The 128,238-nt window shown below is 39.4% G+C and overlaps 7 protein-coding genes across 10 annotated transcripts; all 7 read right to left on the bottom strand.

The window, feature by feature from the left end:
* Positions 1 to 10,928: 10,928 nt before the first annotated feature.
* On the bottom strand, positions 10,929 to 20,870 carry LOC112561627 (contactin-5-like). Its single transcript, XM_025234208.1, has 7 exons — positions 20,631 to 20,870; positions 18,836 to 19,011; positions 18,176 to 18,284; positions 17,016 to 17,206; positions 15,258 to 15,443; positions 14,927 to 15,067; positions 10,929 to 11,029 (listed from the first exon to the last, which is right to left on the bottom strand). Exons 2-7 carry the CDS (start codon positions 18,912 to 18,914, stop codon positions 10,929 to 10,931), a joined length of 807 nt encoding a protein of 268 aa, XP_025089993.1. The 5' UTR covers positions 18,915 to 19,011; positions 20,631 to 20,870.
* A 4,028-nt stretch (positions 20,871 to 24,898) lies between these two features.
* On the bottom strand, positions 24,899 to 35,810 carry LOC112561967. Its single transcript, XM_025234852.1, has 11 exons — positions 35,597 to 35,810; positions 34,170 to 34,269; positions 33,526 to 33,740; positions 33,055 to 33,207; positions 32,575 to 32,718; positions 31,635 to 31,961; positions 27,120 to 27,164; positions 26,726 to 26,922; positions 25,925 to 26,084; positions 25,617 to 25,745; positions 24,899 to 25,274 (listed from the first exon to the last, which is right to left on the bottom strand). Exons 1-10 carry the CDS (start codon positions 35,793 to 35,795, stop codon positions 25,648 to 25,650), a joined length of 1,638 nt encoding a protein of 545 aa, XP_025090637.1. The 5' UTR covers positions 35,796 to 35,810; the 3' UTR covers positions 24,899 to 25,274; positions 25,617 to 25,647.
* A 54-nt stretch (positions 35,811 to 35,864) lies between these two features.
* On the bottom strand, positions 35,865 to 39,725 carry LOC112561626 (contactin-6-like). Its single transcript, XM_025234207.1, has 4 exons — positions 39,549 to 39,725; positions 38,405 to 38,513; positions 37,256 to 37,446; positions 35,865 to 36,115 (listed from the first exon to the last, which is right to left on the bottom strand). The coding sequence occupies exons 1-4, from the start codon at positions 39,625 to 39,627 to the stop codon at positions 35,865 to 35,867; spliced, it is 630 nt and encodes a 209-aa protein (XP_025089992.1). The 5' UTR covers positions 39,628 to 39,725.
* A 4,744-nt stretch (positions 39,726 to 44,469) lies between these two features.
* Positions 44,470 to 57,589, bottom strand: LOC112561965 (neurofascin-like). The gene is made up of 12 exons (XM_025234848.1): positions 57,240 to 57,589; positions 56,242 to 56,390; positions 55,285 to 55,393; positions 53,651 to 53,841; positions 51,895 to 52,080; positions 51,570 to 51,710; positions 50,507 to 50,606; positions 50,001 to 50,215; positions 49,377 to 49,529; positions 48,930 to 49,073; positions 47,871 to 48,197; positions 44,470 to 45,976 (listed from the first exon to the last, which is right to left on the bottom strand). The coding sequence occupies exons 2-12, from the start codon at positions 56,318 to 56,320 to the stop codon at positions 45,669 to 45,671; spliced, it is 1,953 nt and encodes a 650-aa protein (XP_025090633.1). The 5' UTR covers positions 56,321 to 56,390; positions 57,240 to 57,589; the 3' UTR covers positions 44,470 to 45,668.
* Positions 57,590 to 59,654: 2,065 nt separating this feature from the next.
* LOC112561966 (hemicentin-1-like) lies at positions 59,655 to 72,708 on the bottom strand. 3 transcript variants are annotated; one of them, XM_025234850.1, is made up of 12 exons: positions 72,515 to 72,708; positions 70,992 to 71,146; positions 70,084 to 70,192; positions 69,245 to 69,435; positions 68,575 to 68,760; positions 68,137 to 68,277; positions 67,628 to 67,727; positions 67,119 to 67,333; positions 66,491 to 66,643; positions 66,039 to 66,182; positions 65,323 to 65,649; positions 59,655 to 60,554 (listed from the first exon to the last, which is right to left on the bottom strand). In XM_025234850.1, exons 2-12 carry the CDS (start codon positions 71,053 to 71,055, stop codon positions 60,424 to 60,426), a joined length of 1,761 nt encoding a protein of 586 aa, XP_025090635.1. In that variant the 5' UTR covers positions 71,056 to 71,146; positions 72,515 to 72,708; the 3' UTR covers positions 59,655 to 60,423. The 3 variants fall into 3 exon arrangements, with proteins under 3 accessions (XP_025090635.1, XP_025090634.1, XP_025090636.1); XM_025234849.1 differs by having other exon boundaries at positions 70,992 to 71,139; XM_025234851.1 differs by lacking the exon at positions 59,655 to 60,554 and adding an exon at positions 61,017 to 61,034 and having other exon boundaries at positions 65,283 to 65,649; positions 70,992 to 71,139.
* A 637-nt stretch (positions 72,709 to 73,345) lies between these two features.
* Positions 73,346 to 89,389, bottom strand: LOC112561960 (neurofascin-like). Of its 2 annotated transcripts, none has more exons than XM_025234835.1 (14): positions 89,137 to 89,389; positions 86,411 to 86,586; positions 85,996 to 86,104; positions 83,446 to 83,648; positions 82,732 to 82,911; positions 80,955 to 81,095; positions 80,509 to 80,608; positions 80,009 to 80,223; positions 79,365 to 79,517; positions 78,808 to 78,951; positions 77,099 to 77,419; positions 76,642 to 76,776; positions 76,038 to 76,116; positions 73,346 to 75,746 (listed from the first exon to the last, which is right to left on the bottom strand). In XM_025234835.1, the coding sequence occupies exons 2-14, from the start codon at positions 86,478 to 86,480 to the stop codon at positions 75,524 to 75,526; spliced, it is 2,073 nt and encodes a 690-aa protein (XP_025090620.1). In that variant the 5' UTR covers positions 86,481 to 86,586; positions 89,137 to 89,389; the 3' UTR covers positions 73,346 to 75,523. The 2 variants fall into 2 exon arrangements, with proteins under 2 accessions (XP_025090620.1, XP_025090619.1); XM_025234834.1 differs by having other exon boundaries at positions 86,411 to 86,581; positions 89,137 to 89,388.
* Positions 89,390 to 94,406: 5,017 nt separating this feature from the next.
* Positions 94,407 to 101,043, bottom strand: LOC112562646. Its single transcript, XM_025236024.1, has 5 exons — positions 100,859 to 101,043; positions 100,145 to 100,262; positions 99,723 to 99,853; positions 99,267 to 99,425; positions 94,407 to 97,815 (listed from the first exon to the last, which is right to left on the bottom strand). Exons 1-5 carry the CDS (start codon positions 100,932 to 100,934, stop codon positions 97,802 to 97,804), a joined length of 498 nt encoding a protein of 165 aa, XP_025091809.1. The 5' UTR covers positions 100,935 to 101,043; the 3' UTR covers positions 94,407 to 97,801.
* Between the last annotated feature and the right edge of the window lie 27,195 nt (positions 101,044 to 128,238).

The following is a 128,238-nucleotide window of genomic DNA, read 5'->3' as shown; positions in this document are numbered from 1 at the left end:
TGGTGACATATCTGTGGCACATCCTGAAACTATAAATGACTCTCTGTACGATGTGTTCGAAACATTTATTTTACATATATGTTCCAGACACATCTGTCGCGCATCTGTACAAGGCACATCCAGTTTCTAGAGAGGCTTATTCGGGTTGAAGCGATTAAGAAGATTAAATTGGTGCTAGCTGGTTTGTACTGTACAGAGTAAAAAGAAGGCTTATTGTTGTCTCTATCACAGCAGTGGGGACCGGTTTCCTAAAAGGCTGAAAAGAGATGGGCACCGTTCTGAAAAGTTGCCGAGATTTAAGTAAGGCTTCAATCCCTTATTCCCTATAGCCGTAAGGTCTTAAGGCTACCTTGAACTTTGTTCTTTTCTGCTCAGCCAGTTTCACTTATAATCGGTGCGAAGCAAGAGCTATTCATGAACATGACCTTCTGTTTCGAGTACTCTAAGCTTTGGGTTGCGCCTCCTCTCTCAAGATTTTGCTGCGTATTCGTGAGTAAGCTGAATTGAATATAGTTCGCTTCTTTGTTCATTTATTAACAAATATTTCCTTCTCTGTACCATCTTTCTCCATCACTGCTACCTATTTTTTGGCATACCCTTTAACCCTTTCATCTCTGGCTTCCTTCTCACCCTGATTCGTTCCATTCTTTCAACTCTTGTGTAGCAAAGGGGTTAACACCGCGGTTCTCAAACGGTGGGGCGCGCCCAACTGAGGGGGGAGGGGCGACGTGCTTACAAGGGGGGCGCGAAGGTGGTCATTTTTTAAGTTTCGTATACCGGTATTAGTGAAATTAGCTTACATTGCTGGCTAAGGAGGGGTTGAGGGGGAGGGGGGACGCGGACGTACCTTTGTTCGTCAGGGAGGCGTCACAAGTAAAAGGTTGAGAACCGCTGGGTTAACATTTCGGGAAAAATACTGTCACCGGCTGGTGCGCGTCTAGGCCAGAACAAAGTGCTTGTCCCTGGAACAATTATGAGAACGGTTGTAATACTTTGACTATCCCTGACTACGGAAAGACATGCAATGTGAAGTAGAAAATACTTTCTACACTTTTCAATCCAATTATCTACATAGATTCTTGCCTTCAAAGCAAAGTGCAACACGTCCCACGATCTGTCAAAACCAGAGCTGCAGTCTGCCGCTAAGGAAAGTTAGATTGTTTATTAGTTACTGAAGTCTTCAAACAGATGATCACGTTATTCCTGCCTGTGCTGACTGAATCATGCAGCTCTCAATTTTTTCAGTTGTAGTTTTTATTTCGATCATGAGCATCCAACCTTCTTTTCGTTTTGTTGTCATTTGCAAATGACTGAAAAACAGGACAGCGCCCCGTGTTGCCTTAAATGTGTGCTTTCAAATTAACTGAGCGTAAAAATTAGTTTCTCAAATAAACCTTGGGAGGAACTTTTAAGTGCAGCAGCTTGTGTTTTGACTTAAATACAAAAATCAATCTCCCCCACTAAGATTGAAGAAGATCCGTGCATCATTTTGGTAGCAAAGGTTTTGATGATTTCAGCACCAATGTCCTGCCTGAATAGACTGAACTAGTTCCTCGTAGTCCCTATCCTGCAGTATGGATATGAGACGTGAACTTTTGTTGCTCATGCAAATTTTTTTTTAAATTAGCCATTCTTTACCACGTTTTTAGCAAAACTAATCTGTATCTCCTACATGGAACGCAGGACTCGCAACCGAGAACGGTTACTCACTTTGTGGGCCACCAAAACCTTTTTCAGGTGACCTGGGTCGGCCATGTGACCTGGCATGACACTGTATAGGACCGTCCTTAGTGTTCCGTCAAGGCGGAGAGAGCAAGAATCAGGTGACCAACATAAAAGAGTGGACTGGTCGTGCCATGCAGCTGCTGCTCACCACGGTGGCGAACTTTGTCACCCGCTGCGTCTCTCCAGGTCCTCAGAACGACTGGTATCGGCTCCTGGCAGCAAACACAAGGTGTGGTCTTCGGCCCTCTCCCTACGCCCACATGCTCGTTCTGGATCTGCAAACATACTTCACTCGACCCGCGGCGATGACATACATGTAGATGGCACTATTCTTTATTAATGAATGCTTATAGGCGTGTCTGTGTGTGCACGCTCGAGGGCATAAGCGCACCTGAGAGAAGGTTGTGTGTGTATTTGTAGAATTACCAGCATTACCTAGCTCTTAGAATGGTGAAAGGAGTCAGCTACATGTAAGTGAATTAATCTTATTGTAATAACAGAAAGAAATTAAAGTGATGTTGGTAATTTTGTAAAAGGTGCTTTACTGCTGCTTTCTCAATACCGGCATTAGAGGAGAATACGTTCAGTCTGCAGACTTTCTCAGAAGATTCCCTCGACTAGTTGACAAAGATAGGGGTTGAAGGCTGGTTAGGTTTGGATTCATTAAAGACAGCAAAGTGATTCAGCTGAAATATAGAATCTAGAGAAAGAGGCTGACTTTGGCCGACGGCTTGTAATCTCGGTCTGGTTTTCAAATAAACATTCTGCAGGAAATGACATAAGAAATAAAAAAAAAAAAAAAAAAAAAAAAAAAAAGGCCTCTACCTATTAGATCCGTTTTATGTTGTATGAAAAGGAGCACTTACCGCTTGGATTCGTTTTTCTAATGAATTGTGCACGCTGAGAACAGTTTCTGGCTACTTTCATCTCATATGAAATTCTGATTTATGATACGTGCGTCCGTGTGTGTGTGTCTTTTTCTGCAAAGAGCCATGAGCCTGCTCATAGGACCGCGATATGTCTCTATGTAAGTTCACTTTATTGCTGTTAATATTATTATGAATTATGTGCTGACTGATGAAACGTAGAGTCATTAAAGGTGTAGATTCATGGGTTAGTATGGAAATAGTAATTATTAAAAATAGTAAGAAACAGCTGAAGACCTTGCGCATAGTGTGTCGCATGTAATCCTAATATTAATTGAAATCGTATACTTTGTGAGCTAACCTTTTCCAAACTATATTCTACCACGGTGTGCTGATGACATTGATGTCATTACGAAACTGCGGAAACCGCCACTAAGATTTCACTCTTTTCCATCTAAAACAATGATGAATACATTGTTTTGATGACATAAGCTTATTGCAACGTTTTTAGTGCTCGGGGCACATTAAATTGTTTTTTGACCAACAGAAATGTGAACTGATATAGAGGGAAATGTTTCTGCCAATCATTTAACCTTATATTACTGTATGGACCTTTGCAGTTAATTTATTCTTAGCAGCAATATTGAGTTATTTATTATGTTTAATGAAATAACAAACCCAAGATGCTATATTTTATATGCATGACACCCCATAAAATTTTTCTACCTATCTATAGATTAAACTTATGTCTCGAAAGCTACGTAACTAGATTCATGTAGGCTTGCTTCTGGTGTTGATTATTGTTTGTGGATTAGAAAGGACACTTAATAAGAGGTAGAAATACTAGAACCATATCTCATCAAAGTAGTTGTACTTGTGAACAGGTGTACAACATGCAGAGATTACCCAGAACAGGGTAATAGGCAAGGTTAAGTTTCTTCATAAACACATCATGAATGATAAAGCCATGCTTACATTGATAAATTAAACACATGCAGGGTTATTTTCTTTGATTTCTAATTTCACTGACCATCAGATGGCTTTGTCCTTCGACTTGTTCCTCCATTCTTGCCTGTTACTTCCAAACTATTTGTAATCAGTGGCGTTAATCTCCCCTTCAGATATAATATCCCCAGGCTTCTGCTGTGCACAAAGGGAAATTGTCAAATACAAATGTTTCATTGTGATACATTTGTACATGAAACCGCAGTCTACTTCAGGGTCATATGCAAACCAAACAGGAAAGCATATTGACTTGCAAAAATAAAACAAAAAAACCTTGTCAATCAAGTATGCTCTCAGTATCCCACCCTTTGCCCTGAACATAACTAGCACCACAAAATCTACCTGCCTGGCCACACTATTCCTTCAAAGAAGCATTTTGACTAAAAGTACCTGCTCTGTAGTAACAATTATCTCGTTATGAGTACCAACATCTTTCATGCATTGATAAAATGTCAGTAGTTTTCAGTGTATGGTTAGATATGCTATCTCTCTCTCTCTTACACATCTATATGTAAAGTTTTAAATTTACTTGAACATGGACATTAAAAATGGAAAAGTTAAAATTTTGACAGGCTTTCAAGTGACAGGACACTTAAATGAAAGTGGAGCATTTATCTTGTGAGACTGACTTATAGCTAAACCCAGTCAGACTCACTGTGAGAATCTCTTTCCTTGCAAAATAAAGTACTTAAGCTCACAAAATAAAAAAGTAGCAATTTAAGAAGCCACTTCAAAACACTTACTTGTACAGCAATAATCCTGTTTGATATGAAGTGATGAAATATTTTAGTTCTTCTTTCACTCGCGGGCAATTTATAATTCCACTCATTCCAGATTGGGAATAACCAGTCTCATCATATACCAAGTCAGCTGATTTTCTTACAGCCCTTCCAGGATCTTGACTATCCTTCACAAATAAAGTAAAGCATTCTACACATCCTATTGAACATGCTTATTTATGGCATTGTCACAACTCTTCATGAAAAACCTCTAATTGTTATTATCTTATCATGTGTGTGCACACATACAGAAACAATCTGCAGCCTGTGTTTTCTCTTTTTTATATATCCTACATTGCCCAAAGATTACTTGAAGTTATCACTAAAGTTTGAAATAGATGAAATTTTAAGCTAATGAGCTTGGTTTGGTTGTGTTTACATTGTGTTTAACTAAACTGTAACTGTGGTCAGTATTCATGTTTGCAAAAATGTACAACAGCTTTACAACAATGTTATTTTATATATTATAAATGCAGAATGCAAACACAATAGAACACACTTTAAACATTTATTGTAAACGTATGCAAATATTATAAGACTGGACTACTTTATATGAAAGAAATAAATATATATATATATAAAACACATTTTACCAAACACTAATGTATTTCACTCTGTCAGGAATACTGTTTTCTGTTCTTAATGATTAAGAAATGTGTAACCTTATTTTACAACATGGAACAGTTTATACGCACACTACATTCAGTTTGGCTCATCTTCAGCCAAGTTGTGGAGTTATATGTAGATTGTTTTGTAGTCGGCATTATTACAATGCATAGACTAAGCACGATCCTCGATCTTGAGCATTTCCTAAAAAGTGAAATAATCAGTCTGCATTTAAAACAAACTGATTACAATAATCTATCTTACAATATCGAGTGTTCAAATTTCAATAGAACGTAAATTGCTAAGAACTTTTATAGGGTAAATTAATTATAAGGATTATTTGAAACACTAATATTTTGCGTCGAGAATTTATACATAAAATACTTTATGTTACCCATGCGGCATCTTCCTAAAGCAAGCACATGGCACAAAGCGGAAGTAGCACGCGACAAATCAACAAATCGTGCTGAACTATACAAATTGAATTAAACTAATACAAGAAATCACGATATTGTACAGACAGTTTCAACTGGTATGAATAATTCATGTTATAATATTTTACAGAATTTAAGGGCCCACTTCTCACCTAATTCACAAACTCACTGAGAGTGTGATGACCAAAGCGGTTGATGCAGGTAGAAACCCATCGGGCGGCGAGTGCGGAATCCGACAGCAGGTCAGCAAATGCGGGCGTGAGGTCAGAGGGCGGAGCGAAATGTCCGACATACGGGTCACTGTAAGCTCGTAACGGCTACGCCCTACGGGCGTTCGGTCATTTAGGAGCGGTATAGCCCGTAACCCTTACTTTCACTCGTCCCCCCATTAGGGGCCCTTCAAAATCCCAAAGCTCATGCAGGCTGGGACGTTTTGCGCTGGATGCGATATAACACTTCGGTAAAGACTAGCGATTTCCTTGAACTCATCAGTCCAGAGATGTTGATGTAAGCTGGGTTATTGACCTTATTAGTTACTTTGTTATGACCAGCACTTTTAAAATAGTCATTAAGCATAACTTAAGACATTATCTGTAAAAGCATGAGACCCATTTAAAATGTTTCCACCTACTTGCAGATTCAGCTTCTGTCGTCACGGTAACGTCGACATACACCGTTTGAACTGGATGGGCGACAACCCTGCGGTAAAGACCAGCAATATACTTAAACTTCTTATCAGTTAGTCGTGAGGTGTTGATGTAAGCCCGGTTGTTGACAAGGTCATAGGTTACACGTGGTGGAGCTTTGTTACCAGAGTAAGTCACATTTTTGAAGATCCAGGAGTAAGTCATATTAGGTTCATAGAGCGGGTCTGTGGTGGCCACTACAGTCAGGTCCACCACATCTCCTTTCTTTACTGACTGTTCAGCTGCTGGTCTCACTCTGATCTCAATTGGCTCTGGAAAAGGCAAACACAACTAGAGTTGCAACAAGCAGCAGAAACTATCACAGAAAAGGGAGAAAAGGCATGACACAAGGCCATGTGTCAGTATTGTGTATTACAAGGTAAAGAAACAAAACGCAGAGTGAAATACCGTGAATCTTCTTTTTTCTTTTTATTATCTTTTATATATTGCGTAAACATCCTTATAGTCTTAACGGAAAGGGCTCTAGCATTTAAAAGTGTGTGGCGCATGGAAGACCAAGACTTTATGCAAGTGTCTTCTCTACAGTCCTCTCCAGTCACTAGTCACGACCTGACTGATTTTCTGATGTCTTGCTCTATGTATGGTCAAGCCATGCAGCAAAAGATTCAGGTTTTGATAAATCTGAACTGAGATTGATGCTGTTTTCACTCCGGTCTGCTAGATGTCATCTTCCTGTAATACAGCACAAGGAACCCCTTAGTTTCCACTCTCGATAATGTGAGAAATTAGAACTTGTAGCGGACAAGTGTGTAGAGTGGTGGGGGGGGGGGATGGGGGAAAGTTGGCAGCTGTTGTTGATCTGTACCTGTATTTCGTGGAAAGCGTGGGCCACGAGTTTTGTGAACTCCACGTACAGGTCAGGCAGTGCTCACACCTGGTTTAGTGTGACTGGGGTGGGTATTTAAGCCCGACCGTAAGCGGCCAGTGGGCTGCTGCTGTTATTGTTGTGGATTTTTACCAAAGCCGAGCTGCTGCTAGGTGCCAGGCCTCTGCTGCTTCCGCCGAGCAGTTATACGTAAGTTTGTTGAATGTTCTACGTCAGGGGTGTCAAACTCAATTACCCAGGGGGCCAAATGTCACATCGTACACAAGGTGGCGGGCCGAAGGTTATTATTTAAGTCCGATAAATTTTTATTCAACAGTAGAAAACTAAACTTTATGTTATTAAATTTGTGTAAACAAAATCATACATTAAAACAAAATTAAAGTAATAACAAACCAAGGCATAGCAGTTTTTCTTCTTAATTTACTTTGTCAGAAGTGGACGTTTGACATCTTTTCTTGGCAACAAGTTCGTTTATGTTTGGAGTAAGTTTCTGTGTGTGGAGATTCTCAGGATGGACTGCAAGTGTATATCAGTAAGACGACTCCTGTGTGATGTTTGTTGATCTTCATCACAGAGAAAAGTTGCTCACACAAATATGTACTGCCAAACATGCTCGAGATTCGAGCCTAGTCACCCTTTGATCTCGGACCGATTCAGGGAAGTTAACAGGTACTAAAAATCTTCGACCCGCGGCCCGTGTTCAGGACAGGGTGTCGCATGTCAAAGGTCAGATTTATGGGCCCCGCCTTCACCCTCCCGTCTGGTCATCAACAGGAGCGGTGGTAACTTGACCAGTGCACTGTTGGTGGTCTGTACAAACTTCACTAAACTCATCCCATCTCTTGCTGTCCTCGACGGGAACTTTTCTGTTGTTTGCCTTTTACTTGTCGCCGGGCCATTAACAATGATTAACTAAACTTCTTTCGCGGGCCAGGTAAAATTTCATGGCGGGCCGGATGTGGCCCGCGGGCCGGGTGTTTGACACCCCTGTTCTACGTCGTTCTGATGCTGTGTGCGGAGAACAAGCGCCAAGCTGAGGGAAGGTTGCCGGAGAAAGTCAGGACAACCGGAGCTGGCGAGAAGGCGGTAGGAATCCAATCAGAGCTACAGAGAGTGTCGAGCGATTGCGCTCCACCATCACCAGTGTTTCAGCTACGACAACCCACCGACAGAAGGGAGGGCCGTCGCGGTATTCGTTAACCCGAGCAGCAAGCTGAAGATTGTCACGTCCTTGTGCACCGCACCTTTACCTCCGGGGGACCTCTGACGCAGGGCAAACACGTGAGCTATCGGGACGCCGACGAATTTCAACGAGAAACGGCGTACAGAAAGCAATACTTTCTTTTAAATTTCACAAGAAGGGGGGGGGGGTTCAAGCACTCGTTGTTATTCTCCACCATCGTCTACGTGGTGTGATGTAAAACTTTTGATTATGTGGTGTTGTCCGGCACCAACGAGCACATGTGGTCGATTTATTTTGTACTCGAAAGTGCTTAAACTGGTTGTAGTAACCACTGTGTTCTGTGGGACTCATTTACTATTATGTTTATTAATTGAGGTACTTTACTCGTGCGGCTTTGGTAGCCACTGTAGATTTGATTGTGCAGTGTTAGTAACTGCTGAAGACTTGCCTGTGAGCGGTCTTAGTATTTGCTTTAATTTTGGTGTGTGCGGCTGTGATACTGTCATTTTCCTGCTTGTGTATTATTCAGGGCTTCTGCTAAGGCTAAATTCTTTGGGGTCCCAGGGACCCCTTCTTCATATTTTTAAGGGGTCCCTGTTCTTCGCCCAAATTTGAAGGGGACCCCATTGACGAAAATTGAAGGGGTCCTCCGAACTTTTAATGCGAACTGTGCGCAATTTTTTGCGTAAGCAGAAGCCCTGGTTATTGATTATTGCCTGGACTGTCTTGTTGCAGAATATATTGTACATGTAATTGCAAATTTCACTTTGACGTTTTCTTGTTTCATATTAAGTATTTTCCGGGAAGGGACGTCCTAATTGAAACTAAAGTGATCTCGTGTTGTTGATTTGTACGAGTGCGCGCATGTCCCCGGGAAGTTCGTGACAGAACCATTACCTCGTGTTTAAATGTTTATTTAAAATACTGAGGTAATAAGCTTAACATAGTTAAATTTGAATTGCACTGCAAGAAAAAAAAAGAGAAAACAGTTGTTTTTTTTCAACAACATCTAGGTTTCCACCTAAAGTTTCCGATGTCCAGATATTTTTATTTTGAGTTTGCCTTTTTCTCCTAAATACCTGTCAGAGGTACTTTTCATATCTATATGATCTGTAATACACGGAAGCCTAAAGTTTTCTAATGTTTTATGATCAGGCATTAAAACCCCAAAGAAAGTAAATCTTACTAATAACAATGACACAGCCATTATCCTGAACCATGCCAACACTGTTAGCCACTTTGCACTGGAAACAGGCGATGTCTTTATCCTTGTTAACAAACTTGACTGTCAGTGTGGTCTTGTCAGCATTGAACTGGTACTTGTAGGGATCTGAAACAAGTAATGGATAAAGACATAATATAGACCCCTAGAGGGTTCAGAAATGCAGGGAGACTAAACAAGAAAAATCATTTTGATATTCAGAACCTTTTGATGAATAAAAAAAAAAGGTACTGATGAAATAAACTACCCACAGAAAGAGTTATCTTTCTTTCTCTGCTTCTTATCATCATCGTTATTATCTAACAGCAACAGAATGTACTTGAGTTCATACTACATCCACCCACTCGTAAGCAGTATCTGGATCACTCATACTATTTTTTTCATATCATTTCAATGTCAAACTTGCCACACCAGACAATGAAGCCTCCCTCACCATATGTAGAGTCCATCTGATTTGTATTCAGGGACCACTTTGGCTGACTGGGACTCTGTTCACCTTTTGCAGACCGGGTGACACAGGAAAACACTGCATCTTTACCTTCTACAACTGTCGTTGACTCCAGACGATGTACCCAGATGGGACGCGCTGAAGATGATTGAAGTGACAGTAAATGAAATCAGATGATGATCTGATGAGCTGGTTGTAGAGGCATCTGTTCGGTATTTTAAACGGCCATTATCTATCTACATCATTTTTGTCCTGGACACCGCATTGTAAAGAGATGCTGGGATGTTTATTTTGCAATATTTGTCATGAACGATTTCCGTCTTTTTTTATTTCTAGCTATTTAATGTAACTTTATATATATATAAAGCTTTAGTGTAAATCACAGCACACAAAAACATAGACTTAAAAAAATCTTATACCCATGCTAACATCTTGATAAAAAAAAACTTGTAAAAAATAAAAACACTATTGTAGAAGGATTAGTGACCGAAAGTATTGCCAAGAAATTTTAACGGGGATTGTATTTGATAGATTTCAAAATAATTCAGAAAAATTTTAATTCAACTTACATGTGACATTGAGAGCCAGGCTCCCTTCATCACTACCCATTGAATTGGTTCCTCTGCAGCGGTAGTTTTTCTCGTCATCTTCTGTCACATTCATGATAGTAAGAGTTCGGCCATTTGAGGTAATATCATAGCGACTTCCTTGTGTGATGGCTCGTCCATCCTGCTCAAACCACGTGACTCTGGGTACTGTCTCTGATGGGATGTTGGATGACACGCTGAGGGCAAAACAACAACAAAAAACACAACAACAAACAACAAAACAAACAATAAAACAAACAACAATAAACAAAAATATTAACATTATAAATATTTCGTGTATGTCTTAGTCATCTCTGAATTCTTTATATCTGAATAAATTATTGATTTTTTAATTAATACATGCTGGTAAAAGATGCTACATAAAAGTATGATATCAGTCTAAAACCATATCTATACTTAATTTTTTTCTACTAGTCATTTTTTATCTGAATTAAAATAATGTAATCTCCATCAATATTTTTTCTAAAATTATTATTCTGATGTTATAGTAAAGAAAAGTATAGTCTGCAAAAGTACTTACTATCCACTGAAGACACACTCTAGTGTGGCGTTCTTCCCTATTTCCACAATGAGGAATGAGCCAGAGGTGCTGTACTCCAGTCTTGGTGCCGAGTTTCGAACTGAAAAAAGACGTTTTTCTGTTTTTAGATACTTGTAATCAATGTTAACAAAACTTTTCATTCTGTTTAACATGGACTGATCAGGGTTCAGTCTTGGAAATGCATAAGGCCTTTATCTAATTTAAAAGACAATATTTACTTTATTGTGCTCCACCAAATACAAATGATAAAAAGACATTTATGCAGCAATCTATCAATACAGGAACAATTTAACGTAAGGAACAACTAACTTAGTCTTTGATTAAGCGCTGAAAGAGAAAAACGTGTTTTCCATGAGAGTGAAAATGGAACAAGAAATTAGTCGGAGAAAGAAAAGATCTTGCACAACATTACCTATAAGACGTTCGTTGGGTATGGTACACAATAATTTACAAGAACTATACATAAGATATTGAAAAACTTTATTCCTCACAATAAAAACAGAATGTGCACACTAATGGAAATTACGATCTTGAAGATGATCTCTACCAAAGGACAAAAATGAACGATAGACACAGAAGAAAAAAAAAGACGAAAAAAAGCCTTTATTTAAATTCGCTGTGCAAAGGATTGGACTTCTCAGTCCCGTCTTCTGCTCAAACTAAAACGAGAAACAGAAGAAAACTACAAAAACATTTTGTCCTCGCTCTTTCGCTCACTACCCAAGAGCAATTAAATAGTCCAGCTACTTTGTGCGCAATCTTGATAAAGGAGTTAACATCTACAGCAAATCCTAATGCTAACACTGGGCAAAGGGTAATGGCTGTGATCTCTCTTAGAGGGGAGATGGATGCCACCAAGTGTATAAATCCAGAGAAAGGACGCAGACTAAGCAGTATGCCGGACACGTGCTCTACCAAAAATCCTCAAGGTGGTGACATCAAAAGTGCGGAACTGGAGCCAAACTATCGAATAAATCTGAGAAAGGGAACTTCTGTTGGTAAGTGGAAAGTCTAGACCAGGGATGCACAACCTACGGCCCGCGGGCCATATCCGGCCCGCGACGCCCACAGTGCAGGAAATCGGCATGTTAGTAATAAAAGAAGACCTTAAAAAACGAAAAAAAAAAATGAAGAAGAAGTATGTATCCCCACGTAGGGGCGTCTCTCAATCTTTTTTGCGATGGACGAACATTTCGATTCAGTGCTCTGACTTGGTGTCTCTAAGATGAGGCCGGAGATTCAGAAGTTGGTTTCGGGAAAACAACTTCAAATATCCCACTAATTAGTACATAATTAATGGTAAGTACAACTTGTTTCTAATAAAAAATGGTATCTGCTCTATTTTTTTTTTCCTTTTTGTATTTTTGCGGCGAAGTGGCCCGCGACACGGCTGTCCGAAATGGATATGGCCCGCAGGCCGAAAAAGGTTGGGCATCACTGGTCTAGACAATACACTAGTGTGATAAGGTGATGACCAAAAGCTAGAACAGTACTGGTGGGACATTGTGGGGGATGACCTCGGTCAGATGTCCAGGGAAGACAGCAAGTGACGAAGTCCACAGGCGCTGTAGTATAGTGGGAAGCAAACCAGACACGACCAGCATGACGTGGACTTCCTCTCAAGTAGACAAGTGTTCGGAGTAGCAGTTCTCTCATTTCTGATTCCCATACCAATAGTTGCCAAGCCTCACAAATAATGTCACCATTGTCCATGTTTACATGTTTACTATCAGACGACAGAGTGGAAGAGTTCTAAGAATAGCTGGAAAGAGTTTTAAGACGTACTCGGTGACTAAAACTTTCTTGTAGGCTGTAGCCAATCGCAATGCTTGAACAAAGTAGATTCCCTTTCCCTCCAATAGTTTGCAACGTTGTTGACTACCCAATGCGCTGCGCGAATGACGTCACCTCGCAACTCTCAAGACACTTGCCAGGGGCCTTGCTATCCGACAATAGAATGGTGCTGCAAAGCTGCTTGTATGCAAAAACTTGTACATGCAAACCTTGCAAACATTGCAGCGTGAGAATAGGACTTTGTACTAACGACAGGGACATAAGTTTATTAGAGTCTGCTCAGAGCAGCTGGCTCACTTTCTTCAACACTCTCCATCCCAGAAAGAATAGAGAACGGCAACTTGACATTTTCTTGATGGTATAATTCACAACCAAAATTAATCGACTTTATCCTACTACCAATGCATTTCACATTCTGCATTACAAGACTGAAAGAGGTAATATTCAAGCGCCGACATAGGCAGTTAGCTATATAATCTTTGGAAACATCTAGCAAGTAAAACAACACAGCAAACTGCGAATTCAAAGAGACAAGAGCAGCTAAGTAGAAATGGATCGAAAACTATTGCCAGACCATAAGAGAAAATGGCACAAGGGGACAGCAAAAAAGGTCTACTAGTTACTGAAGACCATCACCATGTCAGTTCAACATAAACCAGTCGTCGAAGAGTCCTGTTCTCACGGAAAGCATTGCTAGGCCGGTGGCTGAATGTTCCAACGACCTACACAATTTCTATTTCTTCTGAGAACAGACGCTAATGTCTACTAAAGCAGCTTGACTAGAACCAGCGAGACCACAGACATTTCAGTCCAACTAAAGATGTCAACAGAGTCTAAAGGGAGGTAAATCACTTAACGTTGACGTCCCAGTGGAGCTGATAAATAAAACTTCATATATATATAGAGAGAGAGAAAGTGTGTGTGAGAGAGATTATATGAACGAGTTATTTCTAGTTCTCAGCTGAGACTGAAACACTCCGGTCGACTACAGTTTGATGACTGAATAGATAAATTTGAAGAAGACATTAGTAATTACTAACATTAAGAATCAAAGGCAAAGTGGAAAGTGGCAATTTTTTTCAATGCGAAATACAGTGGAACCTCGGTTAACGAACTTAATCCGTTCTGGAAAGCTGTTCGTTATCCGAAATGTTCGTTATCCGAAACAATTTTTTCCATAAGAAATAAAGGAAATAGATTTAATTGGTTCCCAGCTTCTGTTGACTCGCTAATATTTGAAAGTTACAGGCTATACATATATAGGTATTTGTTTTAATGAGAACAGTTATAATGCAATATAAATGGAGTTAAATAAACATAAAAAAACATTAACGAAAGCATTTAAACATCAGAAAACTTGCCGTTTTGACGGCGTGGGTGGAAGCAGGTGTGGGGAGGAAGGGGTGGAATTACTGCTTGGATTCCCCCTCCATGAGCATACGTGACATTATGAAATCGGGGGTGACTTCCCCTTTCTTTAGCTTCGAGGTTAAAAGAAAACACTTGTCCAATATGTCTAGCTGTTCCCTCTGCCTTTTTTGTAAAACTCTTCGGTAATACGACATCACATATCCGACAGACGCATGCCACCTTCATACTTTGAAATCATTTCCTTTTTCAATTCATTTGTTGGCCGCTTCCTTGTCATTACCTCACTACTATTAATTGCTCTTAATCTTCTTTGATTGAGGATTGTCTTATTAAAATAAAGCACAACAATCACTAAATAAGAAGGATGCGCATAGATAAGGAACGACCGATCGTAACTGTGTCTCGAGAGCGAATGATGACGTGCTGGTCGGTCACGTGTGGTTCACGTGGCTGTTCGTTATCCGAAATTTTGTTCGCTATCCGAGACAAACTTTTAACGAAATTTTTGTTCGTTAACCGAAATATTCGCTATCCGAGGCGTTCGCTAACCGAGGTTCCACTGTATTGTGTGCTTTGATCTGCAGTTAAGATATATGTGAACATTCTTCTTATTGTCAGTGCAATTATTATTTTGTATTGTCTATAATTTCTAATTATAAATCATTGTTTATTGTAATAAGTGAAGACTGTAAGTGAGAGTTGACTGGCCTCTTCATTGTGAAAATATATCATTGACATAATTGAGTTAATATTCTTTGCTCTACTCGCAGTAAAGTTCTTACATTATATCATCATGACTACAGTATCTTACTAGGTCCAGTGCTTGTGACAGTCAGGCTGTTCTCGTTGCCAATTCTGATGACATTAGCCTTAATACTGGAGATTGCACACTTGTATGTAGTACTTCCAGCCCTCTCATCTGACTCGAGTACGTATGAGAAGTGCAGATTGCCTGGAAAATGTGTTAACATACAAATATATATAGTATCAGAATGATATCTCAACATCTTTCTGACACAGTACTTCGCATGGCTGTTACATGACTGTAGTACATGCACCAATGGCAAAATCCAGGACTATCCACGGCAATAGCCAATATCATTTTTTGTAAATGGCAATAGCAATGGGAAAAACATATTTACCTCCTTGATCAATGAGCTTGCGTTCATCTGGAAAAACCTCGTCATTTCTTGAACCTAGAACTGTGTACCACTTGAAAGTGATGGCTCCATAGTACTTACGAAGAATTTTGTCACAAGGAATGGTTACATAGTTTCCTTCAGTACCAGAGTATGACTCAATTGATCTTTTTACAAAGTCTCCTACACCTGGATAAATTATTGGTAAAAAAACAAACAAACATTGAATCATAAGCATGCGTTTAAATAAATTTTAATGGAATGATTTCTTTAAGTTGACACTCTGATTGAAAAGGTAAAGGAAAAATAAAATGCTCATGACAATTTGTCAGATTCAAGTGACCGAAATTCTAACAAATAACATTGTGTGTTTTGCGTCTCAGCTAGTTCAATATTTGCTTGTTTCCCCTCAATTGGTCCGAAACAAAGCTTATGTGGTTTGTGACTTTATTATGACTACGAAACGAGTTTGCCCATAATGAGCAATGAGTCAATGAACCTTTAGTCGTGTGTCTCACCCCTGATGGTTACAGGCTTGCGTCCTTCCCTCGTCCCACTTTAGGGAAGGAATAGTCATTATATATAGACATTGTTTATAATGGCTATCTGTATATAATGTGGGACGAGGGAAGGAGGCAAGCCTGTAACCATCAGGGGTGAGACACACGACTAAAGGTTCATTGCCCCATTGCTTATTATGGGCAACCTCTTTTCGTAATCATTATATACAGACAGCCATTATATACAATCATTATATACAGACAGCCTTTATATACAACTATTATATACAAACATGATACGCAAACGGTCTCTTCACAGTCTGTCACTTTCTCTAGGTCTCTAACTTTATCTCTTCAGTCTTCTGAGTTTGAAGAAACTATTGTGAGCATAATTTCTAGTCAGTCTGACGCTTTCATATCTCTACCGACCTCCTCCCAAGCAAGTAAATAAGCTTCTGTCAGGGAACAAAGTCATCTCCCCTGATGGTTACGATTGTGTAGTGAGTTGTTTTGAGTGCGAGACTAGTGTTCAGTAGGAAGACCAGTGTTCACTGTAAATTAAGCCGGGCCATTCCCATATAGGCCTGTGTGGCAGAAAGACGTGTGTGAGCACCGGCACTGACAAGCGTTCTTTCATGCAACAGAAAACAAACATGTAACTTAAAACAAAATGAGTGGAAGGAAATTTTACGTTCTGAGATTTCATTTCAACACTGTTCATTTCAACAAACAAGCAATCGTAGTAAGAACAGAGATATTTTTTAATCAGAAAGCAATAAAAAGGAACTGAAGAAAGGATTCCCAGCCACTTAATCCCCAGACACTTAATCCCCGACACTTAATCTCCTAGACTTTTAATCCATAAGCACTTAGTCCCCAGACACTTAATCCCTAAACTAAACCCTTAACTATAAAAATTATGAAGTCAGCGAAAAAATTAATTGAAATTCAAATTATTATTTTCATATAAACATTAATAAGTTTTACAATTAAAATAAATATTGAAATACATTAATAATATTTAAATCATGCTATTAACTTCAACGTCAATGTTCACATTGTTGGGTGATGACAGGAGAAGAGAGACTGAAAGGCGTGATTCCAACCCTCCACAGTCTAGGTAGGGGATTAAGCGTCTGGGGATTAAGTGCTTAGGGATTAAAAGTATAGGGGATTAAGTGACTGGACACTGAAGAGAGGTAGATGAGATAAACTATGTAAACTTGGTATGACACTGTTACAAACTATCAACTGTACTTACGGGCTACTCGGATTTCTACTGTTGCAGAAACAGCAGTGGCTGTCATCCCATTAGAAAAAGTATTTCTGGCATAACATACGAATGAACCTTCTTCTCTTGTAGTGAGACTGGGAATTGTCAGGATTCCTGTTGTTGCACTGAATGTGATATAATCACTGTTTATGTCATTTCCATCCCACAGCCACTTGTATCTGAAAGGACAAACGTTTCCTACAAAGGAACTATACTGTCACACTCAATATGCAAATATCTTCACCGTGGCAGTTAAAAACTGATATAAAAAGAATAAATGTAATAAAGTGAAGATTGTCAAAACAAAACGTTTGTTAGCAACAAAAATAAAATCAAAAGTTGATAAAACTACCAAAATCCTACAACCGTATCAGTCAAGTCAGACATACAGAGGAATATTTTAAAAATGTATAAACAATTCGAAAATACAGATGATGGTAAAATGTTTAGTAGTAAAGATTATTGAAAGAGATTCATTTTAAACCCATGATTACGTCTTTAAAAAACTGTTTGTGGTTGATATGAAAGGTTGGATCCACAGTGAGCAGAAATTTATCAGTCACTATGCATGAGCGAGGAGCGAAGGAGTGTAAGGAGTGAAGAGGTCAGAGAAACAGGATCTGTTACCATCAAAGCTTTGTATCCACTATACTGGAAATGTACTTTAAGTTCAACCAAATTCCACAATTTGCAAGTGAGGACAGATTGCAGTTTCTTTTCTTTCAGTACAAGATTCGTAAGTTTTATTCCAAAAGTTCCTAAAACGATTTCTCTGGATATTTTTACTTCTTTCTCACTCTTACTTACATAATATGCACATGATGGCGCTACATTCAAGGGAGGCAACAGGTTAGGTTACGTACCCTTGTCTAGTATCTTTTACTAGGAAAAGAGGAAACTACAGCTAACAAATATAAATGATCGTACAACTCTATGGTCGTGTCCCATGATTATTTTCTATGAAAGATAGTTTCCAGGAATAAATATTTTAAAGTAAAAGAAACAATCCAACCAGCTATAAAAAGCTGAGTGAGATTAAATCTTATGTCTTATATACAGATGTCAACACCAAAAGATATTTGTTTTCTGGCTTTTGAAAAAATTACAATTTTAAGTCATATTGTCAAATATTGTTAACGAATACTCACGAAGGAGGTGGTTGTCCAGTGGCACTACATTTCACTTCCACCCTATCATGTTCTGTGTAACTTAGCTGCAGTCCCTCTACTGGTGACACAATAGATGGGGGAACTCGTACTGGTGACAGACAGATACGTCTCTGACTTTTAAAGTGTAAATAAGTCTATAGCATTACTGAATCTTTTATAGTGATATTACGCTTTGTGCAAACCATAAAAGCCATATTTTTTGGAACTGTTTTCAGTAACAATATTGAAGGCAACATGAATATTTGCTGATCAAATTAAAAATTTCTTGCCTAAACTACTGCTTACACTTTTTATACATTGAAATTTATTTTCTCGGTAAATCGTTGAGATGTACAGTGGATGAATACATCTGCATAAATAAATCACCGACTCTTGATCAATCAAATGCAACAAGAAATTAAAAAAAACTGGTGTAGACTTAGATACTTCTATTTCACACCTACCCCCAAGAAAACAATAACCAGATATCAAAAGAAGACACTAGACTCTTTTTTTCTCCTTTAACAGGTACTGACACCTAGAGTAAAGATCTTGTAAGATAAGGCTTCAGACTTTCAGGTATGGACACATTATCTTTGTCTGCTTATTCACCTATGCAAGCTAAGTAAATTTCTCAAACATTAATTACACTCAACTTACTTTCCTCACCACCTGTCATTACTAATGTGCCCAGCACAGTAAGCAAGAGCTGAAGTACGGGTGAAGCTACCCGGGCCATTCTTCCCTTTCCCCGAACTCAAATATTCGGGGTATCCCTCTCTTCTTCCCTTTAGTACTCAACAGTTGCTGTGCCACAGATTGATCAGCTTGTCGCCCTGTACACAGACACAGGATGAACACTTATTAAGAATGACAAGCAGCAGAAAAGAAATAATATTAGCTACTGGCATGAAGGAAATCCCACTAAAGAATACACAACAAACTACTACCTATCTGCTTATATGTATAAATAATAAAAGCAAAATTTGTATAGTGCATACTCACACTCCTAAGGAGCATGCCCTAGCGCTTAAGAACAAGAACGAGACATGCACATGTACATATGATGGACAGAAGAACAAGCAAACAACATAGGAATGACCGAAGGATAGACAACAGTACCGATAACAAATAAAAGACTGAATCTGCGACTTTGTAAGGAAAGGAGACCAGTCCTGACAAAAGTACAGTCATGGTTAACACCAACTAAGCCGAGATTTACATGAATTGAGCACAGCTCGTGGAAGTTTTGTGTGTGTGTGTGTGTGTGTTTGGCGGGGGGGGGGGGAGGATGTTTCATGCCGAGCCAGCAAACTAAGGCAAAGAAGCAAGTCCTGTATTGTGTGTCCGAGGAAGTCCAAGACATGTTTCTTTTGCTCACAAACCCAGCCACATATACAAACATAATAGGAGTATATATATACACACATACCTACCCATACAAGACATTCAACACACACGCACACCTACACCTTCTCACATATACATGTGAACCTCCTAAGAAGGATGCCAGGTAATATCGTAGACCTATGAGTCCTTGTGCCTTTTATTCAGGATGGTGATGGCTGCTCGCACGAAGGACCTCTGCTAGGTAGTTTTTCGCGCACGTTGCACTTTGTAGCGCCTGCCCGAGGGTAACAGCTAAATGTTGGGGTGGAGAGGGTGGAGGTCTGGTCTGAAATGTATGTTGTGTGCCATCTTTCTAACTGCATGAAGAGTTTATCTACCCTCAGATCAGCAGTGGGTAGGGCCTGTTCTAGCACTAGGCAAACTAGGCAGTCCCCTAGGGCGCAATCACTGAGGGGGGCGCAAGGATGTCCTGCTGCTTTTGTTGCTGTTTTTATCTGTTTTTGCTGTTTTTTTGAAGCGATGAATGGTGTTAAATATAATTTTCATAGAATCAAATGTGCAGGAAGCTGTTCTCTGCTTGTAGGTTGACTTCAACATTTGAGTTACTCAGTACATGTGTTACAGAGTGTCATCATCTGAGGGTATCGAGGGTCAAGGCATGTTAAGGTGCCGCACAAGAAGCGAAAAACCAGATGGGAAGTGGGTGATGGAGAAAACGGATGAGGGGCGGCGTTGGGGTTGGGGGTAGTCGGACCTTACCTAGAGAGGAGCAGGAACACCCGCCAGCTTCCCTTTTTGATCCTCTTTGTTGAAGTTGGAAAACGTTCCGTACATATGCATAGTGAAAACTACAGCAGACCTCAGGCACAACAATACTAACCTAAAATTGTGTTACCCATGTTTCTGTTTGGTTATATCAACTCATTTCTCATTTTTTTGCATTGACAAACTTCAAGCGAGAGAACACTTATCTAATTCAATTATCTATTCAATTTCAATTATGGTAGTAAAGAGTTTTAAGAAACAAAAATCAAGGTACAGAAATTAAACTAAAATAATATATCTATTTTTTTCTGAAAAAATTCAGATTAATTTACTTACGAACCTGTTCTCTCGTCTGTGTACGGCGGTGACTCGACTGGGAATGGAGATTCCATGTCCTGTAGTTTTATACTCATATTGGTGACTCACGATCATGAGGATTTCACTTTCTTATTGTTAACGTTCTTGGTTATACTGGGGGTTGTCGGGGTGGACTCCCTCGCATCCGGGTGACTGTGTACCAGAGCCGAATAGGAGCGCGATCAAGGTTATCGCATGTCATTAGGCCGGACGGAGCGCTGTGTGTTGGAATAGTGTAACCTAACCAAGACCTAAACACCAGTGATTTAGAACATTACCACATTTTACTTTGTTAGCTTGTTGAAAACTGAAGAGACCTGAAGAGATAAATTTATTCCGCATAAAAGATAGTGAGATAAGCTTTGCAGGACTAGGCAAGGAAGAGTAGTAAGCAGTTGTTATAACTTTTAACTTAAAACCCACTGGACGGTGTAAATCTCAATTATCTGAGCGGTTGCACACATCTCTTGAGTTTGTTTGGTTAACTGCATATTTGTCTGCTTGGACGCTGCAAAGTTACATCGTCACAGGTCTTTCAGAAGATTTGTGTACTGAACTGTAATATAAGAATATATCTGTAAACTGTACTTTGTCTTAAAGAATATCTTTTTTTTTTTTTTTTGTCGTTCGCCTCTTTTAAAGAATATCTGTTAGCTGTTGTTTTGTGCTTGTCGACTGAAAAGTAAACTGTGTGCAAGTGGATTTCTGTTCCTCATAGTATTCAGTAGATGAATCAACTCTCCTGGCAGACCAGAAAACCCGAGCGCCTTCACAGTCTGTAGAAAGACACGGAGATTTTTCTTTTTGCACCGCGGATTGTCCTTCTCAGGATCGTCACCTTAAGCATTAGTTTACTATATTTGGTAAAGTCGTAGTTCAGCTACAGTAGGTTAACTCTTTTGCAACGTGTACACTTCCTGCTGCCTGCTAAACTGATGAGTCACCGCAATAGTCAGACGGACCGAAGGATGGAATGAAAGTCTCGGCATGGTTTGCGCATGCGCGTAAAGACAAACTTCGCTACCGCTCTGTATATCATCTGCACAATAAAACAATCTAGGGACGACAATAGGCATGCGTGTTGCGGTCAGGTTTTGCTGGTTTCATACTTATAGATTTGAGACTAAACTTTCCTTTCCCATACATCAAGGAGAATCAAGAAATTCAAGAATATGGCTGCTCCAAATATGCAACATGGAACACACAGAGCTACCAACTTTCATTCCCGAGCCCCTCTCTCATCCCATCACTCACCCCGCCACACACACACACAAACACACACACACATAAGATAAATACAACTTCCTTCTTTTAAACTCACACATAAAATCTCCGATTTGCTATTTCCAGTTCTTATGTACTTATCATCAACTTTGATTTGCTGCTGTCATTGTCTCCTGTACCCTACCCGTTTAAACAAGATATATTGACCTCGGAAAGGAAATAAGACAGGGAAATTCGAGTACAATGTATAATAATGCCCTTAACCTGCAGCTTACCTTAACCTGAATACCGGGTTATAAATTATTGAAAGGTGCAAAAAATACTGTGGTTAAGTCTGCTTATATTTATTTTTAGCGGAACACGGGATCATAAAGCTGACTCTTTCCTATCAAGAGCAGTCTACATAGAGATTTACACAACCCCGCGTTGTGTGTTTGTATTTACCCGTTGTCTCTGTGTTAGCTACAAAGCGGTTTACAAGAACTGTACGAATATACAGAAACAGCTGCCTCTGAAAGCAAGGACGTGTATAGGTGGACTGGGTTTCAAATCGAAAAATATAATGGAGATGAAAAAGTAATAATATTTATTATCCAACATATCAGCCAATGGGATCGAGGTGACGATTCCCTACCCATCCCACCCCACCGTGCTCAGCTTCTGACCTAGTCTCGTGATTTCTGTCGTCTCCGTGTTGTTGAGTTCACCTTCTGGTAGTTTTAATATGGCCATGACTGACTGTCCCTCATTGTCTACCAATGGTGGGTTACTAGGTTTCGGAAGTCGTGCTTCCGTATAATTTTATGGACGAGGACAAATTACTCATCCCTACACTAGCAGGACATGTCCACCATCTTCCTTACCAAGCGAGGTTTATTCATCGACTGTCAGCGGTTTAGCTTTTGACTTTCGCCCATCCAATTAATAATAATAATAATAATAATAATAATAATAATAATAATAATAATAATAATAATAATAATAATAATAATAATAATAATAATAATACAAAATTTCTAAAGCGCATACTCACACTTTTAAGGAGCATGCTCTTAGCAGTTAAGAACAAGAACGAAACATGGACAGTATACGAGGTACAGGAAAACAAACAAATAACTTATGAAAAATGAAAAAAATAAACAACCGTACCAAACGAAGAATAAAGTCAAATACAGAAAACACAAAGAGGAACCAAATAACAAGAACAAGAGTTGAGAGTAACATGATATTGCAAAAGGAAGGCTGTGAAACAGGGCTAGTATTATGGGAAAGGTTTTTAGGAGTAATGGAAGAGGTCCGTTTTCAGTGTGCCTCAGGGGGTGAATGTATGCTTTTATATGAAGGGGATTCTGCGTGATAGTAGTAGTAGTATAGTCTTGAAACATTTGTCTTCTTCCACTAACCAATAAACGACGGCAAAGAACCGTTCATTCAGAGACTGTGGTGATTCAATTCTGCTAGATGATGAAAAGCACCAGCGATGACATATGTCGTTACTTTATTTCTATAGTTATTCTCTTCGTCCAGTGGTGATTGTCACTGTACTTTATTGTAATAAGACCAACGTACACTTACCTTGCATACGCACGACGTATCACACACACACAACAGAACTTTCGAAGAGCCCCCGCAGATGACGATGTGGATGAAGAGATTTGCAGGTGAATCGAATGGAAGAGGCACAAGTTCAGAGGAATGTGACAGAGAGTCTTAAAGACGGCCATTTTGAGAAGAATTTCTTTTATATATGACGTCTTTTTCTGCTTCAAGTGACGTAGAACAAATGACGCACACAAGACGTCAGACACAAGACGCCATTCGTACACTAAACAATACGAGAGCTACCACAACTCATTACACTTCTGTTGTCTGCAGACCTGGCTGAGATATTTTCAAACATCTGTTTCTTTACAACATAATGTTCCAGAATGTTCCAAACTTGTTATTTTGATGAGGAATCCAAATGCTTTTTCTTTGTTCATGTTTTCATTGTTTTTGATGACTATCTGAAGGCAAAAACTGTCTCATCCAGCCGCCGCCTTTCCTGGACAGGATTTCATATTGTGTCTCTACCCCACTTACCGATCTCACTTTCCAGCGGTTAAAGACAAACATGAATAGTATGCCGTTTTTTTTAGATATTAATAGATATAGGCGATATAAACCTAACATCTAAATTTCAGCCTCCAAACCCATCCGTTAATTAATTAATTATCCTCTACGATTGGCACCTGTGATCAACGAGCTCCGTAACAGTGTATTACGTCACGTTGGTGCACCATTCACAACATTGACAGTAGTCAACACAAATCTTAGAGAGAGAGAGAGAGAGAGAGAATGAGCGACAGATCGGATTATTCTGATGCTGACAGTCTGCATTTCTCGTGGTTCTGAAAAACTGCTACTTTAGCACGAGAAAGGAAGACTTTTAACGTCTGAATAGTCCAAACTAAATCTCTCTCTCTCTCTCTGATTGGTGTTGATTCCAGGCAATGTTGTGAATGGTACACTGTTAACCCTTCAAACCCATCCTTCACCCAATCTCACACTTCTTTACCACCACCAGTACACAGGCTTGCATATCATGAAAAAAAAAATTCAACAGTTTTTCAAAATCTCATCGTTTCCTCCCCTTCAAGTGCATGCATGCTCTTACACTCGATCATGGTACAACTACTACAACTAGTAGGCAAGAGATACCATTCAACAATTTTATTATTTACAGCAATAAGTACAAGGTTAAACAGTTTAAATTATTTACAGGATATAAGTTGCTTTTGAAGAAACGACGTGCAACAAAAACTAATTTTAGCTGGAATTTCCATGTATCTTCTTGACAGACATCTAAGGATGTAGAATAACGCTGCTCGCCTCATCTGTAGACCATCTAGATACAAACGTATATCACCTATAATTGGATGTCTTCACTGGCTGCCAGTAGTGGACCGTATAGCCTACAAACTTTTTACTTTTACTTACTCTACTGCTTGTGGCACTGGTTCTCGGTACCTCTCCGAAATACACCATTATGACCTCATCGCTCATCTTCTGACACTAATCTTTTGCAAATTCCACTAAGACAAAGACTTATGGACAGAATTCTTTCTCCTAAAAATTCTCATCAACATCGAACGGTTTACCTGTCAGCCTTCGTCACTCTGATTCTCTTACCACCTTTAAGTCTAAACTGAAGACACATCTTTTCATAACGACTTCACTGTGACCCCTACATAAATCCTCATTTTTATTATAGCAGAAAAATTACAGACTATATTTATTTACAGCATAAAAGTTATTTTTGAAATAATTATTTACATAATGAAAATTAAACAATTTATTTACAGAGAAGATAAAAGATTTGAAAAATGAGGCATAACAAATCAGCCCATGAATAGTGGGATTCCTGTGGAAGAAAAAAAATCAGTTACAATATATTTACATAACTTGATTTTCACCCATGTAGAACAAACCTCCCACACTTAGATGTAATCGTCTAGATCCATAAATCTACTAATACTAATCACAAAAAGTTGAACAAAAGTCGAATAAAAAGACGTTAAATTATAATGCCTTGATGGCTATTTGAGTATATACTGGTTTTAGATGCTATCTGAAAGTAGTCAATTTATCCTTAGTGAAAAAGGTAAGGTAATAATTTAATTAATAATTTAAACTTAAACATTAATAATTTAATAATTAATATTTAATAATCGAAACTTAAACTCATTTGTATAATTCCACTTACCATTAGAGAGCATCGCCCTTTGAATCCTCCCTCAATCCATATTTCTCGCATTCCCAAACCATTTTCGGGCAATGCCATTCACTTCTGCTTCCGATATACATGTACCGGCAAAAGTTTTGCGGACTGCGTCTGTGCACAAAAAGAAATTGTAATGGTAGACTTAAATACTATCATACACAATAATAAACTTGTAAATGTATGGAAAAAAATACTTTACTATTTTAAAAAAGTGGTTGGAAACTGTCCTTTTCAAGTACAGATTGACGTACACCTCAAAGAAGTCAAACACAAACGAAAACTATACACACCAAATAATACACTTCTCAGCTGCAGTGACTGGAAACTATTTTTTCCATCGCATCCACTAAAATTGTATCTTTGAGCCAGCTCCGGAGAAAACAGACGTCTTAAAATTCTTCGTGTAAGAGAAGTGACGGAGTCTCCTCCAATACGCGAGAGGTGCTGAACCTGTTTTTAAAAAATATTTTGTTATTTCCAACATGTAGAAACCTACAATACAAATGATGAATAAATAAATTTACTGGATATGGTCTGTATAATACATAATGCTGAATCCTACTCCACTGATGTGTGACCTATGGTTTCATGATGAATATAACTACTATTCAGATCCAGTCTCTTAAATAAACCCTTTGGGACTTCGGGGAAATTAGTGGTATTAAATGACTCAAATCAACAATTTAATTAAGAATCTAATCAAAGTTCTTCTTTATGAAAGTAGAAAAATCGCAGTAGTTATAATTAATATACACAGACTGCTCATTTTGACACTATGTAATGTAAGTGACAAAATTGTTTTATAAATTAAACGAATTCTATGTATCTCCCCAATAAAATACTGCATTATTTTGTACTTTATACTTATATTTTGTACTAACCCTAACCCTTTGTATTTGTAAATACAAAACTACACTGACCACTGATCATTGTCAAGAGAGTCAACCTGAGAGCCGATGCTACATCCTGTCTGTTAAATGGTTTATCAAGACTGTATAGCATAACATAATTTATATATATATATCAGTTAATGCTTAAGGTAAAATTTTGAAAGGGTTTCTATTACTTACACATTATATTTAATGACATACCATTTTTGTTCTAAATCTCTCATCCATCAGCTCCTCCTCCATCCTTTCTATTTCCTGTTCATTAGTTAGGGGCAGGGATAAGCCATCTTCCTTCACATTTTGAAGAAGTAGAGTGATCTGATTCAGTTTACGAACCACATCCTGTAGTACTTCACTCTGCTCTTCAATTTTGCTGAGAACTCTGTTCAATAATGTATCTGAAAACAAATTATTATTTTTATTCCTTAAAGCAAATATAATATAAACTAGGCATCTGACTCTTTACAATATATATATATATAAATTAACAGAATGTTTAGATGGATATAAGGATTCACATGTAAACCATTAAAACACAAACGTGTGCTTGTATAGTGTTCTTCATGAAAACATATGGTGAGACAATAAAACTTACTGGTAAAAGAAGGTGAGCCAGACTCAGAGCCACACTCAGTGTGATCTGCAATTAAAGATTGTTATAATTAGTTCTTCCAGTAAATCAAGTAAAATAATTATGATCGTGAATTGATGTCAGGCTTCGACTAAGTTCTTCACCTGGGCTCCGGTGCATAGGCGGTCTTAACTCGAGTTAAGACCGCAGTTAAGCCAAGCACGCTGTCTTAACCTAAGACGCCTGCTAAGCGCGGTGCATGGGCGGTCTCAACTCGCTAAGCAAGCGGTCTTTGTCTTAAAATTTGAGACTGGTCCCCCCCAGGCTTAACTCCTTGCTTAACCGCGACACGCTGCTTACGCATGACCGTACGGCGGCTGTCGTAGTAACAGTGGCGCTTGATCGTGTTGTTTACTGAGTTGCCCTGCGTATACCATTGATAAATACAGATTTTTCACTACTTCAGCGATCCATCAAATCAATTTGAAATGTATGACGTCGATTTGTTTCATCGTTTTCGATTTCGTCGAGCGAACATAACAGTGGAAAATGATTTCGACCATCATTTTCAACGAAAAGGCTCTACTCCGCCTTTGTTGCAGGTAAGACTATAGTCACCACCACTATATAAATATATAATTAATAAGTGTAATTGACAGCATTACGTTAAAAATATTTAATAATGTTAGCATGACTTCAAAATATAATCACATAACAAAACAATGGCGTATAACTTAAGACGGTGTTGACGACAGTGGGTGATGTTTGTTGTTATTATTGCTGCTCTCAGGTAAACACGAGACCACAAAACTTATATATATTTGGAAAGGAAAAAACTTGAATTTTGCAATAAAAGTAATGAAAATCTTCTACTTTCACTCTGGTGACAGCAATAATCCAAAAAAATTCAGTTTGCTATACTTGGGTCATATGAGCAGACGCACAATTCTGGCCCATCCACTGTGCTCCAAGTGTTGTTTTAGAGTATGTAAACATTATTAAAAAATTGATGGCATCGTATTTAAGTAAAACAACACAGAATAAAGTAGCAGAGCACCCAGAATATCTTATATAGTTTGATTTAATACATGTTTATCAATTTGACAGGCAGTTCATTGCAGTATGTCTCAAGTTGTAAACATGTGGCTCAAGAGATAGATAATCATAATAGGTTAATGTTCACATCGTCCTTTTTAACTAAAAATGGACAGTTTTGTTTAGATGTGAATACTAAAATATATAAATCATTGAGGTCAATAATATTTCCTATGTCTTTTGCAGGTGATGGTGGCATTACAATTTTACGCTACAAGCACAATGCAAGTTGTAGTGGCTGACGGCATTGACATGGGATGAATATGGGAGACAGTGGCTACCCGCTGAGGGACTGGCTTAGTTTCCCTTTTTTTTAAATGCAGACAAGGAAAAGAACTCCTCCCCTTTAATATCATATGCTTCAGAATATATTGTGTGACTTCAGATACATCCCTGCCAAAGCAGCAAAAATCATCATGTGTTCCATTGTGCTGTCATAATTTCTAACTGAATGGTCACATTATTATTCAATTTGACTTTGGCTGAATAGCAACATCCACCACAATCAGTTGGTGAACACTTTCAGCAGCTGGCATTACCAATTCATTTTCCATCTGTTTTTTTGTCTAGTATTTGTTACCTCAGCCTGTGCCAGATTTATTTTGATTTCCATGAATTGCAATTCTTTTTTAACAAGATTCAAGTTCACTGTCCAGGAGCTACAAAGTTTTTTGTTCTCTTATCTTTGTTGTGCATTCTTTTGTATCATCAGGTATTTTGCTTTCTTCGGGTGACCCAGTTGACGGATGGAATTCTGACTGCTTGGTACATCACCTGGTGTGTTTTATCTGACAGTCAAAAAGATTTTTTTCAGAAATGTGCAGCTGTCTAGGTCTAAGCCGCTTTGATGGCTTTGAATATTGCTGTGTGGAACTCTGTGTGGTCTTGATGCTGCACGAAAGAAATGTTTCTTAGAACAATTGATTCATGACACTTCTACTTGGGAGCACTGAGTACTTACCATTGCATTAGAATATGTAAAGGTATTGCTTGAATTACTCTTCTGTGTAAGGTTTCTATATAAATATATTATTGTGTTGCTTGTTATTCTTTGTGATGCCAAGTAACTAGTAAAAAGCAGTTATGTTGATATTTACTACATGCTGCTAGTAGGATTGTGAAGGACATGTTTCTCTTTAGAGTTAATATTTAGCACTTTTCACTGGACTCAGGTGTAGCCATTTCAGAACTTCATAACATCTTATTTGCAACTGTTTAAGAATGTAGACACTGCAAATCTGTGTCATTCAGAAGCTGAGTGTCTACTGGAATCTAAACTGTAGAACACTGGTACTGTAACATGTATTAGACTTGTAGTTAAAACTTGTTAAATGTCCAAACTGACTGTGGATGTAAAGACAAACCTGCTGTGTACATCTCCCAAATTATGTCATAGTCTGTGTTTGGCACTTGAATTAAACAATTTATAATTTTAAGCCAGCTGTGGAAAATTATATGTAGCTGCCCTCTCTAAAAGACAAAAACCTTGGTGGCTTTTCCTCAATATTTCATGTTTTGTTCAAAAATACCATCAGGAATATCTGTGCTATAAAGTACATTTTTAAAATTTCCCATTTGAAAACATCATCATCTGAAATGTTCAATTCATTGTTGTTTGTTATGCATGAAAATAATAAATCTGCATATACTTCTAACAAAAGCATTTCCATTGTTGAATTAGAAGATTGAACTGGAGTGTTCTATATTGCACCTCCTATATATGTCAATAATATTATTTTATTACTCTCCCCTATCATGAAAGACTTCTGGAGGAACCAGCGTAAATGATTCACCACCTGTAACAAAAACTAAATCAGAAATGTATCTAGTTATTTTAAATAAATGTATTTCGGATGGAAATATTTATTTTCAAACTGGCTGTTGTGTGCTGACTATAGGCTTTGCATTTGCATTCTCTCGGTATCTAGAGCTTTTTCTGCGGATGACACAGACGTAAAAAAAAAATCTACACAGGTAAACAAAATGACTAACCTTCGATGTTTGTGCCTTCCATCAGTTCTCTGAAATCATCTACCAAAATATTTATCACTTTCTCCATTCATCACGGGTGTTTCTGGTGGCCCCCCTGTCCGTGGGTGGATGTTTTTGACGACTGAGAAATGAAATTATGGAAGATCTTAAATCCGCTCATTTCTTTCTTATTTCATCTTTTTCTTTTTTCTGGTAAAGCCTCTTCTTCTCCCTGGTAACCTCCTCGATTAAGACTAATTTTTCGCTGTCGCACATCTCTCCTTCGTTTCAGCCATGGTGCGCAGACGAATTTCGCGGCTCAGCACCATCGCTGTAGCGCAGTTTTCATTGGTGGAATATACGGTTGGCAAGGCCGCTCCCGGACAAATTTATTTATATCACTGACCTCGACCGCCGCGCTGACCTGACCCGTTTCTCAGCTAAGCAAGGGGCTGAGATCGCTCATGCAACAGGCTTGAGACCGCGAACTTAGCCAAGACGAAAAGCGAGTTAAGCAAGGCATCTTAAGACGAAAAGTTAAGACCGCCTATGCACCGGAGCCCAGGAATTTTATTTTATAGATTTTGTTTTTGTTTTCTCAAGATTCGATTTCATCAAATAAATAGGACAAGAGAATAGTTTTCTAAAAACCTTCCGTTTGTTGTTATATATCTTAAAATCTATTCCATACATTTATTGAATGTTCGAGGTTTATAATTTTTAATATATAAAAAGGAGATTTCTTTAGGCTCTTAATTTATCAAATGTTTTAATACCACGAACAGCCGCGTGGTTGTCATGTTGGATGCTTCCGCTTCCGCTATTATGACGTACACCGACTCTTTTTATATTACTGGACTGCTGGCAGACTATTTTTTCCAGTTAACTACTAAAATGAGGCATGCTACTGCAAAGCTTCCGGTTTATTCACATTTCAGATTAACTACTAAAACGAGGCTGGTGTAAACAAAGCTTCCGGTTTAGTCACACTCTTTGTTTAGGCTCGCCGAGACTAACAGCGGAGAACTTCATAAGACGCTAAGTGTTGGTCTTGGCAGACAGACAGCAATCCACCTATACACGTACATGCTAAGACTGGCCCATTACAACAAGTTAAATATTACAATAAAGCAGAAAATGATTTATAAACGATCAGAAATTATTTATTGTTGATTATTCACTATTATAACAGTTGTGTTATGGAATATTTCACTCAACTTTTAGACTCACAGAGATTGCTGGTTTTCCGATTCGAGGCAAATCACACTATCTTTACTTTCCGACAGAAATTTTAAAATAATGGTTAATAGTTCTGTTGATAATTAAATCTGATAGTACTGTTTGGACTTTTCCAATTATTGCGTTCTGAGCGGAACAAAAATTATGTAGAATGGCATAAAATTACTTTTAAATCAACAAAATTGTAAAATTATTTTTATAAAGCACAAGACCCATTAAAATGTTTGTACCTACCTACAGGTACATGTTCTGCCTCAACACTGACATCAACATGAACCGTCTCCACTGGATGGGAGATAACCCTGCGGTAAATGCCACCAATGCTTCTGAACTCCTCATCAGTGAGCCCCGAGGTGCTGATGTAAGCCCTCTTGCTGACAGAGTCAAAGGTCACGTAAGGTGGAACTCTGTCATCAGTGTAAGACACATTTTTGAAGATCCAGGAGTAAGTCATGTTAGGTGCATAGAGTGGGTCTGTGGTGGCCACTACAGTCAGGTCCACTTCATCTCCCTTCATGACCGACTGTTCAGTTGCTGGTCTCACTTTGATCTCAATTGGTTCTGGAAAAGGCAAACACAACTAGAGTTGATACAAGCAGCTGAAACTTTGATAGAAAAGAGGGGAAGATTTGATACAAGGCCATGTGTTGTGTACGACAAGGCGAAGAAACAAAACACTAAGACTAAAAACAGAAACGTCTCTGGGATATATAAGAAGAGAGTGGCGCATGGAAGACAAAGATTCAGGGTTTAATAATTTTGAACCGAGACTGATGTTTTCTCTCCGGTGTGCTGGATGTCGGTTACTGTAATACAGTACACAGCTCATGTTTCGCTCTCAATAATCTAAGAAATTATACTCATGATCCTGGTGTGTGTTTAAATGTTTATTTATAATACTCATCTGGTATATTATGCTTAGTAAACAAACGTGCATGTTTAAATTTGAATTGAAGTGCAAGAAGAAAGAAGCGAGAAAACAAACAGCTTTGATTTTCCAACATCTCTTAGGATTTTACCGATATACCGACATTTATGTTTAAGTTTGCATTTTTCCCCGAAATATCTCTGTCAGAAGTACTTTAATACCGATATGCTCTTGACTCTACCAAAGCCTAAAGTGTTCTATTTCTTACTGTATTTATGATCAGGCTTTAAAGAAAGTAAATCTTACTAATAACATTGACACAGCCATCATCATGAACCATGCCAACACTGTTAGCCACAGTGCACTGGTAACAAGAGATGTCTCTATTCTTGTTAACAAACTTGACTGTCAGTGTGGTCCTGTCAGCATTGAACTGGTGCTTGTTGGGATCTGAAACAAGTAATGGATAAAGACAATATACACCGCTAGAAGATTCAGAAATGAGTAAGACCAAACAAGGAAAGTCATCTTGATATTCAGTACCTTCTGATGAATAGAAAGATCACTGATGAAAGCAACAACTGTTTAAAAGAGTTTTCTTTCTTTCTCCCCTTCTTCTCATGATCATGCAAAAACGTGAGGTTTATTATCTAACAGTAACAGAATGTGCTTAAGTTCAAAGTGCACACCAACCGCCTCGTAAGAAGAATCTGCTTCACTCATACTATTTTGCTCAAATCATTTGAATGTCAAGCTTACCACACCAGACAATCAAAGCTCCCTTACCATAGGTGGAGCCCATCTGATTTGTATTCAGGGCCCACTTTGGCTGACTAGGACTCTGTTCACCTTTCGCAGACCGGGTGACACAGTGAAACACTGCATCTTTCCCTTCTACAACTGTCGTTGACTCCAGACGATGTACCCAGATAGGACGCGCTGAAGATGATTGAAGTGACAATAAATGAAACATCATCTGATGAGCTGGTTGTAGAGATATCTGTTAAATTAATGGGCTTGCAGACGGCCATTATCTTATCTACCTCTTTATTTTCGTTCCTGGACTTTGTACATTGTAAAGCAAAATTTTTCATAGAGATGATATCGTATAATTGAAAGAAAAACTTTATATATATATAAAGCGGTTGTAGAAGACTGAATGACAAAAAATATTGCTCAGAATGGTTTAAGACGATTGATCGAACAGAAAGGAAAAGTCTGTTCAAATTAATTCAGAAGAATTAATAGACAGCGTACATGTGACATTGAGAGCCAGGTTTCCTTCATCAGCACCCAGTGAATTGGTTCCTCTACAGCGGTAGGTTTTCTCATCATCTTCTGTCACATTCATGATTGTAAGAATTCGGCCATTTGAGGTAATATCATAGTGACCTCCTTGTGTGATGGCTCGTCCATCCTGGTCATACCACGTGACTCTGGGTACTGTCTCTGATGGGATGCTGGATGACACGCTTAGTGCGAAAAGTAAAAAGAAATGTCAGATCCTTGACTTAAAGCAGATCATCAATTTTTTAATTAATACATGCTGAGTAAAGATGCTTCATATAAAAAAGAGTAAGACATCAGTCTAACACCATATTTAAACACATTTTCTTTTACTATTCTTATTATTATCTATGTAACTCTGAGTACTGTTTCAGATGAGATGTTGCTTGCTATGCCTTGTGCAAAAACAAAAAACAAAAACAACAACAACACCAAAAACACAGCAAAACAAAACAAAACAAAACGAAAATCATTAGGAATTAGGTGTTTGACTTTATATTTAAGTAAAACATTATTTTTTATTAACATATTATGGCAAAAAGATGCATTCCGTTTTCTAAAAGTATTATTCTGATGGTATAGTGAAGAAAAATTGTGTATGCAAAAACACTCACTATCCACTGAAGACACACTCCAGTGTGGCGTTCTTCCCAACTTCCACAGTTAGGAATGAGACAGAGGTGCTGTACTGAAGCTTTGGTGCAGAGTTTGGAACTGGAATAAAATGTTCTGTCTTCACATAATTTTGATCAATGTTAAGAAAATATTTGATTCTGTTTAACATGTAATGATGCGGGTTCAGTCTCAGAAATGCACAAGGCCCTTATCTAACTTAAAAGACAATATTCTCGCCTATTCGTGCTCCACCAAATACTAATGATAAAAATATATTTTTGCTATATTAATACACGTTCACACAGAAACAATTGAACTAACACAGGCTTTGATTAAGTACTAAAAGAGAGAAAGGTATTTTTCATTAAATAAAAAATTAAATAACAAAAGCAACTATGAAGAAATGGATCGAGGGCCTTTGTCAGACCACGCGAGAAAATGGCACAAGATGACAGAAAAAATGCCGATCGTTACCAAGTAAATTAAAATTGGGTTATGTGTGAATCTGTGGAATAATGTTTTTGTATTGGCTATAATTTGTATTTATAAATCATGGTTTTATAGTAACAAGTAAGCCTTGCGGACAAAAAACTACTTTCAAATGCTCTAATGTTTCATGGTAAGTCTTTTTAAGTACTATTACAGTTATTTTTATTTTTTTTTATTTGTGTTTTAGTACACTATATTACTTGGGGAAAAAAAATTATGAAAAACATTGGACCCTATCGAATAACTTCATTTTTGTCTATCTGTTATCTACCACCGACTGTCAATCCATATTATCAGTAAGGAGATATGAGAGAAAATTACACATTAGCACTGACGTATATCGTGCGAATTATTTCGCTTACGTCTAGAACGAGTTCGAATCTTTTCGTGATTGCGAATATTCAACGGTTACGAGGTTCGCCGAGAGCTGAGAGCAAACAACTTCACGAGACCTGATACTTGATTGCTTATGAGAGTATGGTAACTGCAGTATATCGATTAACTGTCCATTGTATGTTAACATGTGTGTGTGTTAACTGTACATGTGAGTATATGTATGTTCTGCACGGGTGTATGTCTTTGTCATCCCTTTTATTCTCCTTTTGCCCTTTGTCAAGAGCATCGATCGTGTCTCCATATGGGGAAAGGAATAATAATAATAATAATAATAATAATAATAATAATAATAATAATAATAATAATAATAATAATAATAATAGACTTCGTGAATACAGGGAACACTACAGAAGATCAAAGAGGATGTAAACCAAAAAACAAAACAAAACAAAACAAAAAATCCGTGAGCAGACGTTATGAGAATTAACTTGCCTCTTCATTTGGAAAACAGATTGCTAAGTATGACAAAACTGAGTTAATATTCTTTGCTTTACTCGCAGTAAAGTTCTTTCATTATATCATAATGACTACAGTATCTTACTAGGTCCAGTGCTTGTGACAGTCAGGCTGTTCTCGTTGCCAAGTCTGATGACATTAGACTTAATATTGCTGATTGCACACTTGTATGCAGTACTTCCATCCCTCTCATCTGACTTGAGTACGTATGAGAAGTGCAGATTGCCTGGGAAATGTGTATAATATACAAATATATAAACAGTATCAGAAATATATCGCCACATCTTTCTGACATAGTACTTCACATGGCTGTTACATGACTGTAGTACATACATCAATAGCAAAATCCAGGACTATCCACGGCAATAGCCAATATCCTTTTTGTAAATGGCAATAGCAATGGGAAAAACATATTTACCTCCTTGATCAATGAACTTGTGTTCATCTGGAAAAACCTCATCATTTCTTGAACCTAGAACTGTGTACCACTTGAAAGTGATTGGTCCATAGTACACTGGAAGATTTTTGTCACAAGGAATCCTTACATAGTTTCCTTCAGTACCAGAGTATGGCTCAATTGGTCTTTTTAGAAAGTCTTCTACACCTGGATATGACAAAACAAACATTGAGTCATAAGCATGGACTTAAATCAATTTTCATTTGATGATTATTTTTCAATTGAGACTCTGGTGGAAAAGATAAAGAAAAAATAAAATGCTCATGACAATTTTTCAGATTCAAGTGACCGAAATTCTAACAAATAACATTGTGTGTTTTGAGTCCCACCTAGTTCAATATTTGTTTGTTTAACCCTCAATCGGTACGAAACAAAGCCTATGGGGTTTGTGACTTTATGTAGAATCATGATTTGGACATAATTTTTATCACTAAACGTGGTTAGCCAAATGTTGTGATGAACCTTTAGTCGTGAGTCTTGCCTTTTCAGGTAAATCTGCACCCCTTTAAATTATTTAGGTGAAGTCTGCTTATTCCCCTTGGTTGATATTTCTGCTGTTTTTAACACTATTGACCATTCCATCATTTTCAACAGACTCCATGATTCGATTAACAGTGGCTTTACCTCTCCAATTAGCTTCATTTCAACCTCTTTTCTTTGCTCCTCTCAGGCTTTGCATTCTTCGGACCACATTCCTAACATTTGGTCCACATTACTTTTTTGAGTTTGGTTCTCTTACCTTGAATTGAAGCTCCATATTCTCCGGAAACCTAGTCTCTCTCTTTAACTTAAAACTAACTCTTCCCCTCCTTTCATCGACTCTCTGTGGCTGTTATGTTATAATTTGTGTTCTAATTTTTCGTGGGGTTTATTTTGTTCTACTTTTTTGTCCTCGCTCTCTAGTGGCTCCATTTGGCCGTTGCTGCCTCCTTACTACCTACCACATGTTTAATTCTGTTCCAAACAATCATCACATAGTTTCCATAGTTATTTTTGAAAAGGCTAATGATAAAATCTATATGCATTACTCAAAAGTGACACTTGATGATAAAATAACAGGGAAGTGCATACAAAATTTTCAAACCAAGTTCTGATTGCGCATCAGTAATTCTAATCTCATTCAGGACACGATAATGATAGAAAAGTGTAAAATAAACCTGTCACATTGTATATTTGTAAAAATCTGACAGCAGTAAAAAGGAACTGACCAAAAAAAGATGATGGGAAAAATATACAAAGACCGTAAGACGTGCCATTACACTGTTACAAACTGTCAACTGTACTCACGGCCTACTCGGATTTCTACTGTTGCAGAAACAGCAGTGGCTGTCATCCCATTAGAAAAGGTACTTTTGGCATAACACACAAACAAGCCTTCTTCTCTTGTAGTGAGACTAGGAATTGTCAGGATTCCTGTTGTTGTACTGAATGTGATATAATCACTGTTTATGTCATTCCCGTTCCACGTCCACTTGTATCTGTAATGAAACACATTGTCACAAGTATAACCTACTGACAACGCCAAACTAAAATATCTGCTTTACAAGTGTTTACTACAAAGGAACTACAGTAAATTTCTGTCTATTAAGCGCATCTGTATGTAAGACACACCCACTTAATGTTTTGAAATTTTTTTTTAACAAATAAGCCACACTGGTTTATCAGCCGCAAGTATAATTATTACAACTTAAACTCGTAGGCATTTTGTCTCGTTTTCGGCATGATGAGAGAGTGGTGTGTGTCTCGGCAACTTTTACACGATTTGCAGATGTTCTAAGTCATTGGATTTTAACAGACAAACTTGTATTTTGTATATTTTGAATTTAAGAGGAATATTAATATTGCATTAGCACTCTGTAACAAGTGTAACGAAGAGTCGATTTAACCGACTGAGGTGCAAAGCCATTTTGTAGAGATTTAATAGAAAACAATGAGTTTTTCAGGAATCACTTGTAGAGTAAGGAGAATCTTTTCTGCCAAGTCGAGGAGCATGTCCAACGTCAGTCTGTGAGCAAAAGTTGTGTGCGCCCGAGCAAAACGAGAAAAGGTAGGTTCATCATGTCAATCCCGCATCGACAGACGACGGGAGGCACAAAGATCATCTTGATAATCGCTTGGAAGATTGACCTCCCCACTCCACCATCCCAGTTTGTAGCAGCTGCTGAGTGGACAGGGGTAACCACTCACAGGCAAGAGGAGGCCTCAAGCCGCCAAACTTCTGCTCCATAGTCTACAGCCCTAACCACCAGACTAAGAAGTCTCCATGAATAAATATTTAATGTAAAACAAACAATCCAACCAGCTATAAAAAGCTGAGTGAGATTTAATCTTATCTCTGAAATAAAGATGTCAACACCAAAAGGTATTTGTTTTATGACTTTTAAAAAATATACAATTTTAGGGTCACATTGTCAAATATTATCAACGAATACTCACGTAGGAGCTGGTTGTCCAGTGGCACTACACTTCACCTCCACCCTATTATTTTCTGAGTAAACTAGCTGCTGTGGCTCTACTGGTGACACAATAGATGGGGGAACTCGTACTGGTGACAGACAGATAAGTCTCTGGCTTTCAAAATGTAGATAAATAAATAGCATTACTGAATCTTTTATAGTGACATTATGGCATTGTGCAAACCATAAAAGCCATATTGCTTGGAACGGTTTTCAGTAACAATATTGAAGGCAACATGAATATTTGCTGATCAAATATTAAAATTTATTTCTTAAAACTAATGCTTACACTTTTTTGTACAGCGGATGAATACACTTGCACAAATAAATCATTGACTCTTGATCAATCAAATGCAACAAGAAACACGAAAAACTGGTCGAGCTTTGGGTCCTGCAGGGCTTCTGCTTACGCAAAAAATTGCGTACAGTACGCATTAAAAGTTCGGAGGACCCCTCCAAATTTCGTCAATGGGGTCCCAGGGGACCCCTTTAAATTTGGGTGAAGAACATAAAAAATTGGGTAAGTATAGTGTCTGACATCGTAGCACAATCTATTGTCGTCTGCTACAAGGTGAGAGTTACTTCCCTTGCACTGAGATTTTTCCCTTACCAGGAAGAGTTCCACCATGGACAGCATAATTAAAATCATCGTCTCAGAAACGGAAAGAAAGTGAGCACCCCAAGTACAGTGAGCATAAGCTGATCACAGATGCTTGCACAGACATCATGGCACAGAAATCTCGCCGTTTCTGACTAGACATTACAGTGCTTTGTGTGCCTGAAAGGCAGTTGAGCAAAGTATGTTGATTTGTTATTTTTTTCACATTGTAAAGGGACCCCATAGAGTTAGCCTGGGACCTCTTAGAAATCTGAAGAAAGAATTTAGCCTTAGCAGAAGCCCTGCGGTACTCATATTTGATACTTACGCCCAAGAGAACAATAACCAGATATCAAAAGAAGACACTAGACTCTTTTTCTTTCTCCGTTAACAGGTACTGACACCCGCAGTAAAGATCTTGTAATATAAGGCTTCAGACTTTCAGTTATGAACACATTGTCTTTGTCTTCTTATTCACCTATGCAAGCTAAGTAAATTTCTCAAACATTAATTACACTCAACTTACTTTCCTCACCACCTGTCAGCGCTAATGTGCCCAGCACAGTAAGCAAGAGCTGAAATACGGGTGAAGCTACCCGGGCCATCCTTCCCTGTCCCTGAACTCCAATATTCGGGGTATCCCTCTCTTCTTCCCTTTAGCACTTAACAGTTGTTGTGCCACAGATTGATCAGCTTTGTCGCCCTGGTCACAGACACAGGATAAACACTTATTAAGAAAGGACTAACAGCAGAAAAGAAATGATATAAGCTACTGTTGTATTCATTGCCTTGCCATAGTGATGCCAGACCCATCTTGATATAATTGTAAATGTTCTCAGCATATTCTCGATTTTAACCAACATTTTAAGAAGGTGAGGGTCAAATTGCCGTTATTGTAACGGACATTTTTCTATCTTCCCACGTGCTCGGTACTGAACAACTAGATTTACATGAATTATGTGCGGGAGATGTTTTCTCTACAGGATACCCTCAGAGCAGCAGTGGGTAGGGCCGGTTCTACCACTAGGCTACACTGGGGAGCAAAAACTGAGTGGGACACTTTGTTGTTGTTGATTTTAGCTGTTTTTGCTTTTTTTCTTTTCTTTTTTTTTTTTTTTTTGAAGCGATGAATGGTGTTAGATATCATTTTCTTAGCACTGACAAACTTCAAGCGAGAGAACACTTATCGAATTCACGTCCGCATTATCAGTTATGGTAGTTAAGCGTTTTAAGAAACAAATATCTAAGTAGAGACAATTAAACTAAAATAATATATCTATTTTTTTCTGAAAAAAATTCAGATTAATTTATTTACGAACCTGTTCTCTCGTCTGTGTACGGTGGTGACTCGACTGGATATGGAGATTCCACGTTCTGTAGTTTTGTAGTTTTGTACTTATAGAGGTGACTCACGATCATAAAAATTTCACTTTTTATTGTTAACATTCTTGTTTATACTGGGGTTGTCAGGGTGGACTCCCTCACATCCGGGTGACTGAGTACCAGAGCCGACTAGGGGCACGACCAAGGTTATCTCATGTCATTAGGTCGGACGGAGAGTTTGTTGGAATACTGTAATCTAAGCAGGACCTAAACATCAGTGATTTAGAAATTTACAACATTTTATTTTGTTAGCTTGTTGAAAACTGTCCGTAGGACATGGCTTAAAATATATAAGCTTTGCAGGACTAGACAAGAAAGGGTAAGGGGGTAAAAAGCTGTAATAACTTTTAACTTAAAACCCACTGGATGGTGTAAATCTCACTTATCTGAGCGGTTGTAAACATCTCATGAGCTTAATTTTACTGTTTGTTTGCCTGCTTGGACGCCGTGCTCTACTGTCGCTGCAAAGTTACTTCGTCACAGGTCTTTCATAAGATTTGTGTATTGAACTGTAATATAAGAATATATATATCTGTAAGCTGTACTTTGTTATTTTTTAGTTATTTAGTAATCTTTTATCTGCAGAAACATATATTTGTCGTTTAGACTGTGGCCCCCATCTGAAAAGTAAACTGAATACGGAAAACCCGAGCGCATTGTGGAAAGACAGTGAGAGATTTTCTTTTCACACAGTGGATTATACTTCTCAGGATTGTCACCATAAACATTAGTTTACTATACTGTATTTTGTAAAGCCGTAGTTTAGCCACATTGTCAACACTCTGGCAACGTGTACACTCCCTGCCTGTCACTGTCTGATGAGTCACAGCAATGGTCAGACGGACTGTCACGGACCAGTCTGTGAGGGGCGGGAGGTTGTTGCCCCTGTCTTTTCTTTTCTTAGAGATTGTTGCCCTTGCCTTGCATTTATGAGTGTGTTGGTTGCGTCGCGGTTTCGCGTCAGAACCCGACGTCATTTTATGACGCAAAAAAATGACGTAATTTGATGGAGACGCAAGTGAAAAAATATTTGGAAGAAAGCAGACGGCTGTGAGCAGGGAAGAGAGGCGGATAGAAAGTGTGTGTGGTGTTCGTTTTGGATATTGTGTGGGTCGATCCCTGCGGATGTATGTGTGGTACCAGCTTTAGGTCATGTGTTGACCCCCCAAGAGTTTATTTGTGGTACCAGCTTTGGATCATGTGTTGATCCCCAAGCGTATATTTGTGGTGCCAGCCCTGGATCATGTGTTGATCCCCTGGAATATATTTGTGGTGCCAGCTTTGGGTCATGTGTTGACTCCAGCAACTATATTCTGAGTCGTCTGTTAGGTGTCTGCTGAGTCAGCACCTATTATTAGTAAGCTGCGGAACGTATATGTGATTTCCGCTGAACGTTCGTGAGTGAGGATTTTACGAAGACGTGGCAATTGTGGATGTGAGTAAGTAAGACTATAATGAAATATTCAGAAACATATGACAGTTCGTAGAATATTGAAAGGAACATGTGTATGTCGTCTTGGGACATGAAGAGAACGATTGGAGCAGCCTGTGCGCTGTAGTATTTCGGGAATTGAAAGATATTTGACGTATATCTTATAATTTAGAAGCGAACTGAAAGACTCAGACATTTCTATATCTTTAGTTAATGTTGACTGTTATAAAGTTTTTAATGCCTTTGACAAATCTAAGTGTTTTTGTGAGTGAAGGAAAGAACACGAAAGGGGACGCGTGCGCGAAGTGAAAGTGTGAGATTCAAAAAAAACAAAAACTGCGTTCCTGACACGGACCTAAAGATGTCTAGGACCAAATGATATATGCATGCGCATAAAGATATGGTCTGTATATCATCTGCACAATAAAACAAGGTGTCGAGGACAATAGACATGTGCATTGCGATCAGGTTTTGCAGGTTTCTTTGCATGAATTTGAGACTAAAATCTCATTTCTCATACAACAAGGAGAATCAAGGAATCCGAGAACATGGCTGTTCCAAATATGCTACGTGGAACACAGACCTACCAACTTTATTCCCGAGCCTCTCTCCCATCCCAACACTCCTCCACACACACACATATGATAAATACAACATCCTTCTTTTAAGATTATATAAAATCTCCGATTTGCTGCTACCAGTTCTTATGTACTTATCATCATTTGATTTGCTGCTGTCACTGTCTCCAGTACCCTACACGTTGAAATAAGATATATCAACCTCGGAAAGGAGATAAGAAAACAATACTTGAGTATAATAAAACGGGTTTTAAATTATTGAAAGCTGCGAAGAATATTATATTTGTTTTTAGCAGAACACGTGATCATAATGCTGACTCTTTCCTATCAAGAGCAGTCTACACAGAGTTTTATACATCCCCGCGCTGTGTGTTTGTATTTACCCGTTGTCTCTGTGTTAGCTACAAAGCGGTTTACAAGAATTGTACGAATATACAGACACAGCTGCCTCTGAAAGCAAGGACGTGTATAGGTGGATTGATGTCTGTCTGCCGAGACCAACGTTTAGCCTCTTGCGAAGTTCTCCCCTGCTAGTCTCGGCGAGCCTATACAAAGAATCTGACTAAACCGGAAAATTGTACACATCTGCCTCGTAGTTAACTGTAAAAAAAAATCGTCTGTAAGCAGTCCAGTAATACAAGTTCGTACTGAAGGACACTGCATTTCAAGTGTACAAATACAAAGGAGATTAAAAAAAAAGTAATAATATTTATTGTTTAACATATCAGCCTTTGTGAGCGAGCTGACGATTCCCTGCCACCCCACCCCACTGTGCTCAGCTTCTAATCTAGTTGCGCGATGTCTGTCATCTCCGGGTTGTTGAGTTCCCCCTTCTGCTGGTTTTAATATGGCCATGATTGATAGTCCTCACTGTCAACCAATTCATTTCAAGGTGGGTTACTAGCTTTCGGAAACCGTGCTTAGGTGTAATTTTACCGACAAGTGGCCCATCCCTACACTAGCAGGACATGTCCGCCATTTTTCCCTCCCAATCGAGGTTTATTCATCGACTGTCAGTGGATTAGTTTTTCACATTCGCATGTCCAGTTCACTGAGCGACTACAAGTTTTCTCTGCCACCCGAGGTCAGACTTAGATGTGAGAGAAGAATGATTAGAGTGGTCGGTGGTAGAGATTTATACACATTTCTTATTGACTCCCACGACACATTTATTGATTGCTCAGTGCTCACAGTATCGACTGTTCAATTATTTATTCTAGCAATCACTTTTCTGTCTTCTTAGTTTAATTTTCATGAAGATGAATTTTTGTCGTGTATTTTCAAAAGATGTACACATGATGTATACATGGGAAATATTTTTCTTCTTAATTCTGATTGTGTGTTACGAATGCTGGTATTAATTGTATATAAAATACTGAAAATGTGTTTACTGTATATGGATTTCTTTAGAAATAGGTATGCAACTCAATAAAGAACATTTCATTCTTCAAAACAGACATTAGGCAACGGCCTGGTTAATCATAGTTCCCGTAAGACTGTTAAGAAAAGTAGATGAGAGGAAAATACAGTTAAAATATCAAGCAAAAATTTCAAAGACTGCTTAGTTAGTTTATTCCCTGTTGCTCCTCTGAGGAGCAAAGGGCCGCAGCAACACCTCGCCAGCAGACCCGGTTTTGGCCAGCTCCCCCTTCAGCTGGGCCCATGTGGTTCTGATGTCCTTTGCCTCCCTCTCTACAGATCTTTTCCAAGTCTGCTTTGGTCTCCAAACTCTCCTCTTCCCCTGAGGGTTCCAGTCAAGTGCCTGCTTGGCAAGGGTGTCAGCTGGTTTGCGCAAAGACTGCTCAATGTGATTATATTTAAACAGGTTGAAAGACAGGAAAACCATGGAGTCAATCATTTGGAGAGAAAGAGTGGAGCTCAGAAAACGATGAAAGAGTAGGAAAGTCTGCAGCTGAGTGAAAGACAATGAAGAATGAAAACAGAAAACAGATGTAAGAGGATTAAAGCATAAAAGAGTAAAACACAGTATCCTCTCCAATTGATTTATAACAGCCAACTCCATGTGCAGACCACTTTTCAACAAAATATCATGGTTTTAATATGCATTTAATATAAATAAGAGACATGATTCTGCTTTTCTTGGTAATGTAGTGAAGTTTGATGAACAGTTCATAATAAGCTGAATAAGGGCAAAGACTGAGTCATCATCACAGTTTTACTTTTCTGCAGCATCTGTTCATTCTTTAGCATTTATGAATACACTTATGTTAATAAAACTGTCATAGAACTGTAAGTTCTACTCGGATTTTCTAAGAAAGGACCAGCTCCCACGTCTACCGGGAAACAATAATATGAAAAAACTTCCAAATCAAACTCATAGAAGTTTGATAACTTTGAACTGATCACTAAAGACCTTTCTAATGATTCACAAGGACTGAATCTTACAAAAACTGGTTGTATATGTATTTAGTGTTAAGTACAGTGCTAACATTTATAAAATGTAGTATTGCTGATGCAAAATCTATAAACATGATGAAATTGTGTAGTAAAATAGTGTGAATGATTCTTGATATGTTTGGAATAATGCACATATTATACAGCAAAATGAAACATTTGAAAGAAAAAAATTCTAGAAAAGTACAGAATATTAATTTCTTCCCATGTAGTGGGCAGATTATTTCAGATTAGACTGGTTATTGTTTCACATCTTCTAGAGAAGAATAGATAATCACCAAGTCTTTATATGTGTGTGTATATATAATATATATACATCTTTGTTTTAAGACAGGGTGAAGAGAAAGTTTTAATACTTATTGGTTATTTACAATAATAACAAATAAAGTAATATAGTGTGATTGTTACAAGTACTGACAGCTTACTTTCTACACTGTTACTTCCAACAGAGGTCTGGTCGGATGTAAAGGCTATTTTAATATCCTCTGTATGTGGAGACACTGAAATGCCCCCCCCCCTCTTACTCTTTATATGCATCTCAGGCTAAAGTTTTGCAACCAAAAAAGTCCTTTTAATTTATCATGGCAAGAACATTGATTATCATTACATAGTAAAAGGAGCCAGCTTCTCTCAGGCCATGGTGTGTGCGGGCCATCACCATTTTGACTCAAGACAGTCAATTAAAAAGCAGGATTGCATACTCAGTATACACACAAGAGTGTGTATTTGCATGTGATGACTAAAATAATTTATTTAATTTTCATATTGCAACTCTGTTACTTTTCCCATTGTGACATATTTAACATGTTGAAATTAACCTGTTCTTAACACTTGGATATCAATCAACATTAACATCAACACTAACAGACTCCAAAGGATGGGAGATAACCCTGCGGTAGATGCCAGCCATTTCTTTGAACTCATTACTGAGTGCAGATGTGTAGATGTAAGCCCGTTTGGTGACAAGGTCATAGGTCACATATGGTGGAGCCTTGTCATCAGTGTTGTTCACATTTTTGAAGATCCAGGAGTCAGTCATATTAGGAGCATAGAGTGGGTCTGTGGAGGCCACTACAGTCAGGTCCACCACATCTCCCTTCTTCACCGTCTGTTGAGCTGCTGGTCTCACTCTGATCTCAATCGGCGCTGGAAAATACAACCACAACAAAAGTTAGTACAAACTACAGAAAATTCAAAGCAAGAGAGAAAAAATCGATATCTGATATTCGACATTAGAGAAAAATACACTCAGTCTGCAGTGGTTCTCGGCAAGAAGATTCAATCTGGATTGTTAACAAAGATTGCTTTCAAGGCTGGTTGGGCTTGGCTTCATCAAAGACATTCGGTCGAAGTGATTCGTCTGAAATGTAGAATGTTAAGATCATTATTTGCTACCGACTCTAATTAACAAACAGAAGTGTGACTGTGGTTTTCCTTTGGATGCATGCGTGTGCTTGGTATCATTGTGTGTGTATATGTGTAAGTGTGCGTTCGTGCGTGCACAGTTACCTGTGTCTCTGTGTTTATGTCTTTGTATGTGTGCACGTGCTTGGGGTAAATGTTAGGTAATGCGTAAAATGAACAATAGTTTTTTTTTACTATGATGATAAAAAGCAAATAACATGCAAATAAGTTAATTAATATAATGAATTATAAAATGTATCTTAATTTTTTTATCTTACTGATTCTTGCTTAGTATATCAGTATTAGCCTCTAGGGGGAAGATTATGGCTTTGGTGTTGGGGGGAAAAGGTTACGTTCATGCGCGTGATAACTCTTAAAACGGCGTGGGGTGAAGATCAAGAAGTGCTGTCGAGGCATTGTCTCTCATGCACATATTTTTTTGACGAAAATTGACTCATAGATTTTGTGAGCAAAATCTGGGCGATAGTTTTGCTCTGGATGAAGAGAGTGTGACAATTTCCGCAAAATTTCCGTAGCCTCTACCAACAGAAGGTTCGATTGAGCGTCTGAAGTCAAAGCCATCTACTCGCGCGATTAAAAGAATACACAAAAATAAAATATTATGTATTCACATTGAAAATGAATATACAGGAGATGTAACCTCACGTGTTGGCTTCCCCCTCCCCCCCCCCCCCCGTACGTAAGAAGTTAAAGCGATAAGATTGGTCGTCGCTGATGTCGTCGATCATGCCACGCACGACGAATCGTCCGGCATGACAGACAGACAGACGCGAAAGGCTCGGAAGAGGCTGAATCGATGGCTGCAGCCGTCAGATCCCTCATTAATCGATGTTCAAGTTTAAGACGACGAGTCATCGCCAACAAACCTCGTCGTCTCTGCGCCCCAAACAACCGCGAACGGGGTTGATGCCAAGAGCTGACCAGCAGAGTACCAGTCAAGGGATGAATGAAACCGCGCTTGTGTGTGTATAAAAGGTACATTGGATACCTACCTTGAAAAGATGTTCTTATACGCACTACGAGCTTTGTTTTTCCAACATTTCTTAGATTGCCCCGATATCTAGGAATTTTGTTTTATGTTTACATTTTTTTCCTCGAAATATATGTCAGAAGTACCTTGATAATGATGTGCTGTGAAATACATAAAAACTTAACATTTTCTACGTCTTACTGTCTTTATGATAAAATTCCAATAAAGGAAATCTCACTAATGACACAGCCATCATCCTGAACCATGCCAACACTGTTAGCCACAGTGCACTGGAAACAGGCGATGGTTGGACACGGTTCAACTGGCCGGCGAAGCAAATAGTTCAATCTTTTGCATTTATGGCCATAATGAATAAAAATGTTTCAGTGACGCATCTAAAGCCTAGACCAACATTCTTGGTGCTAGAGACACATCACACTATCTTTACTTTCCGACATAAATTTGAAAATAATGGTGAATAGTTCTGTTGATAATCAAATCTGATAGTGCTGCGTAGACTTTTCCAATTATTGCGTTCTGAGCGGGAAAAAGAACATGTATAATGGCATAAAATTACTTTTGAATCAACAAAATTGTAAAATTATTTTTATAAATCACAAGACCCGTTAAAATGTTTCTACCTACCTACAGGTACATGTTCTGCCTCAACACTGACATCAACATAAACCGTCTCCACTGGATGGGAGATAACCCTGCGGTAAAGACCACCAATGCTTTTGAACTCCTCATCGGTGAGCCCCGAGGTGTTGATGTAAGCCCGGTTGTTGACAGAGTCATAGGACACGTGAGGTGGAACTCTGTCATCAGTGTAAGTCACATTTTTGAAGATCCAGGAGTAAGTCATCTCAGGTGCGAAGAGTGGGTCTGTGGAGGCCACTACAGTCAGGTCCACTTCATCTCCCTTATTGACTGACTGTTGAGCTAGTGGTCTCACTTTGATCTCAATTGGTTCTGGAAAAGGCAAACACAACTAGAGTTGCTACAAGCAGCAGAAACATTGAGAGAAAAGATGGGAAGATTTGATACAAGGCCATGTGCTAGTGTTGTGTATGACAAGGCAAAGAAACAAAACACTAAGAATGAAAACAGAGAGGGCTCTGGGATATAAAAGTAGTGAGTGGCGCATGAAAGACCAAGACTTTATGCAAGTGTCTTCTCTACAGTCAATTCCAGCCACCAGTCAGGACCTGACTAATTTGCTGGTATCTTGCTCTTTGTTTGGTCTAGCCATGCAGCCAAAGATTCAGGGTTTAACAATTTTGAACCGAGGTTGATGCTGTTCTCTCTCCGGTCTGCAGGATGTCGGTTACTGTAATACAGTACACAGCTCATGTTTCGCTCTCAATAATCTGAGAAATTAGAATCATTATCCTAGTATGTGTTTAAATGTTTATTTATAATACTGATCTGGTACATTATGCTTAGTAAACAAACGTGCATGTTTAAATTTGAATTGCAATGCAATAAAAAAGAAGGGAGAAAACAAACAGCTTTGATTTTCCATCATCTCTTAGGTTTTTACCGATATACCGACATTTATGTTTAAGTTTGCATTTTTCCTGAAATATCTCTGTCAGAAGTACTTTAACATCGATATGCTCTGGACTTTACCAAAGCCTAAAGTTTTCTATTTCTTACTGTATTTATGATCAGGCATTAAAACCCCAAGAAAGTAAATCTTACTAATAACATTGACACAGCCATCATCATGAACCACGCCAACACTGTTAGCCACAGTGCACTGGTAACAAGAGATGTCTGTATCCTTGTTAACAGACTTGACTGTCAGTGTGGTCTTGTCAGCATTGAACTGGAACTTGTTGGGATCTGAAACAAGTAATGGATAAAGACCTAGTATAGACAGCTAGAGGGTTCAGAAATGAAGTAAGACCAAAATCATCTTGTACCTTCTTGTGACTGAAAAAAACCCCAACTACTAATCAAAACAACTGCTCACAGAAGTTTCTTTCTCAGCTTCTCCTCATGATCATTATTATCAGAGTTAACAGAATGTACTTGAGTTCATACTGCATCCACCCACTTGTAAGTAGTATATGGATCACTCATACTATTTTTGTCAAATCATTTGAATGTCAGACTTGCCACACCAGACAATCAAACCTCCCTTACCATAGGTGGAGCCCATCTGATCTGTATTCCGGGACCACTTTGGCTGACTAGGACTCTGTTCACCTTTCGCAGACCGGGTGACACAGGAAAGCACTGCATCTGTCCACTCTACAACTGTCGTTGACTCCAGACGATGTACCCAGATAGGAAGAGCTGAAGATGAGTGAAGTGACAATGAAGACATATCTGATGAGTTGGTTGTAGAGGCATCAGTTAAATGAACTGGCTTGCAACTGACCATTATCTTATCTACCTACTTTTGTTTCTTTCCTGGACATTGTAACTCGACAAATTAGAGATGCTAGCATATTTATCTGGCAACATTTATGGTTGACGATTTCTCTCTTTTCTTCTTCAAGTTGTTTAACATAACTTTATAAAAAAATAGCTTCACTGTTCCTCATAACACACAAAGAAATCACATAGCTTTTTTTAAAAATAGAAATCTCATTCTCATGCTAACAGAAGGAAACTTTTGTAAAAGCGAAAAATAAACACGGCTGTAGAAGACTGAATAACAAAAAGTATTGCCAAGAAAGTTTTAACAAAAATTGCATTTGATCCAACGGAAATATTTACAAACGTCTGTTGAAAATAATTTAGAAGAATTAATACACAGCGTACATGTGACATTGAGAGCCAGGCTTCCTTCATCAGAACCCAGTGAATTGGTTCCTCTGCAGAGGTAGGTTTTCTCATCATCTTCTGTCACATTCATGATTGTAAGAGTTCGGCCATTTGAGGTAATATCATAGCGACCTCCTTGTGTGATGACTCGTCCATCCTGATCATACCACGTGACTCTGGGTACTGTCTCTGATGGGATGTTGCTTGTGATGCTGTGTGCATAAAAGAGTAAAATATTAATAATGCTACGCGCTTGATTTAAACATCTCTTTATTTTTATATTTATATAAAATAATAATTCATCGCTAATATATACTGGCAAGAGATGCTACACAAAAATGAGATTAAGACTTCAGTCTAAAACCATATTTCAAACCGTTTCAATCATTTTTCTCTTTTAATATCTGACTATAATAAATGGTGTGATTTGCATCCATTCAGTTTTCTAAAATTATTATTTTTATTGTATAGTGAAGAAAAATACTGTCTGCAAAAACACTCACTATCCACTGAAGACACACTCTAGTGTGGCGTTCTTCCCAACTTCCACAGTTAGGAATGAGCCAGAGGTGTTGTACTGAAGCCTTGGAGCAGAGTTTGGAACTGAAAAAAAGTTTTGATTCTGTGTAAGTGTACTGATCTGGGTTCAGTCATAAGGTGACAATCCGGAGCTAGTACAGTAACTGTGGAACATTAAGACTGACTACGGTCAGACGGCCAGGGAAGACAGGAACCGATGAAGTCCACAGGAACTGTAGTATATCGGAAAGAAAGCCAAACACGACCATGCATGACGTGAGCTTGCTCTTAGAGAACAATCCATATTTGGAATTGGAACTATTGTATCTTTTGTAAATTGATGTGTAAAATCTCGATTATTAATAATCTTCTTTATACACTTGACTTGAGTTTATTATTGGGGACGTACGCTGGGAGCTCGAAGTCGATTAAATCTTTAAGAGCAATTTAGTGTAAGTGTTTGCATTCACGTAAATGTCGGATTGTGATGGCATAGGTATCGAGAGTGTGATTAGCCCAAGGTAACCCTCTGGCCATCTTCACGTATCCATTCCCCGAGGCTCATGATACATATGTAATTGTACATTAACTGCATATACATATATGTTAACTGTACATGTAAGTGTATTCATGCTAGTTGTACATATGATTGTATAACTGGACACAAGTATATGCTAACTGTACGTGTGAGTGTATGGATATTAACTGTACATGTGACTGTATGTTCTGCCTGAGTGTCATGTCCATCTTACTCATCCCTTCTCTTCTCCTATTTCCCTGTCTAAAGTGCATCAATCGTGCATCAACGTGAGAAAATGCGCTATATAAATCCTATTACTATTATTATACATAATTGGCTTGGTAAAGAAAGGAAACATCACAGGGATGTAGAAGAGAAGGTAACCCTCCAACCAAAAATATCCTCGAGCAGATGATCTAAGATTGAACTTGACTCTTCATTTTCAATACAATACAACTGAGTTACTGGTAATTTCTCTACTTGCATTAAAGTTCTTACATTATATCATCATGACTACAGTATCTTACTAGGTCCAGTGCTTGTGACAGTCAGGCTGTTCTCGTTGCCAAGTCTGATGTTATTAGCCTTTTTATTGGCGATTGCACACTTGTATGGGGTACTTGCAGCCATCTCATCTGACTTGAGTACGTATGAGAAGTGCAGATTTCCTGAAAAATATGTTTAATAAAATATGTGAATCAGAATTATCTCTCCACGTCTTTCTGGTATAATACTTCACATAAGTATCACATTGCTGTGGTACATACAACAATAGCAAAATCCAGGACTATTCACGGCAATAGCCAATATCATTTTTGTAAATGGCAATAGCAATGGGAAAAACATATTTACCTCCTTGATCAATGAACTTGCGTTCATCTGGAAAAATCTCGTCATTTCTTGAACCTAGAACTGTGTACCACTTGAAAGTGATGGCTCCATAATACTTAGGAAGATTTTTGTCACAAGGAATGGTTACATAGTTTCCTTCAGTACCAGAGTATGACTCAACTGGTCTTTTTACAAAGTCTTCTACACCTGGAGAAATGAATGGGGACAAAACAAACATTGAGTCATAAACATGATTTTGAATCGACTTTTATGTGATAAATTTTACACTTTTAAATTTTGACACTTTTTGTTGAAAAGATAAAAAAAAATGCACATGACAATTAGTCAGATATAAGTGACCGAGATTATAATAAACAACACGTTTTGTGTCCCAGCTTGCTTTACCCTTAATCGATAATCAACAAAGCCTGTGTGGTTTAAGACTTTATTTAGAATGATGATTTGGATATTGTTTTTATCACTAAACGTGGTTGTCCACAATAAGCAATGCGCCAATGAGTCGTGTGTCTCACCTGTCATGGCTACAGGCTCTCGTCCTTCCCTTGTCCCACTTTAGGGGAGGTATAGTCATTATATATAAATGGACATTATATAGAGACATTATATAAAGAAAGACAGCCTTGTGCTTGCCACTGACGACTCTTCTTCTCTTCATTCTGATCATTCTGCAGTCATCTGCACACTTGGTCCCTCCATTGCTCCTGCCTATCGCAAGTCGTCACGCGTATCATCAGAATTATCAGTTCTAGAGGTTTTTCTTTGAGGCATCGTGGCTCCTCTCTGCATCCTCTCTGATTCTCGCTATACAATTCCATTTCACCATCCGTCAACTGCTTAACATTCACGATCCTGCTGTTCATCCCCCTGCACCTTGGCTCACACATGAAATTATTCAGATGAAATCTGAAATTTTTTTTATTTAATTCTGGACACAACAGTGATAGAAAACTGAAAAATAAACTTTTGATATTGTCTGTACATAATTGAAGATGAGAGTGTGGCACATTTTAAGAGGATAGCTTTAGCTGATACCAGCATTCGAGAGCAATGTCTGTATAAAAATCTTAGATGTCCGAAGCCTACGTTGTCGAGAGCTGAGAGGCGTTGAGCTGACGTCCTTCATTTGAAGGCAGTAACAACGAGACAATGCTTCAACTTTACTAGGATGATTCCAGAAGAATGAAAGAAGATAAAAAGTTTTGTTGTGTAAGGTCTGTACGGATAACAAAGGGCGATCCTTTAAATTTGCGCCTATTATCGAGCACATTTTCCACTGACAAGAAGAGCGGACAGTGACAGGTAAGGATCTCATCACTTCCCAACAGACCTGACTTCATCCTCGATCGCCCTTACGACCCTGAAATCCAACCCTAATGCCACCCCACCACAACACAACACCTCATCCAAAGTGTCACTTCATCTTAAACCCTATTTTAAGCTGACCATCTTCAATTCCCATTAACACTTAAGTGTATCCATAAACAAAGAAATAAACTTACAGTTAGTGACTTATCAAAAATTGTTAAATAGTTGAATTAAACAAAATGAGTAGGAAGACAATTTCAGGTTCCGACATGTAATTTGAGAATTCTTCTCTTCAGCGAACGAGAAATCGTCACTAGAACACATTTTTTTTAAAAGTCTGAAAGCAGTAAAAAGAAACTGACAAAAATAAATAAATAAAAAAGATAGATGAGAAAAAATACATAGACCGTAAGAGTCCATTACACTGTTACAAACTGTCAGCTGTACTTACGGGCTACTCGGATTTCTACTGTTGCAGAAACAGCAGTGGCTGTCATCCCATTAGAAAAGGTTGTCTTGGCATAACACACAAACAAGCCTTCTTCTCTAGTAGTGAGACTGTCAATTGTCAGGATTCCTGTTGTTGCACTGAATGTGATATAGTAATTGAGTATGTCATTCCCGTTCCACGTCCACTTGTATCTGCAAAGACAAATGTTTCCTACAAAGGAACTATTCTGTCACTCGTAATAAGCAAGATATTTTCACCATGGCGTTAGCAATAACTGATATACAAAGAAAAAAAAAGGAAATAAATAAAAAAAAACCCAGATATTAGCAATAAAAATGAAATAAAAAAAATGATAAACTAACAAAATCACACAACTAAATCAGCTAAAATGAAGTATGACACCAACTGAGAGTGGAAGAGGAATGTTTCAAAGAAAGTGACAATTAATAATACATATTTACAGGTGGAGGGGCGTGGAGTCGGGAAATATTTCAAATGACTTAAGGTTTTGAATCTGCAAGCACTTTGCGGTAACTTGTAAAGGGGAGAGCTAGCTAGAAAAGGACGGTTTCTTATTCTACCAACCATGTAAATGCAAGAATTGAGATTGTCATAAGTCCATCTTTAAGCGTCTTACCTCGCCACCCCATCACCCCGGTGACAACTGCCGACTTTTAATCACCGTTTACCCTCATCTCCCCAACTTCAAGGCCCCCAGTTCCGACACTTGGTACTCCCCTACAACACTTCTCGTTCTACAACTACTTCCTTTAATGTCGGGTTGGTCGCTTGAAAGAGGCAAAAGTAATCTGACATAAGGAGCATGATCTCTCTATATATATATCTTCAGAAATGCTCACCCTTCAGCCACTTCTCCAAGGATACTAAAAAAATAATAAATGATAAACATAATGGTCACGCGCGTTTCGTTCAAGGGAGGCAACTGGCTAGGTTACGTACCCTTTCCTACCATCTATTAGTATGAAAAGAGGAAACTACAGCTGAAAATACAAATGATACCATAACTCTATGCTTGTGTCCTTAGATTATTTTCTATGAAAGATAGTTTACTTTAAATTTTCCTTTATTTTACCAGTTTTTTTTATATATTTCAGATCATTTTTTTTTAAATGCAGTAATATTTTTGTCACAAGAGACAGAGTTACTGAAGAGGGAAATGAATATCAGGAAAATTTAAGGTCAAGAGGTGAAGACATTACAGTATAGTGGTCATAGAGACAGGGAATGTAGTGGTTCACAGTGTCTAAAGCACGACTTGTAAAAGGAAGAGCCCAATCAATTCTCCCTCCACTGCCTGAACCTTCCCTACAGAATCCGGTGTCTTAGTCCTTAGCATCTGCTGAATGGACAGTGGGGACCACACAGACCAGAGCAGACCTCAAGCCGTCAACCTTCTACACCACAGTCTGGAGCTCTAGTCACTAGGCTAAGACGTCTCCAGGAATAAATATTTTAAAGTAAAACAAACAATCCAACCAGCTATAAAAAGCTGAGTGAGAATAAATCTTAAATCTTCTATAAAGATGTCAACGCCAAAAGTTATTTGTTTTGTGGCTAAAAAAAATTATAAAATTCTAAGGTCACATTGTCAAATATTGTTAACGAATACTCACGTAGGAGCTGGTTGTCCAGTGGCACTACACTTCACTTCCACCCAATCATTTTCTGAGTAAAGTAGCTGCTGTCGCTCTACTGGTGACACAATAGATGGGGGAACTCGCACTGGTGACAGACAGGTAAGTCTCTGGCTTTTAAAATGTTAATAAATCTATAGTATTGCTTTATCATGTATATACTGCGTGTCATTATTCTATTATTTTGTGGAGGAAAAAAAACATGCAAAGCACTACCACCTCCTATGATATTTAAAAACAATTGTCTAATTGGATCCAATGACACTGACATCATTGATCGGTGTATATAATGACACTGACATCCTATATCTTTGTAAACAACGACACTGACAGCATTCATCCTTGTGGAAATTATACGTCCCCAGAATTCCCCATTACACTAAAGTATCGTTACAATATATATGTAGTGTCATTACATTACAATGTCACATCTCTACTCCACACCGTACACACTCACATGCATCTGCACGCACACTTACAAATTCTATTCAGCAGAAATATATATGTTAACCTCTCACATTCAGAAGTCTGCTGCTTGAGTAAAGGAGCAATTAAAGTGCTCAAGTCTGCTCTTTGGGGAGATAAATCTGCAGCATAATGTACTCCTAAAATGTATTAGGGTAGCGTGCAGATGGTGTTTGGGATTGACTATAATGCACGGTTCATTGGAGCCTGGTAATACCTACTCCATTGTACTAGCGGATCTGTTTCCGTTCGTCCAGTAGCACCAGTGGTTGCACATCAAGCATACAAGGTGTAAGTAAGGGAATAAGACCTTCACAAGACACTTCTGTTTGGCATGACGGTCAACGATCGACTTCAGCTTTCTTCAACACCAGAGTCAGGGTACAGACAGAGAATTTCAGTTGCAGACTTTCAGTTCAGAACATAAACAAGATGAATAAATTGATCAAACATTAATTACATTCAACCTACTTTCTTCAGCACTTGACAGTGTTAGTGTGACCAGCACAGTAAACAAGAGCTGAAGTCCGGGTGAAACTGTCCAGGCCATTCCTCACTTTCTTTGACCGTCGGTCTTCAGTTATCACCTCACCTCTCTTGTTCTTGTCAGCCTTGTCAGTCTGTGTGAAACAAAATGTGCACACACACACCACACAAAATAGTACAAACAGTACAACAGAGATAATGTAAGCCACCAGTGGATGCTAGTTACATGATATGAATCATATGAAAACTCAATGATCGACTGCTTACATTTGTCAAATCACATCAGGTTTCTTAAAATGACTACGGTATTAAAATGAGTTACAACAATCTGAGCTAATAAGCTCCCCAGCATGAATACATATTCAATATTCAATATTCAATATTCAATATTCAATATTCATATTATGCTAGGTTTCCCCCACACCCTGTACATCTAGGCTAGTACAAGATGGGTTGCCAACACGTTTCGCAGACTAGTTCAGCTAAAGGCCCTATAATACGACCACTGACGGTACATGCTGTAATCACAATGACAGAGTTTGGTCCATTTGTAAAAGCTTACCTTGGTACATTATTGCTTAATTGAACACGAAGAAATGAAGGCGATGTCTGTAGTGCAGCTAACTGCACAAATGCCCTCTTCACTACAAAGGAGTATCATTTTTCCATTTTCCACAGAATGCCACTAGCCAAGACATCAAAAAAACGCAAATGAGACTGGATAGGAGACACCCTGTACAAACCAGCTGACACCATTGCCAGACACACTTGACTGGAACCCTCAGGGGAAGAGGAGAGTTGGGAGACCAAAGCAGACTTGGAAAAGAACAGTGGAAAGCGAGGCAAAGGACATCGGAACCACCTGGACCCAACTGAAGGAAGACAAAACAATTGAGTACAGTCCTGATCCAATTTTTCTTCAAGTCAAGAACAGTGTGTGTGAGTGCGTGCGTTCGTGTGTGGGTGTGCGCGCGCGCGCTTACCTGCTGCCTCTGTATTAATTCTTAGGTAGTTAACAAGAACTGCGTGCAAAGCTGATAACAACAGCGCTGTCTCTGAAAGACACTACGTGCCGAGTCTTCAAATATAATGGAGTTGATAGCAACAAAAATAACTTATTAAAATTAATTGTTCTCAAAGAGCCAATCAGACAGACGCTTAGTTTCCGATTCTACTTCGTTTCGCGGGTCTGCCAGCGCCGTGCCAAGCTCATCCATCATCAGCTCGTTTCTCGCAGCAAGACCTTTGATCCTGCACTGTCCACCAGTGCATTTCCAAATTGGTCACACTCCTCTTCATGTTCTGGTGTAATTCTTCAAACGATGGCAAAGACCTGCATCCCTGCACGTATCAGCGTATTTAAATAAATAAAATCGAATCAACATAAATTCGTCGTTTGTGATACATCAGCACTGGGCTGTGTACGCTATCTTGCTTCTTTATCAGTCTTTAATCATCAACTAAGACCATCCGTAACAAGATGGATTTCATCGTATCACGAACTAGTATTACTGGACTGCTGGCAGACGATTTTTTCCAGTTAATTACTAAACGACGTATGGACAGAGGTCTTTTCCCTACCAAACCCCATCAATTTGAAACGGATTACCCATCAGGCTTCGTCACTCTGATTCTCTTACCACCTTTAAGTCCAAGCTTGACACATCTTTTCAGAAAGACGACTTCACTCTGGCCCTGTCCTGATCATGAGTGTGCATAGCTTGTGTCTGTAATTTACTTTGTATGAGTGAGTGTATGTTGTACAAGTGAGCGTGTCTGTTATATAAGAATATTGGTGCATGGCTGTTGATGATTTAGTCTATGTATGATTTATATAAAGCGCTACGAGCATGGAGAGAATGATCCAGGTACTCTAGTGCCTACGGAGACTGCTCTATATCTTATCTCTTGCAAGGAACAAAAGTCAAACGAATTCGTTAGCAGTCTGGTCATCATCCTCATCGATCTCCAGGTGTCTATGCTTGCCACCATGATGATGGTTTAAGTCGGGTATGTCTCTCGACACGACATGTTGATGAAAACGGTCCTCAAGGGATGAGTTGAAGGAGGACGTTAACACGGCAAACAGAGGAAGTGGTGGTTGACTAACTTCAAAGAGTGGACAGGCTGCCAGTAAGGGGACCTACGGTAAGGGACACAGAATAGGCCCGACTGGAGCGCCTACACCAATGTGTGTGTGATCGACTGTGAATAGTTTAGATTGTGGGTTTCGTCATGTTCAATTCACTATCTGATTACAAGTTTTCACTGCCACCCGACACTAACAAGAATTGTAAATATTTACAGAGCCCCTTATTCCACCAACAAAGGCGGACTCGATCGAGGTGCTTAGGCACATGAAGCCGCACGAGTCACTTATCAGTCGGCATCGAATTTTATTTATTTTTTTTTTAATGAACTGCTGTTTGTTCACCAAACGATCTAGCATTCAGAGACTATAAAATGTAACTATCATGCATCAATAGGTATTTTTCATCCCAGTATTCAAAATATTAGCAATACATCTTGATACGATATAATGAATTACACGTCAATACAAACAGTTCTAAATCCAAGAAGACCCCGTGCCAACCTTTGTGTGAAAGGAACAGAGAGACAATGAGAATAAGACAATAAGATACAGGAAACATGTACATTATATATGGTAGCCATTGATACGGCAGCCCGCTGGACCCTTTCAAATGTTTATCTTTGTGTCTGAGTTACCGTCTGACTTTAATTTAATGTTTGAATCAGGCTAGCCTTTAGGAATTTATGTTGTTGATTTTTCACATCAGCTGTCTCACTATTGTTACACATGATATGAGTGGACTCGGTGACCTAAGTAAATATGTGTCCATTCTGAAGCTATAAATAACTCTGTACGATGTATTCGGAATATTGCAAAACTGTTTACATATGTTACAGACATACCATTCGAGCATCTGTACAAGGCACATCCAGTTTCTAGAGAGGCTTATTCGGGTTTAAGCGATTAAGAAGATTAAATTGGTGCGAGCTGGTCTGTATTCTGCAGAGTAAGAAGATGGCTTACTGTTATCTCTATATTCGAGTAATAAGACTGCAGTTAATATTTCCTTCGTGACTTTCGCCGTTATTTCAAGAACACATGCACGTAGAATGGCTGGATGATGTGGCCTATCACAAAGTGTACCAGAGATTTAATCGTGGGTAGTTTTGAAAAACAGCCATCACTGTGTCATCATTAGACTTCTACTTTTCTGCAACATCTATACATTCTTTGGCAGAGATGGGGACATTTATGTTAATAAAATCCTCAAGCAGTTTGGCATAGAACTGCAAGTCCTGCAGAGACTTTGCAAGAAAGGGTCATCTCTTACAAGACTTTCAGAAAACAATATGAACAAAATCACAAATAAAACTAATAAACGTTTAATAACTTTTAATTCATCACCAAATTTTTCTGATTTATGAACTGTGAATCTTACAAAATCTGATTGTACATGCATTCAGTATTGAAGTACTGCGCTGAAATTAATAAGATGTAACAGTGCAGATGTAAAAATTATTAACATGAAATTGTGTAATAAAATAGTGTGAACATTTTATTTTTATTACATTATATTGATACAATTCAATTCTTCTTTACACCAGGGAAAATAATGTACAGAAAATGCAGCTATCAAGAAATCTACGAAACAAAAAGGAATTCTGGAGAAAATGAACAGACAGTACAGAGTATTCATATCTTTCGTGGTACCAATAGCACCACATGAACAACTTCTTGGAGTTATACTTGTGTACACTTAGTACATACACAGTAATGCATTAATAAAATTAATACTCAAAATATGAATAGCTAACACATAGACTGCTGTGAAATGAAAATCAATGGATTTTTCAAAAGATTGAAATTTCTAAAGGCTAAAATATGTCTTTGGCAGTTATAGAGTTATAGGCATATCTGTTAAGATGAATTTATTTACTTAATAAAGTTCAATTCTTCTTGTCCCTTGTAGGCAAAAACTAGAAAAATCTAGAAACCTTGGGTAACAAATGCCAAGTTAAAGTTTATGGTCACCGAATAGATCAGCACTTGATGGCTATGCTGACACATCTTCTAGAGTAGGATGTATAATCATCAAGCCTCTTTATGTATGTGAAGAGAGAGCAAAGAAAAATGTCTTAATATTTACAATAACAAATAAAGTAATATAGCATGGTTGTGAGAAGTATTGACAGCAAATTTTCTATGCTGTTACTTGCAACCTGGGCATGGCTGGTTGTACAGGGTGTGTCCTTTGTACATGGGATCACTGGAAATTTCACAGAAACAAATAATTAATATTGTTATATGTACGTCAGGCAAAAGGTTTTCAAGAATTAGGCCTTTTATTTGCTATCATGTTGGGAGAATTGTTAGTCATCATTTAGTAAAAGTAGCCAGTTTCTTTAGGAACTTGGTCTCAGTGTAATCACTTTGACTCAAGCCCAGTCAATTAAAAAGCAAATAAAAATCGACAAACTAAGGTTACCTACTCTGTGTGTGAGGGAGGGGATGTGTGTGCACATGCCTTTTTACATGCATACATGTGCAAATTATAATAATTTATTTGATTATTACCTTTTACATTTCACAGTAAGTAAGGAGCTGGGGACACATTGATCTGAAAGTGATGGCAAATAGCTATGCTGATATAGAGGAGATGGACTTTTCTAGTTACTGTATTCTGAGCAGCACAATAATGGTATGCAATGACACAAAAATTACTTTTTTAAGTAAAATAAACAGTTACTTTGTAACGGACAACTGCGTAGTAGAGGGGGCAAGAGGGGATGGGGGAAGGTTGACATCCGGTGTTGACAGTTTGTTTTTAGAAAATGCTTGCGACGCAATTCAGGGAAGACCACGTGCGGGACAGGCAGTGCTGACACCTGGTCTAGAGGGACTGGGGTGGTTATATTTAAGCCCGACCATGAGTGGCCAGGGGGCGGCTGATGATAGTTTGGTGGATTTGTGGTTTTAATTCACCGACTGGACGATCTCTGTGGACGTGATACTGTGTATGTATTACGGGGGATCTACTTTGTGGTAGTACCATCTCTGGGGATGTGATACAGTGGCTGTATTACGGGAGATGTACTAGTGCAGATGTACTACTGTGGATGTACATCGTGTTTCTGTAGTCCGCGTCATCGCCGTGGGAGCTCTTTGGTGAGAGTATCCGGCCGTGCAAAGTCTTGGGGGCCAAGAAACTGCACACCGACGGAGTAAGGAGAGGGCTACCCTGCCCTTCCTTACGCGGACGTACCGACCACCACCAGGGAGGGTGCCTGGTCATCTGAAACTAAATCATCGCCGTGGGAGCTCTGTGGTGAGAGCAACCGGCCGTGCACATTCTTGGGGGCCAAGAAACTGCACACTGACGTGGGCGAGCTGGAGCAGTGGACTCGGAGTAGGAGGGGGCTTCCTTACGCGGACGTACCGACCACCACCAGGGAGGGTCCCTGGTCAGCTGAAACTAACCGCCGGAGGAGGGATGGTTTCCCTCTTAGTTTTATCCCAGCTGCATATTGTTTTACCCCGCCTGACAGTAACTTATCGGTATGGTAAAAACACTCTTTTATCATTTATTGAACTGTAGAAGAAAGGATTTAAGTGGACTAAAAGAGACTGGACTGGAGAGCTGCAGGGACTAAACGGTTATTAACATGTTGAACTTTGTTGGTGTGTTATTATGGTAATTCTTCATTTGATGCCGTGTGGATTCCGGCTGAGTGACATGTTAAACTTTGATGGTGTGTTATTATTGTTACTTTAAATTGGTGCCGTGTGGATTCCGGCAGTGACTTGGTAAACTTTGATGGTGTGAACGTGATGGAGTGTATTATTATTGACTGTGGATTACTGTGCTATTTTGTCTTCTTGTAAACTTGTTTGGTTCTAATAATTATTGGTGCCTTAAGGAGGGACGCCACCCTTAAGCGATCTTATATTGGTTTTTGGAAAGAATGCGCATGTCTGCGGATGGTCCGTGACATATTGGTGACCCCGACGTGATCGCTTTAGGGTGAGGCTGTACGAGGCGAGGGCGAGTTTACACTCAGTTGTTGAAAGAGTTTTTACCAGCATCTCGTGCTTTGTTTTGTTCCCGTCTCCGATTACACGGGTCTGCCGGCGTGTATAGTTCTGCCGACAGAGAGGGCAATTAGGACTGGTCTTGCTGTTAAATGTGTCTATTTTTCCCAGCTCTAATAATTGTAACCTAGAATCTTTAATTGTGTGTGTTATTTGTTGTGTGGGCGTTCCTTTTTGAATTAGACACGTTTAAGTTGTAAATTGATCTGAATGCTACTGTTCATGTTTGGACTTAGCATTATGTTCTTTTAGTTGTTATTTTAAGACATTAACGTTTACTGCGAATTAATTTTGTGATACCATTGTAATAAGTTTTATTTTTGGGAAAACTGCAAAGATATTATTTTTGTTATTCTTATTATTGGTGATTATTTTTTGACCATTTTTGTATTGTTTTTGTAGTGTACATTTTTGTAAATTTTTCTTGAGAAAACATGGAGATACCGGACGTAGACAGTTTTATAGCCCAGGGACAGAAATTTGGCTATACTGATAGCGACCTGGAAAAGTACGTCCAACAGTGTATAGAACGTTTTGATAGATAAAAAGAAAGAGAAAGGGAACAAAAGGAAAGAGAGGAAAGGGACAAAGAGAGAGAAAGAGAAGATAGGGAAAGAGAGAGAGAAAGAGAAGAAAGGGAAAAAGAGAGAGAAAGGGAGTTTGAGTTAGAAAGACTTAGGCTACAAGCAGAAAGCAGGACAGAAGGGGAAGTAGCTCAATCCACGGGGGGTCCGCGTGGTAACCTACCCAAACTTCCAATCTTTCGTGAGGATAAGATGATATAGACTCTTTCATCTTTAGTTTGAAGCGCATGCAACTGCTCTTAGGTGGGAGGAGCCGCGATGGCCTTTGCTTATGTCAGCTCTTTTACAGGGTGAGGCTTTAACCCTGTATCATGCACTTTGTGCAAGTGGGGTAGTTGATTATGAAACACTCAAGCGGGAATTACTTCAAAAGTACCAGTGTACCGCGGAGGGATTTCGGGAACGATTTAGATCCATCCGACCCGAACCGCAGGAATCAATGGCGGCATTTTTCTCTAGGTTGTCCGGTTTAGCAAACCGTTGGATAACTTTAGCCGAGGCAGACAAAACATATGAGGGTCTTTTGGACCTCATGTTACGAGAACAGATTCTCCAGAGCGTAGCGAAGGAATTAGCTGTCTTCCTGCAAGAACGTGAATTTAAGTCCGCAGCCGAGATGATAGCAAGTGCAGAGAAGTACAGGCAGGCGCATGCCAACAAAAGTATGGCGAGGAGAGCCGAGACGTATCGGGTTGTTAACACCGGGGTGAATTGGCGTCCTCAGTCACCCAAATCTAGGCTTCCTAATAGGCCGACTAGTTCTCGTAATTCTAGTCCTAACAGAGCCTATCCCAATGGAAGTAGTGGACCGAGAAAGCAAGGAGATGAGGTATGGCAAAGATTTAAGAGAGACCTCACTTGCTTTGCTTGTAATGAAGTTGGACATTTTGCCCGTGAATGCCCTCAGGTTAGATGGAAAGGTAAAGCGGAAATATCTACTCCTGTAGTAGACGATACTGGCGATATCTAAATTTGTCCCGGGTGGAGTGGGACCAATTTATTCCGTAGACGTAAAAGAAAGAAAAACTGTTAAATTGAGTTTTCCGTTCTTTTTTTCAGGAGGGGAGGAAATGTAACGGACAACTGCGTAGTAGAGGGGGCAAGAGGGGATGGGGGAAGGTTGACATCCGGTGTTGACAGTTTGTTTTTAGAAAATGCTTGCGACGCAATTCAGGGAAGACCACGTGCGGGACAGGCAGTGCTGACACCTGGTCTAGAGGGACTGGGGTGGTTATATTTAAGCCCGACCATGAGTGGCCAGGGGGCGGCTGATGATAGTTTGGTGGATTTGTGGTTTTAATTCACCGACTGGACGATCTCTGTGGACGTGATACTGTGTATGTATTACGGGGGATCTACTTTGTGGTAGTACCATCTCTGGGGATGTGATACAGTGGCTGTATTACGGGAGATGTACTAGTGCAGATGTACTACTGTGGATGTACATCGTGTTTCTGTAGTCCGCGTCATCGCCGTGGAGCTCTTTGGTGAGAGTATCCGGCCGTGCAAAAGTCTTGGGGGCCAAGAAACTGCACACCGACGGAGTAAGGAGAGGGCTACCCTGCCCTTCCTTACGCGGACGTACCGACCACCACCAGGGAGGGTGCCTGGTCATCTGAAACTAAATCATCGCCGTGGGAGCTCTGTGGTGAGAGCAACCGGCCGTGCACATTCTTGGGGGCCAAGAAACTGCACACTGACGTGGGCGAGCTGGAGCAGTGGACTCGGAGTAAGGAGGGGGCTTCCTTACGCGGACGTACCGACCACCACCAGGGAGGGTCCCTGGTCAGCTGAAACTAACCGCCGGAGGAGGGATGGTTTCCCTCTTAGTTTTATCCCAGCTGCATATTGTTTTACCCCGCCTGACAGTAACTTATCGGTATGGTAAAAACACTCTTTTATCATTTATTGAACTGTAGAAGAAAGGATTTAAGTGGACTAAAAGAGACTGGACTGGAGAGCTGCAGGGACTAAACGGTTATTAACATGTTGAACTTTGTTGGTGTGTTATTATGGTAATTCTTCATTTGATGCCGTGTGGATTCCGGCTGAGTGACATGTTAAACTTTGATGGTGTGTTATTATTGTTACTTTAAATTGGTGCCGTGTGGATTCCGGCAGTGACTTGGTAAACTTTGATGGTGTGAACGTGATGGAGTGTATTATTATTGACTGTGGATTACTGTGCATATTTTGTCTTCTTGTAAACTTGTTTGGTTCTAATAATTATTGGTGCCTCTAAGGAGGGACGCCCACCCTTAAGCGATCTTATATTGGTTTTTGGAAAGAATGCGCATGTCTGCGGATGGTCCGTGACATACTTTTATCAGGCAAAATACCATTGAACATGTTTCTCCCTACCTACAGGTACATGTTCTGTCTCAACACTGACATCAACATAAACCGTCTCCACTGGATGGGAGATAACCCTGCGGTAAATGCCACCAATGCTCTTGAACTCCTCATCAGTGAGCCCCGAGGTGTTGATGTAAGCCCTCTTGTTGACAAGGTCATAGGTCACGTAAGGTGGAGCCTTGTCACCAGTGTAAGTCACATTTTTGAAGATCCAGGAGTAAGTCATGTTAGGTGCATAGAGTGGGTCTGTGGAGGCCTCTACAGTCAGGTCCACCACATCTCCCTTATTGACTGACTGTTCAGCTGATGGTTTTACTTTGAGCTCAATCGGCGCTGGCAAAGACAACCGCAACAAAAGTTACTACAAACTACCAAAAAAAATATATATATAAATAAATTAAAGCAAAAAGGAAAAAGACAGCCCAGTATGAACCTTGTGCAGATGATGCATGGTTTCAGAGGGTGAGGAAATTCGACCTTAATGACAGGCTTCAATCTCCACCACTACCATCTATTTTGGTTTATAATGTTCACTCTATCGGGGACGAAGTAGATGAGGCACATGTCAGATGCCTGTATGTAATGTAAAATTGTGAAGAGAGTTACAAGCCAAAGTACAGGAATATTAATAATCTGTGGAATACATGGATGTCTAAAGCCTTGCACTTGAGATCTTACTGTCTTCATTAAAATGTAAAACTCCAAGAAACGAAACCACTCACTTATAACATTGACACAACCATCACCATGAACCACGCCAACACTGTTAGCCACAGTGCACTGGAAACAGGCGATGTCTGTATCCTTGTTAACAGACTTGACTGTCAGTGTGGTCTTGTCAGCACTGAACTGGTACTTGTTGTAATCTGAAACAAGTAGTGGATAAAGACATAATATACCCCTCTAGAGGGTTCAGAAATGAAGTAAGACCAAAATCATCTTGTACCTTCTTATGATTGGAAAAAAAACCCAACTACTAGTCAAAACAACTGCTCACAGAAGTTGTCTTTCTTTCTCAGCTTCTCCTCATGATCATTATTATAGAGTTAACAGAATGTACTTGAGTTCATACTACATCCACCCACTTGTAAGTAGTATATGGATCACTCATACTATTTTTGTCAAATCATTTGAATGTCAGACTTGCCACACCAGACAATCAAACCTCCCTTACCATAGAAGGAGCCAAACTGATCTGTATTCAGGGCCCACTTTGGCTGACTGGGACTCAGTTCACCTTTTGCAGACCGGGTGACACAGGAAAGCACTGCATCTTTTCCTTGTACAACGGTCGTTGACTTCAAAGGTTTTACCCAAATGGGACGTGCTGTAGGCATGTGAAATGACAATAATAAAGACCCATCTGATAGGTTTAATTTAAAAGCCCGAGCTACTGATCGAGTCAGCCTCCAAGCACATTACTTTATCATCCTTTTTTCTTTCCTGAACTTCACACATTGTAAAACTACAAATCTCATAGATAGGCTAAAATGTTCATCTGAAAACCTTTATCATTATTTAACAATTTACATCTTTACTATTTTTAGGTATTTAGGAAAGTAGCTTCACACAAATGCAACACATCTTATTCACATACTTTTAGACTTTTGGAAAGAAACCTTTTCAAACAATAACAGGCAATGCCTTTGAAAGAACGAATGGTAAAACATCATTGGCAAGAAAGTTTTCTCGGGAATTAGATGCAATTGAACTGAAATCTTATCAAAAGTTTGTTCAAAATCACTCAGAACAATTTATATTTAACTTAATGTCATCCTGACATTAACTTACAATTAACTTACATGTGACATTGAGAGTCAGGTTTCCTTCAGCAGTACCCATTGAATTCGTTCCTCTGCAGTGGTAGATCTTCTCATCATCTTCTGTCACATTCATGATCGTAAGAGTTTTGCCATTTGAGGTAATATTATAGCGACCTCCTTGTGTGATGGCTCGTCCATCCTGATCATACCACGTGACTCTGGGTACTGTCTCTGATGGGATGCTGCTTGCGATGCTTAAGTGCAGAAAGAAAAAAAAATTAGGCATTTGACTTAAGCGTTCTGTCATTCTTCCAATCTCTGTAAATCATTAATGTTTTCATCAGTGCGTACTGAAAAAAAGATGCTACATAAAAATGTAAGATTTAGACATCAGTCTAAAACAATTTCTATCACCGGTGTCTTTTAATATCTGGATGAATTCTAAGGATGTGAATATCATCATGCAATTCTGTTTTCTACAATTATTATTCTGATGTTACAGTGAAGAAAAATACTGTTTGCTTTTTTTCTTTTTTTTTTAAACTCACTATCCGCTGAAGACACACTGTAGTGTGGCATTTATTCCAATTTCCACAGTGAGGAATGAGCCAGAGGTCTTATACTGAAGCTTCGGTGCTGAATTTGCAACTGAAAAAAATGATTTTTTGTCTTTAAATAATTTTGATCATTATTAACAAAATTGTGTATTCTGTTGTATGATTTTATGCACTGATTTAGGTTTGGTCTCAGAAAGGCATAAAGCCTTTAACTAACTTAATCGGGTAATATTATGAAGATCATATCCTTGCTTATTTGTCCTCCACCAAATACTAATAATAAAAAGATATTTGTGCTACAGTCTAGCAATGCACCTCCACGCAGCAATAATGTTAAGTGGTGGAAGGCAGCACAGATATAGACCTTCCCCTGCATGTCTTCACTCTAACCAAGAACAACTGGTCTGACTGCTTTGTGAAAGAACTCGCCAGTGAGCTAGAAAGATACCGGTGGGATATTAGGTCATAAGGACAACAGTCAACAAAAGACATTATCTTACTATGTCCAGTGCTTCTGACAGTCAGGGTGTTCTCGTTGCCAAGTCTGATGACATTAGTCGGAGTACTGCTGATTGCGCATTTGTATGTAGTGTTTCCAACCCTCTCATCTGACTTGAGTACATATGAAAAGTGCAAATTGCCTGAAAAATATAGGCCATGTGTAGAGGGCCGGTAGTCCGGCGCTTGTTAGGTTTTTGCAGGAAGTGCTGATGCATACGAAAAAACCTAACAAGCGCCGGACTACCGGCCCTCTACACATCTATCAAAATATATAAACAGCGAACCAGAATATATACGTTGACATTTTTCTGGCATAGTATTTCACATGACGATTGCATGGCTACACATACACCAATGGCAAAGCCCAGAGCTATTCACGGCAATAGCCAATACCTTTTTTTTGTAAGTGACAATAGCAATGGGAAAAGCATATTTACCTCTTTGATCAATGAACTTGCGTTCATCTGTTAAAACCTCCTCATTTCTTGTACTGCGAGCTGTGTACAACTTGAAAGTGATGGCTCCATAATACTTAGGAAGATCTTTGTCACAAGGAATGGTTACATAGTTTCCTTCAGTACCAGTGTACGCCGCAAGAGGTCTTTTTATAAAATCTTCTACACCTAGATAAAACAATACAAACATTATGTCATAACCATGAGTTTCAATCAATTTTCATGTGATGAATTTAAAAACTTTAACACAACTAAGATGAAAAAAGGTTGGAATGATAAAGAAAAGAAACACTTAAAAGTTTATAAGTGACCGAGAGTATAATGAATAACATTGTGTGGTTTACATCCTAGCTGCTTCACTATTTGCTTGTTTAAATCTCAGTCGGTGCACAACAAAGTCTATCCTGTTATTTAAAATCGTGATTTGAACATGGCTTTGTGTGGTTGCCCCACGGTGATGAGCCTGTAAATGTCTTCGTCCTGCTTTGACCTCACTCTTGACCTGAGCATTGCGCGTGACAATCTTGTGCTTTCCTCTGATGCCTCTTTCTGTCTTGCTTCTCACCCAGTTGTTGTACCTATCGCCAAATCGCCCTGAATAATAAGTATTAACATGATTTTTCATTCTGAGGTATCTTTCAGCTGTACTTACGGGCTACTCGGATTTCTACTGCTGCAGAAACAGCAGTGGCTGTCATCGCATTAGAAAAGGTTGTCTTGGCATAACACACAAACAAGCCTTCTTCTCTTGTAGTGAGACTGGTCATTGTCAGGATTCCTGTTGTTGCACTGAAGGTGATATAGTCACTGTTTATATCGTTCCCGTTCCACAGCCACTTGTATCTGCAAAAACACCCATTGTAACAAGCATAATCTACTAAAGGCCCGGCTAAAACATTTTGCTTTACAACTGTTTACTTTAAAGTAACGACACTATCACGCACAGCATGCAAGAAAGATAATTTACTTTAAAATTTCTATTATCTTATTTTCAAAATATCAGTTCGAGCGAATCTGTAGAAAACCTGCTAACACGATCCTTTCCCTCGCAAAAGACAAAACGATGGTGGATGAGAGAACAAAATGTAAAGTCAAGAAGCAAGACATTACATTAGACGGGGAACGTAGTGGTTCACAGTGTCTAAAGCAAGACTTACAACAGAAAGATCCCAACTCTCGCTCTACTTCCTGTGCCTTCCCTACGGAATCCGGTGTCTTTTAGTCTTTAGCAGCTGTTGAGTGGACAGTGGGGACCACACAGACCAGAGCAGGCCTCAAACCGTCAAACTTCTGCTCCACAGTTTAGAGCCCTAACCAACGGACTAGGAAGTCTCCCGGAATAAATATTTTGTAGTAAAACACAGCCAACCAACTATAAAAAGCTGAGTTCTTATTTATTCTATAAAGATGTCAACACCAAAAAAGGTATTTGTTTTGTGGCTAAAAAAAATTGTATGGTCACATTGTCAAATATTATCAACGAATACTCACGTAGGAGCTGGTTGTCCAGTGGCACTACAGTTCACTTCCACCCTATCATTTTGTAAGTAAAGTAGCTGCTGTGGCTCTACTGGTGACACAATAGATGGGGGAACTCGTACTGGTGACAGACAGATAAGTCTCTGGCTTTTCAAATGTCAAGAAGACTATAGAATTACTGAAGTTTGTTTAAACTGCAAAGACATGTAGTTACGATAGCATTTTCTTGGAAACAAAAACAGCATGCAAAACATGGAAGCCCTATAGCCTGTAACAGTTGTCAATCACAACAGTTTAAGTAGCATTAATATTTGTGTCAGAACTTTAAAATTCTTTTCCTAAAACTCAGCCTTATGACATCTCACTTTTCATAGATTTAAGTTAATTAGCTCGCTAGATTGTTGGGATGGACAATGGAAGAAATCACCTACACACATTAACCATTGACGTATAATCAATCAAATGTTAAAGGGCAAACAAAAACTGGTCCAGATTTGACAACGATCTGACAGGACTTATGCTTAAGCAAAAAATTGCGTACAGTACGCATTAAAAGTTCGGAGGACCCCTTCAGTTTTCGTCAATGGGGTCCCCTTCAAATTTGGGCGAAGAACAGGGACCCCTCAAAAATCTGAAGAAAGGGTCCCTGGGACCCCAAAGAATTTAGCCTTAGCAGAAGCCCTGTGACCTCATCTCAAAAAAGGATTATCTCTCTCCAAGAAAGTAAAAAAATGGATATCAATAGAAGACACATCAGTCGCTTGTCATTATGCTAGGTCTCTATTGAGAGGTATTAGAAAGTAGATTGAAGTGCTTGTAGTAGAAGGTTACAGATTTTCAGTTCAGGACACACTGCCTTTGTCTGCTTAGGTACCTATACAAGCTAAGTAAATGTATTAAAATATTTACATTCAACTTACTTTCATCAGCACCTGACAGTGCTAGTGTACTCAAAATAGTAAACAATGAAACTACCCAGGCCATCCTTCCCTTTGCTTGGACTAAGATATTCAGGGTTAGCCTCTCTTCTTCCTGCTGTTAGGTCACAGATTGATCATCCGTGTCGCCCTGTACACAGAAGACGAATGTTTACTGATCAACAAATGAAGAAAATCGTGAAAATCCCACGAAAGAGTATACAACGACCGGCTACCTTGTGAAGGAAACATAAAACTGTTTCGAATCTCAGCGAATACTCATTTTGGTTCTCATCTATTTTCGTGTCTGTTCATATGTAAAAAGTTGAAGGTTGTATAGGGTGTTGTGTTTAATAAGAGAAATCACACCGGAGGTTTTCCTTTGCTTCAGCTCAGGCACCTTCTCCGTCACGTGACATGATGACGTATGCTAGTGACTTTTGTCTATCGTGGACAACATTACAGTCTGTAAATGATTGCACGTACATAACAATTAAAGTATTAGATTGTGCTCATATCAAACATGTGAACTATAAAAATATACAGTATCCAGCACGTGTGAGAAAAGAATGCATCAAGCTGCGATTAAGTATTAAAAAAATATTGTTACTATACGGATACTTGCGACTTTTTTTTTTAAATTCATCACTTACTTTTTATGCAATGAAAGCACATTTTATTGAGCTATTCCAAGAAAAGTGATGCTGAAAATTATTCAGAATCCATAAACATCACCGCGGAGAAACCTCCAGCAGACGAGCAGACTGGCTTCAGACCAGGAAGGAGCATAGCTAAACTCATCTTCAACTCGCAATTTGAGAGAACATCTCTCAGACTACAAAGCACGATCACCCACCCAAGCAACGTGGTGATGAAAGTAACAGAATAGCATCAACCCCACTGCTGAGAAGCTAATAAAAACAATTAAACAAACAAACAAAACCAAACTGGCATCAGACCCAAAAGGAACGCCATTGAACAGAGCTTACTCTATCGTATTCTGATAGATATCTGCAAATCCAGCACGATCTCTTCCACAATTTCATCGACTTTTACACAACATCCAAACAACTGTACCGTTCCCGCGATCACACATAAACCCAAACATCTAGCAACTTCCATTGCCAAAAATTAATACACTAATTTTCTTTTTAATTGATACATCTAATTTCTGATTCGCTGCTGCCAATTCTTAGGTTTCGTCCTCAACTTTGAGTCATCGTCTTTTGTACCTACATTTTGAAGCGAACGTTGACCTCGCCAAGAAGATAAGAAACGAAGACGCAAGTAAAATAATGCTCTTAACCAGCTGCAGACGATGATGAAAAGATTTTTAAAAATTCACTCCAGCTTACCTAATCCTATCTGGCTTTGTAATTATTGAATGCTGGAACGAATAGTCCTGTGATAAAGCCAGGATATATTTGCTTTTAGCGAAACAGATGATCACAATGGTCTTTCCTACAAATCAAAAACAGTGTACATAGAGTTATATATATATATGTTACTTACATAAGCGTACTTACCTGTTGCCTCTGAGTTAAGTGGTTAACAAGAACTGAACGCCAAAACACATCGGACAGCGATGCCTCTGAACGAACCAACGCCTCGTCTGCTAATATAAAGAAGTTGAAATCAGCTGTAAAGAAACTTGTTGATATTTATTATGCACAAAGCAGCTAATGAGACCTGCCCTCCCCACGCCACAAACGCAGGAAGCCTTCTCTCTCTCTGCGCCACCAGCACCTAGACTGCGGTGCGATTAGCGGATGCCGCCACTTCCGATCTTGTTTCAGATGCGCATTAAGTCTGTCATCAGTGCTTCAAGTTTCAGCATTTCCAGGACCAGGCCAGTCCCGGATTGGTCACTATCTTGCGGATATCGAGATCCGGTGTTGTTGTCAGTCTCCAGTCCAGTCATGTCTGCTACACAAATACACAAACCCAGTCTTGCGCTATTTGGTGGGCGACGACAAAACCCAGAGACTAAACTTGTCAGCACATCTGGAAATAAAAGATGAAATCTATTAATCCACCATTGCCTTGCAACAGCAACTTCTGAGTTTTACGGATATTACTAGAGACATCTTGGTGTGATCATCGATGAACTATAAATTTCCTTCTTCCTTGAGCTTGGCCGTATGAGCCACATCCAACCTTTCTGACTTCTTCGCGAAAAAACTTTCTGCATTTGTTCTGTTCCAACTGGACTACTGCAAATCTTTTTCTTTGCATTCCTAATTTCCTAATGGTCTTCTGCAAAAAGCAGTCCATCAACAAGTCTTAGCCTGTGTTTACTTCTGTAGTGAACAGATCCACTTAAATGAAAAGTAGTAGCAATAACACACATCCCTATCTCACTCCTGATTATCATTTTAATATACATTGAACAAATAAGAGACATACACATAGTTCTGCAGTTCTCAGGAATACATGTATAGTGAAATATCATAAACAGTAAATATTAAACTGAATAACAACAAAAACGGTTTCGATCAGTTCATTTCTTGCTTTCTGCAGCATTTGTTTATTCTTTGGCATTTATGGACAAATTTATGTTTGGCATAGAACTGCATGTCCTACTCAAGAATTTCCAAGAAAGTGCCAACTGTAACAAGAATGCCAGAAAACAATATGAAAAACATTCAAATAAAAATGAATAAAGCTTTATAATTTTGAATTGATCACTGAACATATCTAATGAGTCAGGAGTGAATCTTACAAAATCTGATTGTACATATATTCAGTACTCAAGTAGAGTGTTGAAATTAATTTAATATAACAGATGAAAAATGAGCATGAAATTGTGTAATAAAATAGTGTGAATATTTTGTTTGATATGTTTGCTACATTGTTGCAATGGAAGCAGCTCTGGAATAATGTATAGAGAATGTAACATAGAATATTCATTTCCTTCGGGGAACCAAAAAAAAATTCTTGGAGCAACATGTGTATACTGAATAAACACAGTAATGTACTTTACATAAAAAATGTTTAAACTGTAAATAAACACAAATATTTCATAGGTGTCTGTTGAAAACTTCACAGAAACAGCCAAACTACAACAGACACTAGCATGATTTTGGCAGTTCAGGCAGATCTGTTAACAAAATTACATTTACATAATAAACTTTGATTCTTCTTGTCCCATGCAGACATTTCCCTTGAAATAACCCTGTCAGTGTCACAAATGTTAAGTTCAAAAAGTTATTGATACATGCAAAAAACTATGGGCTACACATAATGAATGCCAATAATAAAATGGCATAGTCTTCAAATGTAATATCCTTACACTTGGTCGTCAGATCACAATCTTTTCCTTCAGAAACTGTACAAAGCACCAAGAGATTAATGCTGTCATATTGTAAACCCACTATATGAAGATTATTGCATCACAAGGAAAAAATCCCAAACAATTGCATAACCAGTCAACTGGTCAGGCACCTTTAGGGTATGTAAATACTGGTAGCAAATACACATTCAACAACTCACAAATGAAAAAAAATACCCCAACTTTTTAATGGTGCATTGGTCTGACTAGTGATTTTGACAATAGAGTCAGTAAGGCTAACCATGAACTACTTGGTATAGAGTGATGGCCTCTCATGAACTTAACATGAAGCTCAAGAGTATACAACAATGACAACTAATGAAAGTCATTTGGAATGAAATGTATTCAACAATTATGGCACAGCTGCCAAGACTATTCTGAGCCTACTTGCTTCTGTATATGTACGCACACACATGCATGCATTCAATGACAGGCTATAATACGACGATTTTCTAGAAAGGCAGAGCTGTTTCTTTTTGTGCTCCCCGTAACAGCTCATTTTCAAGTCACCCTCTCCTAACACACACTCCACCGACTTCACAGATACAATCTGTAAAGCATAAAATGATGGATGGAGTTTTCACATGCAATATATTTTTTTTACACATTTCTAAATTACATATTCAAAATATAATAAGAACAACAGCTTGTATGAACAAAACATTTGGGCTTCAAATGAAATATTTTCCACTCCTTAACATCTCTCTGTCCAGCAAGAGAACCAAGCTAGCAACAAGCCATATTTACAGACAATAGATAAATATTTATCTCATATGAAGATATGAAGTCAGATCTAAGCTAAAGACATGAATCTTCCTCCAACTACCAACAACAAATATGACAGGCACTGTAACTCTCCTGACAGTAAAGATTGGGACATAATTCTTGTAATACTAAAACTGTCATGTAAGTAAAAATGTTAATGTTTCTGACAGCTAAATACAAATCTGACACTATGTCTTCCTGTCATTGTTTATCTACTAACACTTCTTTCCTAGTGAGAGATAACCAATGATCACTTGTGTCTCAATGAATTTTCACAAACACAACAGTTGTGAGGGCATTATACCTCAGTAGCACCATCAATGTTCAGTAACTCCACAATCCAACCACTGTAACATTTTCTGCTCCTTTCGTAAAATTTCTCTCCATAAAGGCTGCAAATAATACTTTCTTGTATCTCACGAGCTTTATGTGTTCGTGTTCACACATTTGATTCTTCAATCAGGTATGCTGGAGATGGTTTTTGATCATTACTGACATCTGGGCTGTAAATGCCGATGAATGAGCCATCCTCATTGAAACGTGTTGTCTCTTCCCCATACTCTGAGAAACTTTCATCATCCTCTCCAACAGCGAGGTCACCAAACTCAATGCTACCAAGTGGCTTTTTCTCTGTGGAATCTGTATAATCACTGCTGTCCTCTCTGAGAAAACAAGCCGATGTCAACTGATTAGAAAATCAAAAAGGCAGCAAACTTTCAAGTAACTGTACTCTTTATTTCAAAACAAAGCAAAAATGGTTATCATCAAATCAGTAGTCAAACTACTAGAGTCTGTATTATGTTTATTCTTTCTTTCTTTGTAAAGTGTGTTAAATAAAAATAATTATTACCCTTTCATAATATTAATTTTTATATCCAGATCATCAGAAAATGTCCTCACACATTATTTTCATTATTCATAAGTAAATAAATAACTGAATTTGTTAAACTTACGCCCTTGAAAGCTCATGAAAACCTGAATTGAGCAGTTCTTTTTCAGGATCTAACCCAGCAGCCGTTTCTTTCTTGTCCACTGGTATCAGTGTAAAATGAACAAAACAGATTTTATTAGAAAATTGTTACATTATTTATCTTGATACTAAACATTTAAATTATAATGATAATACTATATTGATACTTTACTGATCCTTGCACATATATATATATAGGAAAAAATGCTGCACATAACGCCATGCACATCTGAAGACTTTCTCTTATTTCTTAATCCCTTAAACTTTAAAATGAGACCATTTTCTCAAATTTAGCAACCCTTTGAAATAACCTTGATCCCTAGCTCCTATACTCATTGTAGGGACAGTTCTATCTTTTGGATGTCATCTCCATGTTTAGAACTTGCAGTCTTATAAAGGACTTGTGAACAGTTTTTTGTGAATTGATGACACCTTTTACTTTTATATTTTTACTCTATGTCTCTTCACATATGTAGCAATTTTTTTCAACATGAGCGCTACACTGGTTATGTTGTAATAAGTTTTGGACATAAACAAAACCTGCTCATTCTGCATAAAACTTTAATCATTAGTGAAATTAATCTTACCTTGATAAGTCCCTTCTAATGTTTTCTGGCGGCATATTATAAATATAAGAATAATCATCATCAAGATGACCAAAATTCCAATGACCAGGCCGATAATCCAGTAATCGGTTCCCCCTAATGCCACAGGACTTGGTTCTGATTGTAGAAGATGTTTGGAGGGAAAAAAAACGTGAAAACATCTTTTAGACATTGGTGTGGGTAGAAGAACTAATGTTAACTAATACAGCCATCATTTCCAACACAACATAGCACACCACTCTAGGCAAATGTACAATCGTAAATGGAGTTACTATCCCCCGACACAGTATTCTCATTTAATATCATATTTGTTATGTCTGTTTCTAACATTTGACGTCTACAATAACACCATTAAAATGACTGTGCTAAGCTGTTTCAGAATGAAACATTGTTTGAAATGTTTATTTCAAAGAAATTATCAAACTGGAGGAACACATACCAGGCACAAAATCATCCAGATTTACAATGACATCAATGAATACTGTTTCATGCTCATGGAAAATTTTCCTTCTGTAGGTCCCTCTGATGGAGGAATACTCTTCATCTGTCAGTGCAGATGTGTTGATGAATGCAAGCTTGTTCACAAAGTCATAGCTTACATAGGGAGGAGCGTCTTCCATTTCATATACTCTGCCTTGGAACAACCACTGATAGGTCAAGGAAAGGAGCGGGTCAGTTGCAGCCACTACAGTTAGATTGACCATGTCTCCTTTCTGAATGTTTTGTTCCAGACTGGGTTGGACAAGTACAGTGATTGGCACTGAAGAGGGAGAAATAGTGAACAGTAAATCAACAAAGTAGAGAAAAATAGAGAGTAATTAGTTATATAATTATACTTTGTGGAAGTTAGTCTAGTGATATCTCTGTAGTGACAAACTGAAAGATGCATCTGGCTTCACGCACAAATATAATGATCAGATCTTACTAATAGGTTCCTTTGGCTCAAGGGTACAGTGACATGTTTCACAAAGTAGATACTGTAATATTATGCTTTAGAAAGTAGAATATCTGTTGTTGTTATTTTTATTAAAAATTTTCTCATACCTCAAAGCAATATGCTAGCATAACCGTAAAACGTAAAACGCAAACTGTTTTGCATGAAAACTTTTATCTGCAACTCAGGATCTCAGAGAATCTTGCATGAATGTGCAGTGGCTGATGATGAAAGTCAGGAGAACAATCTCAGACTCGAATTAGTAGCCTACCTCTTTGTATTCAAGCCTTGTGCCACGTGAAAAAAGGAAATACCATTAAAATTTGTGTCTAGATATTAATATCAAGGCTCTTCCTATAGCTTTCACAAGTTTCAGAGAAATCCAAAACTTTACCTGCAGTGGGCATATCAAAACAGCAACAGAGATGGGAAAACTGTTGAAAGTCTAGTGACCACAATGTGGTTTGCTTACAACATTTCACAAAAGGTGCTTCATATTTGTCATATTTGCAAGGAAAATGGAATTCTCTATTTGCCATGTCTTGAATCAGACACTGTCACAACATTATTTTGTCACAACAAAGAAAAGAGAAAGCATTCATGATCAAGTGGATATACTGTGTCCCTATTACTCCAAACATCAGAAATAACAAAAAATATATAACTTGGTTCACCTGATAATGTTCATTACCATTCTAAAATATGATCTGAACTTCACTAAAGATTTAAAAAATTTTTAGTTTGGGGCACCCATGAACACTGGCTTAATGAACGAAAACAAAAGAGATAAAACTGTGGGAATAGGGAGGGAAACACTGCTAGGACTCTTCACTGTTATAATGATTTACTCAAACCATTTCACAGAATTGTTTCTGCAGTCTCTTTAAAAAAAAATCCCCTTAGTGGTATTTTATGATGCATTTTTATCAATGGATCTTGCTTTAAAGTCAAAATGCTTACTTGCTATATATATATAGCAAGTATATATATATTTTTTTTCCGGAGCTCCCAACGAAGACAAATTTCTATGTCTCTTGTGACTATAGACAATAAAGATATCTTGTATCTTGTATAGAGAGGGAGAGAATAGCAATGTAACAGCCTCTACATCTCAAACATAACACCTACAAATGAAATTAAGACAAGAATCATCAAACTCTGCTAACACTGGACTGCCTTTCATTAAAATGTAATTTGTAATTTGTAATACTCACAAATAACATTAAGACAAGAATCATCAAACACTCTGCCAATGCTGTTTGTAACAGAGCACTGGTAACATGCAATGTCCATTGACTTTATTGCTTGCTTGATGGTCAGAATAGTTCTATTGCTGTTAAACTGATACTTGTTTGGATCTGCAAACAACAAATGCAAAGATGCTTTGTTACAGATGAATCCAAGATGATCTTGCACATGATACAGAAATCTGAATGCAAAGAGAATCTATGTCAGTGATACTGAAAATACATGATTCAAAGAAAGCAAGACAAAAACACAGAATGAACCCTGAATATAGAGTCCTGAAGCATATGAAGAAAATGAGCATCCAAAAGATAACAAAGAGTCCTCAAATAATGCATTCTGAGTTGCAATGATGAATGGCAAAAGTAAGTTTACTTTGAAAAATTATGTCTTTTTTTTTTCTCATGCATGTTACTCCTATAATGCAATTTTAAGCTGCAAATTTACGAATTATTTCACCCCAACCATCCACCTACACACACATATATGCACAAGAGCACACACACACATTCACACTCTCACCTACCATAGCCAGAGTCTATAAGTTTTCCATTTCTGTACCAGAGAGGGGTTTCTGGGGGGTTTTCACCAAAAGCTGATCGTGTTACACACTTTAATTCAGCATTCTGCCCCTCAATCACAGTTGCAGCCTTCAGGGGGTGCACAAAGATTGGGGGAGCTGCAGTCAAGATTATTGCATGTTATTGTAAACATTACTTTTTAATTATCAACTTTTCACAAACATCTACAACTATAAATGTGTGTCTCTGATTTTACAAAGGTAACAAATTAATATTCTATCTTTTTCCTAGATATCTAGACATAGCATTTAATTCTTAAAACAAGAATAAAAACTGTGCCAGCATCACAAATATAATGAATCTATAACACTAAAAAAAAGTCCCATATCTCATGGCTATCCAGATAAATCAGGTAACTAGTCATTGTAGTTAAATCAAGAGCAGCATCTTCCTTAATATAATATGAAAATGCAATAAATGAAATGAATGAATATAAAATGTACTATGAATTACGTTAAATGTTTGAACTGAGAAAGATGAAGTAGATCAATGGATTTATTATGCTGGATAAACAAAGAAAAATTTCACTTCACTAGCCTGTAAAAGACCTGCTGGGTTTAAAATATTAGATGGAAAATAAAATCATTACATGTGACATTGAGCATTATCTTTCCATCAAAGCTGCCAAGAGCATTGGTCCCTCGGCAAAAGTAGGCTTTTTCATCGTGCTCCGTGATGTTACTGATAGTTAAAGTTCGTCCCATGTCGCTGATAGCATATCGATCCCCTTCCACAACATGGTTAAAGTTATTGACAAACCAAGTTATTTTAGGTACTGTTTCCGACAGAGTCTGGCTAGCTGTGCTGAAAACAATATCACACACACGCACCATAAATATGTATATGTTTGAAGCCAGCCTGTAACTGGCATTTTTGACTATCCATTAAAAAAAGAAAGAAATATGTTTTATGGTTATCTCACACATTAGTCCCAGTCATAGATGCTTCTTAAATATTGTTTCAAGAACGATAGAAAGACAAGAAAGACTAGATGTTTTTGTTTCCCTGGTTTTAGTCACTTGGAAAAATAAGCGGCCATGTGGTTCAGGAATTAACAGTGAAAGTACTAGTTAACACCAACATACTTACTAGCCACCAAATATGCACTCTAATTTAGCCACTCCATTGCGGAGAACTGTCAAAGATGGTCCAGAAGTGATGGAACTCAAAAAAGGCTTTCTTTCAGGTACTGAAAATACAATAAATAAAGAGATTGTATACAACAGGTAAGTGTCAAAAGAGATAAAATACATTCAAAATCTTCCAAACTGACTGAGAAACAAGGTACAGAAAAAGAAACTGGCTGAAAACTGAAAGTAGATGTTCTGTGTAACTTATAACAAACAAAGTTCTGAACTTTGTGACGAATGATGTTGAATGCTCAAGATTATTTTTACTTTTTCTAAAATTTTCTCTACAATTAGATAATTTACAGATGTTGAAAATCTATGTGGGACAAATAATAATAAAACTACTGTTGATGAGTCACCAAACAAAGAACAAACAGAAAACTAAAAAAATCTTTTAATACTTACTTGGAATCAACTTTCGGACAGAAAGCCACTTCAGTGAACCTAGTTTGATGACTGATCCAAGAGTGTTAGACAACCCACACCTGTAGGAATTGCTGCCCAAGTTTTCATCTGACTTGAGCACATATGCAAAATGCAGTGTGCCTAGAGAAAGATGCATTTGTTTACCAGTTTTTTGTAATGTCACATATTTTGGATTTACTTGATTTACTCATGACTTACTCATGATTTACAGCATTTTTTCACTGTCAGTACTAGACTCTCAAACTTCTCTCTGAATGTTTATAAATATTTGGTCTGTTATCCTCATGTTAAGTACTTCAAAATTGTAACAGTCAAACTTAATGAAATCAAGATCCCAAATTTTTTGCAGTTAATTCAAAACACAAGGCAATTTACATTAAACAGTTTTTATTCACGCTCCTAACTTTAATCATTGGTTTAATCTAGAAGAATTGGTAAGAATTTTTTTAAAGTACTTGTATCACTCTAGTAGTGTACTAAGTTATGTCTTTGTTTTGTAGAGGGTAGGGGTCAAACAGCTCCCAGGACTGTCCCTTTCTCATGCCGACTGCAGCCAGCTTTGAACTGTCCACTGGCTACTGGACCCATTGTTACAGTTATGAAGTTGCCTAGCCCACTTGGGAAGGCCATGACCAGACAGCAAGACCACTGCTGTCAGGGGGTGGGTAGGGAAAGGTTGTGACCAGACCTTGGGAAAAAGGAGGGGATGGTTGCTGGAACATTCAATTGGGGACAGGAGGATAAGTAGTGCTGCTTTACAGCTGAGAGAGGCTTTTTGATTTTAGAAGTGAGAGTGCAGAGATGGCAGGCTAGCCACCGAGTGAAACTCTGAATAAAATCTACAGCTATGCAGCAGTTCCATCTTTGTTGTGTTCTTGTATGACTAGCCCAACCCTACGTAGCCATCAGGAACTAATGTGCTGGTTACTTACTGTTCAGTGAAAGTTTCATCTCTTTTATTTAAAGGTCATCTGCATCTTGCAATATTTAATGAACACCAACATATGCAAACTATAATAGTGTGAAATTTTTTGTTGTCTGTTGCATATGTTACTTTGGCATCCACTTGTAGTATTTTACAATCACCAGATTAAAATGGTCTTTCAAGGCATTACAGAATTTGACATTCTGTGTTTCTAGCTCAAAATAAAGGTTTTCAAAGAAATCTGATACATCACTCCACCCGTTGTTTATATGAGTGGATTGGCAATATTGCCGTGATGCTGCATATTAATTATTTGAATGCAGGGACAGAATTTTGCAGGACTTGCTGATTACAGGTGAAAATCACCAACTATAACATTAGATAACAAATAAACAGTTGTTTTAGGTGATGAAATTTACAGAATAAATTTATTCTGTTATCTACTGTCTCTATCTAGCTGAATCTGCACAAAGCTTATATCACCTGACAGGGTCTTTAAAGAAACAGTTTTCTTATTGTTTCTACAACAGATTTTATATTCAGTAAACTATTTTTGTAGAACAGAATCCATTTATTCTAGGCAAGCAAACAATATAATTTGCTTGCCAGCACAAGGCAAACCATGGAACTAAAAAAAAGCAGCTGTAGTTATTTGATAAATCTAATATCCCCACTTGAATACTCTAGGAAAACCTTCATTTCATTATTACTTTCCATACGTTCTACCACTTTTTTTTTTTTTTAGTCTTCTACATATAATAAGCTGAGAACAAAATGTTCATTTTAAAAACTAGAGGAGGAACCCAACATTGAACTTCTAGGAAATCCTACCTTTCTGGTCGATGAATATGCGTGCATTCTTGGTGATCTCATGATTTTCCTGATTCCGTATTATGTACCATTTGAAAGTTGTATGTCCATAGGTGAGAGGCTTGTCATCACAAGGAATTTTTAAATAGTCTCCCTCCAGTGCATGAAATGTCTTCGAAGTTCCTTGGAAATCCTCAATACCTGCAAAATCACTGACACTTTAGTTTATTGAAGCTGTTCCATAAACACAAAATTCACCTGATTAGTTGTAAAAGGTACCTGTTTTAAAAATAAGGATTTCATTACAAGCAATGAAGTTATAAGCAATGTCACATCCCATGCACTAAATAAATAATGAAATTACATCATCATGCAAAACAGTACACTGTAACATAATTATATATGAACATCACTCCATGGTACCATCATGCGAAGCACCATAACACAACATTGGTAATGGCAAACTTTAGTTCCAAGTGTCAGTTTGTTAAGTGTAGTTTATGATGTAAAGTATCTAACAAACACTAAGAACTAATTTTTTAAGCTTTAATATCAACACATCATATTCCCGTTCCATACAGGGCATTTCTACTTCACCCATGATAGTACAATTACAAAATTCCTGACCATTTGCTTCCTGATAAAAGCATTTAAATAATTTAAATTAATTTAAATAATCCCCATATTCCAATCTTTGCTTGCTACCTCTGGCTAATAGAATATTGTGGTACTAACGAGCAACACGGACTTCCAGCTCTGCTGAAACTGCTACTGCTTGTTGCTGGCCAGGACCAGGAAAACGAGTGGTGGCGTAACAGATGAATATCCCCTCCTCTGACAGAGTAATCTGAGGAATAACTAGCACACCCTTAAAAGGATCAAAGTTCATCTTCATCTTGTCAGTTATGATGGGCCTGTTATTCCACCGCCATTCATACCTGCAGAAGAGGGATTGCAGAATCGTAGAAAAGTGATCACATCAAACTGACATGACTGGTTGCCTCTTTAAATTTCTGTTCATTTGTACATAGGAGACATCTATCAGCAAATTTTTTTTTAACAACTGGTGAATGCCTGTAAACTCTGCGAGTATATTCCTGCATGTGTTGTTGCCTCAGCCCACATCTATCAATATAAAAATCTCAACTTCTGGTGAGTAAAGATTTCAACAATAATACCCTTTTACAATAATTTGCACAGCATCAAGCATCAAATGGCAGAATGTGAAGTGTAGATCAGGTCCAACAGGCTACCATAAAAACTACACTTGAATTTTAAATTTTTATTTTTAATTTGAATAATCAAATTTGACTAGGGATTACTTTTAGTTAGTAATTAATACACATCAATGTATGAAACATACTATCTGTATAGAGATAAAGCAGTTTGTCACATGGCAAAAACATTATTTGATTGCTAGCTAACCCCATGTTAGTGACAAAATGAAAAAATTTTGAAGTCAAATCTAAACATTTTATGTATTGTGTGAAACAAATTCTACTGAACGTTTTTATCCCTGGCTGTGATGTTGTTGCTGACAGTTAACTGGTTGTTAGTTAAAATATTGCTTCAAGAACTTTGACAGCAATGCTGTCAAGATGAGGTCATGACATTAAAGTAAAAATTAATGGCATTCTTGATGATGTGCAAATGAAACTATATTTATTTTTATCTGTAAACATGGGATTCTGCTAAATTGTTTTATAACTCTTACATTCTCTACTCTACCATACAAATACACTGGTGCACACACACACATACCATCCATTCAGCTTATAATGTGTAACTTTTTTTTTTAATTCTCGTTAGCATCTTTTGTAAAATTCAATAGTTAAACACCATTGTTTTTAAATTTAAGGAATGCGCCTAAAAGATGATACTGTTTTCCCAACTTTATACTTGAATTTATAAAGTAAGCAAATTAAGACTGCCATCAATTAAAGCCACAATTCAAAACCCACAAGCAACTACAGGTATATTTTCCATTGCATTTGGTGTAAGGTAACTTTTACATTATATTTTAACTATACACACCCAAACAAGCTTTCCATGAAATTTCTACCTTAAATCAGATTTTGAGAGTCAGAACTGCATTGAAAAAAATGAGAAGCTGCCACAGCAATAAATGCCTCTTTTGCTGCTTGTAGACAGTAAGAGCAACAGTAAAGACTTTTAAAAGAGAACTGACAATATACCTGAGATGTATTAGACCTTACAGTAAATATCCGGGTGATACAAGGATGAACAAGGATTTAATGAACAGACAATATCTCAATGTCTCTTTTGCAGTAACAATACGCAAGCTGAAAGCCAAAGCTGTGGAAATCACCTTCGAACCTGGAGCTGTGAGGTCAACCGAGCAATGACTCTAATGTCCAAACAAGTATGACAGGCAGCCAATCAATATTAATATTTATAGAAAGACTTTGAATCTTCAACAACCTTAAAGTCTTACAAATCCTGAAATGTCATGGCCTATATCTGTCAACACAAAAATCTCAACTTCTGGTGAGTAAAGGTTTCGACAATAATACCTTTCCATGAACCACAATCATAAACCTCTTTATCCCTCATTTAAAGGACTACGACATAACTCAAGGGACAGAACTCTTAAATGTACTCATGTTACCCAGCAAAATATATGCAATAAAGCAGTTGTGGAGAAAATCATGAGGAGTATAATTCATTTTTCTGAAAAGGCCACATAATGTTAAAATATTCATTTGTATTTCAAGTTCACTGAAAAGCTGAAAGAAAAAACATTTTCAAGATAAAAAATAAAAATAAAAAAATTTTTACTAAATACAAGACTCATTTATTATAGATATAAGATAAACGAAAAGCAGAAAAACATACATTGATGTGTATTTTATATACAGCACAGACTATAAATATCTAAGTATATATATATTTATGAGTGCAGTAATACATAATGGATGGGAAAAAACAAGCAGCAGATTTTAAAATCAGTTGCAACAACCGTTTTCAACAATTACTCAAAACACAGAGTAAGCAGTTCACAGTACACCAAATAAATCACTACATTGATATGTAGATAATAGGAGAACTCTAACAACAATAGATCTGCAAGTGACATACAGGTTGGGGACTAGTGATGTGTTAGATATAGTATATACATGTAACTAAGATAGCCAGATAAATTTACCAATGCAAACTGTCATACATTGTCCACAAAGCTGAGCAGCAGATAACCAAACTTACTGTGCCAGGTGTATAGATCATGCTGTATAAAGAACTTGAAATATAAAGATTAAATTCACTTACGTTGGCTCAGGAATTCCACTTGCAGAGCAATTCAGCACAACTCTCTGATTTACTTGATAAACCCTCTGCTCTGGAATTCGTGGATACAAGATAGTTGGAGGTTTTCGAACTGCCAAAATAAAAAGGGCTTACTGATTAGGAGATTAGGAGAAGAAACAGCAAAAGAAAGAACTAACAGATGTTGAGAAGAATGACTCATTGATATTATTTTCTAAATACCCAAATGCAAGTGGATGGACACATCCGTAAACACATATTCACATTCTCAGAGAAAGAGAACTCTGATACAAGTCCATATACATGCATGCCTAATAAATGAGTAGAAAGAAAGACAGTCTTTTTCAAACTGTTGTTGAAATAGTTTGAAACAACAGTTTGAAAAATAACTACCATGTGTATTCATGATATAACTTACTGTCATCACGCTGTGTCATGACAAACATTGCCAATGACAGAATATTAAGGATCAGCAAGATACCAGCCATTGCTCTCCTTCCCTCCAGCAGCTGTTAAAAGAATGGTTTCGTTCTTTCACCAAGCTGCAGTACAGCCATTGGTTCTTCACATCTGTCAGGCAGTTTAATGTCTGTAGTGAATAGATCACCAATAAAGAAAGTGAATTCTTCCATGCCACATCATTGCCAGACATATGTGCTAGGGACAGGTAATGTACAAATGGTTTATATCGGTTGTGATTCTTCTCTATACACACACATACAAATGCATGCACACACACACCCCTCCCTCTAACAGGACCATCCTGTTAATATGAGTTAATCACCTTAATGACTACTTTTGTACATATTTTTACCCCCCCCCCCTTTACTGTTTTTACTCTTTTACCTTGTTATTATAAGAGTCTAGCAATTTCTTGTATTCTTCGTTATAGAGCGATTGCAACATGTAATGAAGCATGTTTTGCTAGAAATGCCATTTTCTTCACACATGTATCTCTATATAAATATATACACACATATGCATATAGTAAATATGTGCATGTTTTGCTTATTCTACTAACCTTATAAATAAAGAAATATCAGTGTCTACACACACACATATATATATATCACACACATGCACACCTCATAAAGAAATGTTGACTGTACATACACATATCTACATATATAATTATATACACACATACACACACACATATATTATGTGTGTGTATGCATGTCTTGCTTATTCTATTTCTGACAGGAATTTTGCAAGGTACTCTATGATCAGAAAAAAAGTAAAGACTCCTGTCTATTTAGTCCACCCTATGACCTGAACTGTGATGTGCACAGGAGGATTTGCAGTCTCGCTTGCAGTTTTTCATCCGGATTGAGCAAGCTGAGAGCACCTACTGGCTTTATGTGTTTCATCACCCCAATGTTATTCTATAGACATAATGTTTGCATGCATCCCTGTACCTGTTTTTACTATTCCGTCAGGGTACTTATTATTATTACGATTTTCTTGACTGCAAGTGGTACACATATGATCTGTACATGCTTTGACTCTGTATTACATCTTTATTTGTGTAAAGCACATTGAGTCTACTCTATAGTGGAGAAATGCGCTATATGAATATGCTTATTATTTTATTAATTATGAAAATCCACTCAAAAGTTATCACTTGATGTTAAGCCATCTGCTTCATGCATTTCAGTAGTACATCATAAATACTCTGTTTCAACTGCGTTGTATGTCCGTCATGTGTCTTTTTTGTGAGTCATGTTCGCAGTCAAAAAAATATATAAAAACTTTTAACAGTTATTTCTTGCTTCCCCCTCCCCTTCCCCCACCACCTTCAGTGACTAAAGCCCTTAATACTTAGAATCAAGTCAGTCACCTGAGGGAAAAAAAATTCCACCACCACTGACCTTCTCTCTTTTAACATTCACATTTGCATTCCCTGTTAAGTGTAAGAAAGCCTTCAAATGAATCCATTATTGTTGAGAGTGCTTTAGCTTTTAATGTGACTGCATTTATTATTGTTGAGAGTACCACAGTCCAAGTGAGTCATACTTAATGTCCTACACAATGCCACATACAGTCTCTAGTCTTAGCCTGGGCCTCATGGGGATTACACACTATCCCAGGTCAGAGGGAGAGAATACCTGTGGAGACCTGTCCTGTGTGGCCTGCTTTACTTTAGATACTGCATAATAAGGCAGTTGTTGTTTGTTCTTCCCTTGGGATTTTATCACTAATACTGCATAACTTGACTCCTAGCACTTTTCATTGACCAAAAATGGAATGAAAAAAATACAAAAGCTAAATTAGGAAAAACAAAACAGAACAAATTCAACAGATTGTATGCCATTAAGTAAAGCTTTGTCAATAAGGTCCTTTGAGGCACACATACACAGTCTCTCTCTCTTGTGTGTGTGTGTGCACTTTATATGCATATGCACAGACGTTTTGCTTTCAATACTCCAAAAGCACAGGGAAAGCAATAGAAGTGTGAATACACTCACTGAAACATACTTTTTAATACCTGTTTATGTTAATACCAGTTAAGATTTCTGATTTTTAATTCCATTATTAGATCCCATATAAAATATTAAGAAAGGAAACAGCTGCTAGAGTAACTGTTTTGTCCAGTTTTAACCAGGGCTGTTGCTACTCCCTAGTAAGCTATTGTTCTGCAGTATTTTCAATGTTCATTTTTTGTTGGAACTTATGATATGCAAGCACACACAGCACACACACATTTTGTAGTCTATGTGAAGTCAATGTTTGTGGCCATAGACAGCTGTGTAGTTTATGCTAACATAATGTTTGTGCCTGGATTGTCTATTTTCTTGCTTGGCGTTTCTCCCTTTGCCTGATCACTAGTTTGTTCTCTACTTTGCTACATCCTAACATTTTCTTATAACTTCTCCTATGGATAAAACATTGATGTATGGATACAAAAGAAAAAAAAAACAATCTTTAAGCTAAAAAATAAAGTTTCCATTAACCTACCACTACTTTAGATTTCTAAGCAGGATATTTTGACACTGTAGTGTTTGTGTGTGCTTGCATGCGTGGGTGCGCCCGCGTGCGTTTTGGTCAATGTGACGTATATCTATGCCCATTTAAAAAGTGAGTGTACGGGACATATATCTGTGTCCATTTAAAGCAGTTATACATATAAAAGTAATCGCTCACTCAATGCTGGCTGACACAGACGACGCGACGAGACAGCACCAGACGTTGGCTTGGCTGGCACTGTGGCAGACGATCATTGACACCTGCCACTGACCACTTCCAGACGTGTCAAGGCACAAAAATGGTAAAGATGAGAATGAAAGGGGCGAACTACACACCCTACAGCACATCCATTGCATGTTGTCAAGCCGTGCACCAAAAAACACCTGATGCACAACGTAGCGCTGCAGTACTTTTTCTCCGTCACGCCGCACGCAGACGGCAGCGCGGATTAGCTGCGCAGGTACACATCCGGCTGACGACCAACAAGAACTTGTGACGTAGAACGCAACAGATGGTTTGAAATCCTGTGAGTTCGGCCTTTTCTCGCTGGTGCTCGCACGTTCGGTTTGTTTGTTTTCGCTGTGTGTCCTTGTGGATGAGGCGGGGATGTTGGGGGGTATGGAGGGAAAGAGGAAGGACGGGGATTGAGTCAATAGGCAGACGGACCCGTGAGAACTCTATCACTACTATACTCTGCACGTTGAAACGCAATTGTGTGACGATGGAGATAACGGAATGAGATTATGTGACAGGAATGGAATGTCTGTATTACTAGCGACTTAGAGTATGAGGGGAATGCCTCATTATCCCACTGTGGAGCGGTTAGGTTACGTAGTGGAGGAGGGGTTTGCTAAATATGATGTAGAAGAAAGTCGGCGCACACCCCCACCTCGTGTCAATCTAATGTTGGTTGCAGGGGGATGGGGTATATAGTGTTTCAAATATCTCCACCCATTGACTCTTAAAAGTTTAAAACCAAATTATCGTGGGTTCTAGACATTGCTGTTCTTCACTGACTGTATTCACATTGTCATTTTCTCAAACAAGAGTGGGTGAGTGGTGAACAGATCCAATGGGTGCAATTAATTATATAAGTTGCCTGCTATGACTGACCGCGCTACTCTATAGGCACGAATGTTAATAAACGTTAGGAATGCAGCTCTAACTTCTCTCTTACCTCCTACCCCCAGCCCTCTTCAACGTATGGCATTCATGCATCCACCCATCCTGTCTTCTCTAAGCCACGTACGTCATCCATGGATAAAATTAACTAGCGAACACATATATGTATACTCTTTGTTGTAGTACAAGGGGAATAAGATCTAAAAAAAGGTCGCTTCCTTTCTGAAGTGAGTTACAATTAAGTATGTCTATGGCGATTTGCAATAGTTGCGCTGTTTCACTTTCGTTTGCATGCAATACAAGAACGCTGAACCATCATGTATATAGTTGTCAGTTCGCAGGTATCTGACGCCAGGTGTGCTCGTGAATCTAACGTGAGGTCTCCGATCTGACTGACACAAGGTCTCCGATGTCTGGTCAATGAGGGAAAAAAAGAAGATCGGTGTTTTACTTCGAGCCAGCAGCAAAATCTATATGACGGTCAAGCAACCAGGCTCGTAAACAAATAAATACCACATGCAGAAAAACGACTTAGCAGCAACGTGGATGTAGTCTCGGGCAGCAGGTGAGAGTCTCGGCTACCCGACGCGAGATCTCGAGAAAACGACGTTAGTCTCGGCGATGAGTGTTCGACCCTCTCCAGAGGATGCTGGTGATTCCATGGTCGTGCTGCCGTGTATGGGTTGACACGCTTTGCTGTGGAGACAACAGCTGTCGCGGATTCAAAATCACGTAGATGATGCCCTCATTCTTTACCTACAGCACGATTCAAAACAACGTAGATGATGCCCTCATTCTTTACCTGCAGCACGATTACCTGGCTCTCGTCGTGCATAATGAGTCTACTCCCGATGGCACGTGTCCTGAAGACCGACATTGAACGATGAATGTCATCTGCAAACCCTCCCCTCATCGCATCCATGGATGAAAAAGGTGGAAAGAGATTGGCCTAGCTGGAACTGCAGATTAAATTCTCGAATGGGGGAGGGGGAACGAAGAAGAAGAAAAACGAAAAAAAAATTACAGAAGGAAAAAAGGAAGGAAGAAAAGAAAGAAATTTAAAACACAAACTAAATAAACGAATGAATGAACAAAAGAAAGAAAAAATTAAGAGTAGAACAGCATCTCAGGTAAACTGACTTCAGATCCTTTATGGTAGGCGAGGCGCACACCATCCAAGTCTCGAATGCGCAGCATTTCCCACGAAATCCAAGCATGCCAAGGTTGTGATGAAACAATTGATGAGTCATCTTCAGAACAGTCTGCCGGAAGCCGAGCACTGTAAAGCCACGTGCAAAAAATGCGCAGACGTCCGGCGGTTACACACAGATGAAAAATCCACTCGTCATTAGCCAGTAGCTGCCGGACCTTGCGCTAGAGCACGGACGTAGATAGGTAGACTGATGTCTGTCTGCCGAGACTCACTCTTGGCCTCTTGCGAAGTTCTCCGCGGTCAGTCTCGGTGAACCAGAAGACGACCTGACTTCCGGAAGAGAAGCGCGAAGATGAAATTTAACAGACTTTTGACATCAATAATATAATTACCATAAGTGCATTGCTTTGTTGGACTATCAACCAAACTTGTGCCTGTTTAGAACACAAACGTATTTGCTTCACTAGTCTGAAATCTTTCTTATGAAATAAAAAAAAAATAATATGAAACGAACATAAACACTGAAGAAATTCGCTAAACCACAGTGGCTAAACCGGAAGCGTTGTAGCAAGTAGCCTCGTTCTAGTAGTTGACTGAAAAAAATCGTCTACAAGCAGTCCAAGGATATTAGTTCGTGGCTAGAGAAATCTCAAAGCCCTGTTCAGCCGGACTCGATTCTTCGTTAAAAAAACACACACAAAAAAAAAAAACTGAATGAATCCATTTCTAAATAACCCTTATTCTGTGGTTATGTACCTGCTGTAAAACGAATACTTCGATCTTTAGGGTAAAAGTCCCCGAGCAAAAGTTTAGAAAAACAAATAATGTGGCATGTTTTGGCGATAACTGTGTCGAGGGATCAAGTTATCTCTTAGAAACCTGTAAAGAACAGAAGTGTATGACTGGGTGAGACTCGAGTGTATCTGTACGTGAGGAACACTGGGGCAAGAAAGTGTTGCTGTCTGGTTGGTGGCTAGGGTCATCAGAGTACTCGGTGAACACCTGCCCCCACCTCCCCAACGGCCATCCCTGTAAACAGGTGTCACATACAGAGAGACGCCCGTCTGCCTCGAGACAAAAATTCAGACCCTGAAATCTTCCGATCCACAATGAAGTGGCGACAACGATTTCCTGCTAAGATGGAAGCACTTAAAACGTTTATTTTATACAGGTCCATGATTTCCTATCGAACAGACCTTGTGTTACTTCGAATCCACCGTATTCTATGAAAAGTAAAGACTTTCATAGTCTAGAGCTTGTAGTACAGGGGGAGGGAACGTCTTGCCCTCGGACCGCATAAGGTCAAATCTGACCCGGCCAAGGTAACCTCAAGATCTTCGAGGACTTGAAATTCAAATAAATGTAGGAGTTTTATTAAAAGCAACACAAATTTATATCAATTGAATCATAGTAATAATAACATAAATTGTGAGGGACAAGCAAGAAACGTCTATTATGGGATACACAGGTCGCATACGAGTACATGACGGGACAGACATGTATACATAATATACTCCTCGTCTGCTGTCCTCGGCCCGTCTGTCAGGCAGGCTGGGAGTGTATACGTTGCAAAAGTGTACTCTGTGGAGAAACTAAGTCTTCAAACCATCAACATTATGCTCAACAGTCGAAAACACTCTGGAGCATCTCTGAATATTCTATGTGGCTAACAAACTGTCGTTCAAAAATATTTACGACATAACCGTTATTGTCATTTTACTTGAGCATGAGGTATTGAAGTTATTAATTTATTTTTAAAAAGGGAAAAAAAAGCTAAATTTTTAAACCGAGTTCAAATTTTCAGATTTCTGTTTGCGTTTTGTTTTTCCCTGAAAGGTATCCGATCAGATCAGTTAGCGCCGTCTATTTTCAGTTTCCCCCTCCCTCTCACACACACAGTTCATCCATTCATTAGGATTCTCTCACCATCGTTCATGCCGGGTCATGCGAGTCTCGGTCCGTCACACACTGTCAACATATTTTTTTGAGTGTGTTTTCCACTGTGAATCGAGAAGCTTCGGTAGTTGACTTGTTTACAAATCTTTGTTCAGGACACGCGCAGTTTATCCGAGCGCAAGTTCAGTGTCCTGGGAGGGAACTACCACCGTATCATGTTACCTATCTCACGTTTACTGGCCAAATAATTTTTTTAAATGAAAAGTGTCCGTTTAATGCGACGTAGTTTTCACGCTCAGCCATTAATTGTGAGCCCTGTTGACACGTAAGCAGCGTTCATCTCCTTGTTGGTAGCAGCACGCTCCCGACACGCGCTAATTAAAAGCCAAGCCCCTTTTTTTTCGCAGTTTTAGGTAGAAGAAGGCGACACGCAGGTGAGTTTAATACATCTGATTAGCAGCTTTCATATTTGTACACTACAAAGCTGTTGGCACCAAAAAGCAAGTCAATGGTGATGTTTTAAGTAGTCGTGAATATTATGTGGATACTTGATTGTGGCCTCTTCAATCTCCAGTGTTGTCCATAGGAATGGGAATCCCATGGGAAACGTCCCATGGGATGGGATGGGATGGGATGGGACAGCACACATTTGTATTTCCCATGGTAGTCGATACTTGATATTACTGTTATTTCATTCATCAAGGATTTAAATCTTTCCTCTGAATCATCTATTGTATGTGAAGTTGCAGGAATTATAGAACAAAAGCCGAAAAGTGGTTTTCAGTGTTGTCCATAGGATTGTCATTACCATGGGAATCCCATGGGAAACGTCCAGTGGGATGGGACGGGATGGGACAGGCATAAATTGCCATGGGATGGGCTGGGATGGGATAGAAAAATATGTCCCATGGACAACCCTGTCAATCTCGCACCCACCCGCCATGCATTTCCAAGATCATGACCGTGCATCAGCGCTTGGGGGAGCCAGATATATAGTGGTTAAAACACTCGCCTGTCACCACTGCAGAGGTCCATGAACACTCGGTATGTGATACCTGTTCACAGGGCTGGCTGTCAAGGTTTTTCTCTGGGTACTTTGGTTTTCTCACCCCTAAAAGTGGGAAATCACTTCGAGGTAGAAGTACTTTCCTACCAAAGCAACCAATCTGCGCGCGCGCACACCCAGCCATCAACATGCGCGTGTAGACATTATCTCTTTAACTAGCAATATCGAGCACAGGCATACACAACTTGCAATGCTGAAGAAAAGCAGACATAAAAATGTAAGCACTTTTTTATTGTTTTGGATTTCAACCTTATAACTCAAAATAAGGCGAAAAAAAAATCTCATGAAACAAAACTAAATAGAATCTGTTAAACTATTAACTGCTGTGCTCTTTCAACAGTAATAGATGATCATAATCTTATTATGAAAATATATATAGTCATCATGTTGCTTAGTGACTGAGTATTTTCAAATGCTGAAATATATTCTTTTGCAACAAAACAAACTGTGCCAACGAAATGCAGCGAAAAGCATGTGTTACTGAAATAAAACTTCTATTAAGACTATGCAAGGATTAAAAGGTAATAGACCTCTGAAGCTTCTTGCAGAAACATGGTTTGTAGATACAACTATATTTGATAAATTGAGCCATAACATTTTTTTTTATTGTAGCAAAATCTCTCTGTTCCTCTCTGTCACTTACGCACACAATTTTGCATATATACATACCTATTCATTCTCTCAGAGGAAGATACTGTAGGACACAATGTAACTCAAAACTAATTGAATAGTTTCATAACGTCTTGCTCAGTAGCAAAGTGTCAAAGAAGCAAAGCATATAACAAGGACAACACTTTAATAAGATTGAGATTTGGCCTCTCGAATATTTAACAGGAACACTTGGGATCACACACTAACATCTGCCACTAGAACAAAATGATAAAACGGAAAAGAAATATAAATACTAAATATCCAAACAGGATGTGATGAACACCGGTGGCATGTGCCTGCGAAAAATAACAGAATATTGCTGGACAGCAGGCGTCAAGTATCAAGGCACATTTGATCCAGTTTAGATATCCATACATTTTGATTTATTAAGAAATAAGTGTTGGTCAATTCTTTTAAGTTTCCCTGTATTTTAACATATGACAAAATGACAAAAGTTACTTTAAATCCAAATTCACAACACAAAATTTAAGTACAAACTTTAGTAACACCTGTATTTTAAAGTATGACCAAAAAACAAAAATTATTTTGAACAAAATCTAAAATGTAAACATATATCTAAAGCTATTTTCCTAATGTATAACGCATGCAGTTTAAAAGCAATGGTGACATGCCCTCTCTTATTAAGAAAAATCACAGTTTAAATCCCCTGAAATAATTGTGAATTATTCCAGTACTGCCATTTCTTATTAGACCAGAGATTAATAAATCTGAAGATTGGTTGTGATCATGAAAGAAAGAGTTTATCACAGTGGGAAAATAATTTTTTTTTAAATGCTTTTAACATAAGATTTTAATCATGTCTTGTTTCTAAAGAATGCATGAAGACCTGTGACAAATAAATTCATCTTCTAAAAAAAATTAAAGAAAGAAAAAAAGGAAAGGAAAACCAGAATATGACTGAATGCTTTCTAAACCTTTATTATCCGTTAAATTTTATAGCAATAATGACTGGAGTGACATCTGTATTATGGTTATGCCCACTGATAAAAAAATTAGGCAAGTTTTTTTGCATAGGTGAATTTTGTCAAGCTTATTGTTTAAAATATATACAGCAAATACTTTGATGAAAATCAGAATGAACATGCATCTGTCACTCTTACGGCAGTAACTGATAGTTATACTTGATGTACTGAAAGCATTTTGTCTAAAGGACGATACAAATTTGCATGTGCACCTTGGATTATTTGTGTCTTTAATATAAATTGCCACATCCTATCCCTACAATCTGTCATGAAGCTCAGATTTGTACCAAGCATCCCCAAGTCTTACTTGGCTGGAACACGGGTAACAATGTTGGTAAAGGGCTATTCTCACCTTGCAGAGTTTTCAAGATTTTCATGTGCAAGATTTTGCTTGCAATGTAGCAACACTGTTCTCCTCTCACACAAGCAAAATCACTTGCAAATGGCTTGGGTAGTGGGCGATATTGTACACAACATTGATGAAAAGATATTTTCAGTAACTGCTATGGCTTAGTCATATTACTCAAGGAAGCAGAGAGAAGAAACAGATGTGGTAAGGGAGTGAGGGCGTGGTTAAGTATACATGGGTATATTATTCTCCCACAGTGATTTTAATATAAAACATTCCTCCTAAGACCTCTTGGCATTTTCACGTAATAATTTAGAGGTAAAAGGGAGCCTTCTGCATTCAAGCATTCTGACTGGCTACAGTCATGCAATGTAGGCCATGTCTTGCATAAAACAGAACCATGTCCTATCCATGCAGACCTTATTTCAAGGCCCTTGTGAGCCATATGCAAAGTTTGAAGGGCCTTGTGCAAGGCATGCAAACTCTGCAAAGTGCAGTATATTGCAAAGTGAGAATATCCCTTAAAGACACTTTCTATTTGACTCCCTCCCACTCTGCCACACACACACACATTCTCTCTTATTGTTTTACTGAACTCTCTTAAGAATTAGAGGTATTCTGGTATAAAAATTGCAATAAGTTGCTCTGGCCTTTTAAACAATATACCAGTTTTACTTACCTTCATTTAATATACACTAGCCACCATATTACTCTTTGACTTTAGCCCTTCAAATAGCAAAATTATTTTGGCAAGTCTTTCCTGACTGGATTTTTTTGTAAACACTGTTTTGACATCAACATTATATAAACTGAGATTTTATTTGCACCGAAAACTTCTTACCCCATTATATCTCCAAGTCAGGTCCCGTAACTTCAGCTGACATAAATGGTTTTCTTTACTGCTTGTAACAAAAATGTGTAGCCTGAACAGGTCAAATATGTAACCCTTCACATTTCTGATTTAATTCGTTGCATAGCTCCTTATTTCAATAGGTGTCAATGAATGTTAAAAATTGCTCTTTCTTTCATCTAAAGCCACTGTTTATGTCAAATTGTTACAAAAGGAAGAAAGCTATAAAATTATGTAAATTTTTTTGCTGTTTCTGGTTTAAGTGCCTAAGAATTTATAACATGATTCTTGTTTCCAAACAAAGAATCATAAGAGGGTGGCAGCTCATCAGCAGATGGTGACTGCAATTCAGGGTCTGAATCTGATGATATTGGCGCTGATGCTTGTGCCACATCTGCATATTCTAATGTTTCTGGATTTCTGGAATTAATAAGATCATTTCTAGCATCCAAATGCTGGTTACTTCCTGGAATCCTGATATTTCCAACAGTATTCTCATTATTGATTCCAACATGAGAGTGCACAGCTGAAGCTGATTGAGACATAGCAAGGTCACTATAGCAATTATTTTCTCTTGTATTTACAATCCTGTCCAATGTCAAAGGCTCAGGAGCAAGAGGTCGACATTCATGAAGATCAGGCTGTTCATTTGTGTTGTGGGCATGATGACACTTTTTACGGCATGGTCTACAATAATGGGTGAACTTGATTGTCAAAAAACTCAGCCCAACGATAGCAATGATACTTGAAGCAACAGCTGCAATGGTGATGATCATGTCTTTGGGTCTGAAAATGAGAGAATGAAAACATTAGCAAAAGTACATTAGCAACAGCCACCAGAAGCTGTGCATTAAAGTCCCAAAACTAAGTGCTAGATATTGTCTATCTGTGGACTGAAAGCAACACTTTGCTATAGCTGTTGTAATAGCAGCATCAAGACTGTGGTGAGATTACATAGTCTTTTTGTTCTGTAAATCCTGACAGCACATACAAGTGTGATTTTCTGAATTTTGGATCTTTGAATGTTGCTTCTCTTTCACTTATTCACAAAATTTTTTTTTAAATAACAATGCTGGATTTTACAACATGTGCATAGCTTTACTACTCATTTGCAAAATGCAAACACTTATTCCAACACTCAAGTTTGATGACCTGACATAATGGCATAAGCGAGGTAACCAATACATGGTAAAAGATCTAGAAATACTTGTATGTCCCTTTCCTTTTAAAGACAGCACTTGTATTACCTACTCCAAACTGAGCTGTTGTTGTGATGAAGTTTTGTTACATTGTTACTGCATTTTCAATATCACTACATGAACAAAAGGGACTGTAAAATTGGGGCTGTAAAATATGCTCAAGGAAGCAACAAAAAAATAAACTAAACATGAACAAAAAAAGAAAAACAAAACCGTAATATTTGTTCTTTTTTTCTATCAAATGGTATGATTTATTTTATAACTGGATGCAAAGTAAATAGCAAAAAATGGCTCAGAACTCCATGTACACTACCCATGCGTGTTTCAGACTGGGGCATCAAAAACTGGTCATGGACATAGACATTATTTCATTTTTGTATTTGATTCCTATATGTGAGAGTAAATGACATAAAAATATACAATTTCAGTATATAGTGGAAAAGAATAGGCTTTTATTTGATACCAAAAACCTGGAGACTTTGTTTATTGCAAACATGCACTAAAACTGAATGTGAAAAGTTTGGACAGCAATATTATAGACACTAAGTATAGAGAAAATAACTTTCATGCATTGGTATCTTATGTGGGAAAAAAGCGGTAAAGCTGGACTGTGCTCACTGCCAATCGCCACTAAGGCTGACAACAAAATGTATCTCATGCCATTCTGTTTAGAACAAGTGTTGGTAAGTTCTCACATTTATTTCATGGTCTGCATGTTCATTTAGTCTAAGAAACGCTGTTAAATGGTTAGAAAATCAAATTGATGATATGCAACTGATTGCGGTTTGGTCACTAGGGAAATTGCACTACATGACTCTAAGTTTGAATTGTATTGATGTCATGCTGATTATGAGAAAATGTCCAATTTGTATGGCCACTTTATCTTCACACTGATTTTGAATATCAAAGCAGTTAGGTATTGGAAATTCAGGTGTTATTCTCTTTCTTCAATGACCATAAATGAACAGTTTTTGGTCAGAACAAGGCTTACTTTTTCACCGTGTTAATCTTCAGTCATTAAAAATGCGAAACACTCACGTGAAATAGCAAAGTATTTGAATGAGAACTGGCGCTCCCCATATCTTTCACCTCGTTCAAAAACAACAAACAAAGAGCGCCCACTGCTTCTGTAGGGTTCTTTGCTTGGAACATCATTTCCACACAATGTTTCCATCAATTTACCTTTTTCATCTGATCCTGAAAGGAAAAAGGAAAAAAAAAACATGCTTAATGATCTACATGATAAAGCACGTTTATATGAAAAAAAAAAAAAAGGTTTAACTGCACATCGAACAGGCATCCATTAGCTCATTAGATCATGCATTTTTATTTTGTTTTCTCCTTTTACTTGTCAGGGACAGAGTAAGACAACGACAATGAAAAAGTGCACGAATGATGCTGATGGAGTCAGAAGAATAAGGACACTTTCAGATTCATCTTGAACATCAAAAACAGATTTTCAATAATTTTACACCACAGATTAAAAAGTATTACCATCATATATAAAAAGACAGTCCTCTTCTAGCAGTTTAAAGACCTGGAAGCTGACGACTGCAGACTGATCTTCTTTTGCACGAATCAACCATGTACATGTCACTTCCTCTTCTTTGTCATCTGTTAGAAATCTTGAGTAAACAAAATGCAGAACTGTTACAGTGAGGATGTTCCTCAATGTTAATCATCTTTAATTTTAAAAAATCTATGCAGCTATCCCCAGGTTGGTATTTTAATGACAATGATGACATTATAGTCATTTAGCATATTTTTATTTAAATATAAATCTTTAGTCACAACCAAATTTGGTTTCACAAAAGGAAATGTTGTACAAAGCATTTTAGAAAAGTTTTCCAAAACTTAGGGAGTAAAATCTCTCATACCTTATTTCAGGGCTCTGGTTGTTTACTGATGATACTTACTTGTCCAAAGGGCGGAATCCTGTGTGGATCAAAGACTCGTAATTGTTACTAAAGTTTTTTAGATCAGCATCTGGGTAGGCATACAGAACGACATCAGGATCTTCACACTTACGCTGAACTGAAAATTTTGAAAGAAACATAATAATTTATCACATAACCATTTGTATAAAGTACACGTGCACATTTTAATAAATCAAAGATGTATAGTATCGGTATAAAGCTTGTGACTAGATCAAGGGATTTAAGGGTACAGTCCCAATCCCCAGCCCGACCACAGGATGTTTCCCGTTTCGATTTCAACCCTTGTACTAAAAAGACACTATATCTCAGATAGATCGCCGAATCGGGTGTACGTATGATGACATCTTGTCAAATGATAGTTCATATTGATCGTTCGTGTTTACAACATTCGACAGTCAAGTTATGGCTAAAAAAGAAAGAAGGAATAAGAAGGAAAAAAGTTAAGAAACAACAAAAATGACGCCGACAAGCGTGAAATTCCTTTCTTAATTATGACTCGATTTTGAAAGTGTTGTGTGTAACAAAGCGACATTGTTTCAGTAGCCACCAAGTCACTCCTCAAATCGTAAATCAGAAGCATGACCTAGGGGTGTGACCATTTCCGCAACCACTCAAACTTCTTGAAGCAACATTAAACTTCGCGTCACCTATCCGCTTACCTAGTCTCAACAAGTTTGAAAGTTGTTTCCTCACCTTTTTTTGAAAAGGCTACTTCGAAAAGGATCATTACACATAACAAAACACAGTCAAAAGTATGTTTTCGTATCATGACTTTTTGTCTCTCCGTTACTGTATCAATGACATAATAGCCAAGCGTCGACACCGCGACGGACGGCCGACACGTCTACTTGTCAGTAGACAGAATGACATAAGGTTAACACCAAACCGTGCAGTTTGGAGACATGCCGCCAAATGAGAACAGGATTTCCTTTAAAGGGAAGTAACCGTGTTATCTTCATCGCGAGCAAATTAATGACTTTCCTCCCTTAGTCTGATTGTTCGATGAACACCCGAGGAAAATCTGGTGGCATTAATTATTGATGTTTGACTAGCGTTAACCGTAGACTAATTAGATTTGTGATTCGTGTTGTTTTATTAGTGCATAGAGATTAGCAGATGTATTTTCATTTAATCTGCATGTGTGTGAGTGAGAGAGAGAGAGAGGATGTTATGTGTATAGACGTATAGACATTTTATTATGCATGTATCAATGCCTACAAAAATGAAGTTGGTTTTCTTTTCTTGCTTTAATAAAGACATTTAAAAGACGACGCCTGTCTCTTGTGATTATGGAGGTAGACTTCGATGTAACTGGTGGCCAAACTACTATCACCATAGAGAGTTTTTTTTTAAAAGCGCAATGACTGCAGCAGCAGCGCGATCGCGCTCAAGGAAGTGATGGGATTTACTGGCAGCGTTGAATATTTAATAGGAAATGACAACTCTCGATGTTTTCTCGACCTCTGGGAGCCAGGGAGATCCATTTGATTCCCTGGCCACATCCAGACCCCTTGTGATGGCGATCCTATTTACTGGTAGGTTAGACATTCAGTCGGAGAGCAGTCTGGATATCTCTAGGATCGGCTGGCACTTAGTAGTAATGAAAGAATAAAAAGGAAGGAAGGAAAGAAAGAGAAAGTTGTCATTAGCAAGGAGTAAGGAGGAGGAGGAGGAGAAGAAGAAGAAGAAGATGATGATGATGATGAGGATGAGGAGGAGGAGGAGGAGGAGGAGGAGGGTGCACGCAGGTGGTATTAGGTGGATGATGATGATGATTTGGTGTCCATAGTACAGCGGCACTCATCCCTGTGGATATCTATCCATCTATATACATGCACATGCGTGTAGTTTACAGACAGATAAAGAATCAATCTCTTAAAAAAGCAAAATCAAAATAAATAAATAAAAGCAAATCAAAAGCCTGTTCCAGGACGCGTTAATGTAAATACACGAGATTTCGTCCCCAAGGTTCAGATTACTAGTGGCTGCGCTGAAGAACAACAAGAAACTTATGTGTGATGATTCTGAACATGTTTTCTTTAAACACTGCTGCAAGATGTCACACCTCAAAAACCAACAATCTGCTTCAATCTGGCCATAGCATGCGGACATTTTTGTGATAGCCAGCATACTTGTATGCTCATATTAGCCACTCCTATATTTTTGTTAAGATCCTCCGATATTCCACTATTGCTTAGTTATTTTGCGAGAAGTTTTTGTGTGTGCAGTGATGGCAGGATATTTTGTGTGTTGTTTTTATTTCATAGCAGATAAAATCAAAATAATTTCTCTTTCTTTTACCCTCTTTTTTTTCTCTCTCTCCACCACATCTACAACGTTTTCACGAGTATCAAAGTATTACTTTTTTTGTTTTTTTGTTTTTTTTGCGGGGGGGGACTATCAAACTCTGTGCAGAAGTTCATAATGATTCTGGATCCTGTCGAAGTCTGTGAATTTGGGTGTGACAGTCGTGTGATGATGGTTTACATTCGCGTCCAGCGACTTCTAAGCCACAAGTTCTATCAGATCTTTGCAAGGAGCACTGTATTATTAGTACGTCCACTTTATTTTTTTATTTTTATCAAGTATGATAGATGATTTCAGTCTCTTCATCTAGGGTAGGAGAAAAAAAAAGAGGTATGGCTCTACTCTTTCAATAAAGAAAAAGCAAGGTGTGCAACGTCCCACGGTCCTACATGTGTGAAGTATTCGTATGCAAATGGATGCCTGAGTGAATTTACTCACAACAAACCTCGGGTAGTCGGCTCACAGAGCATCTCGACCACAGTGACAGAGTGGGACAACCACTTTATTTCAAAGGAAATAAACAAGTCAAGCGGGGCGCACACCATGTATTAAAGTAAACATCTGATTCCAGAAATCAAACAATTTTCGGCCATGAACTTATAGGTGACATTGAGAGTAACCTCCTTCGAAATATTGGCTGCAGACAGGTAAGTGTCTTACAAGTGAGATTTCTTCTCTCATATGAATATTTTGATGGTAATGCGTATCTTTTACCCTGGGTGGTGGGCAAGGGAAAGACAGGAAATGTTGTGAGAGATTTTGTGTGTGTGTGTGTGTGTGTGTGTGTGTGTGTGTGTGTGTGTGTGTGTGTGTGTGTGTGTGTGTGTGTGTGATAGTTCTTGCAGAAATGGTCTTTGACACACACACAATCTTGTAAATAAAATTATTTCAAATGTGAGTGCGTGGATGCATGTGTGTGCGCGAGCATGAACGTTAGGATGAGGACGTGCGCACTCAGTCTCCACCACTGCCCTGACACAAAGACTACGCGGTATCTTTATAAAATCAGAAGCGATGTGTGTTTCCCCAGATTGGAAAGACAGCACAACTGATAAAATGTTATGTCTAGTCCATTCATGTTGATCCAAACGCCATTTGTTTAAACAGCCAGACTCATCATCTGTGAACATATTATTTTTTCTTTTTTTCTCCCCCCAACTCGCAGCAGTCCTAGTCATAAATCGTTTTATTCGTATGTAGAATGGACCTCGCGAGATGCACAAAGGTTCAGTGTAAAAAGAAAAGCAGCTCACCTAATTGTTCCCATGCATATAAATGTATTTTGTCTCTGTAGTATTGTACGTACGGGCAATCTGCCATTAGAAAGAACATTGTGATGGAATGATCTGCCTGATAACATGGCCGGCGCTCGGCTTGCAAGGTGCCTGATGCTCCGGGTATGAACAAAGCCTTCATTTTGTCAAGGGGAGAGGCTAGTACTTACCAACTCATCCAAACAATTTATAAAAAGAAAACTGAAAAAAAGAAAAAAATGCGTGCTCTGTGGTCGTCCTGTAGACTTTTATCTTGACTAGCACTTGTCTTGTTTGTAGTTGGACGGTGGACCACTTCCAGTTAGATACTACAGCCGTTGTACCAGGTCTTAGGAATCTGTGAATTCATTAATGAATTAATCTACCCGAAGATGTCTCCATAATCTGTTCCTGGTGGTGGTTGAGAATTTGGGATAAATCATGGATGTTCTGTCCAGCCACTACTCCGATCTTTTATATATATCAAACCTAACGAATTTTTCATCAGTCCATAAAGGGTTATTTCCCACACGTGACACTTTACACATTAATCGTCAGTCACTAGACGATAGAGATCACAACAAGGAGTTGTTTGAACATACAATACTTGATGGTGATGAAATATTGAAGAAAATGGTTAATACAAGTTTTTATTAAAACCAATGCAATTTAAAATGTTTTTGATTGGGATTTGACGCACCTGTGTGAGCTACTGATCTCCTTTCTTTTCTGTGCGCCATTGATCCCAAAAAAATGCTCACACTTGAAAGAATAAAAAGAGTAAATCATAATATGCTGTCACTGTTCCGCCCGGAAACGGAAATCCGACGGTTGTGATTTGAACCAGAGAGGATTTCCTTTTTTCGTCTTTGTTTTTCTTTACTCTATTGTATTTATTTGTTATTATTCTGCACATTTGACAAAGCAAGGGGTTGGAAGATGCCTGTAACAGACGACTTTTACGGAAAAGACCAATGTCACTAGTTGTGAAGTCCTTATCCGTCTTCTCGATGGTTGTTGAGGTGTAAGCCCAGAGCTAACTGTCCGTCTATTAAATGTTGTTCTGTGCAAGTGTTTACAATTCTTTAAAGCTTTTTATAAATAAGTAGAATAGTGCGAGCACTCTTAAACAGAATCGGGTATTTTGGAAAATAATTGGTGAAGAGAATGAGCAAAGTAGTTGTTAACAGGACAAACATGGTCGAATGTTTGACTGGCGGTATACAAAAAGTTTGCCGGACTTTGTCAAATGTTTGTCCATATTTGATTAGTTGATAAGCATTCAGGAAGACTACAGTGTGTGTGTGTGTGTGTGTGTGTGTATGTGTGTGTGTGTGTGTGTGTGTGTGTGTGTGTGTGTGTGTGTGTGTGTGTGTGTGTGTGTGTGTGTGTGTGTTTTAAAACCAGTCAGACTTTCTATTTAATATCCTGTGGCTTTATACAAATGACTTGAGAAAATAAATCAAGACTTGAGGCTATAATACTGATCTCAGATGAAATGCACAGCTGCGAAAAGACACCAACTCATCTATCCTTCCCCTTTCTTCTTCATCCACCCATCCATCAATCCAGACACAATGGTTGGCCCGCGATGGCCAAAACGGATGACCGTTGGCGACTACGGGGTGGAGGGGATGCTGCTGACCAGTTCGTGCCGGAAACACAGAGCCAGAATAGAAACCTTCATTTCTCTGTTTTTCTTTCGAGTGTCAGGGATAATGCATTGATTCTATCGATCTGCGGGACCTGCGGTCAGCTCCGCGAAGAGTCCCCCTCCACTATTTCCTCATGTATTTTGCGCCGCACTTGACCAGGGGTCATCGCAGTGATCAAGGGAGAGCCCGCTAGAGCGTCTGAAAGTCGGACAGCCAGCCAGGCGACCGACCGCAGTTCTTCACAGACTCCCCCTCCAACCCCTACCTGCCTCCCTTTCATCCATTTACACTTTTTTGTTTCAATAGAGAGTCATTGTGTTCTTTCTGTTATAAAGTCGGTATCTTTCTTTCTTTCTCTCAGAAAAATCACAAAACACTGAAAACAATAATAAAAAATCAGCAGTTATCTAAAAAATAATTTTTTTACAAAGGTCACCTAATAATGATTATGAATTTATTTATAATTATTAATAATATTATAGGTCAACTAAATTTGATTTATGCTTGGAAAATTACAAGCTCGTCTTGCACTATTTCAGTTAGCTCTTTCTTCTGCTCTTCTCTCTCTCTCTCCTCTCTTTCACTCCTCAGCCTTTTTTGTTTTTCTTCTCTCTACGCATTCATCTGCCATCCTCCATCGTACTAAGACCTTCCCTATCTACTCAAGGGTTGATAAAACTGAAGGTAAGCACACACTGCTCCAGGAGGCACACACTCGACGCGCACACACACACAGAATCACGATGTGGCCACGGTGGCCTGGGTCATCATCATCTCCTCCTTCCACCACTGACATACCACCCGGGGTCTTAAAGCAGTGGAAGAACGGACGCCAGTTCTTTGTTTGTAACATGCGCCCGAGTCGAGAGTCCTCCAGCCGGAAGTGCTCAGCACCCAGAACAAATGAACTATGGGTACTTAACGGACGATCCAAATCACCCCTCGGCACGCACGGTGTCGGAAGCCCGCGACATCAGAGGAAAGTAGCGATGATCGATGGTCAGATAGACCGTCCAGGCTCTACGACGCACGCGCCTACTTCCACATAAAAAGCATCCATGGATTTTTCTGGATGCTGTGGGTGCTGCAGGAGGACTTTGGCTGCCATTTCCGGTGAGGTCCACAAGATCATCGCAAAAAAGGCAAGGGTTGGGGAAAGAAGGTTCCGATGTGTATCTCTTGCCGCGTTTTGCGTTAAGACCAATTTAGTGAAAATACGAACGAAGAAGCAGGATTAACATACTAGAACCAATGAACATACTAGACAACGCTTTAGAAAAAGCTGAATCCCTTTTTAAAAAAATCTTGACAATGAGACCTATGTAAGCCCTGAAAAATGTCGAATGTAAATTAAAATAAAAGTTAAAGACACCAAAAAAAGTATTTAATTTAGATGTCACGAAACTTTTTTTTTCGTTCTTCTTTTAAGCTACCATTTTTCTGTGTCCTCACTTGAATATAAACTTCTCTCGGTAAGTTCTCGAGAAAATCTTACCTCATTTTTGTTATCGAAGAATACTTCTCTCTCTCTCACGGTGTGTGTGTTGGGAAGAATTCGACAAGATTAGATTGACCCGTCATCAGTTCAGCAGAATCTCTGTGTCGTTTTCGAATGATTTTCTGTAAATGGTTTGCTTTAATGACGGAAAACATGTTTTCGTGTAACAAATATTTATTGCAGGCGAGATACGTACTTTGTTGTCTTATTCCCTGACAAGACGCACTGCAATCCCACGAAGAGCAATGTGATGGACAATAGCCAAGACCTGAATGGAATTGGACGAACCTAACCTTTCTCTCTTCAATAGAAGTCCCAGACCTGTTAATCAATCAGTCAATCAATCAATCAATCAATCAATCAATCAATCAATCAATCATCAATCAATCAAAAACAAACGCCTCTATTCTTGCGTTGGAAATATCTGACATTATTATTATTATTAAAGCCTCCGACTCTGGAGGGTGCGTGATTGCTTACAAGAAATGTGTTCTAGTCTGGTTCATCAGGTGAAGAAGTCGTTTCCATAGATTCTTTCGAAACTTTCTAGTCTGTCTTTAAACGTTTCTTTCAGCATGGACCATTGTCCATGAAAGTCGCGTGCAGGCGGTCTTCTAACATGAATAAACACGCAGCATGGTGTCCCTGACCTCTAGGATTTTGCCGACTAGGAAAACGAAAAACTGTTGTAGCTGAGGTCGAAAACAGGGTTAGCTCAATGAACAATAATAATAATAAAAACAGTTTCGCGATGTCACGCTCTTCGCCCACGATTTAGCAGCGCCGCCTAGCGGGCGGATATGAACGCAGTAGTTCCTTCCGTTACTGTGAAGGGGAAGGATGGAGGAGTAAGAGAGTGATCGAGGTTCTGCCTCGCAAGACCCCTCGACCTATATTCTGTCTGCTCTTCTTTTATACTTCGGTTGAGTTTTTGTTTGTTTATTGTTGTTTTTTGTTTGGTTGGTTGTTTTTTGTTGTTGTTGTTTGTTTTGTTTTGTTTGTTGTTGTTGTTGTTTGTTGTTTTTTGTTTTTGGTGGGGGGAATAAAAATCGGCGCTTGCTAGAATCGAGAAAACAGAATTCGTTTGGACGTAAATTGGTCGTCTCCCTGTCTTCGTCAATAGGTTGAGGAATGGGAGACTGGAGGCTGACAACTGATGAGTGGCATATGTCGTAACTTCTGGGGTCAGATGCACGATTTGTCTTTAGGTGCAAACTCCATCGTGCTCCAAAGTCTCACCGAGGTCTCCTTCTTGGCTCTAAGTCACACACGCGTCACTTCCGTGCCTGTGTTCGTATGGGCAGTAGCAATACTGCTTCATAACAAACTTTTGCTCTGAAATATACACCATGTTTTCAGCAGCAACAACAACAACAGCAAGAAGTCAATAGAAAACAATTTTTGTTGAAAGGAAATGTGTGCAGTTACACCTACAATTGGTGTGACTTTGGACATATTACCCGCGCGCATGTGCAAAAGGAACCGAACGTGGTTGGTCTTTAGGTCCACCTTGAGACTGGGACTTGCTGAAGTTAATTATTAATGTAATTTTGGGTCGCTGTAAATTAGCTGGATGGATAGCGTGTATGACTGTTAGGTATGTGCCTGACCTTCAGCTGAGCGCATGTCAACGGGAAAACATATCCTGTCATTCAACTGCAGCTGAGGCATGAACATGGTGGGGAGTAGAGTTGGGGGAGGTATTGACTTAAAAACAAAAAAAAGGCTTCGCTAACCTTAACGGCTAGATATAACGATGGAGGAAAAGAAAATCTCCCCCTTCCCCAACTGTCCCTCAATCTTCTCTTTCCGTTCCTGAAGATGAAAAGGAAAGACGGATGTGATAAAGAATGGTCGAGGTTTAATTGTTCAAGTTATTTTCGAAAAGCGTATCGCTGGCTTTCGCCTTCTCCCAGATCCTACCCCATCCCCTACACCCCAGCTAAGCATAATTTATCCCCCCAGGCATAACTCATCCCCACTCCGGTGACAGACGTATTTGCGCATGCGCGGATGCACCGTACGTGTGCACGCAAGTTCACTTCCGCAACGTCTGTCTTTCGCTTTCGCTACCCATGTACAAAGATGTGGACAAAGAAAACTGGATTATTTTAGCGACCAATAAAGTCTTGGGAGAAGCAATTTTTTTTGATTACTGCATAAAGCTCGGCGTAGTACTATTTCCCCGAATCTGAGCAAAAAAAAATAAAATAAAATAAAATAAAATAATAATAATAAAAATCCCCTTCCGCTCCCAAGACACACGCCTACAAACATGATATCTCCTTTCACCAAGTTAAGAAAGTAGTCTATCTCGAGAGGTCACGCTTGTACACAGGTATGGCTATTCAGTCTCAGCTCTCTTATTGGCAGCAAAACCTTCACATCCATGTACAACCGTGACGTCAGTGTTGTTGACCTCTTTTTATACATGTTGATGTTTGAAGGCGTGTATCTCAAGAACGGAAAGACGTTATTCATACAGATTTGGGGGGAAAGTGTTGAGCTCTACCAAGTCATTAGAATCAAATGTTCACCCTACTAGGGCTTTAAAAGAAGGAAAATAACAAAAATTGTTTTCATTGCCGGTTCTTATTGTTGTCAAAAAATATTTGTTTGCGTTTTTGTTGGGAGGGAGAGGTGGAGGTGGGAAGGTATGACGGGGAATTACGGAAGGGATGTAAAGAGAAAAAAAAAGTAAACAAAAGGATACGCAGATGTAAACCGATACGGGAGAGGAAGGGGAACAAAGCAAAGGAAGTGCCCTTTTAAAGCGGAAAGGGAGAAGATGAAATCAAGACAAGAGGAGTTTTGCAAGAGCCTAAATCTTAAGGAAAGCAAACATACTCAAGCTATCATAAAGTGGCCAGTTGTAAAAATGAATTTAATTTTTTTTTAATTAAAAAAACCTCGCAAAACAAAAAGTTTCTTTTCCCACCATTGTCTAGCGATTCTAAATGACAAGCTTTAATATCAGAAACTTTGTACAAATCGTATTTCTCTTTCATTCACAAGTTTTTCTAACTCCTTAATACAAGGCCCCGGATGATCTTCCAAGGCTTCCCTCTACAAACACTGTGGAGCTCCGTGGTCTCTCCACCGCGAGCAAAGTCTTTGCGCAAACTACCCCGTGGGTAGCTGTAGATGACCAAGTCGACAAATAATCAAGGAAAGTGTGTTTGGGGGAGAAGCTAACCAGACCTCATCGATTGCGAATTAAAGAGGTTAGCCTCAGAATGACGGTCAGTGTGTTAAGACTGTTTGGCCAACATATCGACAAGATATTGGCAGTCGATCACGTGGTCCTGGAGTCCGGTCACGTGCAAATATGGGGTCCACCGCTAACGGTATTGGTATGCAATGATAGGTCTTGCACTTCTGCCCCTCTGACAATAATTATATGCAACTGCAGGACCTGTACTCTTGTCACGTGATCAGTAATGACATACAATAGTTTGCGCTGCATTCTGTAACAATAAACAGTAGTAACCGTCGCTAACTGTCAGTTCTGTAAAGACACACAGTAGTTGGTCCTTCACTCTGCCCACACACTAACAGGAAATGAGCCCGTGGCGCCCTCTCTAGCCTACCCTTAATAAGATTTTCAAACACAGCTGATACCAACAGAATTAAGTCGAGCCGTGGGTCATTAAAAAAAAATAATAATAATACCCGAAACAGGAAAGGGGATCACATCACTCAGGTTCTTTTCTATGCTCTCGTTTGCCATTTCCCATGACCTCGGCTTTACAATGCCACCCTGAGGGACAAACCAAGTTCTTCTGCCATAATACCCTCCTTCCCCGTTCCCCCCCATCATCAACCCCCGTCTCTAATTGTTGCCCTACTTCCGTGCGCGCAACTCTCACCGGATTTAGGCTCTCGAGTTGTGTCCCCTGCTCTTAATCCCTGCTCAGCAGCTGCAGACATTTTTCCTTAGTTTGTGCTTCGAGTCACGTGTGCCTTCACTTCATTTATTGCATGTCACAGGTCATCTATCAGTCTGTCTGTAAGTGGGTCTGTCTGTCTGTCCATCTTTCCGGTGGATGGCTTGTTTTGTAAGTAAATTCCCCTGTAATGGTTGATTGTGGAAGTAGATATGTAATCTCCTCATCCTTGAAATTACAGGGATTAGCATTGAGAAGGACCACTCAGAAGCTATCAGGTACAACCGTACTCAAAAAGTCCTCAAAAAGTATAAGACAATGAGAATGCAGAAAACAACACGTGGGTAGTCACAGAGGCCGGGTACTCTGATCACGTGTGGCTTTGCGGTGTTCACAGACACTCAACTGACGTTCACACTGCTGCAACATATGAATTCAAACACAGATCTTTAGCCCGACTGATAAAAGTGCACAGAATCAACGGCATCACGTGTACTGGGGGAGGGGAGTAATATTAAGGTGGACAGTGACACAAACAGGTGACAGTTACTCATTCGTTCTTCTCTCCCTCTGTCTTTGTCTCTTGGAGTCTGTATCTCTCATCTCCGTAAACCAGACTCTCTCTCTCTCTCTCGTCCATTTACTCTGTCTGTGTCTATCAGTCTGTCTGTCTGTCCGTCCGTTTGTCTGGAGGGAGGGAGGGCTGGCTGGCTGGCTGGCTGGCTGGCTGCATGGATGGATGGATGGATGTCCGTCCGTCCGTCCGTCCGTCCGTCTGTCTGTCTGTCTGTCCATCTGTGTGGGATGGCTGTCTGTCTGTCTGTCTGTCTGTCTGTCTGTCTGTCTGTCTGTCTGGATGGATGGATGGATGGCTGGCTGTCTGTCGGTCTCATCATCAATTAACCAGACTTGGCTTTCCCGCCGGTCGATCCACAGCATGTTTAAGAGAATAAGAGCCAAGCCAGCAATATCCTGGTCAGTTTGCAATCAATAGAAATTGGTCGGCATGTGTACCGCCTTATTGATCCTCCTCGGATTTTTTTTTCCTCCTCATCCCCCCCTGAGTGTCCGCCGCTGGCCAAAGGAGGGTCACTGGAAAGAAATGGTCTGCGCGAGCTGTGGACAACTCACTGGCCGCCAGGCGCTGACCAGTGACACCACGCATCCTGCCCGTGGTCAGCCGGAACCGAGACGAAGAAGCCTGGAGAGACTGGGTTCTGGTACGACTTATGTTGGGGGGGAGACGAAGGGGGGAAAAGGAAGAGAGAGGGAAGACATTCAAAAGAAGGAAACGAAGAACAGATCTGTTGACTGCTTTTCTGGACGACAGCATTGCCCTGGTGGACAGGTCAGTCAGTCCCCGGCGACGTGCCCTCCTTCTTAATCCCATCAGGCGGCTGACGGAAGACTTGCTCGTCATCGTAAGGTTTCCTCGTCTTGACTGGGAGGACGGATGAGCGGCGCAAGTTCCCTCCGTCAGCAGCCCCAAGAAGTTCTGATGTTCGAAGACTCGGCCACTTTGGGTAAGTTGACAGCGTGGGTGTGTGTGTGTGTGTACGCGAGTGTATCTCCCATCAATATTTTTCACCGCGAGCTTCCACCTCCGATCTCTTAAAACTCATTAAGTCTCGGTATATCCTGTTTGTCACCTTTGCGACCGAGGTTTGTATAGCCATGGCAACGTTTCAAAGAAATACTAGCGAAGGGAGCCGATAAGTAAAAGAAAGAAAAAAACCATCTCGGTCATCGACGAGGTCACGCATGGATTGGTCTGTTGTAAGAAATCTCGCGAGCTTTGCCGGTCTTACCTCGAGGCTAAAGTCAAATCCATGGAATCAATCCTACACTGTCCTGTACTGTCTCCTGTCCAAACAGTACGGTCTTTGCTTACTAAAGTAATTACATACAAATCCTTGGGGCCTCCGACTGCTACACTCCCTCTAATGATGCCAACACCCTCACCACCCGACACCTCCAGCCACCCGGCAAGTGGCACGACAGTTATGTCCACACGGTTCCAGACAAAACTTGTCCTTTTGCCCTCTCTTCTTCAATTTTTTCTTTTCTTTCTTTTTTTTTTTTTTTTTTTTTTTTTTTTTAAAAGGAGGGGGGATCTTATCTCGTGTTTATTACTTTCTATATCGTCATTGCGTCCACCATTGTATGCCCTCACATATCGTTTCCTTGCTGCCCTTCTTTCACTTCGTTGGCCCACGTTGTCTGCTTTTCCCTCCTTCCTTTCGTCCTGCCTCCTCTCTCTCTCCCTACCCACTTCTCATAGCTCTTCTTTCATCTTGTCTCCCATTTTCTTCTCTCCATCTCCCTCATCCCCTTTCAGCCCATGCTGCTCTGGATGCATGGCTATGTCTATCTGTGCTTCTGTCTCCCATTATCTTCTTTTTTTTTTTTTAATTGTTCATGCCTGTCTGTCTATCACACTGTGAGTGTGTAGCTTTATTCATCTCTGTCGCTTCAATCTTTGTCTCTGCCAGCATATCACAATTGACACTTTTTATTTCTCTTTCCCTCTTTCTTTTACCTGTCCTGTTTATCTGTCTGTTTACCTTCAACCTGCACCATTGCTGAACTTTGATCTGTCTCCAAGGAGACGCAAGGCGTTTAAACGCGGTAACGGAAAAGGTCGCGGGTTATGAGAGACTTTTATCTCAGGTAAAACTCACGACCAAACATATTATCAGCTTGAAACCACCTTGACCGCTCTTGCGCCCTTTCTTGTCAAAAGCATGTTATACCCTGGTTTCTTCACCCTCGCGTGATTGCGAACCTATCAGCTGTCATAAATATACAGATTCCTTGTAGTTTGTCCTCTCTCTTTCTTTCACACACCCACACCCACACCCACACCCACACCCACACCCACACCCACACCCTCACCCACACCCACACTCTCACCCACACCCACACAATGGAAGAAAGCTCATAAGTATCGAAAAATGTCTAGAATGTTGACTTCACCAAAGTTGACTGAATCATTCACAGACCCCTCAAAATGAAAATAAAAATAAAAAGCAGACGTGAATAAATAGAACACGGACAACTGAAGAAAAAAAACTTAAAATGGAAGTCATTCAACACTGAAAACTAAAAATATGTGGAATCCTGACATAGAGAGAGCACATCACATACCTCACACAACAGTAACACCAAGAGATGATGTGGGGGTGAGGGGCAAGAGTCGGGGCGACGAGGCAAACGTTCAGTGAGCCGCAAACGCACGTTGAGCCCGCGTGCACTGCCACGTGCAGCGAAGCATGCGAGCTTTGGTTGCTAGGTGACACAAACTCTAGTTTTTCTAACTCTTTGCTTGATTATTTTACATATGAGTAACGAGCAGCAATATTGTTATGCTAATAACAACAGCAGCGTCGACGACAATGATGATGACGACGACGATAATGATGATGTTGATAAGGAGTTGTTTATTCCACATATGATTATTATATATGAAGTACTTGTATTATATACGTATCGGGTCTTTCACTGTGTTTCATGTGTTGTGCATGTAAATGCAATATTTTTCATACGCCGAAAAAATAAATTAGTCGATTTTGGGTGTTTGGTTTTTTTTTTTTTTTTGTTTTTTTTTTTTTTTTTTGTTTTGTTGTTGTTGTTGTTGTTGGTTGTTTTTTATTTATTTTGTTTTTTTTTTATTTTTATTTTTTTGCAAACCACAAATAATATGTATTTTCGCCCTCTCTTTATTTATCTCTTTATTCGCTCGTTTATTTATGCATTCATTCTTTCCTCCTTAGTACCTTCCGTCACTCCATCTTTCGCTATCCCCCTTCCTTGTTTTTGTTTTTCGTGGTTTTTTTTTTTATTTTATGTTTGTTTGTTTGTTTGTTTTTACTTTCTTTCTTATTACACAACCGATTTTACCGCAAAGTTGTCAGGAAGAAATCCGAAGAGCACACTTCTCATCTCAGCCTTGTGACTGCATCTTTGCTTTACAGTTATTCTGTCATGTTTAGTGCGAAGAACATAGTTCTCTAAGTGCAGATATTGCCTCCAACCGTCTGAGAGAGAGAGAGTACAACGCAATGTGGCAGCTATGTGACCCCGCGTTCACAGGTCTGTGATTCACCCAGCGGTCGCTGCGGCGAAGAGTCACTCGGTCATCTGTTTCCCAGTTGAACCCGAGTCACCACCGCTGACCGCTGGGACTGGTCTCTAGGCAACCAGAAAATGAAGCCGTTTGACCACCGGTCAAGGAACCTGCACGCGGGCGGTTTAATTTTTGTTTAAATCAATCCGTGTGCCGAGGGCAGTTTTAGGGCCTCCTCACCCTCCCCCTCCGTTCCCTCCTCAGGTCATCAAACCCCCACACACCCCATTCCCAATCTCCCTGTCTGTCCGGCATTGACCGGCCCAGGCCCCGAGAAGCAAGAATGTGATGGGAATAGCGATGACCGCTCTAACCTGTCCTTCATTTACGGGATGGACTGTCCAGGCGTCTGGAGGAGAGAGAGACAGAGATGGCGAAGGAAGGAGGGCAGACCCTTTTGAAAGGGAAGTTTCTTATTGAATAAAGTTGCACTTCGCTGTTTGCTTGCTATTGATTCATCTCGTCTCGCTTTCCACCTCAACAGGGGCGATAAGGATGGTGTGTAGATGAAAGTTGTTGACGATGGGGGTGGTAGACGAGGGAGGGGAGAGGTTTTGTCGTGAATACCCATCGCACCTGTAGACCCGCAGGACCAGAGACTTCCAGAAAAAAGTAAGGGGTGAAAGGATGATGACAATTCAATCTAAGGAATGAGGACTATTATTTTATTAAACCTTTCTTCAAAATTATAAAAAAAAAAACCCACACATGCACCTATTTTCCTTTGTGAAGTGTTTGATGGCCGCACGACAGCAGCTCCAGCACCGTTGTCCTGTCTCATTCAAGAAGAATCGCAGGTGACAGTCAAAGACAGAACTCATCGTCTGGTCGCAGCAAGGGAGCTAACTTCTGTAGGGCTTCAAGTCTTTGTTTTCTCCTTTCTTCCCGCGACTGTCTTCACTTTGGCCAGTTGCTTCCCCTTCCCCTTCCTGCTCTTTGCTTCCCTCCTCGTTACATCCACTCCCTCCCACTCCCTGCCCATATTTCTCTCATTCATGTCCCCCGAATACAAAGTAGATAAATAAAAAATTTTGATGTAAACAAAGGCCTAAGGAAGGGAAAAAAATAGCGTTCCTTTTGTAACTTGTCAGAAATTGTAAGAAGAATTAAAATGGATGAAATTACGCCGAGAAAACCCTGATAACTGTGGACATGTGATACAAGATGTACAATACACAAACATGACAGCTTTATCATTTCATCCCCAAGCTGGACATACAGTTGAGTTGATGCTATCAAACCGATTAGAACAGAAGTTATCTAGCCTTCCCCTAAACATTTAATCATTTTTAAAGCGATAATTCTACGCCTGTCTGCTAGGTCTCATAGAAAAGCTTATCTTTGAACTGATTCTGACACCCACGGACTTCAGTACCCGCTGCTGTCCACCACGCGCGCAGGTCACGGCGTTCACCTCTTGCATAACCCCATCCTTCCCGCCTTCTGCCAAGCCTTTCCTTTTTCCCCTTTGTACCCGACACCTCCCTCATCCTTCCTCCCGTCCCCTCACTTCTCTGTGGCAACTGTCGCCTGCATCAGACCTTCTCTCCGCGGCAGCAGCTGTTTTTGATAAACCTCTCATCGCCGCAGATAACGCGCGCTGACCCCCTGACCTCTTCGCGGCAGCGTCGACAGGGTGGCCAGGGTGTGCGTGTGTGGCTGTCTTGACTATCACCATTGTGCTGCTCGATGTTGATCGATCTGTTGAAAACATTCTGCTGAGGATGTTTGAAAATAAAATCGACACCAACTACCAGTTTTTCCGGAGAAACTGTCGCTGTAGTCACAACAAGAGAAAGTCGCGGAGTGAATGAAGAAGGTTTTTATAAGACAGCATGAAAGTTTGACCACATGGCGGAAAACAGAAGGAAGCGAAAAAAAAGAAAAAAAAAACTATCAGTTCATTGTGTCATCCTCACAAGCCTTTGATTGCCAAGAATGCAAGATTTTTTTTTATGAATTTAGGTATTTAAAACAGTAATGTGGGGTTTTTCCCCTAAGCAACGGAGAAACTTTAAAAAGAAAAAGAAAACAAAAAGAACAAAACAAAAAAGTAAATAAATAAACTGCAGATCAGTTCGTGCTTATCGGTGATGTGAGACATTCAGTAGGCGTTGACAAACCAAAGGGTGGTGCAGGGACATCTATTGACAGAAGCAAGAAATGTTTTGTCATCGACTGAGTATGACGCCAAGGGACTGAACTCCTCCCTTCAACCGCCACCCGCCCCCATCCTGTTAACGACAGGCGACCTGCCTAACTTCTGCTCCACCCACCCTCTTTCCATCTCTCCCTCTCTCTTTTGTGTCTGGTCTTATCCTGCGTCTGGTAAATTCAGCTCCTTTTTGGCAGAGTAGTTTCCCTTCCCTCCCATCTCCACCCTCCCTTCACGCTCACGCGCAGCAGGTCACGTGCCCGGTCTGCAGCACGCTCTCCGCCTGCAGGTTGATGCCAGGGAGCGGGGATGGTGTTGAGAGGAGGTGCCTGAGATTGTTGGATGGTATGAATACCCACTCACACACCTCGTACCCCACCCACAGACACACACACACTCCTCAACCCCTCCCCTACTCTTGAGAAGATACAAAACTCGATAATTTATAGTAATGTCGAGAACTAATATGTAACTGAGATTTATATTTTGCACTCTAGTACATCTTTGTAAGTACTGCAGTTTAGTTCTGACCTGGAGCAACGGCGTTTTATTAGTGAGTAATGAGGAAGTAAGCGAAAGAATAGGACGAGACACAAACGACAAAATAAAAGAAAAAAATGCGCGTGGGCGCGAGCGCACACACTCAACCAAAAGAAAAGCAGAAGACACGAAGAACAGAACGCTGATTTAGACTTGCTAATGATATTTACAAGAAAGTGAAAAGTTCCGATGGAAGTTACAGGCTGGTATTTTTAAGACCCCCATCACCAACATCTGGCCATGTCTCAGTCTCATCATTCTTATCGTTAAGCACGCATCACGACGAGAGCCATCGACGTTAATGGCACTACTGTTTGTAACATCGTTACCTCCCGAACACCCACCGTTCTCTTGCGACCACTAGAAACTATTCGTCCCGAGCCTGACAAACACACCCTCGGATAGTCTGATTTCCCCCCTTGCCCACCCTCTACTTTACTCTAACCACATTCAATCCACCAACCCAACCCCTCCAACAGGTTACCCCCATCCTCCGGTCCAGCCTCTCAGCCCCCTGCTCCATGGCAGTGTGTTTTACAAATAAACATTGTGTCCAAACAAGGGATCATCGGCATGACTGCCTCGTGCCGTCCGCGGGCCTCACAAAAGGCGCTGGGGATGAAAAGTGAGCCACCAAAGTTTGGGCAGCGAGTCTGTGGAGTCTGTGGAGGAGTCTGTGGAGTCTGTGGAGACTGTGGAGTCTGTCGACACTCCTGTGGCCGGCGAAACAAATTTTCCAGGAACCGGGGGCTGGCGCTGCGAGCTGGTGGCGACAGATTTTCAGTCTCCTGGAAGAGAAACCAGAGGAAGAAGATAGGTGGCCGGCGGAAGTATCTCGACTGTGCTGCGGTCTGTGGATCCTTCTGCTGTCAAGAATGGAAAATAGAATCTTGTTTACCCGACACATCTTGTCCAGTATGTTTGGCGATTCTTCTGAGACAGTCTTATGTGATTAATATCAGCAACGATGATGATGACGGTCGTGAAGATCTCCGTTGTGAAGTAGGGGTAGCTGTGTACAAAGGTGACGTCACGACGGAACTCTGCGCGTGGAGATGTTTGTAGGCTTTTTCGAAAACGGAATAGAGTTTACGCCCCCTGATTCGGGTAAAGCGATTAGAAAACATTTGTAGCCTAGTAGACATGTAAGTAGGGCTTTGTATGGTTGAGGGAAGGGGGAACTATCCCTCTCGTCAACCACCCGCGCTCGGCTGGGTCTGTGTAATCGCTTGCACGTGCACCACTCTAATCCGTCCTGCCGGCACGTGCAACCGCTCGTGTCCGGCATCCTACGTCCACTCAGTTTTTCTCTGCATGTAGTTCTGACGACAATCACAGAAGACAGAAAGTCTCTGCGCAGCAAGCCGGCCGGCCAGTGGACCGGCCTGGCAAACATCACAGTACGCATGTCTGACGTTCACGTCAGATGAAAAAAAGGGAGACAACCGTGATAGTCTTCGCAGGGTTGTGGGAAGCAAAGAAAGTGATTCCTTGTGTGCCACATCTCTCTCTCTCTTCCATTTCGTTTTCCTCTTTTTCATTCTTTTTTTGTTTTTTGTTTTTTTGTTGTTGTTTTTTTTTTTTGTTTTGTTTGTTTGTTGTTGTTTTTTTGGTTTTTTTCGTTTACCATTATTTTTCCCATTCTTTTTTCGCTTGGGGGGAAGGGGATCATAAAGCTCAAAAACACAACCATGATGTAGTTGTTCTCTCTCTCTCTTCCATCTCGTCCTCTGTTATTTTAATGCAGAAGAACATCAGCCGCCAAATGAGTTAATAAATTAAAGAATCACGATAGAAGGATGAGCAATTCGTTTACTTTCACTCAGGCCAGACTGTGTTCGTTGTTTGAGACTGGGCTAACGGTAATCGCACTCTCTGTAAACTTGCTTTGGCTGACACTCAAGGACCAGAAAATCCCTGTAGGAACAATCACACTCCGGTGTGCTCAAGCCTGTAGTCCCCCTTTTCCAAAGATTTCTATTTTTAAAGAGAAAAGTAAGTAGAATAATAAGCTGTGCTTGTATATTAGATACTGATGTTATGTATCCCGCCCCATCAACATGTCCGGTTGCAAGTCCAACGGCCTGTTGAAAACCATCGTTTACTTACAATCATATATAAAACACTGGTCTGGGGTGGTTCATGCAAGAGCTGACTATCGGAAAATAAACTCTGGCATCATGAATCTGGAGATTATGCAGTGAAGTTTCAAACTAGAGCAAGAAAACTCTCCTTTTATTTGTATTCTCATTTCCTCTTTTTTTTAAATTTTATATTCATATTTGTGCGACTATGTTTTTATCCGATATATGTATATATCGGGTGTCTACAGGAACTAACGGATAGTACTATCCTATCATTATATCCTCTCAAGTTATTTTTTAATGAAGACTTCTAAAGCCAGTCCTCCTCACTTGAGACTCGCTGTCCCCACCCCTTGCCCTCCCTTCCCTCCCGGCGTTGGTGGTGGTGGCTGTACAAGCTGCTGTATCGATGCCGGTGGTCGGGGTCGCTGGAAGTGCTTTTACTTCACGCACCACAGCGATTGATTTTGCGCGGGATGCTAAAACACTGCCTCCTTCCATTATCCTCCCTTACACCCATCTACATATCGGCTGCAGCTTACGGGAAGCGGAGGAGAAGTCCTACGTGAGAGCCGTCAGAGCGACTGCTTTATGTGTGTTTCTAAATATATCAGGACACGGTTGAGTCTGAGGAAGGATGATCACTGGTGGTTAAACTCTTAATTAAAAATCATAGACAGGGAAACATGAAAATATCTACAGAGCAGAGAGGGAATTGTGGTGGGAGTCACACAGGTCATGAAGGAAGGATGAAATAAAATAAAAAAGGGAAAACAAGACAAAACAGAAGATAAGACAAGAGAAAACAAAGGAACACACACACACACACACACACACACACACACACACACACACACACACACACACACACACACACAGAGCAGTCATTCCTGTCACACATCTGACCAGCTTCACCATAAATGGTCACGACGAGGTTAACGCGATGGGTCCAAAATTACATCAATTCCTATTTGGGCCACAGGCAGGATGACAGGACGAGAACAGCGACAAAAAAAAAGCGAGGCCACTCTGCAGGATGATCTTATTACTAAAATGTTATTATTTTACAAATGTGCTGACACCCCGATGTCCTTCCGTCCTTAAGCCTGGTCAGCGCTGGACGCCATTAGCCACGAGCGACGAGGTGCGGAAAATATGATCATCAGAAGTGGCAAGGGGAGGCAAATCAACATCCGTCGAAGTCGTGGTCTCTCCTCGACAACGAAATCGTTGAGTGCCGCGTCAAAAGATGACTGGTAATAATGTTTATAATGTGTGTGTGTGAGAGAGAGAGATTAGCATTCATTCCAGATTGTCTCTTACTGTCCTCCCTTTCCTCTTACTTATCCCCTTACTCCTTCTCTCTCTTTCATTCTCCCCCTTCCTTTATTTGTCCTTTCCTCTCTTCCTCTCTCCCCCTTCTCTTGCTCTCTCTAATGATTCGTCAGAACAGCCTTCTCCATCAAGGTTTCCTCCCTTGCTACCAAAAGTACTTCTTCCATGAAGGCGGCGCTGAGGTGTCCCTGCACGCGAGCCCGACTCATCAGGAGATTGATTAAAACTATAAATTCTCCGGTTCTGTCCGGTGTTTTGACATTGATTCGGAAAAATTGGCTCGGACGCTTGACCGGACCAAACCCGGGGGCTTCTCTCCTCGCCTGCCCTCGGCCCCTCCTGTGTCCTCGGTCGCGGAGGGTTTGTTTCTCCGGAGGAGCAGACGAGGGGCTGGAAGCACGCGCGTCTTCACAAAACCTTGATAACCGTTTCTTGAAATTTTGTCGCAACTGAGTCTTGGGGCTGAGAGAGTTGCTGTGCGAGCGGGACAGCAGGAAGCTACCAGGACGAGGCTACCAGTAACAGCAAAAGCAATCATGGAAAATCGTTGGCCGTACATGATTTTCATAAAGTACCTTTTCCTCGAGTGTGTTTCTCGTGGACAGGGGCCAGTTCAAGACCAGAGCGGTAGTGGACAGAGGCCATTCCATACACGAGGGCGAATGTTTGAGTGTTTTGTACAAATTCCACTTTTATCATCTTGGCGTTGGTGGTTTAAAGTGCACCTAATGTCTGATAATTGTCAACGGACTTTCATAATGGACATTCCATGTAGGACTATGTCCTGCGATTGTCATTCATATACACGGAGATACTTTAACTCAGTTTCACCATTTTAAAAAAAGTTAAAAACACATAATTTATTTAATGATTCATAAAATAAAAATTCCGAAGATAGTAGTGTAGATAGATAAAAAACCAAAAAAACCCAAAAAACAAAACAAAAAAACCCAAAACAAAAAAAACCAAAACAAAAAAACCAAAACAAAAACAAACAAACAAAAAACAAAAAAAAAAAAAAAAAAAAGAAAAAAAAAGAAAGAAAAAATGGAAAGGAAAGAAAGAAAAAAAAGTAGCAAAACCTTTCTCTGTCCAGATGCACGACCAGCAAGCAAACATTTCTCTCGAATGGCTCGACATAAATTGTAGTCGTGGCCTCGGACGCTGGTCGTTGAACTGCGGGCCTCCTTCTTCAAAGAGGATGACCAATGTCCATCTTGGCGGCGGAATGAACAGCTCTAGCCTCCCTTCTCCACGTCACGTTTTCTCATAATTCGCGCCTCATTGGGATTCTCTCCCTTTTTTGTCCGCTGCTTGTTTTGCGCGCGGGTTGCGGTTCCTGTTGTCGATTCCGTCGCGAGTTCGCTGATGAAGACGGAGGGTCGGCATGGTGCGGGCTCCTAGGAAGACGGCTCGAGTCCCCCGAGTTTTATTAAAGAAGGCTGGAGGATCGGGGGCGGGGGTGGTTGGTGATGGGGGAATGCCTTTGTTTAGAATCACAAAATCCAGGAGTTTTTCGGAGGATGGACAAGCCTAGCGGGGCGGTACGCGGTCAAACAAAAGAGATACGATGTGGGAAGGTACTAATCCTGCGAAAGGAATACAAAGCTGATTGATTGATTGAAAACGATCTTGTTTTCTTTTTCTTATGGTGCTTTTGTAGATAAAGACGAGAAGGAGGCTGCTATTGTTCTTATTATTTTATATTCGAGGAACAGAACAAATAAGAAAAAAAATTGTTCAAGACGTAGATATCCACCCAGTCAGACCATGTCCTTTGTACTTATCTCGTTGGTTTTTCACTTGCGGTCGAAATCTGTAGCTGTCAAATAAAATATAAATATTTAACTTAGGTCCACAGGTCATAAAGATGTCTTAAACAGACAATTTTTATTTTTTGTAAAAGTAGTGATTTATCGTTGTGTTTCGACTCCTTTTCGTCCAGATTGCGAATGGTAGATAGACTGTCCAGCGTTGTTTGTTTGTGCGGGTCTCACCGTGACATACACACAGACATGCGCACTCACACATTCTGTACACACCTGTCCTCTAAAATATTTACACACCCTGATATAGCTTTAGTTGTATCTCTTCACAGATCAGTGATTTTGTGTATCTCCGCAACTTTGCCAACACTCTGTCCCCAAGGATCTCTTCCCAGATGCCTTTGCCAGATGTTGAAAGGACTGTTGTTCTCGGGTCCTTCTTCTCACCAACTATAGGCGCCCTGTGGACAATGGTTTTCTTTTTGTGGCTCCTCCAAAACCAGCGAAGCAGCCACAAAATGCTTTCAGGTACATGTAATATCTCTGGGCACCCCTTGATACCCGCCTGCCGGCCATGGGGGAAATTATGTAACAATGCTGTGGGGAGTGACATTCCCCTAAAGCTAAACACCTGTCACTAAGAGACCTAGTTGATCAACCTTTTGACCAAACGTGATCCGTTTTAGTCACGGCTGAGAGGAAAGAAAGCTGCTTTTGTCCTTCTGGCAGAGGAGATGGGAAATCATTCCCTACCCCTCTCCCCCGGGCAACACCTGGGACTGGCTTTCCTCCGACTAGTTGACGTCTGCTGTTTAGGAGGCAGACAAACAACGATAATAATTTTCCTCTCTTCAGGTAAGCCGCTAACATGCACGTGTTTCTTTCCAGTAATAACTTGAAGCAAGTCCTCCCTCAGGCTATAACATTTACCTGTGACTTGAAAGGTAAGCACATCCATGACTTCAGATTTCTACTACCAAAAAAACAAAAAAAAAAGGTCTATATTAACATTGAGATGGGACCAAGGTATCCATTAGGATACAAAGGATTTTTAAACCTTCTTCAAACACAACGTGACCGGATCCCTGGTCCTGGTACAAGCAGTCCTATCACGGCTAGCCGAGACTCATTTGTCATTGCTACCTTGGTGATGACTTTAGACCCTCCCCACCTCCCCCTCAGGCAGGGTTAGGGTTAGAACGAAGAACGAAGGAAGAACGAAGGTTCCGCTGTCTTTTGTGGGAGGAACGGTGAGTCGTGTAAGTAATCTGCTGGTCACCACGGCAACACATGTTGTGTGTGGACTCTCTCCTGGCAGGAGGGGAAAAAAGTGGGTGGAGTTGGGATGAAGAGGCCAGACACCAAAATTATGTCAAACAGACGTCTATGAGCTTAGACCGAGCATTCAGCGAGAACGCATTAGCAGACTTCTAGTGACAGGGTACGGGTACATAGCACCGCCCTACGGGTGTCATAATCACCAAACCGCCACCCGCCGTATTAGCCTCAAATCTACTTATAAAGGTACATTCAGACATTCCATCATCCTCGATGTCACCGTCTGATAGCATCTCTTGTGATGTTTTCCCAGGATGTTCTCTGACCAAGTTTCGACCAGTCTGTGAAGGCGATTAGTAAAAGTCTGTGACGATAAACACGTCACAGCTGTCTGTCTGTTATGATAAATAAGTCACAGCTGTCTGTCTGTCAGTCTGTCTATAATGATAAACAAGTCACAGCTTTCTGTCGGTCTGTCTATCATGATAAATAAGTCACAGCTGTTTGTCAGTCTGGCAAGTATAAGCTCATAAGATCAGCGCCATCGGTCACAGTCTCTTTACACGCTCTACCAACATCTTGTCTGTGTGTTTGTTCTTTCTCTCCTTGATTACTGCAACACCTTGCTTGATGTCTGCTCCTCATTCATCTATAAACTCCAGAAAGTACAGAACTCCAATGCACGTCTGGTGCTTAGAGGAAAGAAACTGAACCATCTCATTCCTCTTTTTCGGTTTCTGTACTGGCTACCCATCCTTTCTCGCATCCAGTACAAACGCTCCGATATATGTTTTAATTTCTTTCTAGCACCTGCCCTGACTATTTCTCTGAACTTCTTTTCCCCATGCTTTTCCCCAGCTAGACTACTCCGCTCCTCGTCTGATTGCGCATCCTGTCACCAGAACAACATATGGTCACGTTATTTTTAATTGGGCAACAAAACAATGGAACTCACTCCTTTCGATATCCGTCACCGACCTACAATTGAATCCTTTAAATGTGCACTGAAAACACACCTCTTCCGTAAACATTACTCCTGACACCAGTCCACACAATGCTAGTAGTCCTCCCACCCCATCCCTCTTTTCCGCTCATTGCAACTTTCCTTCTCGTCTTCATCTGCAGAATCACGATGCTCTTGTTGCTTAGTTCCTCTTTGCGTTCTCTTTATTTGTCTTTTGTTCGTCATCAGCACTGTTGTTTATTCTTCCATCTCTCGTATGTTGTCCATGTTCGTGTCTCGTTCTTGTTCGTTCATTTATTATTATTAAAGGAAGTTTATTTATTACATTTCTTAAGTTATGACGATGTAGTCTTAAAAAGCTTCATGTATTTATTTAAACTATTATTAATGATTTAAAAATTGTTTTGCATAAATGAAAAAATAATTAAAAAAAACAATCGATTGTTAATTTAAGTGTTGGAAGTTTAACTGATAATTTATTTATTTTTTATTCTGTTTCAAACTGCTACAAAAGGGACTGTTCCCTATTATTTATTGATAAAAAATCGTATTTCTAATTTCTAATTCCACAAATAAAAAAAAATCTTTTACATCCATATTTACTTAAGAATCAATAAACAGTTATTTGTTATCTGCATCTAAAGGATTTATGAAATGATAATAAAAATATCTTTTAAGCTGTCAAGCTTTTGTTGAGGTTGTTCAAGAAGCTGTCTGCTTTATTTATAACAAACTGTGTGTGTCACCTCCACACAGATGCCGAGAAATCTGTGCTGGCCTTTATCAGACCTGCGAGGGCGCATGCGTGATAACCTTTGGTTGACCTTTCGTCAGGCGAGTCATTTTTTAACGTCACCAACTGCCTGTCACAGGCGCGTCACGCGGGTAGCCAGTCTTACGTCACGTCCACCCAGATATCCCGGGTGCCGAGGGCGTGGAGGGGAACCCGAGGGCCAAGCTCTCCATCTTTCCTCCCACTATTATTTATGTCGTATGCACCGCCGCTCGTCCATCCGTTGGTCTGCATCCTTTGTGCTGCAGCAATGAACAGAGTGAGGGAAGGGCGGAGAAAATGGTCGGGGGAGGTGGTGATGGTGGTGGAAGAGAGGGTGTAGTGACAGTTGTCAATGCTTTATCACAGTGTCAACCCACTCAACCATACTTACTAACAGCGTGACACTATCATCTACATAGTATGCAAAATTTCCTGAGATTCGCTTGTTTTTTTGTTTGTTTTTTAATCGAGTTTTTTTTCTTGACTTTTAATTTAAAATTTATTTAACCCCTTTGTATTGATGTTTGCTTATTTTAAAATATCCTAAATATGCACCCATACATCACGTAGGTGTAGGTATTTCCATACAGTTACGGGATGTCCGCTTTGGTTGTTATCAGCTGACACTACTTTGATATCTTCTCTTGTGGCGCATGTCACAGCTGCTTGTGGTGTTAGGTGAAGCAGATGCCGGATGTTGATAGCGCTGGACACTAACATTCTTGTTTACATCTAGTCAGTCAGTCCCCGTATAAATATCTATCTCTCCCACTTAGCTTTTTTCCACTTACTGTCTGCTTTGCGGCAAAAGAAAATTTCCATTTCGGCATCCTATCTTTTTTATAAGCTACAAAATGGAAATTTAAAATATTTAAAATATTTTTTAATTGTAACTGGATTTTAATATGAATGTGATATATTATTGTGCGTGTAAGCGGGTGGGTGGGAGGGAGGGTAGGTGAGCGAAGGCGGAATAAAAGGTTCGGGTTTTCATTTTGGTTACTGATATGTATAACCGAGGAGTGAAAGCCATCATTTGACAGTCATTATTTGTGACCTCGAGTGAATTAACCCTTCATCTGATGTGGCAAACAACATTTAAGAATCCTCATGTTCAGACCTATAGTACAAACACTTATCCTCTCCTAGTCAAGAAAACAAAAAGGATTTTGGGAAGAATGCAGTTTGTAAGCACCTGCGTTCAGAGCCTTTTCCAGAATTTCGATGGCGAGCACTGGTTTATAATTAATGCTGAGAGGCTGAGCGGAGAAGAAGCATAAGCTGAACTATTCTGCATAAGCTTTAGAGCAGCCATCCGCTAAACTTTCGTCATGATGCGATCTCTTTGGCGAGGAAGGTCTGTCCCTGAACATCCCTGTCTTCTCAATAATTCTGCTTTAAAGACCAACCCCAGCGCAATTTTTCCTCCGTAATTGGAATTAAGTGGAATACGGAATTATCAAAACAAACTGTAAACGAATAAATTATCCCGTCTGTTGATGTTTTTGAGCATCGACGAGGTCTTCGTTGAACAAAGGACATACCTAGTTGGGAAAGACTCACAGGTTGACAATGATCCGTGATCCAGCAGGACGACATGGATGTGACATCCTTCAGTGCCTTTATGTGAGATGGTTTCTATCTCATTAGAACAAAAGGGATATTTTATGACAATAATGTGATGATAATATTTAACGTGAATGTATCGTAAAGCTCCGTGGTTGAACAAAACAAAAATAAATCAACAGCAACATTGAACGCCAGTGGTCCTTTAAGACACATTCTCTTGCAGCAAAGCTTCCGACATTCACTGCGATTGGAGTGCTTTGATTGATGATGACATTTTGCTGGGTCCTCCCCCTTTGTACACGGATCTTGCGGGTAAAAGCGTCTTCACGGGTGGGCAGGGAACCGTTGCAATCCCCGGACAAGAGCGTGGTGCTGTTGGGGTTACTTGGGTAATATTATCAAGGCAATACAGTTCAGCGGCACAGTTTTCCGACAGGATGCGCTTGAGTTTCGAACCGTCACCACAGCTTCGGAGATCGAATGCCTAATGACTTGATGACCCCAGGGCCACCATCCGCCTGGGAAGCCGCCATCGACCTGTGTCACGTGACCGTGGAAGGCGCCTCTTCAGCCGCTGGTCCTGATGTGGCCATTGAAGTCGGGCTTGCACGGGTCTGATAGCATGGCTTTTAACTCTGACCGGGCTGATAGTCATCAGAAGAAATAAATTAACTTCTTGACGACTTTTGTTCTGAACTGTCGTGACACAACCGCACAAAAGGCCAGCATGGTGTCATGGTGTCATGGTGTCACTCAACTAGAGTGCAGCTGTATGACATTACTGAGAGTGTTGAGGGTTTCATCCCAAGAGCGCATCTCTCTCTCTTACATACACACGCACACACATACACACATATATATATATATTGAGATATTATATC

The sequence above is a fragment of the Pomacea canaliculata genome, linkage group LG4, assembly GCF_003073045.1.
Source record: "Pomacea canaliculata isolate SZHN2017 linkage group LG4, ASM307304v1, whole genome shotgun sequence".
Classification (NCBI taxonomy): domain Eukaryota; kingdom Metazoa; phylum Mollusca; class Gastropoda; order Architaenioglossa; family Ampullariidae; genus Pomacea; species Pomacea canaliculata.
This window is presented reverse-complemented; position numbering and strand designations above follow the sequence as displayed.

Bases quoted from the DNA above. Each gene is read 5' to 3' on its own strand.
- LOC112561965 (XM_025234848.1), bottom strand. From the start codon at position 56,320: ATGGCCTGGACAGTTTCACCCGGACTTCAGCTCTTGTTTACTGTGCTG. The intron at 50,607-51,569 runs GTAAGATACTGT...ACTTTTTTTCAG, and splicing joins TGTCACAAGCACTGGACCTA to TTCCAAACTCTGCTCCAAGG. The intron at 49,074-49,376 runs GTAAGGGAGGTT...TACTTGTTTCAG, and splicing joins TCAGATGGGCTCCACCTATG to ATCCCAACAAGTTCCAGTTC.
- LOC112561967 (XM_025234852.1), bottom strand. From the start codon at position 35,795: ATGTGGCGATATATTTCTGATACTGTTTATATATTTGTATATTATACA. The intron at 34,270-35,596 runs GTAAGATACTGT...ATTTTATTCCAG, and splicing joins TGTCACAAGCACTGGACCTA to TTCCAAACTCTGCACCAAAG. The intron at 33,208-33,525 runs GTACGCTGTCTA...AATCATCTTCAG, and splicing joins CCTGGCTCTCAATGTCACAT to CGCGTCCTATCTGGGTACAT.
- LOC112561966 (XM_025234850.1), bottom strand. From the start codon at position 71,055: ATGGCCTGGGTAGTTTCATTGTTTACTATTTTGAGTACACTAGCACTG. The intron at 69,436-70,083 runs GTGAGTATTCGT...GTGTTTTTGCAG, and splicing joins ACTGGACAACCAGCTCCTAC to ATACAAGTGGCTGTGGAACG. The intron at 65,650-66,038 runs GTGAGTGGTTTC...TGTCTTTGCCAG, and splicing joins TGGTTGTGTCAATGTTATAA to CGCCGATTGAGCTCAAAGTA.
- LOC112561627 (XM_025234208.1), bottom strand. From the start codon at position 18,914: ATGGCCCGGGTAGCTTCACCCGTACTTCAGCTCTTGCTTACTGTGCTG. The intron at 17,207-18,175 runs GTGAGTATTCGT...TTGTCCTTTCAG, and splicing joins ACTGGACAACCACCTCCTTC to ATACAAGTGGCTGTGGGATG. The intron at 15,444-17,015 runs GTAAGTACAGTT...TAATTTATCCAG, and splicing joins AGTAGAAATCCGAGTAGCCC to GTGTAGGAGACTTTGTAAAA.
- LOC112561626 (XM_025234207.1), bottom strand. From the start codon at position 39,627: ATGGCCCGGGTAGCTTCACCCGTATTTCAGCTCTTGCTTACTGTGCTG. The intron at 38,514-39,548 runs GTAAGTTGAGTG...GTCTGTCACCAG, and splicing joins GCTGACAGGTGGTGAGGAAA to TACGAGTTCCCCCATCTATT. The intron at 37,447-38,404 runs GTGAGTATTCGT...GTTTCATTACAG, and splicing joins ACTGGACAACCAGCTCCTAC to ATACAAGTGGACGTGGAACG.
- LOC112562646 (XM_025236024.1), bottom strand. From the start codon at position 100,934: ATGATACGAAAACATACTTTTGACTGTGTTTTGTTATGTGTAATGATC. The intron at 99,854-100,144 runs GTAAGTATCATC...TGTTTACTCAAG, and splicing joins GGATTCCGCCCTTTGGACAA to ATTTCTAACAGATGACAAAG. The intron at 99,426-99,722 runs GTAATACTTTTT...TTTTCCTTTCAG, and splicing joins CTGTCTTTTTATATATGATG to GATCAGATGAAAAAGGTAAA.
- LOC112561960 (XM_025234835.1), bottom strand. From the start codon at position 86,480: ATGGCTGGTATCTTGCTGATCCTTAATATTCTGTCATTGGCAATGTTT. The intron at 82,912-83,445 runs GTTAGTACCACA...GTGATTTTGCAG, and splicing joins GCTGGAAGTCCGTGTTGCTC to GTATTGAGGATTTCCAAGGA. The intron at 77,420-78,807 runs GTGAGTATTACA...CTCCCTCTTCAG, and splicing joins TTCTTGTCTTAATGTTATTT to TGCCAATCACTGTACTTGTC.